This window comes from Ceratotherium simum, chromosome 25, assembly GCF_057802395.1.
Source record: "Ceratotherium simum simum isolate JZ-2026a chromosome 25, ASM5780239v1, whole genome shotgun sequence".
NCBI classification, from domain to species: domain Eukaryota; kingdom Metazoa; phylum Chordata; class Mammalia; order Perissodactyla; family Rhinocerotidae; genus Ceratotherium; species Ceratotherium simum.
The window spans coordinates 9,709,897-9,838,990 of record NC_141924.1 but is presented as its reverse complement, the minus strand read 5'-3'; the positions used below and the strand labels follow the sequence as shown (position 1 = coordinate 9,838,990).

General features: G+C 42.5%; 2 protein-coding genes and 1 long non-coding RNA gene across 4 annotated transcripts; 1 reads left to right on the top strand and 2 right to left on the bottom strand.

Annotated features, from left to right (window-relative positions):
• Positions 1-9,663: 9,663 nt before the first annotated feature.
• Positions 9,664-13,069, top strand: MCHR1 (melanin concentrating hormone receptor 1). Its single transcript, XM_004437890.3, has 2 exons — positions 9,664-9,913; positions 11,173-13,069. The coding sequence occupies exons 1-2, from the start codon at positions 9,832-9,834 to the stop codon at positions 12,150-12,152; spliced, it is 1,062 nt and encodes a 353-aa protein (XP_004437947.2). The 5' UTR covers positions 9,664-9,831; the 3' UTR covers positions 12,153-13,069.
• A 34,393-nt stretch (positions 13,070-47,462) lies between these two features.
• SLC25A17 (solute carrier family 25 member 17) lies at positions 47,463-128,160 on the bottom strand. Of its 2 annotated transcripts, none has more exons than XM_087448882.1 (9): positions 127,999-128,160; positions 102,624-102,684; positions 99,977-100,043; positions 98,425-98,576; positions 82,321-82,437; positions 80,992-81,137; positions 80,805-80,900; positions 79,014-79,096; positions 47,463-48,147 (listed from the first exon to the last, which is right to left on the bottom strand). In XM_087448882.1, exons 1-9 carry the CDS (start codon positions 128,050-128,052, stop codon positions 48,144-48,146), a joined length of 780 nt encoding a protein of 259 aa, XP_087305008.1. In that variant the 5' UTR covers positions 128,053-128,160; the 3' UTR covers positions 47,463-48,143. The 2 variants fall into 2 exon arrangements, with proteins under 2 accessions (XP_087305008.1, XP_004437948.1); XM_004437891.3 differs by lacking the exon at positions 47,463-48,147 and adding an exon at positions 72,204-74,671.
• LOC147913719 (uncharacterized) lies at positions 122,572-127,885 on the bottom strand. Its single transcript, XR_015556353.1, has 2 exons — positions 126,332-127,885; positions 122,572-126,103 (listed from the first exon to the last, which is right to left on the bottom strand). It is a non-coding gene; the product is annotated as an uncharacterized LOC147913719 (long non-coding RNA).
• Positions 128,161-129,094: the final 934 nt, after the last annotated feature.

Sequence of the window (129,094 nt, the reverse complement as noted above, 5' to 3'; positions counted from 1 at the left end):
AGAATCCTGAGGCAGGCTCCATTTACTCTAGTTACCATTTGGCAGCAAGCTGGTCAGAGACTTACCGGATGACACAGCAAGTCAGCAGCAGAGCCAAGGTGTAACCTCATCCGAGTTACTCCAGCATCGTCAGCAGGATCAGCCGAAACCCAACTTCACACTGAGTTCAGATGTCGGAGGTATTCCCAGCAAAGAGTGTTCAAGGTGGTTCCCAGTGGGCAGCCCCAGTGTCCTCCAAATGGTTGATAACAGGCAGCTGGATGAGGTTCCCAGGAGGCAGGGAAAAAGGGAGATAAAGAGTAGACATTTGCCCTGAGGACTGGAGACTGTGCATTTCTCAGTGCTTCCTATGTTCAGAGGCCACCCTCCTTTTAAAGGTAGATTTATTAAGGGGCTGGCCCCATGGCTCAGCGGTTAAGTGCGCGTGCTCCGGTACTGGCGGCTCGGGTTCGGATCCCGGGCGCGCACCGATGCACTGCTTCTCTGGCCATGCTGAGGCCGCGTCCCACACACAGCAACTAGAAGGATGTGCAGCTATGACATACAACTATTTGCTGGGGCTTTGGGGAAAAAAAGGAGGAGGATTGGCAATAGACGTTAGCTCAGAGCTGGTCTTCCTCAGCAAAAAAAAGGAGGATTAGCACGGATGTTAGCTCAGGGCTGATCTTCCTCACACACAAAAAATAAATAAATAAAGGTAGATTTATTGAGATATAGTTTACATACCATAAAATACATCCTTTTAGAGTGTATAAGTCAATAATTTTTAGTCTATTCACAGAGTGGTGCGACTGTCACCACAATAAATTTTAGAATATTTTCATCACCCCATAAAAAGACTCCTACTCATTAGCAGTCACTCCCTTTCCCTCACCTCCACCTTCCTCCTAGCCCTAAGCAGTCACTAATCTATTTTGTATCTCTATAGATTTGCCAATTCTGGGCATTTCATATAGATAGAATAATAAGATACGTGGTCTTTGTGTCTGGCTTCTTTCATTTAGCATAATGATTTCAAGGTTCAGCTATGATGTAGCATGTGTTACTACTTCATTCTTTGTTATGGCTGAATAATATTCTGTTGTATGGATGTAGTATATTTTATTTATCCATTTAGTTTATGGACATTTGGGCTGTTTCCAATTTTTGGCTATTATGCTAATGCTACTAAGAACATTTGTGTACAGGTTTTTCTGTGGTCATGTCATCATTTCTCTTTGGTATAGATCCAGGAGTGGACTTGCTGGGTCATATGGTAACTCTATGTTTAACATTTTGAGGAACGGCTAAACTCTTTTCCAAAGTGGCTGCACCATTTTACATTCCCACCAACAATGTATGAGGATTCCAATTTCTCACAATTTTGTCAACACTTGTTATTATCTGTCATTTTTATCATAGCTGTCCTGGTAGGTGTGAAGCAGTATCTCATTGTGGTTTTTTTTTTTATTGTAATAAAATATACATAATATTTATCATTTTAACTATTTGTAAGTTAAATTCAGTGGCATTAATTTGTAAGTTAAATTCAGTGGCATTAAATACATTCCTCATTGTGGTTTCATTTACATTTCTGTAGTGGCTAATTATGTTGAGCATCTTTTCATGTGCTTATTGACCATTTGTATATCTTCTTTGGAGAAATGTCTATTCAGATCCCTTGCTCATTTTTAAATTGGATTATTTGTCTTTTTATTGAGTCATGAGAGTTCTTTATATATTCTAGATACAAGTCCCTTATCAGACATATGATTTGCAAAGATTTTCTCCCATTCTGTGGGTTGTCTTTTCACTTTCTTGATGACATCCTTTGAAATACAAAAGTTTTAAATTTTGATGAAGTCAATTGATCTATTTTTTCTTCTGTTGCTTGTGCTTTTGGTGTCATATCTAAGAAGGCTTTGTTTAATCCAAGGTCACGAAGATTTACCCCTATATTTTCTTCTAAGAGTTTTATAGTTTTAGTTCTTTCATCTGTCTATGATCCATTTTGAGTTAATTCTTGTATATGGTGTGAGGTAGGGGTCCGATTTCATTTTTTTGCATGTGGATATCCATTTGTCCCAGCGTCATTTGTTGAAAAGGCTGTTCTTTCCCTCACGGAATTGTCTTGGCACCCATGTCACATATCACACAGCTCCTTTCTCAGGAAAGTAAGCCTTGAACAGTTCTTCCTATGCACAGTTTGTACAACTCTTATGATTTCTGGCAAATGAAGCCAGCCTTTCTCCCCTGGTCACAGCCACCTCAGACCAGTGTCTATGGTCTAAGGTGACTTGGTGTCCAATATGGATTCCTAATACTTGATAGAGACAAAAAAATCAGATTCTCTCCAGGATGGCACAAGGGCAGGGTGCCCACAAAGAAAGCAGGTGACCTACCCTGATCTGTTCTCCCAAAAATGTTGCAATGCTGCCCCAGCTCTCCACGTGGCCTGATGTCTTGGAATCTCTGGGGCCCAGAGTGGTAGTGTTGTTTTTAGTTTTTCCATGCTTCATTAAGAAAAGATATTTAACTGAACATGCAACGGAGCTGCAATTTATAAGAATATGATTTATATTAGGCTTTTGAAATCTTATAAAATCTCTTGAACTGAATTACTGTATGTGATACCCTTTTTAGAAAACTGTTTAACATATTTCTAAATTGTGGTAAAATATACATAACATAAAATTGACTTTAACCATTTGTAAGTGTACAGTTCTGAGGCATTAAGTACATCCACTTTGTTGTGCAACCATCACCACCATCTATCTCCAGAAATTTTTCGTCTTCCTAAACTGAAACTTTGTACCCGTTAAGCAGTAACTTCCCATTCTCCCCTTCCCCCGACCCCTGGAAACCTCCACTCTACTTTCTGTATCTATGAACTTGACTACTCTAGGGACCTCATGTAAGTGGAATCATACAATATTTGTCCTTTTGTGTCTGGCTTCTTTCACTTGTATAATGTCTTCAAGGTTCAACCATGTTGTAGCATGTGTCAGAATTTCATGCACGTGTTTTTACCTCAGCCGCTTTCCCATGCTTGTTTGGGATTTCCATGAATCCTTATGGTGAATAGCTATCCCTGAAGGCAATCTCGTTTGTCTTCCTCACAACAAGAAGGAGTCTGACTGTGGCCTCTGGGTTGCCTCACAGCTGAGGGATGCCCACTGCCTGCTCACAGGCATTGTGGCCACTGCTGCCAGGCTGGCCAGGAAGCACTGGGGCTGAGTGGAGCCTCGGGGTCGGGGAGCAATATTGCTTGTGCTCCCCTCCCCTCTGCTCACTTCTCTGCCAGAGCCTTTCACATATATTCCTCTATGAGCCTTTCATTCATCCCACATTTATTGAATGTCTGTCACGTGCTTGGCATTGTGCTATGCACAGGAGATACAGCAAGAAGTTTGACAGACATGGTCTCTGCCTCCATGGAAATTATAACCTAGTGAGGGAAAAACATTAAATAATTAACTACACAAATAAATAAATGTATGATTACAACTGTGATCATACATTTCCTGCTATGAAGGAAGAGTGCAGAATACAATGTCTGAGAATCAGAGACCTGTCAAAAGAGATAATGAAGTCCTGAGGCAAGATGGTATAGGTGTGCTGATGACCCTGACAAATAAAAGCAGCATTTCTGATCTTTTCTGCTTCGTGGAATAGAGAAAAAACCATCTGCCAGATCAATAACTGCATACCAGTTATTGTCAGGGACTATATTTATTTTCTCCAGCAGTGGTACCACATCTGAAGTGGCAGCTGCAGTTGGCACCACCACATAATTACGTTTGTGGTAATCACTGTCGTTCTCTAAGACCCATCTGCCTTCTTCACTGGCCAAATTGAGAGTGAAGTGGGAATGTGATAAAGTCACCACCCTGCACCTTGAAAGGCCTTGATGATGTTATTAATCTCTTCGCTTCCCCAGGGGGTGCCGTGCTGCTTTAGGGCTTATCACTTTGGTAAGGAGGGATTTCCATTTGACTTGTCTCATCATCATATCCCTTACTCTGCCAATCCAAGAGCCAATGCAGTAATTCTGCCAATGGCTGGGGATATCTATTTCAGATATATAATTAGGGAAATAAATAGGTTTGGAGATTCGCAGTGCCTATTGTGAAGTCATTCTAGTCAAACTCCATTTATTACCTGACCCACCTTAATTCCCACTCTGACGAGTCAAGCCCAGTGAAGTTCTGGGTCCTCAGGAATTAATATTAGCTCATAGCCATTGCCCAGTTATCACCAGAAGGTCTGAGTATTAATCTTTTCCATGTGAATAGTTAGCCTGCAGATGGCCTCAGGTCCCTCTGCGGAGGGCTGGGCAGAATCTCAGTACATCCCTGTCGTGTTATTGCAGCACCACTTCTTGGGAGTATCCCTCCAGCTTCCACTTCTTCTAAGGGTCTGAGTCAGTGACTGACTTGGGCTTAGGAATCGGGTCAGGGACTGTGCTGTCAATCATGGTGGCTGAAGTCAGACTTCTGTTGACCAGATCTGAAGTTTTTTTGAGGGATAGAAATCAAATAGAAGCTTAGTGGGTGGGCTGCTCATATATTTTGGTCTTAGAGACTCCGAGATCAATTAGCCTCATCAACCTTGGATATTGGCACTGGGGGAGTCAGAGAGATACACCAAACCCTTGGGGTGCCCTGGGTAGGGCATGGTGAGTGGGGGCACGTGGATGGGAGGAAAAAGAATTTACTGCTGTACATGGGCTTGATCTTCCTCACTATGCTAGGCAGGGCTGAGCGACAGGTCCAGAGCCAGACGGCTTGGAGGAGAGCAGGGTTAGAAGTTCTGTTCTCAGGACGAGTTTGAGGGCAGTGTGGCGTTGGCCGGCGGCTTTGGTGATATCAACTCTGCGCATCACCAAATATCCAGTAAATCTCTGAATCCCAGCACCTAGCATTGCGGCAAGCTTTTGTGGACTGTCTCGCTTGTACCACGCTCAATGGAAGGAGGAAGAGGAGAAGTCAAAGCTGGGGACATCTGCCAGGAGAGGATGCTCCACGCTGTCCCCCAAATGATTCTTTGCAAAGCCAGGAACATCCCGTTATCTAAAGCCTCTGCACAATCGCCCAAACCTTTGAGCTGTGTCGTTAGGCCTTGGTGGAGGTGAAGAGAGCGGACCACAAGCTGCAGGCCTGGTTCCCCTGCACAAAGCCCAGGACAAAGCTGTAGCCAACGTGGCGACGTGCCGCTCAGATGCCTCTTCAGGAAAGGACTCGCTGCCCAGCTCAAGGAGTGTGGTCCAGCTGACAGTGCCCAGTCCCTTTGGGTCAGCCTCAGCTTTCCAGCTGGACTCACACTCTTCTTTGAGTGGCTCCTGGCCACCACTTACTTGGGCAGGGGCAGCTGTCACGTCCAGGCCCAGCAAAGTTCAGAGGAGGCAAAGGAGACCATCTCTTCCTGTACCCTCTTTGTAAGAACAAGGAAAACTTTGCCCAACACTTCCCACCCCAACACTCCTCCCCTTTACTGTTGTTGGTAGGAATGGGTCATACGCTGCCTTAGCCCAGAAAACAGAGCCAGAGACAAAGTATGTGTTTGGGTATTTTGCTGGGAAGTATGACTCGAGGAATTGGGAGTGAGGATAGAGGAGCAAAGCAGAGAAGCAGAGAGCACTGTGTAAGGATTTTGAGTTGGCCGCCACTACAAGTGACCAGTTACTATATCCCATGAGACCGCTGAGAGGCCATATGAAATGTGTCTCAGGCCCATAAGTCCTGGGGGAAAAGGGGAAAAGCATCCTTCTGTGGCTTCCACCCTGCATTGGTCAAAGGTCCACCCTAAGGAGTGGTAACTCTTCCTGCACTTCCGGGTTGTTCACACATGGGCATTTCGCGGGTTCCCATATTCTAAGTTGTGGCAGCAACAGGAAGGATCCAGGAAGAGGGTAAAAGGTACACAGTACAGGCTTAAGACACAGCACTGTCAGGTCACACCTGCACCTGTACCTGTACCTGAACTTGGTCAAGGACTGTGCAGCAATTGGGTCATTGCAGCAATGGATGGAATATAAACTAGGTGTGGCCAAGAGGATTTGAAGACATGCACGTGGGCATCCAGTAGACGTGCTCATCCCTAAAAGGGTCACTGGCAAGGGGAACGAGGTTGCTGTGATTGATTTAAATTAATCATTTGTAGTGGAATGGATGCTGAAGTTTCCACCAGAATGCCTGCTCAGAGAGGATGTCCTTAACACCCCTCTCTTAAGGACCCCAGTTACTCCCATCACCCCATTCATTCTCTTGGTGACACCCACTACAACAAGTAATCAGCCTATGTGGGGGCTACTGCGGATTGACTGGCTTGGTATTCACCCTTCCCCACCCCAACCTAGCATGCAAAGGCCAGAAAGCTAAAACCTACCCTGCCCTGATTCCCCTTCTGCTTGGTCATGGTTTAAATCCCTCCAATCGGGCAGAGTGACTTTGCTAGTGCAGGTGATGGCAGGGGTGGCATAATTCCAGAGCCGTGCTTTTATAAACACCTAAATCCCATCATGATTAAGTTACCTGAACTCGTCTGGATCTAAACCTTGAACAGGATATCTTATTTACTTGTTAGCTTGCTCATTATTATCTGTCTCTTCCCACTTAGTTTAAGCTCCTTGATACCAGGCACTTGTCTGTTTTTCTTCAGTGTACCCACCGAGCCTAGCGCGGTGCCTGGTACATAGGAAGGGCTCAAGAATGATTTGTTGGATGGATGGATGGATGGATAGATGGACGGATGCATGGATGGATGGATGGATGGATGGATGGATGCATGGATGGATGCATGGATGGATGCATGGATGGATGGATGGATGGTTGTGGGAAGACCATTCCAGGTGGAAGAGGAGGAAGTAGTGGGCCGTAAGGCTCATTTTCCCAACCTGTAAACTTTGTAATGCCCCAGGTCCAAGTCCTCACAGCTCCTCTCTACTCACCCTCGCTTCCTAGGTGAGCTCATCCAGTGTCATCAGTTTAACTTCATATCTCCAGGCATGACCTCTCCCTTGAACTTCTGACTCACATCCAATTACTACCAAACACTTCCGCTCCGTAACATACCCAAAACAGAATCTTCATTTTTCTAAATCTTCTCCTCCCACAGACTTCCCTGTCTCAGGAAATGACAACTCCATTCTTGCAGTTGCTTGGGCCAAAAACCTGGGAGTCGCCCCGATGCCTCTTACTCTCACACATTTCTCATTCAATTCTTCAGCCAATCCCCGGGGCTCTACAAAGTGTATAGAAACCCACATTTCTCCCCACCTCCACCTCCCTGATCTAAGATACCATCATCTTTCAATTGGATTATTGCAGTAATCTTCTATATCAGATGCTTCCGGTAACCCATGTGACATTTCTCTTGGCCACCTCTGACTTCAGCTCCAGCTGCAGAAGACAGTTGTGTGTGAGCTCAACTGATCTTGTGCCAATAGTGTCTTGCCTCAAGTGTGCCTCTCGTGTCCATTTGCTTTCTGCCCTGGACTTCAATGCCATTGGAGCCCTCTTCACTCCAGCACAAGATTCTTCTTGTGCTGACGGCCTGTCACCTCACGTGTGAGCTGCATATCTCTTTGCTTTCTGCCCCCTCAAACCTCAATGCTATAGGAGCCTGCTCTACCCATGCACCCAGAAGTGCAGAGTTAACACCCCGGGGGCAACCCTCTACCAGTGGGGGACAGGACAGCTAGATAAATGTTCCTGCTGCCCATCCTTCAGGTGGATGATTCTGTGAAACTGTCTGTGCACTTTTCAAGGATGGTAAACTAAAGCTGTTGCCCACAGCAGCGACATTGATAATGAACCCTTATGTTGGCTTTTTCTCCTTTCCTGTCTCGTTGTCCCCACTCCCTCATGCCTGTTCCTTGGGTTATCTCTCAGAAAAGCTGTGTACACATAAGTCCTTGTCTTAGGCTCTGCTTTCAAGGGAACCCAAGCTAAAATACCTTTTCAATTTGTTTGCCTTGCTACCCAGCAGCAGACTGATCCTTTTTTTTTTTTTTGGTGAGGAAGATTAGCCCTGAGCTAACATCTGTGCCAATCTTCCTCTATTTTATATGTGAGTTGCTGCCATGGCATGGCTGATGAGTGGTGTAGGTCCGTGCCCAGGAGCCGAACCCGTGAACGCAGGCTGCCAAAGTGGAGCATGCAGAACTTTAACCACTACACCACGGGGCTGGCCCCTGGACTGATCCTTTTAAAACACGTCTGATCATGTCCCTCTTAGCTGAAAACCCTCTGGTGACTCCCATTTCTCCTAAAGGAAAAGCCAAAATCCTGACAATGGCTGATAAGGCCTGACAGAACCTGCCCCTCCTGCTAGTTCCTCTCTGTCATCATCTCCTGCTAGTCTCCCCCTTTGCTCTGCTAGAGTTCTTTGCTCCACTACAGTTCTTCAAAGAACCCAGCACACTCTTGCCTCAGGGCCTTTGCACTGGCTATTCCTACTCCCTGAAATGCTCTTCCTCCAGACATTTCCAAGCATGCTTCTTCACTTCCTTCAGGACTCTTCTCAAAACACCTCTCAGAGAGGACTTTCTATGTAAAATAGCAAGCTCCACCTCTCCTGGTGTTCCCTGGCCCCTCACACTGCTTTAAATTTTTCATAGCCCTGATCACCAATATCATAAATTGTCTTTTTTTTGGTGTATTTTCTGTCTCCCCTCACTTAAATGTAATCTCCAGGAGGACGGGGCTCAAGGACTTGATTGTTTTTTTCACTACAGAACCTAGAACAATGCTTGACAAGTAGTAAGTGCTCAGTAAATATTTGTTGGATGAAGCAAATAAATAAATAAAGAGTGTGTCGGGATCAGAGTGTGGGGAACTTGAACCCCCGTTCTTGGGTCTGGCAGTGGGTGTGGTGGCAGCTCTTAGCTGTGAGGGGCCCTGGAGGCTGGCAGCAGGATGCCTCTGCTGGGAATCCACCCAAGGCTTTGCCCTCTAAGGCTGCTCCTGGGTGATGATCTCTTTGGGGGCCTATGCTCTGATATTTGTCTCAAGGAGTCTCAGGGAAAACCTCAAGGACCTCAGAGCATTTAGAAAAATAAAACCTCTGTAAGCCTGGTCTATGCTGATGCTGTGCAGAAGGGAGTTTGTCCCCTTCTGGTCCCTGAGACCTTGGACATCGCCAGCATAGAGTGAACTGAGTCATCTCTGAGTGCTGGGAACCAGCTCAGCAGCCAGCAACTCCTCTGAAAGATGCTGGCAGTCTAGCCAGCGAGATGGTTGGAATCCATGGGGCCTCTGGGAAGGCGCTGTGGGTGGCCTGGGTGGCAGGCACGCTGTGGTCCAAGCCTTCCATTCCCAAGCTCTGTGAACAGTCACCCCTGGTGCCTGCCACATGGCCCAGCCACCAGTACCTGGGGTTAGGGGCCAGGCCAGGCTCATTCTTTCCTTCAGAGGAAGGCAGCCCATTTGCCTTTGCCGAGACCTGGATCCTCCCACGAAGCAAGCAGCACTCCCTGTGAGCACAGGAGCCACAGCCCCAAGTGGCAGGGGAAGGCAGCCCCTCTCTGATGGGGTTGCCTGAGCCGGGCCCTCCCGGCTTCCTCAGGGCCCCTGGCTCTGCAGGCAGTCAGAAGTGGGAGCTGCATCCCGGGACTGAAGAGGTTAACGTGCATCTGCCTCCGAATGTTAATGTGTCTAGGTGATGTCAGTGGGAGCCAGGGAAGGAGCCAGTGGGGAGAGCAGTGGGGCTTGGAGGCAGCAGAGGCTGCCAGGCTGCCGAGGAAGACCCCCTTCCAGACTGCGGGGCTCGGGCTCCGGGACAAGCCGTGGGCGCTGGAGGCTGCCGCAGCCTGCGTGGGTGGACCGGCGCGCGGGCGACGGGCAGGGCAGGATGGACCTGGAAGCCTCCCTGCTGCCCACCGGCCCCAATGCCAGCAACACCTCAGATGGCCCGGATAACCTTACCTCGGCCGGTGAGCAGTGTTGGAGGGGAGTCCTCCCTCCTCTGCGCTGGGGATGGGAAATGGGAAGGTGTCACCTCTGAGCCAAACTGCTTGGGAAACTTTATTACAGTTCTTGGGGACAAGATCTGCAGTCTGCTTTGCCTGGAGGGGAAGGGGAGAAGTGGGCGGGGCAGGCAGGGGCAGAAGCGGCAGGAGCAGAGAAGGCAAAGTCACAGTCAGAAGTGGCAAGAGATGGTGGCCAGCCGCCAGGGTGACAGGGGAAGGCTCGCTGATGAGTTTTAAAAATGCTCTGCAGAAAAAATGCCAGGCTGGAAAAGCAAGCAAGAGAAGCTGGAGGATAGTGTGTGGGGAGATGGCTGGAGGCTCGCTCATTCACCCATCCCCTTGGCTTTTTACTCCAACTCCGGTAATGGAGTTGGAACATCCTCACCGCCCCCTGGGAAAGGCCACGGGAAGGGATAACTCACAGAGCCGGGAGGGGATTAACTTTCCTGGTGGATGAGGCTTGAGCTGAGATGCCCTGGAATTCTAGCTTTGAAGGAGAAGGGAAGGAAGGGAAAAGAAGAAAGGTTTGTGAGGAGAAAATTCTCAGGCGGCTGGGCTGCAAACCATAGCTTCAGTCTCTGCTCATTTGGGAAGCCCAGGCTCGGAAGATACAGAGCAAGGAAATCCCTGATAGGAACCCAGGAGGAGCGGGGGCTGCGGGCCTGATGGGCAAAAGCATCCACAAGATAGTCGCCCACAGAGATGCCCAGGAGTCAGTGCACAGCTTCCAAGCAGCAATTTCTAAAATGAAATGATCAGGGCTGCAAATAGGAAAAGAGAAACCACATGTACGCACCCGCTCACGCGCACACACGCACAGACACTTTCAAGTCCTTCTGGCTATTTTGGTGAGGTTTCCTGGTAAAGCCCAGGGACTCACAGAATAATTCTCTGCAGACAGTCGTGGTTCTTGACTGTGTGCCTTCTGAGAAAATGCAAGAGGCAAAGAACTGGGTCCTTGAACTAACAGGTGGTGCAGGAGAATCTGGTGGGACTAACCAGGGAACCAGTGGAGGAGGGCAAGGGGACAGGATTAGCAATAGTGTGGGGAGGGAGAATGGCAGGAGAGGGTTCCAGATGAATGGTGGTCCCTGAGCTGAAACGGCAGGGAGGATGAAGAGGTGAGCAAGTGCATCATGGGAGGCTGAGCACCCCAGCAGGATGTCGACCCTTAGAGAGCACAGTCCATGTCAAACGGTTGACATTTGTTCCTCTGTCCCCAGGGCCACCTGCTCACACAGGGAGTGTCTCCTACATCAACATCATCATGCCTTCAGTGTTCGGCACCATCTGCCTACTGGGTATCGTTGGGAACTCCACGGTCATCTTCGCGGTGGTGAAGAAGTCCAAGCTGCACTGGTGCAGCAATGTCCCCGACATCTTCATCATCAACCTCTCGGTGGTGGACCTCCTCTTTCTCCTGGGCATGCCCTTCATGATCCACCAGCTCATGGGCAATGGCGTCTGGCACTTTGGAGAGACCATGTGCACCCTCATCACTGCCATGGACGCCAACAGTCAGTTCACCAGCACCTATATCCTGACTGCCATGGCCATTGACCGCTACCTGGCCACCGTCCACCCCATCTCCTCCACCAAGTTCCGGAAGCCCTCTGTGGCCACCCTGGTGATCTGCCTCCTGTGGGCCCTCTCTTTCATCAGCATCACCCCCGTGTGGCTCTATGCCAGGCTGATCCCCTTCCCAGGGGGCACAGTGGGCTGCGGGATCCGCCTGCCCAACCCGGACACTGACATCTACTGGTTCACCCTATACCAGTTTTTCCTGGCCTTTGCCTTGCCCTTCGTTGTCATCACGGCCGCGTATGTGAGGATCCTGCAGCGCATGACATCCTCCGTGGCCCCTGCCTCGCAACGCAGCACCCGGCTGCGGACAAAGAGGGTGACCCGCACAGCGATCGCCATCTGCCTGGTCTTCTTTGTGTGCTGGGCGCCCTACTACGTGCTACAGCTGACCCAGCTGTCCATCAGTCGCCCGACGCTCACCTTCGTCTACCTGTACAATGCGGCCATCAGCTTGGGCTATGCCAACAGCTGCCTCAACCCCTTCGTGTACATCGTGCTCTGTGAGACCTTCCGCAAGCGCCTGGTCCTGTCAGTGAAGCCTGCAGCCCAGGGGCAGCCTCGAGCCGTCAGCAATGCCCAGACAGCCGATGAGGAGAGGACAGAAAGCAAGGGCCCCTAACGCTTCCCCTGTCACCCTGGGCACCTCCAAGTCAGGACACCACAGCAGACCATGGGAAGAGATGCTGAGAAAAACCCAAGACAGCTCTGGGAGAATGCAGAGAGGCTGGGCGGTGAGGGGCTTTTGCAACTAGAAACATTCCACAGGGCCCACCAATTGCTGGGGAGGCTCGGAGCCAGGTGTAGGGGCTTCATACATCAAAAATCCCTTGGGAGAGCAGGATGAGACCTTCGAGTTGAAGAGAAACTGAGCAAGAAAAATATTTTGGTTTAAATGTTCAATGGAGCCCTACATCTGCTAGCTCCCAAATGACTTTTTCCCAAGAGAAGAGGTGGAAGGCTTCTGGCCGGGTTTATTTAAAATCAGGCAGGGCCTGGGTGTGGGCAGTGGGGCCATATGGCACAGGGCCCTGGGGAGATGGGAAAGGTCGTATGGCCTCGGCTCTTTCCCATGTCCCATTAGTGATGGAGGGCAGCCTTTCTCCCAAGCTGGAGGATGATGAAAAATGAAGCATGCCATCTCTCTGTGTTCCAGCATCCTGTGTTGATTTCCCTTTGTCTCTGGGGGATGCCTGTTTATTTTGGGGGAGTGGGGCTCTGAGCCCATAGGAGTAAAAGCCCCATTTGCTAGGAGATCCACTTATTGAGAATGACAAACCTACCTGAGGTGGGTGTGGGTGTGGGTTGTGAAATTAAGAAAAACGGGGAGGGGCAAGGGAGCTTTTGCAGCTGTGGGGACATTGTTTTCTTGGGGCACATTTGTCGATCACCAGAGCCAGAGTGAGCGCCCACCAGTGTCCTGCACGTGCAGGGGTCATTCTGATGCCTGCTGTGTTGGCTTCATCTTTTGGCTCTAGCCCTTCCTCTCCAAAAGAAAAATGAATAAAGGACAATCTCCACCCACATCTCTCTGGATGCTCCTGCATAATTGCTTGGGCTTGGGGTTGGGGGTTGGGGTGGATGGCAGAAAAGGAAAAGAGGGGTCACCCGGCTGTGGAATCTAGACCCGGGATCAGGCTGCCTTTTAGGAAGCATGAAGCAGGGGATCTGCTTGTCTAAACTCACAGGGAGGATTCAGTGACACAAATGGAATTACTGTGAATTCATTAGATTGCAGTTCTGTGGCTGGGCTTGTTCTCGGGACTCAGCTTCCCGTCTTCTGCTCGAAAGCACTTGGTTGTCACCAATGCTGGCTCCTCAGTCCCCAAGTCCCACCCGCCACCTCCCCCCGCTAAGTCACCGGTCGCAGGGCTGGCTTCTCCTGGCAGCCTGAGCCTGCCTCTTGCTGCTGCTAAGATCTGGTGTGAGCCACGCTGAGCAGGAAGATTACAGATGGGGCCGCTGGGCGGCAGCCAAGGCTGCTGCTTCTCAGCTTCTTCACCGAGAGGGGCCGGGAGCCAGGAGTCCTGCACGAACCGCTCAGCAGACGTTGATGAGCTAGTGGGAGCACACTACCGAGCTCCCGACTTATCCACATGCATCCTTAAAGCAGGTGCATCCACACAGCCTCTTCCTGCAGGTTATTTTCACTGCGGAGTGGCAGCAGGCAGCCTGTTTAGCAAACTTCTGGGCAGCTTCTTTGGGTCCTGGGGAGCTCTTTTTATCATCATCATTAGCAGTATTTCCTGGTTTCTGTTCCACTCCACCCAGCGCTGGGGGAGCAAAGAAGCTGATGGTTAGTTTTCCTAACTCATTAACAGTGGGGTCTCTAGCTGCCACAGGTAAGTTCCAAATCTATTTTGGATGCACATCCAACAAAAGAAAAAAGATTCTTAGGGGAGCCTCGAGGCAACTCCTACCCACTGGTTCCAGAAAAGGAAATTATCCTGCATCTGGTTTGCCTATGAAAGACTTCCCAGGGGGCTATCTCCCTCACCCCTCTTCCCGCTTCAGAGAGGAATCTGGGAGAGGAAACAGGTGAGACAGACTCTTCCAGGAAATGCAAGGGAGCAAGTCAACAGCTCATGGAGGTGGGTGGGCTTAGGACCTGCTGAAGGCCCCAGCAATGCCTAGGCAGGGAACGCCCCCTCTCTCAGCTCTCAACCTCATATTGAAAGCTGAAACTGGGGCCGGCCCCATGACTTAGTGGTTAAGTGAGCGCGCTCCGCTGCTGGCGGCCCGGGTTTGGATCCCGGGCACGCACTGATGCACCGCTTGTCAGGCCATGCTGAGGCTGCGTCCCACATACAGCAACTAGAAGGATGTGCAACTAGAAGAATGTGCAACTATGACATACAGCTGTCTACCCGGTCTTTGGGGAGAAAAAAAAAAAAAAGGAGGAGGATTGGCAATAGATGTTAGCTCAGATGGGGTCTTCCTCAGCAAAAAGAGGAGGATTAGCATGGATGTCAGCTCAGGGCTGATCTTCCTCACAGAAAAAAAAAAAGAAAAGAAAAGAAAGCTGAAACTGAAGCAAGTGGGTTGAGAGAGGAAAGTGAGTGGGCGGTAATGTAAACAAAACTGAAGCATAAGGATTAGGGGAGAGATGAGGTCAGGGAGAACAGGGGATGGAGAGGGGAAGGGGGGCTGGGGACTGTAAGTGGGGTGGGGAACTGTGGCCAACACATCTTTCCCCACCCTGGTCCGGTGGCAACCTGAACACACTTGAGGTGCCCCTGGGTACAAAATAAATGTGTGTGTGTCTGTGTCTGTGTGGGGGGTGGTTGCTGTCAGGACCAAATAAAGGGATTAGCAATGATATTTTTGTTTGCTTTTTCCTGTGTGGGAGATCAAAATTGACCACCCTGAAATATATCTCTTTTACCTTGAATATTTTCTCTGAAAGAAACTTTAACCTTCCCCCAAATATATGCCTAAAAGTGACAGACTGGGAGGGTTCTTGCTGAGCCCATTCTTTTCAAAGTTCTGTTTACCAAAACATTTACTTTTATAAGGGAAATCTCCATTTGTAAAGGTATCTCACTCTCTGTACTGGGAAGAGGGGAAGATGATCTTCTCTCTGGAAACTCTGTTCAGTATGGAAGGAGAGGACTTAAATCTGCATACTCCTGTTTACTGTGCTTTTCTGGTAATGTCCCATAACTGACTCCCCCACCCCCAACATCCTCCTTTGTCTTTAGCTGAAGATAGTATTTAAGATTAGAATCTCTGCCATGTTTTTGAGAAACTCAGTTTCCCTGGTTTCTCCCATGTATACATGTTATTAAACTTGGTATTATTTTCTTCTGCTAACCTGTTTTTTAATTATTTGGCCAGCCAGAAGAACCTCGAGGGAAAGGGTAGAGGGAGATTCTCCCTCTTCCCCAACACCTGCATCACCAGTTTTTATTTTATGTTTTTTATTGTGGTAAAATATACATAACTGAACTCTATACACTTAAAAATAGTCAAGATGGTTTATTTTATATTATGTGTATTTTACCACAATAAAAAGATATATGTAACAAAAAATTTACCATATTAACCATTTTCAGGTGTACAATTCAGTGTTATTACATAATTCACATTGTTGGACAACCATCACCACTGCCCAACTCCAGAATTTTTTCTTCTTCCCAAACTGACACTCTGTACTCATTAAATACTAACTGCCCATTCTCTCCTCCCCCCAGTCCCTGACAACGACCATTCTACTTTCTGTCTCTATGAATTTCACTACTCTAGGTACCTCATATAAGTGGAATCATACAGTATTTGTCCTTTTGTGTCTGACTTATTTTTTTTTGCTGAGGAAGATTCGCCCAGAGCTAACATCTCTTGCCAGTCTTCCCTATTTTGTATGTGGGTCTCTGCCACAGCATGGCTGATGAGTATTGTAGGTCCAATCCTGGGATCCGAACCTGTGAACCTGGGCCACTGAAGAGGAGTGCACTGAACTTAACCACTATGCCACAGGGGTGGCCCCTTTGTCTGACTTATTTTAATTAGCATAATGTTTTCAAGGTTCATCTATGTTGTAGCATGTATCAAAATTTCCTTCCTTTTTAAGGCTGAATAATATTCCATTGTATGTATATACTACCTTTTGTTTATCCATTCATCTGTCAACAGACATTTAGGGCCGGCCCCATGGCTTAGCAGTTAAGTGTGCGCGCTCCGCTGCTGGCAGGCCAGGTTCGTATCCCGGGCGTGCACCGACGCACCGCTTCTCTGGCCATGCTGAGGCCGCGTCCCACATACAGCAACTGGAAGGATGTGCAGCTATGACATACAACTATCTACTGGAGCTTTGGGGGAAAAATAAATAAATAAATAAAATTATAAAAAAACAAAAACAAAAAAACCAGACATTTAGGCTGTTTCTACCTTTTGGCTATTGTGAATAGTGCTGCTATGAACATGGGTGTACAAATATCTGTTTGAGACCTTGCTTTCAATTCTTTTATTTATTTTATTTTATTTTTTTGTGAGGAAGATCAGCCCTGAGCTAACATCTGTGCTAATCCTCCTCTTTTTGCTGAGGAAGACCGGCTCTGAGCTAACATCTATTGCCAATTCTCTTTTTTTTCCCCCAAAGCCCCAGTAGATACTTGTATGTCATAGCTGCACATCCTTCTAGTTGCTGTATGTGGGACGCGGCCTCAGCATGGCCGGAGAAGCGGTGTGTCGGTGTGCGCCTGGGATCTGAACCCAGGCCGCCAGTAGCAGAGCGCACGCACTTAACCGCTAAGCCACGGGGCCAGCCCAATTCTTTTGTGTATATACCCAGAAGTGGAATTGCTGGGTCATATGGCAATTCTACATATAATTTTTTGAGGAACCGCCATACTGTTTTCCACAGTGGCTGTACCATTTTACGTTCCCATTAGGGATGCACAAAGGTTACAATTTCTCCACACCCTTACCCACAATTGTTATTTTATCACCTTTTTTAAAAATAACTCATCCTAATGAGTGTAAAGTGGTCTTAATGTGGTTTTGAATTGCGTTTGCCTAATGATTAGTGATGTTGAGCATCTTTTCATGAGCTTCTCTTCTTTGGTGAAATTTCTGTTCAAATCCTTTGCCCATTTTTAAATTGGGCTCTTTTTTGTGTGTGTGTGTGAGGAAGACTGGCTCTGAGCTAACATCCATTGCCAATCCTCCTCTTTTTGCTGAGGAAGATTAGCTCTGAGCTAACATCCGTGCCCATCTTCTTCTATTTTGTATATAGATGCCGCCATAGCGTGGCCTGATGAGTGGTGCATTGGTCTGCACCTGGGGTTCGCAGGTTCGAAGCAGAGCAGGCGAACTTAACCACTATGCCACAAGGCCGGTCCCGACTGGGCTCTTTTTTTAATATTGTTAGCAATAATATTTTACTCAAATAAAATTGGTTAATAATTGACTCTTTATGTCTTATTACTAAGAAAAAATATATTTTTTTATCCAGGCTCTTCCTTCCTGTTATTCAGTGAGATGCTTGTCTTTTCTTTTTTTTCATTGAGCATTTGGGTGGAGAACCATGCATCCCCCAAAACCTCTTCCTCCTCCTCCTCTTCCTCCTCCTCCTCCTCCCAGGCCTATGATCCGCAATGAGTCAAACTGGTCTAGTAGCTTGAGCTGAGGAGGTCAGAAAAAGCAAGCAATCTTGGAAGATGGTTGGTGAGGCCAGGCCAAACTTAATTTTACAATTAGCAATGCCTCGCTAATTATACCTACATTCTGAGACTGTGGAGATGAGGGGTGGTGGTCATGGTAACGGGAGAGGGGAGGTGATTCCCCTTTGAGGTGGGATTTCTGTTTGAACAGTGATGGACAAGCTGCTCTGAGTGTCCCGGCCTCAGGTCCAACTCTCAGAGGACAACCAGGGAAAGAACTTTCCAGATGGTCAGAGATGGGACAGAGAAGCTGCTCACTTAATTATCTGCAAAGCTATCTCCTCCATTAGTGATGAGTAGTGGTGATTTCAGGCTACACAGAAGGGCAACATCCTTTGTTAAAAGACAAAAAAGAATAACATTTTTTTGCAGTCGTTCTTGTGCCAAGCACTATGGTAAGTACTATATTTACTTAGTAACTCATTTAATCCTCCCAACAACATTTTGTGGTAGATAGCCCTTTATGCCCACTTTACAGATGGGTCAGTTGTGACTTAGAGAGGTTAAATGACTTGCCCAGGGTTACAGAGCTTGGCAGTGCCAAGATTGAAATCTGGATGTGCTTGATTCAAAGTCCACCTGCTGTATGATTTCCCCTCACATCACATCCTTATCCGCAAACTGGCCCCAGCCTCATCCTCCACTTCCCCAGGAATCACACTCTGGCCCTCACACTTCCCTGCCTTTGTCTGTGCATCACTGACCTGAAGAACTCCTTCTCCTCTCCCAGGTGGAATTCTTGCTTGCTCTCTGTTATGGGTTGAATTGAATCCCCTAAAAGATGAAGCATTGAAGTCCTAACTCCCAGTACCTCAGAATGTGTCCTTATTTAGAAATAGGGTTTTACAGATTTAACCAAGTCCAGATGAGGTCCTCAGAGTGGGTCCTAAATCAGTATGACTGATGATCTTATAAAAAGAGGGAATTTGGACACAGAGACAGACACACACTCAGGGAAGACGATGTGAAGACACAGGGAGAACACCACCTGAAGACGGAAGATCAGAGTGATGTGGCTACAAACCAAGGAATGCCTGAGAGCACCAGAAGCCAGGAGAGAGTCGTGGAACAGCGCCTTCCCCAGCGTCTTCGGAGAGAGCATGGTCCTGCCAATGCCTTGATTTCAGACTTCCGGCCTCCGGAACTGTGAGGCAGTACATTTCTGTTGTTTTAAGCCACTCAGGGGCCGGCCCAGTGGTGTAGTGGTTAAGTTCGTGCACTCCGCTTTGGCAGCCCAGGGTTTGTGGGTTCAAATGCCCACTGTGGACCTACACACTGCTCATCAAGCCATCCTGTGGCAGGCGTCCCCCATACAAAAACTAGAGGAAGATTGTTAGCTCAGGGCCAATCTTCCTCACCAGAAAAAAAAAAAAAAAAGAAAAGAAGCCACTCAGTCTGTGGTACCTTGTTATGTACGGCAGCCACAGGAAGCTAATACACCCTCCGAGGCTCACCTCAGGCATGTTCTCATCTGGGAGGACCTGGGCCTCCTCGGGGTGGGGGTGGGGGGCGATTAATCGTTTTCTCTCTGGGTTCCCAGAGGCTGTACAAGCCCCCATTTGCTTACCGTGTCTTATTCACTCCTGATTTCTCAGCCTCTCTCACAGGACCCCCCAGTGCAAACACTCAAGCCGTATTTCTAAATAAATGCATCACCCACCACCAACATCGTGGAGTCAGGGCTGGGGAGGCCCGGCGGTGGTCTCCTAGGTCAGCCTGATGTGAACTGAATTGTCCGGGAGGCGCTGGAGAAGGCCCACCACTGACGCATCAACTGGCCAAAGCAAATCAAGTTTTCATCCCTCAGCAATTTCTATTTCCAGCGGCCTCCTTCCGGATCCCTCTCTCTTCAGAAACGCCGTGCCCCCGTCTCTCCCTGCAGGGGCAGTGCAGGTACATCCCTAGACTTGCTGGCTCTAGTGCTGAGTAGCCCTGTGGCCTTGGCAAGTGACTTCCTCTCTTGGGCCTGTTTCCTCATCTACAAAATGAGGAGAATAACACCCACATCACAGGGCTGTTGGGTCGATTACATGAGATGTCGCATATGCAACCTGAGGGTTCCAGGGTCACCTTAACCTGAAATATCCGTATATACCAACTCAAGTGTCCGTGGCGGGGGTGGGGTGGGGGTGCTGTCGGCAGGCCAGTGCTTCTCAAACATCTCTGTGGGTGGTTGTGGCAGGTCCTGTGTGTCCCCTGCCACCTCTTGCTCACATCACCTCTGCCTGGCTTGTCACCACCTCTCCAAGCTGCTCCAGCTCTCTGCATGTGGCTTCACCCCAAGGGAGCCAGGGCTAGCTCCAGCCTGTGCTAGTGGGCTCAGGGATTGTCAAAGCAGGGAAGGACAGGAGGGGAGAGCCTGGAATCGGCCAGGGCTGAGGTGGCCAGCAGGCCTCAGGATTCCTGCAGTCCGTGTGTCCTGCCAGGTCACGGGGAGGCCCTTCACCATCTCCTTGCAGGCTTGGCCTGCACCGTGTTTCTGAGCCACGGACACTGGACCTCAGCCCTTTCCCCGTCTCCTCTTTCCTCCTTATTTTAGGGCCTCCAAATCTCCTCTCCTCTGGCCAGCCTGGAGAAAACCCACAATCCAGTGCAAAACGCAAAACTGTTCATGCCAAGGAAGACAGCTTTTACTCTATTAGGCAGAGCAATGTATTTCTCTGTGTCTCAGTCTCTCTTGCTGAGGAAAGAAGCAGAAACACTTTATTTTTGCAAACCCTACCCCCCAAACCCATTAAATGCTTCTCAAACAAAAGTGTTAGTAATTTTCCTAAGAGAAGTTTTCTGTCCATGATCCTTGGGGCAGAAGTCAGTATTTGGTTGCCTGAGGGGCTGCATCTGACCCACAGATGTGATTTTTTGTTTTTTGTTTTGTCTTGCATAGGATAAAAAAGTTTGTGAATTAGTTGCCAACTTTTAAATTCACAGATTTACTTAAAAATCTGGATAACCAGCTTCTCTTGAAATGTCAGAAGATCTGGCTACCAGGACCTACCTTCTCACATACCAACAATCTGCTAGATTCAAGAGACTATATCCTTCAACAGGCATGCACTCCACAGTTTGCCACAGTCTCCACTCCTCCCTATTGTATCCCTGACTCAGCTAATTTCATTTATTTACATCACTCACCTGGACCCTATAGACATTTGATATCATAGCGCTGAGCCCAGCTCATATAGAGCATTGTGAACCACATTGATGATTTTGGTTTTTATACCAAATCCAAGAGAAAGGTTTTAAACATGCGAATGATATGATTAGATTTTAAAATCGTCAGTCTGGATTCCATGTCGAGAATGGATTAGAAGAGGGTAGAGAATGAAAGCAAAGGATAGTCTACAGCAGTTGTTCAGACAAGCAATGGTAATGGCCTGGATTAGTGTGGCGGCAGTGGAGATGGAGAGAGGTGGACATATGTGAGGCATGTTTGTAAAGCAGAAGCCGCAGGGCCTGGGATGAGTTGGGTGTGGAGAATGAAGGGGAATGAGTTGATGGCGTGTATAACCGGGAGGATGGAGGCTCCATTTATTGAAATGGGGAAACTGAAGGGGACACAGATTTATGGGAGAAGATCAGAAGATCAGTATGGGGTTTGTTTATATGTGAGATCTCAAGTATCCCATTGATTTCAGAAGAGCCAGGCTGGAAATATAAATTTGGGCATCACTGGCCTACAGATAGACAAGACGGTCTAAGGAGAGAGTAAGTGCAGAGTCAGATGAGAAGAGGCTTGGGCCCGAGTCCTGGAAATTCCACCACGCAGACGTTGAACAGAGAAGGAACAGCCAAGCCACCAAAGAAGTCTGTAAAGGAATGCCCAGAGGGGTAGGAGGAAAACCGAGAAAGCATGGCATCAGACAAGCAAGGAAAAGAGAATGGTTTAAAGAGGATTGGTCCACTGGACCAAAGATGCCTAGGAGGTCAAGTCGATGAGGTATGGAAGGGTCCATTGGATTTAAGATCATGTTGGTCATTGGAGACCACAGCTGGCAGGGGCTGAAGAATGACTTCCCTTTTTACGGGAAGAAAATACTCCCTATTTTGCCACAATCCCCACCACTCTCTGTTGTATAACACTTGGCCTGAGTCACTCATTTATTTACTCTGTGTGGCTCCTGGAAGCATTTATACTTGTGACCCTTATCTGGAGTAATAAGTACTATTTTGCAGCATAATTTTAAAAGGGTGATTTTTCTCTCTGCTAAACATAGAAAGCACTTAACACTATGCCTAGCACTTAATAAATGTTAGTTGTAATTATAGCACTTTTTCCTGTCCTGTCCTCCACTAACCTCCATGGGGTGCTCTGGAATCTTTTCCTTCTCTGGTCTATTGTGAATGACTTAAAAGCCCCGCCCCTGCCCTTCAGTTTCTCCACCTGATCTGACCTCTCCTCCCCTGCGCCTGCCTGATTCCTACCCACTCTCCAGTCCCGCTCAGTTCCTTGCTTCCCTCTGAAGCCTCCCCAGCCCTCTCCAGCCTTCAATGAGTTGATTATTCTCTGGACTCCCATAAAACTTCCAAGCTATGCCACTTAGATGATGACTCTCGCTCTCTCGTGTGCCTTGATGGTTATTTACTTGAATTATTGCCTTGTCTCTCCAACTTGATTGTCAACTTGAGGCAATTTTTACAAGTTGCCTTGCATACAGTAGGTATTCAATACATAATGGTTGATTGATAGCTTGATGGCTCTTTCCTAGAAGTGGACACTTACTGTTTTGTCTACCAAGTCCCTCTTCCTTTTCTGGGAACTGTTCACTGTCCCTCCACTGCCTGCCTCCATCCTCATGGTTACAATGGAGCATTATGTCTCTACTGCGAACATACCACCCCTCCCCGCCGCCAGCCATTCACTTGTCTCCGAGCCCAAGAGGAACATACAGAGAACGTCTCACCAAGTTCCCGGCAGAGAGCAGCAGTTACAGCAACATTCACTGAGCATGTGCCAGGGACTGTTTCAAGTGCTATACAAATTTTTTGTTCAAGCTCATTCCCTACAAGGGAGGTAATATTACTATCATCCCCATTTTACAGGTGAGGAGACTGAGGCAGACCTCCCCTCTGTTCTTTTTCTCCTGTGTGGAGCCTAGACTTCTCACACTCTGGGCTCTCCAATCTTCCCTCACCACTGAATCTCCACTGTATTCTCCTCCTACCACCTCCACAGCATAGTGCAGGTGTCTCCCATCTCCACACTTGCCTTGTGCTGTTCTCCTAGCCTGGGAACACTCTCCCCCTTTTTTTATCTGAGTAACTTCTACTTAATTTTTAAGACAAAGGTTGGGCAGCACCTCTTCTAGGAAGCCCTCCTTGAACAACCTCCTCCTTCCCAGATGGGGGAATTGCTATCATCTCTCCACCGTGCCCTGGGCTGCCCTCCAGGATTGTACTCACTACATCGCACTTCAATACTCTGTTGACTTATCTGTGCCTCATAGACTCTGGGCTCCATGAAGACATGGACTCCGGGGTCCAGCACTGGGCCTGACACATAGCAAGCATGGAGTAAAGGTGGAAATAGCACTTGTCCCCAAATCCACCAGTGGATAAACTATGCCTCTTGCTCCAGTCTCACAGAACCTCGAGAGAATAAGAGCCCCAGAGAGCTTCAGTTCAACAAACTGAACACCTACAATGAGCAGTCACTGGCCTAAAAGCGGCAGAGTAAGACAATGATAACAAGTGTTGGTGAGGCTGTGAAGAGATTGGAACCCTCAAACACTGCTCATGGGAATGTAAAATGGTGCAGCCACGGTGGAAACCAGGTTGGCAGTTCTTCCAAGGGTTATACATAGAATTACCATAAAACCCAGCAATTCCACTCCTAGGTATCTACCCAAGACATGAAAACATATGTCCATACAAAAACTTGTACACAAATATTCACAGCAGCATTTTTCATAATAGCCAAAAGGTGGTAACAACCCAAATGTCCAACAACTGATTAATGGATAAACAAAATGTGGCAAATCCATACGGTTGAATATTACTAAGCCATAAAATATAACGAAGTACTGATACATGCCACATTATGGATCAACTTTGGAAACATTAAACTAAACAAAAGAAGCAAGTCACAAAGACATATTGTATGATTCCATTTATATGAAATTCCAGAATAGGTAAATCCATAGAGACAGAAAGTAGATCAGTGGTTGCAGAGGCTGGGGGAGGGAAGATGGACAGCGACTGCTATCAGGGACAGGGTTTCTTTTTGGGGTGATAAAAATGTTCTGGAATTAGATAGTGGTGATGGTTACACAAATTTGTGAATATACTAAAAACCACTAAGCTGTACACTTTAAAAGGGTGAATTTTACGGTATGTGAGTTATATCTCAATTTTAAGAAAAGTGGCAGAGTATGCAAACCTTTAGAAGGCAGAGACTGAGGGAGGTGATGGGGAGAGCAGGGCAGTAATCATAATAATGGCTGACAGTTATCAAGTGACAGCTGTGGGACAGGCACTAAGCTAAATATTTGACATAAATTGTCCTATTTAATCCTTATACAACTCTATGAGGCAGGTTCTGTTGTTGCTCCATTTTATAGATGAGGAAATTGAGGCCCTAGAGAGGTTTAGTCACCTATCAAAAGCATACCTGGAAAGTGGCTGAACTGAGACCTAACCAGCCATGCACATAGGTTCAGCCATGCAGAGGGGAATACTGCCTCATGCATGTGGCCATCCACAGGATGGAATTAAGTCCCAGAATAAAGGTAGAAGGTGCTATGAGAGGCTGAAGAAACCTTCACATCTCACTGGGAATTCAGAGCATTTGAAAAGGATTTTGAAGGGTAGATAGGACTTTGACAAGCAAGATGGAGAAGAGCAAGTTTCAGGCAGGTGGAAAACACCTGAGCAAATATGTAGAGGTGGGAAAGGTTGGGTGTATTTAAGGAACCCTGCCTGACATTATTTGTGACACTCCTCCCCATACCCATGCCCCCTTCTTCCTCGCCAAGAGAACCCCCAAGTAATGGGTCATGATTAGTCTAAGCCCATCAGACCACTCTGTCTCCTGCTTTCCCAGCCTCTCTTGCAGCTAAGGGTGCACATGTGCTCCAGTTTTGGCCAACAGGACCTAAGAAGAAGTCTGCTGTGGGGACTTCTGGAAAACGTTTTGCTTTCCTGATTAAAGGAAACAGATGGGGTTGGTACAATCTGGGCTCTTCTCTTCATCCTTTCTCCCTGCCTTGAATGCAGATGTATTGTCCGGAGCTGCAGCCACTGTCTTGGGATCATGAGGTGACAAGTATGAGAATGCAAACCAATGCACTAAGGTTGGTGGGGCAGGAAGATAGAAAGAGCATGGGTCCCCAAAGCTACCACTGACTTGCTGAACCAACACCATCCTCCAGGCTTTTTGTTGTGCAAGAGAAATCAATTCCTATTTGTTTAAGCAACTGTTCCATTAACTCTCCTGATAATATCCTGAATTTCCAATCTTGTAGTTTAGGAAGTACAGACCCCACCCCCAGCTCCAGGGATGGGCCCCAGCTGGCTTTAATCAATCACCGTATCCCATCTCCTTGGCCACAGTGTTTCATTCAGGGACACGAGAGCCACCAACAGGATGTAAGAAGTCATTAGCCAGGACTTCTGGGAAGGAAAATATTTATTCTTCTTTGTACAGAACTACTGGTAGAGCCTCTCTCATCCCCCTCTAGACTTGCCGTGGAAGCACACAGCTCCATGGAGCTCTGTGGAGGCTGCACGGACAACCCTGTTGGGTTCTTCCACAAGGAATCAAGGAATCAAGAGTCTTCTTGACGAGATTAGTGCCCTTATAAGAAGAGACACCAGAGAGCTTGCTTCTTCTCTCTCTCCACCTGCACACACCAAGGAAAGGCCATGTGAGGACACGGTGAGAAGGCAGCCATCTGCAAGCCAGGAAGAGGGCTCTCACCAGACACTGAATCACCCAGAACCTTGATCTTGGACTTCCCAGCCTCCAGAAATGTGAGAAATAAATGTCTGTTGGTTAAGCCACCCAGACTATGGTATTTTGTTATAGCAGCCCAAGCTAAGACAATTGGTAAGAGCTTTTTTGGTTGTAAATGACAGAAATCCAACTCCAACCGATTTGAGCAAAAAAAGGGAATGTCTTGGCCTATTAAGTGGAAAAGTTCAGGGCTAGCTAAGGCTTTACGTCATGGCTGGATCCAAGGGCTCAAGCTCTGCCGTCAGGACAAACTCTCCCTTTCTCTTTTCCTCACCCCCCCCATCCCACAACCCCCTAACCACCCCCCCAACCCATCGCTGGCTCAGTCTTCCTCTCTGTTGGCTTCCTTCTCAAGGGATGCGCTCCCATGTGGTAGCAAAGATGGCCACCAGCAGGTGTGTGAACTTGCATTGTCCTCATAGGCAGCAGCTCCAGGGATTAGCAGGGACTTCCGTCCTGCCATCTGACACATCCTGGCCACCTTTCCCCCCAACATCCATTTCAAACCCCGAAAAAGTCTGTGATTTGTCCTGTGTGTGTTACATACCTTCCCACTTCCACCCAACCAAGTGTGAGAACTAGAGAAATGGAACACTCTTATTGGCTGGTACAGGTCCCGTGTTCACCCCAGTGGGGCCATTTCATTGGCAGCCCCACTGTGTGTGTGTTGTAGTTCCTAAAAGAAAAAGAATTTATATTACCTCAAGTAGAGAGAAGGATGATGCAGATAAAAACAACAGATATCCCACCAGGTAAGGTCTCAATAACTAGAGAGGTTGGCATGGAAAATGGAACGGGCAAAGGAGCAGGCAGGAAGGATCAAGGAAGATTTAGAGGACAGCAGGGAAGCTAGTGGATTGCTGTTGAGGATTTTGCACAGGAAAAAATCTTTAACCTCGAATCTAATGAAAACTCCGGACTCTCCCCCATCCCAAGTGTGCATTTGCATATGTACATAAAATACTGCAAATAAGTGTGGAGGGTTTATAACCTCCGCCCCAGATACGGGAGGAAAAGTCCCTCATAATGGATTCCATTCCTGGACGTGGAATCTAGATATCTGACAGCAAAGTCAGATATAAGGCCTGAGATGGCTGCGGCCAAGTGAACGGACACAACGCCCTCCGTCACAGCAAAAGTAGGCAGGGCTTCTGCCCTTGTGGAGCTTCCAGCCCCCATAGGGAGTGCAATGTTAATCAAATAATCGCACAAATAAATGTAAAATTACAACTGGGACTCTGCAAAGGAGAGGTGTGAGAGAGCGTAGGTGCCAGCGGAGAGGGATAGGCTGAGGAAGTAACATTTCACCTACCAAGCTCCAAAGGATAAGGAGGGGGCCTTCCTGGCAGAGGGAGGAACTATCTGTGCAAGACCCCTGTGCATGGAGGGATTTAAGAGAATGCTGGTGGACGCTCTGATACAGATGAACCAAGGGGATGTCTCAGCTGGATACATACTGTGTTCTCAGGTGCCCCTGGAGTCAATTTTGCAATGGGCAACAAGAAAGAAATCTGGTTACAACTATGTGGTTGCAACAGCAGCCTGGGGGACAAACCAGTTCACTGCAAAGGGTAAAACAAGAGAGTTTGGTTCATAGGTTCCATCCTGGCCTCTCCTGGATCTCACTAGAAAAAAAAGGCTGAAATCCCAAATGCCAGCCCCATTACCAACACTTGACAGAGCTCTAACTTGTCAGACAAACGGATTTTGGACACAAACTACGCTGGCGCCACCCCATCGCTTGTCGCTTTCTGGGTCAGCTCACCTCCCCCGCCGCCAGTCATCTGAGGCGAGCGCCACACTCCAGGCTCGCCGGGCCTCCTGCCGACAAGAGCTTTGCTGGGGAGCTTCGTTATTTCTGGTGGCCTCCCTGACTCTCCTTCCTTCCTTGGGAAATGGAGTTAAGAGAAAGAAATCAGAAATGAAGAAAATATCTTTCTGGAGGAAACGGGTAAGGGACCCTTAAATGCTGCAGCACCTTTTCGATAAAGCAGGTAAAGGGATCCCACAAGTCACCAGTTTGTAGCTTTCTGTCCTCATCTCCATCTCCTTGACCACTCAGTCGACGATGCCCCCTTTTTATAATACCCCTCAAATCCCTATCTCCCTTCCCAACCCCCAGTCCAATATTTCCACCTGCCCACATGACATCTCTACCATCCCAGACTCAATATGATGGAAACCATATTTTCATTATCTTCCTATCACTTACTGCTCACACTAGCTTACTCTCCCAAATTCCCCATTTCTCTCCAGTGCATTACATCCCTCGCTCACCCTCTATATCTGTTCCTTCATAAAGTCCTGCCAAACCTTATTTTATTTATTTATTTATTTATTTTAATTTTATTTATTTTTCCCCCAAAGCCCCAGTAGATAGTTGTATGTCATAGCTGCACATCCTTCTAGTTGCTGTATGTGGGATGCGGCCTCAGCATGGCCAGAGAAGCGGTGCATCGGTGCGCGCCCGGGATCCGAACCCGGGCCGCCAGCAGCGGAGCGCACGCACTTAACCACTAAGCCACGGGGCCGGCCCTGCCAAACCTTATTTTAAATTATTTCACAGAGTCATTCCTTCCATCTGATGTCTAGACTCAGAGACACCTGGTTTTACACCCCAGCATGGCTACTAACTTGCTGTGTAACATTGGGCAAGTCACTTAACCTCTCTGAGCTTTCTTATATATAAAATGGAGGTAGGAATATATTTCCTCAGGGTTGTTGTGAGAATTGGAGCATATATAAATTGGCACACAATAGATGCCCAGTGAAACGTTAATTCTCTTCTCTCCCCTCCCTCTCTCCCTCTCCCTCTCCCCCCCCCCCCCGTAGCATCCTGGTCTACACTCTCCTTATCACATACCTGAGTTGCAACATTAACTTCCCCAAGGGTCCTCAGTTTTCTAATCTCTTTCTCCAATCCAGTCCCTCCCAAACACCAAGACCAGAGAAATCTTCTTAAAATATTGCGTTTCTTTTGTCACTCTTCTGACCCTATAATATTCCTGTCCTATTGCCATCAGGTTAAGTCAAAGACCCATTCTAGCCCTAAGATCTGCAATAATATGGTCTCCTACATCTCAGGATGACCCCATTGTGTATTTGTTGACCATGGGACTGAATGTGATTGCCTGAGGGAGATTGAGAGACGAAGAGAGCTAAGGACAGGACATAATCTTAAGGACCTTACGGTTCCAGGGCTGGGCAGAAGAAGAGGAACCAGTGGAGGAGCTTGTGAAGGATCAGCCAGAGAGGTAGGAGGGAAACCAGGAGAGCTTGGCATCCTGGAAGCCAATGGAGAAATGGTTTCCAAGAGAAAGTGATAAATAGCATCAAATGCTGCAGAAAGGTCAATTTGAGGACAGAAAAGGGTGTGTAGTGGGTTAAATAGTGTCCTCCAAAAAGAAAGGTCCAAGTCTTAGCCCCCAACACCTGAGCCTGTGGCCTTATTTGGGAACTGGGTCTCTGCAGATGGAATTAAGTTAAGGATCTCAGCATGACACCCTGGATTTAGAGTGGGTCCTAAATCCAATGACTGGTGTCCTTGGAGACACCAAGGAGGAGGAGATTTGAGACACAGGGCAAGCCACGTGAAGACTGAGGCAGAGACTAGAGCGATGCACCCATGAGCCAAAGACCACGGAGGAGCGCGGGAGCCACGGAAGCTAGGAGAGAGGCATGGAGCGGATTCTCCCTGGGCGCCTCCGGAAGGAACCAATCCTGCCCGAGAACTTGATTTCAGATTTCTGGCCTCCAGAATTGTGAGAGAATAAATTTCTCTTAAATTTTTCTTTTTTTTTTTTTTATGAGCTCCCAAGTTTCTGGTTCTTTGTTACACAGTAGTAGGAAACTAACACAGGATGCCTTGGATTTAGAAGTAAAGAAGTCATTGGTTGACTTTGGCGGGCTCTGAAGCAGTAGGAGCAACTTTTCCAGGAAGCGTCACCATAGAGAGGAGAGGAGCTCTGGCAGGAACCGAAGCGATGTTGCTTAAAGGAAAGGACTTTTTTAAAAAACAACTGCTAATGAAAAAGGAGCTCCTACATGGACAAGGCTGAAAGGATAGAATTCAGATTCCCAGAATTTCAGGGCTGGAAGGGCCCTTACACACACCAAGTCACAAGCGAGTGGACTGAGGAGAACGTCTGTTGAACACATTAACATGCTTTCCTCTTCTGTCTCTTTTTGTGTGACCTCCCTCCTCTTCTGCCAGAGGCATCCGTTTGCCCTGGAGAGGATCAGGAATGCAAAGAGGCAGAGGAAGTCGGTGCTCAGCTTTGGACACCCAAAACAATATTCCTGAGTGCAAAGCAAGGGAAGAGCCTTGAAAGCCAGTCTTTGCCAAGAGAGAAAAGGATTTTCTAAATAATTTAAGCACACATTAACATATCAAGAGCTGGACCTGGTGGACTAACTAGATCAGTTTTGTTATGACCCTGGAGTGGAAGGAAATCAGGATATGATGCAATGGGTGTGGCCCCAGGACAACCGTGAAGGAAGGCAGAGGCAAGGGACACAGGTAGTCCCACACATGGTCTTAATCTCCTCCTCCAGGCCAAAGCCAGGGGCTGAGGGAGGGGCGTGTGAGGAGGGTGGAGGGGACAGCTAAAGCTCGGAAGCCCTGGCCCTCTTTCCTATTCTGATCCCTAGGAGGAGGCCCACATTGGGCTAGATGCTGCATCCAGCAAGTCAGGGGGGCATTGAGGTGGGAGCTCCCCATTGCTGCAGGGATCCCGCAAGTGGACTTGGAGGACCTCAGAGTCTCAGATCAGGAGAAAGAGACCACTCTGTGGGGTCTTTATGCCCAGGGATGATTCTAGCACTGGATGTCAGCAGGGCACCCCTCAGTGGACCTGGACCTCACCAACACGAGCGTGGCAGTAGGAAGGAGAAGAAATTCAAAGAACTAAGCGTTTACCCTCCAGAGACTGAGTCATCCGAGAGAGACTATTTAAACTGGCAGACGCTGTAGCACCATGAATGGGCAAATTAGGGTTCCTTCCCACTTCCCCGCGGGGGGGCAGGGGCCCATCAGGTCAGTCACAGGAACCAGAGAGGCACCATTTGTCCTTGCAATTTTCATTGACTATTAATCTCGGCTCCTGCCGCCCATGCCTCTGTCACCAGGAGTGCTCCAGAGCCTGGGGAGCATAGTGCTCCCAGAGCAACATTTCTGAGGCCTGCTGGGTGGGTGGGTGGGGGGGCTTGTGGAAAATGGTTCCTTGGGGGCCTGGAATGTGGAGACAGAATACGAGCGAGTGGGACAAGATTCTCCTGGGAATGGCTCCAGGGATGGCTGCCTCTGGGATAGGATATAGAACAATCAAATTCAAGGTACAAATCGATACTGTCATATACCCTGGAGGCTAGGGGAAGCGCCTTCCCACAGGAGATCCTGTGTCAGAGCAAGTGGAAAAGGCTCCCAAGGCGCTGGGTGGAGGCCCCAGCTGTTTGAGTTTAACAGCAAAGTCTCACCCGGGGATCCTTCCTCTCTGTTCACTTAATCCTCCCCACAGCGCTAGGTGTTCTTACAGCAAACAAACAAAACCCAGAGGCTGTTTTCCCATGTCTCTGTTTTGACGCTGGGGTTCAGACGAGGTCAGGATCCACAGCTAGTCTGGATATGAACCTCCACATCCCGTGTTTTCCCCACTGTGGCCGCTGCCTGAGTACAGGAGGGAGGTGGGAGTCAGGGAGGAGGGGACCGTCAGGTGAAGGGACCAGGTGATGCTGGTGGGTCAAGTCCCCACACACTTCTTTGCTTAAAGGGAGACTAAAGTTGGCTGCCACCACTTCCAAGAGGAGGGACCGTCCCTCCCCTGCCTGGTTTGCATCTTCAAATGATCTCCCAGCGAAGAGTGGGGAGCGTGACCTTGAGACCCAGGCAGAGCCCCATTCATATTCCTGCACTGAGATCTTGGGCAAATCACTGAAGCTTCGGAGCCTCAGATTTCCTTCTTACAACAGTGGGGATAATAATTCCCACCTGACTGAGCGGTTAAAAGACTTGGACGAGGGCATGTAAACTGTGTGCCTAGCATAGAGCCTGATGCAGGGAACAGGTGAAGATCATTTAATTCTGCCCATCCGTCTGCTGCCGCCTCCCCAGCTCTAATCCAGTCAGCTTTTCAGGGTTAAATGCCCTGGAGGAGGCAGAACAAAGTGCCTTAGACCAGGGACTGGTTTGAGAGTCTTGCTCAAGCAAGCTTCCCCTGACCTTGACCTTCCGCGTTCTTAAAAAACAAAAATCTAGAAAACATTTTCTTGTGAAGGGAACAAAATAATCTCTTTGGGGCTCGGCCCACCTGGCACCCCCGGGAAGTATCACAAAAGACAACGCAGGTTGGGGGGCCATGACGTCAGTGTTCTAGGCGAGATACCCAGGTGCATCTGTCCACCGCGGGAATGGCACTCAGCCAGCTCCTCGCCTCTAGAGTATGTCTGAGAATCACACCGTGTCGGTGACAGGGTGGTCACTGTCAGGAACTGTGCACTGACCTCTACAAAAGAATGCCCAACTCTGTCTGTCTTTCTCAAGTCATGTTGAGGGGAGAGGAGCTCCTGCCAGGTGCAGAAGAAAGAAGAAAACCTGCTCTTGGCAGCAGGGGAATGCGGTTGCCACAGCAACGAGCTCCTTCCTAAGTCCACTCATTACATGGCTTTTGAATCAGACTTCCTCCTGTGTATACATCTAGCAGCTCGATTCCCCGATTCCCCGTCTCGCCACCAGCTCACTCTCCAGGCTTCTCTGGGAAACCATGACAGAAGAGTCATTGACCCCTCCCTTCAAGGCCATCCGCATGTCCCTGGGATGGGACAATATTTACTTGGTTTACATTGGGAAGAACCAGATCATGGGTGGGAAAGGAGCGCTCACATCCTCTGTGGGTGAGAGGGTCGACGGGTACAACTTCTCTGAGCAGCAATTTGGCAAAATGGAAGTGCATACCCTTTGACCTCACAGCTCTGGGGATTTCACCCCAGCATTGCAGCATTGTCTGTAATAGCAAAAACCTGGAAGCAACCTTTCTACCACTGAAAGGAGGCTGGTTAACCATCAGCTGTAGCCACTGTGGAATACTATGTGGCTGTAGAAACAGCGAGCTAGATCCGATGTGCCTATGTGGGAAGATGTACTATTAAGTCCAAAAAGCAAGTTGTTCAAACTCATAGAAACAGAAAATACAATTGTAGTTGCCCAGGGATTGGGGGGAGGGGAGAAAATGGGGAGTTGTTTAATAGGTGTAGAGTTTATTTCGCAAGATGAAAAAGTTCTAGAGATTGGCTGCACAACAATGTGAATATACTTAACACTACTAAACTGTACACTTAAAAATGGTTAAGATGGTGAATTTCACCACAATTTTAAATAAAAGCAAGTTGCAGCATAGAATTAGTAGTTATAGCATGATCTTATTTGTATGGATTTAAAGAGTTATCCAATTTTGGAAGAGACAAAATAAGCTATCAGTGGTTACTTTTGCGGTTGGAAGGAATCAAGGGAAGAAACGATGTTACTTTTAATTTTATTCCTGCCTGCAGAGTTTTAAAAAATATATAATTTGCATCTATTATTTTTATCATTTCAACAAGCCTATAAAAATAGGGTGATGATATTAATATGCCTGATCTCCAGGAAGCAGGCATAAATTCAACAGATATTCATCAAGTATTAACCTATTGTGTATAGACAGTGTGCCAAGTACTGTGTACAAAGGAGAGCGAGTGCGCGAGGCAGGACGGTCCTTGCCCTCATGGGACTCACATGTCACTGCGGAGACAGTCCTGACCACAGCTGCTGTGACAGAGAACACTGGCAGGCAAGGGCGTGCTCGCCCCAGGGTGGTCATTTCCTCTCACACCTCTGAGGAGGTGACATTTAAGCTGAGACTTGAGGGATGAAAAGGAACCAGCCAGGGAAGGAGGAGGAAAGGGCATCAGGCACAGGAGCAGAGATTGCAAAGACCCAGAGAGAAGGTCAATGTGTCAGGAGTGAGGAGCAGGAAGGAGAGGGCGGGGCGGGCGTGTTCCCAGGGCAGTGGAAAGCCACTGCAGGCTTCTGAGCGGGAGAGCGACGTGATCTGATTTATCTTTTTAAAAGTCTCCGTGGCTGCCGGCGGATATGGGGTTGGAGAGGGGGCAAGCGTGGGAGCAGACAGACAAGATGATGATGTCTTTATTAGCTTCCTGCTGAATGACTTTGACGAGGATTTTGGTTTTAGACGAGGCTAGAAAATCGCAGGTAATTTCTGAAAGAGGTTTTTAAAAGGCTCTCAAATGCACACAGAACCAGGGACACTTGTTGTCTTAGCTGGGATGAGGGAGGAGGAGGGTTGCACCAGCTCTTCACACGGTGCCTGTGAGTCAGTGGGATCCTGTGAAATGCAGATTCTGCTTCAGCAGGTCAGGGCGGGAGGGGCCTGAGACTCTGCATTTCTGACAAGTTCCCAGATGATGCCAAGCCAGGACCTCACTTGGAATAGCAGGTTATGGATGACGTTCATTTTCCAAGTTGCTGTAATTTTCCAGTTCCTTTTTTCAAAACCATGATTTGCCTTTGTGCTAGAAAACAATAACAACTATCAAGATATTTTTCAAGGACCCTCAAAACAAGCCTGCTTGAGACATGAGCAGACAAAGCAGAATAGATTAGAAAGCGACATCTCTGGCCCGGGCCACCAGGAGGAGGGCAAGGTCATGGCTCCAGTGCAAAACAAAGAAATGATCTTTAAGTAAACATTAAACACCATTATATATCAAGAACTATGTTAAGTGCTGGGATATGGGAGGGAATTGTTGCCTGCAGATGAGCAGGGGAGAGAGATGTAAACAGAAGATCGTAACCTAAGCCCATGGTACTAAATGCGTTGAAAGGGATACGCACCTGGAGCGCCAAGAAGGGCCCCCATCCGGAATAGGAGCGTGGGGCTACCAGGGAATCAGCTTTCCTAGGGCTCACCTCCCACGTAGAGCCAGGAAACCAGCTTGGTGGCTCAGGGCAATGATCTACCTTTGAATGTGTGCCTTCCGGGTGCCAGGTGCGCCCCAGGATCTTTGCAGACAAGCCTTAGAGCCCTAGAGCTTAAGGGCATAGACTCTGGGGCCAGATTACTTGGGTTCAAATCTCAGCTCTCTCACTCACCAGCTGTGTGAACTTGGGAAAATTATTTAAGCTCTTTGAGCCTCAGTTTCTTCCTCTGAAAAATGGGGGTAACAATAACTAAGTGTTGTAAGGATTAAATGAGTTATTGTATGTAAAGCACTTAGAATGATGACTGGCCTGTAATAAGAGCTATGAAAGCACTAGCTATTATTGTCTAATCCTCACAACAACTCTGTGAGCACAGTAATATTAAATACCCATTTTGCAGGTAGAGACAATGAGGATGGCAAAGATTGCACTCAGCTCAGGAAAAGGCCCAGGCTCTCGGTTCTTCTGAGAACTTTCTATCCCAAAGGAGAAGCCATGGGAGAGAGCAGCACTCCAGGTGCGTCTGAGTCCTGAATCCCATTCCCCATAGCACTGCTCAGGTGCCCCACTCCACCCCAGGTATTGCAAACAGACCCGGTCCTCCCTCCCTCTGACTTCAAACAGCCGCCTGCTGCAGGAGCTAGAGGCCACGAGCCAGAGGTCACGAGGGAAGGGTTCAAGTGTGTTCGGCCCTCAGACTGCAGCACTCCCAGCTGGTCCCTCACCCGGCGTCTCTAAGGCAGATGACCCACAAATCTGAAGCTTAGCCCTCAGGGGCCACATTAAAACAAAACTGCTCTCTCCGCCTTCTGCATAGTGGCCTCTGCAAGATGAAAGGGGTTTCTGAGATGAGAAAGCAGGCCACCTCCATCTGTTTTACTTAATCCTGCTGGTTGGATGCAAATTGCTTTCTCACATTGAGGCAGAAGAACGCTGGTGTGTGGGATGAAGTGACGGGCATACAGCTGAGAGACGGTGGCTGTGGTCACGGGATGCCAGAGCGGTCCTGATGCAGGGCGTCCTGACGCAGGGCGGATGCAGCCGCAGAGACTTCGCCTCCTCCCCGGCTGTCCCCCCACTCTCCACCGCCCCTGCTCCAGGTGAAGATATTATAGGGTGTGGGAGTCCGATTTTCTCCTCAGCCTTTGTCTGGGGCAGGAGGGCCTGGAAGCATTTTGATGGACTAGAATGTCTCCCGGAGCAACAGGAAAGCAGGCTCCTCGGCTACAGGGGCAGGCTGAAGAGGGACTGTAGGGGCTCCTACAAGAGGTTCAGGACGGGACAGCCCTGTGGATCACGCTGTAGGGCGGGTTGACGAGAGGTCAAGTCTGCCTCTGGGTACTCAAGTCAAATTCGTATTTTAGGGCCGGCCCCGTGGCTTAGCGGTTAAGTGTGCGCGCTCCACTGCTGGCGGCCCGGGTTCGGATCCCGGGCGAGCACCGACACACCGCTTCTCCGGCCATGCTGAGGCTGCGTCCCACATACAGCAACTAGAATGGATGTGCAACTACGACATACAACTATCTACCGGGGCTTTGGGGGAAAAATAAATAAAATCTTTAAAAAAAAAAAATTCGTATTTTATTTATGATGATGGATATATTTATGTCTGTGTGTTTATACCCACTTCATTACACAAAGAACTTGAGATGGCTTACAAAAATGCAGACAATGTTAAGGAATAAAACAAATAGCTTTGGGACTTAGAGTGAAAAGAAAATAATGAAATTAGGAGTAAGATTAGAATCCATAAATGTATAATAAATAGTCCTGTACTGTTGATAACAAGGCCGATAAACTTGGTTCCAAGAACCCTTGTGGCCAAAACAAAGAGTGAACAACAGGCAAATACATGAACCACCAAGTCCATAAGATGAAGAAAACCAGAACTTCTCAGGAGAAGCACCACCTTAGCCTTAGTACCGAAACTTGGGAGGAATTCTTCCACCGGTCCCCCCAAAGCTCACCCTGAGATGTAAAAGGCAATGGATGCCCTCAATGACACCTTGACAATAGATATGATAACAACCATTTCTCATAATGTTCCTCAGTGTGAGCTGTGGCACTGAAATGTCATTCAAGAGTAATCCTAATATTCATTCTGCACCATCTGTAATAGCGGAAATGGGAGATAGCCTAAATGTCCATCAAACACATTAAGGTACAAACATCCCATGGAGTACTATACAGCTGTTAAAAAGAAAGAGGAGCAATTTAGGTATTCATAGGAAACAATCTCCAAGATATACTGGGAAGTAAAAAAAAGCAAGGAGAAGAACAATGTCTATAACCAAAAAGAAGGGTACATATACTTAAACGCTTATATATACCCTAGATCATTTCTGGAAGCAATCACAACAAACTGGTAACAATGCTCACTTCTGGGGAGGAGGACTCTGAAGGGCGATAGAGGTAAGAGACTGGCTTTTTCATTACACAGGTACAGAATTTTGTACCATGGGGGTGTATTACATAGTCAACATAATTAAATAATCCATGAAAAACATGCAAGCAAAAATAATCTAAGAGGGACTATACACAAGAGGCTCTAAATAGACGCTCCTTACGGTCAAGCTTGAGGACAACATATAGATCACCCAAGAGAATGGAAGGCCCACCCAGCCTTCCAGCTTCAGTCCTCCATGAAAGTCATTTACCCAGTATGTTCTCTGCCAAGACTCTGGTGGGCAGAATATCTATATTGCTGATAAAAATCCGTCGCTTTCCTCATCAACTGGAAAATTCAAAAACCTTCCTTTTCCGCAAAAAAACTGTTAGAACTAATAAATTTAGCTAAGTTGCAGGATACAAAATCAACACAAAAATTGGTTGTTTCTATACGCTAACAATCCTAAAAGGAAATTATGAAAAAAATTCCACTTATAATTGCATCAAAAAGAATAAAATACTTAGGAACAAATTTAACCAAGTATGCAAAAGATTTACACAATGAAATCTACAAAATGTTGCTGAAAGAAATTGAGGAAGACAGAAATAAGAGGAAAGCCATTCCTTGTTTGTGGAGGGGAAGACTTAATATTGGTAAGATGTCAATACTACCCAAATCAACCTACAGGTTCAATGCAATCTCTATCAAAATCCCAGCAATATTTTTTGTAGAAATGGAAAAATCCATCCTAAAATTCATATGGACTCTCAAGGGACACCGAATAGCCCAAAAAATCTTGAAAAAGAAGAACAAAGCTAAAAGACTCACATTTGCTGATTTTAAAACTTACTACAAAGCTACAGTTATCAAAACAATATGGTACTGGCATAAAGACAGACATATGGACCAATAGAATAGAGAGCTCAGAAATAAGCCCTTGGTTTTCAACAGGGGGGGCCAAGATCATTTAGTGGAGAAAGAACAATCTTTTGAACAAATGTTGTTGGGAAAACTGGATGTCCATGTACCACAGAATGAAGTTGGACCCTTCCTAACAGCGTATACAAAAAATTAATGCAAAATGGACATCTTTGACCCGGGGCAGAGATTCAATAAATGTGTGCTGAGAGATTAAGTGTCCCCACTTGTCCCAGTCTTCCCAGCTGCAGCTTGGAGAGGTGGACACGGAGCTGGACTAAGTGCCCAGGGTGTAAAGAAAAGATGAGTATCCTATGCCAGTCAGAGTGCCATGGAAGGTTCTCCTTTACATACACACACACACACACACACACACACACACACACACAGGAGTGGTCTCACTCAGGCTCAGCCCAACGTCCAGATTGAGAGCAGGAGAGTTTCTGAGTGATCCATTTAAAATATAAATAAAATTTTTCCAATTCCCTATTTATTGAGCCAGGGCGGGGGGGCAGGTGTATAAATATTGTGAAAAGATTCAGTAATCAATGTGTGGTTCTAGGGGCTCCAGGAAAGCCTGCTCCTCTCTCCTCCCACCTTCCGTCTCTCCTGCTCACTGCCTGAGTTCTAAAATTCTTCCCTGAGGAGCTTCATTTTTCAGCTTAGTACTCTGATGGATGTAGAAAATGAAATTTTCCCCGAGGGAGAGTAACACCAGTCTATTAGCCACGTGCACTTTAGTATGAATGAAAGTGCGAGGGAGACTCGTGGGCATGGAGAGGAGCCTGACTTCTAGTTTGGGCCGGTTACCAACCAAGTAATCAGGTAATAGGAGGCAAAGGCAGGCAGTGGGGGAAGTGAGGGAGAAAACAGAAGCCCCGCAGAGTGAGCAGGGAGGGAGAGCTCAGAGGGGCATCTGGAGGGGTGTGTAAGCAGGTGGCACCAGGAGGGAGCAGCAGGGCACTGTGACAGCATTTCGTGGTTGGTCTGTGGCCAGCCCCATCCTTACTTGCATTGCCAGTGAGATGAGAGCAGAAATGGCTGGCTCCCCAGATCATGGAGGCAGAAGGTAAAGTAGATGAGATCAGAGGAGTAAGCAGGGACAAAGGACCCAGGGCAGCCCTGAAAAAGCTCCATAGTGGAACTCAGCACAGTCCCCAAAAGCAATCTCCCCAAGGGGACAGAAGCATCTCTCCCCTCCCATTCTCCCCCCGCACCTCCATCGTGCTGGCTTCCAATAAAGGAAGGGCGTCTGCCCTCGACTTTATCCTTGATGGAAGAACCAAGGAAGGCCTTGTTTTGTTTGGTTTTAATTTTGAGCCATAAGGAAGGGGAAGGGGGAGGGCATCACGTCATTTCAGAGAGCTGACGATGTGCTCCAAGCACCCCTGGATCCTCGTGACTTATTAAGAAAACCTGCATTCATTAATTGATTCGAGTCTTTTTCTTTTTAAAGGTATTTTGATTTTTAGTCAAACTTCCGTTTAAATAATGAGTTTCAGAGGAGGAAGAAGTCAAAGGCTGTGTTGTTCTTGGAACACTGATCATTAAACAATGAGAAATTCTGCCAGCACCACCTTTTATCCCTTAGCCCCTGACTCCTCCAGAGTCACCCCGGAAAAAGAAGAGACCTTGATTACCTTCAGTTAGTTCCTTCCTCCCACCCCCAGTGCCCCATCTCCTCCCATCACCATGTGAATACACTCTGTGCGCTGTGTGGACACGGAGCAGCCTGAGCACAGCCAGAGTCAGGGGCAGAGCCAGGATTCCTTTCACTGCAGCATATCACTCCCCCGCCCCCCCCCCCACGCTCTGAGCAGATGCTGCCCCGGGGCCCCGTCCCATCCCCAGCTGCTGCAGGTGTTGGCTGCTAATGGCTCACACCTGTGCCCTCCCCCAAAGGCTTGCTCTTGGCTCAGGAGATGCCTGGGAGGTTATGGTCACTCCCTGCCCCTTACCTTTTAGGAGGAACCACCTCTGTGGGGCAAGCTATGCTCCAGAGCTACCCATGGGGTCAGGCTGAGAGGCTGGACTTGTCCTGAAACCACATTTTTCCCCAGCATCTTCCCCTTACACGTTTCTCCTGAAAGCCCTCCTTCAATAAATTCCCTGCCCAAGGATCTCTGACTCAGGTTCTACTTCTCCGGAGCTTGACTACAACACTCTCATCGGCTTTCTTTCTTTATAATATCACGGGGTTTAAAGGGTCCCTCCAGGAGTTTGGCCCTCCTGCTTTCAAGCTGTCAGCTCCACCTTGGAAGCCCTCCACACAGCGTTGACCCTTCTCCACCATGATGGTCATCTCACACGGGAAGGGTCTGGAGTGGATACGTGAATGTGGATGCTATTGATCTGAGCATCCCCAATGGCTCCCGCAGACATCCTCTTTGTGGGGTGATATCAGTAGGAAACCATGCTCATATCTGTATTAGTTTCCTAGGGCTGCCGTAACAAAGTACCTTACACTGAGTGGCTTAAAACAGAAATTTATTGCCTCACAGTTCTGGAGGCTAGAAGTCCAAAATCAGGGTGTTGTCAGGGTCATGCTCCCTCTGAAACCTGTAGGGAAGAATCGTTTCTTGCTTCGTCTAGCTTCTGCTGTTTGCCAGCAACCCTAGCATTCCTTGGCTAGTAGATATATCACTGCAATCTCTGCCTCTCTTGTCACACGGTGGTCTTCTCCTGTGTGTCTTGTCTCTTCTCATAAGGACACCAGTCATATGTGAGTCATATAATCCAGTATGACCCCATCTTAACTAATTATATCTGCAATGAACCTATTTCCAAATGAATGAGGTCACATTCTGAGATATTGGGGGTTAGGACTTCAACATATCTTTCTGGGGGGACACAATTCAACCCATATCATCTCTGCCATTTGTTAGCTGTGGGACGCCACAGTCAGGTCACCTCTCTCTGCTTCAGCTTCTTCAGCTGGAGGAATGGGAATACCAGGGTGATAGGGCCAGAGAGAGGAACGAGTGGGGTCCTGGACGTCCATTTTCCACCATGGTGCCCGGTACACGGAGGTAGATGTTCAACAAATGGTGAACATCTGCTCAGCGGCACTCCCTTGGGTACCCAAAGGCTATTGTTACAGCCCCGGTCCTCCCCACCCGCCCCACCAAGCAGCCTCTGCAGAGGAGAGCTTAGATCTGCCCCGGAAATCTATTTTGTATCAATAAAAGATTACTGGAGCCTTTCAGGAAGTTAGGCTTTGGGGTCCATTATTTAAGTGCCACTCCTGTGACTGCTTGATGAGCAATAAGGGTGCTAAGAATATATTGGGTGGGACAACTTGGGTGAGTGGAACATGCATAAAAGCCTCAACACACAGCCTTTCTGGTCTAACAATGACTTTGCACTATGTGCAAATCAATCTTCCCAAGGCAATTTCCTGTTGCCAGGACAGAGCTGTCTCCCTTCTTCTCACCCTCCGCGCTGCACCCCCCTTCACGCTGGGCTCCAACAAAAGGGTGAGTGTTCAGCATTTCTCTTAATTGATGCTGTGACAGGTCCTTTGGCTGACATACGCTGGCATCTGTCTGCCTTACTCAGGGCCGCAGAGCATCAACCTGAAATTGTCAGCTGTTTCCAGAATAATCACTTCTCTCCCTGATCTACGTCTCAAAGCTTGCATTGATTTTGTGCAGTCTAGGATGTGTGTAGGTCATTTCAATGGGCTGTCTCCGCCCCCCACCCCCACCCCAAGTTCACCAACACAAAGGCAATGAAAAGATTAACTTGAACTTCAGATGCTCTGTCCTCTCTCACCCTGCAGAAGGTTCTCATTAGTCATCAGTGCTTCTCAAATTTTAAGGTGCAATGAATCACCCATGATTTTATTAAATGTAAATGAAGACTCTGTAGGTCCGGATGAGGCCTGAGATTCTGCATTCCTAATGAGCCCCCGCATGATGCTGAAGCTGCTGGTCCACAGACCACACTGTGAACAGTGACAACTACGTGGTGGTCCCTCTCTGCAAGGTCCACAGATACGCCAGGGACATGACAGGGAATGTGAGACTGAGGTTAGCTCTGGGTGCTGGAGGAGCAGGAGGGACAGAGCCCATAACTGCCTGGGGGAGTTCACAGAGACCTCCCAGTACGTGTAAAGCACAGTGAAGGGGGCCACACAATCTGAGCTTCTAGAAAGATCGTTCTGGGAATGGCCTGCTGTGTGGGAAATGGAAAGGAGGGGCCAGACACGGCAGAGGGGCAGCAAGGAGGCTCTTGCAATAATCAGGACAAGATATGATAAGATCTGAAGTAGGACAGAGGCACCAGGCTGGAGAGGAAGGGGAAGGGTTAGAGACGCATAGGAGGTGGAACAGAGGGGCGTGGTTTAACTGGCTGTGGGTGTGATGGAGAAGGAGGATGCAAACCCCATCCCCAGACCCCTAGGTCTGACAGGTGGGGGGATTGAGAAATAACCTTCCTAGAAGGGAAGAGCAAGGAGAAGAGAGAATGTGCAGAGGGGAGAATGAGGAACATGGTTTACCACTGAACAGGGTTCCAATGAGAAAGGTTTGTGTGAGCGGCTCTTGGTGGGAGGCAGGTGTGAAAAGGAGCAGAGGGCAACATGGGAAGCCCCTGGTGGGTGGAAGCAACTGGGACTTCTTGGCAGGGAGTCGTGTAGCCACACCTGCTGGTTCATCACGGGGAGCCCCAGGCCCCCAGGGTGGCAGCCTGCAACCGGACACCCATCTCATGCTAAAAAGCAATGGCCTCTGGTGGATGGCAACGGGCTCTCTGCTCAGGTCCATGGTTTAGTTCTGCTTCTATCTGTATCAGCTCCTTCTTTCTACTGTTACTTGAGTTTATTGGGTTGGATGTTTATCTCATTACTTTTAGCCTTTCTTCTCTTCTAATACAAGCATTTAAGGCCATAAATTTCCCTTGAAGTATGGCTTTTATGGCATCTCACAAGTTTCAATATGAGGCATGTTCACTATCATTCAATTCTAAATAATTTAAATATCCATTATGATTTCTTCTTTGACCCATGAGTTATTGAGAGGTGTTTTAAAAGTTTCCAATATATGTTTTTAAAATGTATCTCTTCCTTATTCATTTCTAACTTATCTGAATGGTGGACAGAGAACAGGGTCTGTATAACACTGACTCAGTGACATTCGTTGAGACTTACTTTACAGCCTTGTGTGTAGTTAATTTTTGAGGATGTTCCATGTGAACTTGAAAGAATGCATATTCCCTAATTTTGGTCTGGAGTTCTGCATATTCATTCATGTGCTCAGCAAATGACTGAGTGCTTCCTTTGTACCAAGCACTGTTACAGGTAAGGGGAATATAGCAGAATGAAACAGATAAACATCCTTGCTCCCAAGACTCATTCTAGGAGGGTGAGGCAGGCAATAAACAACATAAGTAAAGTTTAATAATTATTGTAAAAGTTTATATAGTGCTTACTATGTGCCAGGCATTATTTTCAGTGCTATATTTATATGGACTCATTAATTCTCATAACAACTCCAAAGATAGGGATTACTATTATTATTCCCATTTTAGAGTTGATGATAATGAGGTATAGAAAGATTAAATAATTTGACCAAGGTTATATAGCTAATAAGTGGCAGGGCTGGGATTCAAATCCAGGCAATTAGATACCAGAATATAAGAATCAGAATGTAAAATAATGATATACAAAATTTAAGAAAAGAGACAGAATAAAAATGAGCAAAAAACTATTAAAAAATGAGCAGGCAGGGGCTGGCCCCATGGGCTAGTGGTTAAGTTCGGCACACTCTGCTTTGGCGGCCCGGGTTTGGTTCCCAGGTGTGGACCTACACCACTTATTGGCAGCCATGCTGAGGCAGCGACCCACAAGCAAAATAGAAGAAGATTGGCACAGATGTTAGCTCAGGGCAAATCTTCCTCAGCAAAAAAAAAAAAAAAAAAAAAGTGAGCCAGCAATTTAAAAAAAAGAACTAACTAGAACTGTAAAAATATATATACTATGGATGGGTTAAGCAGGAGATTATAGACAATTTGAAGAGAAATTAGTGAATTGGACCTGAAGCTATTATACACCACACCACACAGAGAGATAACAAGATGAAAAATATCAAAGAGAGTAACCTTGAAAGGAAAGAAAGTTCTAGTATATGTCTACTCAGAGTCCAAAAAGGAACAACAGACGAGAATGGAAGAGAGGAACTATTTGGAGAGATAAGAGCTGAGAATTTACAGAAAAATGCACATAAATACATCAGTGCAAATGTCTCCAGGGATACTCCCCATAGCTCTCTGGAGGTCCATGGAGTCTAGGTTAAGGACCCCTGTATAACAGGCACTGCTAATTGCCCATTTACATTCTATTTTCCTCTTTCCTCTATTAAAGTCCCCAAGTTTATTTGGGGTAGCACCTACCTTGCCCCTTGGGATGGCCATGTGACTTGGTTCTGGACAATGAGATAAAACGCTTTTAGAAAAGGGAAAAACTCAGCTGACATGTTTCTTTTACCTTTTGCCCTTAGCCATCCTACCTGGAACTTGGATGCAATGATTGGAAGTTCAGCAGCCATCTTATGACCATGTGGATGGAAGCTCATGCTAAGGATGGTCAAATAGAAGATAGAAAGCCTGAATGCCAGCCGTGGACTGACTCCTCCAGATTTGGTGTATAAGAAAAATTACTCCCTTTTGGTAAAGGCACCATGGTTAGATTTCTAGTATGTGCAGCCAAACACAATCCTCACTGATACCACCTGCCTTCCATTTTACCCAGAACACCAGACAGTCTACAGACGAGGGAGAGGTAGAAAGTAACAGATCAGTCAAGATTTATGCTCACTTTAGACCTCAGCCTTTCAAGAAATGGTGATTACCTCTTGTTCCATGACACCACTCTCAGCCCAAGGAAAAAGCAAGAACAGCAAGAAAACAATTTTTTATTTTTTTTTTTGCTGAGGAAGATTGGCCCTGAGCTAACATGTGTGCCAGTCTTCCTCTATTTTATATGTGGGATGTTGCCACAGCATGGCCTGATGAGGGGTGTGTAGGTCTGCACCCAGGATCTGACCCTGCAAACCCTGGGGTCACTGAAGCAGAGTGTGCAAACTTAACCACTACGCCACTGGGCCAGCCCAAGAAAACAGTTTTAAGCCCAAGTTTTCATCCCTATAATCTTTCTTTTTATAGAATTATATTCTTTAGGAAAATGTTATCTCACCATCCTGGACTCCTTCTGTTTCTCTGACTGTACCCAAACAATGAAGCACAGACCGTGATTGCTGCTCTGGGCTTTGTCAAAGGCCTGGGCTTCTTTCTCCCTAATGTTTGATCTTACTTTTTCTTCCTCCTCCCACCCTCATTTTCATTCTCCTTTACTTCCTCACCCTTTACCTCTCCCATCCCTTAGCCCCGCCATCTGGATGCTGCTCAATCCATGAAAAGGTATGACTGGCCTCTGGCCCTGTGGCCTCAGGTGAGGATGGGACAAGGTTCCATCTCAAAGCCTTTAACTGTTGCACCTTGAAAACTTACTCAGTGGCGGCCAACCATGTCAAGGAGAGAAGTCAGAATTTCCAAAGTCACAGAGCCCTAAAAATGCCGTTTTCAAAATCAGTAATTCCCCTGTTACACTGAATAAGAGCCTCCAGATGTCATAATATCACAGTGCAACAAATTAGGCCTTCATTTCCAAACATGGCCTTGATGTGATGGTACCAGTCCTTTATTATCTTTTTGGTATACACTCGTAGCAGTATTTTATTCCCACTGGCTTCAAGAAATGCCCCTGAAGGTCTTAGGTGAGAGCCACAGATGGGTCTCCCTCTTTCAGGAAATCTGATGTTGCCTAAATCAGGGCTTCCAGCCATACCAAGGTATACCACGAAAGACTCTTGATTTTGCAAATATGGTAAAGGAATCAGCTTGGGAAGCAGACATCTCTGTCCTTCTCTCCTTTCCACTTCTATGAAGGAGAGACAGTGCAAGGAAAAGAACAAAATCCAGCCTTGAGATGAGCAGGCCCCGTACACGGACAGAGAGTTAGGGACATTCAGCTGCGAATGCCACGTGAAAGAGAGCTCGGGAGGGCCAGCTGCACCATAAACTCAACACTCTCTGAAATTGCCAGTGTCTGGATGAGGAACAATCATAAAAGCTCTGTGCCAGTCTGAGCTAAGTGATTTTCAAGCTAAGGCCTACTCATAAATTCCTTTGAAGAAAGGGAGACAACGATTGTTTTAAAAACAAGTGTTGTCTTTGAAATTTGGAAAATAGGATGGTCAGAGGGTTCCTTAAACCTAGAAACCCTTCCTTCTCCCAGGATCTACCCCCAACACAAACCACACAAACAGAAGCACCTGCCAAAAACAAGTCAATTATTGTGAAAAACAGTTAAATTATTTATACCTGTTGAAAGCAGCCTTTCAAAGGGAAGTTTCGCGTAAGACAGTCCATCAGAAGCCACGGTGTTGAACACCTTGTTAGTGAACTCGAGCTCTTTGTCTTCCTGTTTTGCTAAGGGCGTGGACTTTTGACTTTCCTAATCATTAGCTGTGGCTGTCTAGTGAGATCCCACTAGGCCTGGCTTGTTTATACTTTCCTGAGTGACATTTCCCCCATTTTAATGGCCTAAAAGCATAATGAGGTGAATGAATCACAAGTAAGAATAAATTTAAAAATCTAGTCAAGAACAAAACTGGACTCATTACCATGAAGAAGTAGCATTCTGATGAGGAAAGGAAATCACCCAAGAACAGGGGAGAATACAGAATGACCACTGCTTACATGTGATGCTTATGACAGGCCAGGCACTATTCTAAGCACTTATGTGTATTCACTCATTGAGTCCTAGTAAAAACATTTTACAGAAGAGGAAACTGAGGCACAGAGAGGTTAAGAAATTTTCTGAAAATCACACAGCTAGGAAGTGACCAAGTTGGTATGTAACTGAGGCAGCCTGGCTCGAGCCTGGACTGACCCAGCCCCTTTAAAGAAGGGGAATGGGGAAGGCATAGAAAGAAGTTAAACAGATATAAAGAAAAGGACATTCATATTTCTAAATGCACATCGATCAAAGTATTAGATTCCTAGGGATGCTGTAACAAATAACTAGACTTGGTGGTTTAAAGCAACAGACATTTCTCCTCTTACAGTTCTGGAGGCCAGAGTCCAAAATCAAGGTGTCAGCAGGGTCGTGCTCTCTCGGACTGCTCCGGGGAAGAATCCTTCCTTGTCTCCTCCAGCATCTAGAGGCTCCAGGTATGCCTGGGCTTGTGGTCGCCAGCTCTAACCTCTGTCATTCCAGGGCCTTCACTGTGTGTCCCTCCTCTGTGTATCTCCTGTAAGGACACTTGTCATGGGATTCAGGGCCAACTGGATAACCCAGGATGATCTCATCTTAAGATCTTTAACTTAATCACATCTGCAAAGACTCTTTTTCCAAGTAAGGTCACATTCACAGGTTCCAGGGGTAAGATGTGGACATATCATTTTGGGGATCACTATTCAACCCACCACAATCAATTAGGACTTTATGATGTTGTGAAAAATGAGACAACTCTCAAACTGGCTGAAATACCAAACTAGATCTATTGGCTCACGTAGCTGAGCAGTCCAGGGGAGCTCTGGCTTCAGGCGAGGCATTCAGGGCTGGCTCCTTCTCAGCAGGCTCTTCCCTTACGGTCTGAAAGGGCAGTCAGCAGCTCCTGGGGCTACATGATTCCTTGTTCAAGTCCACATGGACGACAGAAGCTTCTCCTTCCCAGGAACCCCCAGCCCATGTTTCTTTGACTCCCGTCAGCTCAGACTAAGGTCCATGCCCACCAGCAGACCCACCCCTGTGACTACAGGGTGGGGAATGTCGGCTAGTCTAGGCCAATAGGAACCATGCCTGGAGGCAGAGATGGTGTCCCCCACTCAGAGTTCATGGTTAAGAGCAGGACAGCCCCACTTAAAATCAAGGTTCTGTTGGGAGACAACCAACGAATGTCCCCTGTGGGCCCTGAGTCCTTCCTTCAACTTCTCAGGTGGGCGTGACTTCTCTCATTTTACAGATGTTGAAACAGAGGTTCAGGAATATGGACTACTTGCTCAAAGTCACTCACTAATAAAAGAAGCAGAACCAACATTGAAACTCAGGTCTGTTTGACTCCAAAGCCTTTCTCCTGCGAGCGGCCAGCCCCAGGGCCCGGTCTCCCTTCTGCCTTGTAGCCTCAGGTACTGTCCTTGGAGCTGTGATGGCTAAGTATGGGTCAGCTGAAAATGAAGTAAAAAATGTTAAGGAAAATTACCACAACCAGATAGCTCTCCATAGAACTAATGAAAGAGTCTGAGATAAAAGATACCCACAATACAAAAACTAAATTCTACCTCACCTAACACTCAGCTTGATGGCCATTGATACTTTCATTCCAAAACTGTAAGAGTCTCCTAATGTGCTGGCAAACTTGGTTGAAAAGCGATATTCAATATATTAATTTCTGCTTTCCCCATTGTATCAGTGAGGAAATTAATTCTCTTCAGGACCGCTGGACCCCGGCTCCCTCATCATTTATCCCACAGAGGCAGGTCAACAATCCTGGCACTGCTGGGTGACAGAAGCGATGGCAGGATCCAGGCCCTGGGCGGGTGGAGTTTGCCAGCACTGAGAAGTTGTGATTTTCATAAAATCACGCAACCTATTATTATAGAAGGAGCTTTAAAGGTTTTCCAGTTCATCCTTTTACTTAGCATAGGATCACCTTCACTTCAGGGCAGAGACTATGTTATTCCTCTCTGTGTTCTGAGCACTGCCCAGGGTCTGGCCCCAGCGTAGGTGTTCAATCAATGTCTGTCGAATAAATGAATGAATGAAGAAACACACATTTTCTAGAGCATACAAAACTGATCACATTCTTAGGGCCTGAGTCACCTGCTTCACACCCATCAAACTCACATGACCAGACTCAAAAACGGCTGTACTTTATGGCAGAATACAGAAAGCAGAAAGCATATATTCCTTTGCATGAGGGATGGTGGGGAGGGGGTGTGTTATGTAGGTCTCCAGAATGACAAAATGTGGCAGCTATTGGGAAGAGGTTGAAAAAATCGTTGTAATATTTTGGTTTATAAAATTCTTGTGGGAGGAGTTGGGGAAGATGGTGGAATAGGAAGGAATCTGTCTCCCCATCTAGACAACAACTGCACTGGCAGAGCTGTCTGATGTAACTATTCTGGAACTCTGGAGTGTACCAAAGGCTTGCAACTTCCAGGGGAAGGCTCGAACAGTAAATCGCAACAGAGTGAAAGCAATCTACAGAACTGGAGAAACCATTCGCAAATCACAAGTCTGATAAGGGATATATGAGTCATATCCAGAACATACAGAGACCTCCTAAAAACCCAACAGCCCCATTCAAAAATAGGCAAAGGATTGAATAGACATTTCTCCAAAGATATACAAATGGCCAATAAGCACTTGAAAAGATGCTCACCGCCACTGATCATTAGCGAAATGCAAATTAAAACTACCATGAGATACCACCTCGCACCCATTAGGATGGCTACTATCAAACAAAACAAAAACAAAAAGAGAAAATAACAAGTGTTGGCTAGGATGTAGAGGCATTAGAACCCTTGCGGGTGGGAATGTAAAGTGGTACAGCCCCTGCAAAAAACAGTATGGTGATTCTTCAAAAAATTAAAAATACAATTACCATATGATCCGGCAATACCACTTTGGGGTATACAACTAAAAGAATTGAAAGCAGGGTCTTGAAGAGATATTTGTACACCCATCTTCATAGATAGCAGCATTATTCACAATAGCCAAAAAGTGGAAGCAACCCAAGTGTTCCTCAACAGATGAAGAGATAAGCAAAATGTGGTCTATATGTACAATGGAATATTATTCAGTCTTAAAAAGGAAGGAAATTCTGACACATGCTACAATATGAATGAACTTTTAAGACACTGTGCTAAGTGAAATAAGCCAGTCAAAAAAGACAAATAGTGTGTGATTCCACTTATATGAGGTTCCTAGAGTAGTCAAAATCACAGATACAGAAAGTAGAATGGTGGCTTCCAGGGACTGGGGGGAGGGGGAAATGGGGAGTTAGTGTTTAGTGGGTTCAGAGTTTCAGTTTTACAAGATGACAAGAGTTATGGAGATGGATGGTGGTGATGGTTACACAACATTATGACTATTTAATACCACTGAACTGTACACATAAAAATGGTTAAGATGGTAAATTTTATGTTATGTGAATTTTGCCACAATAAAAAAATAATTAAAAAATTTTGTGTAAGTCTCTTTCTGGGCCAGGCCTGGACTAGAACATCGCTCATTTCCCAGGCTCAGCAAAATGGATGCCATAGGATCAATTAAGAGTGTTTGGACCACAGCAAGTGTCTGTTTCATTCCACTACCCTGGATCTCAGAAGTCACAATTACTTAAAAATCAACAAGATGGGGAGAGAGGTGGGCAGTTGAGGTCTCACGTTGGCAGCACCCTTTTCCAATATCCAGTTACCCAGAGGGCTCGGTGAGCTTGGAATCACATGCTCCCAGTGGGGCTCTGCTTCCCCACTCTAGGCACTTAGCACAATGAGCTCTAATAGTCTGTTTATTGTTCTGTCTCCCCCCGCAGAATGGGAAAGGTGAGGGCAGAGCCTACTCTTCAACTCCTAGAGTGTGATACATAGTACCTGGTACACAGTAAGCACTCCATATGTGTTTGCTGAATAAATGAGTAAATGATGATCTCTGCTCCACGGCTGTATGTACTGTGCTAGTGACCACAATATTCTCACCCACCAGATTTGGCATCTCTCCTCCCTTAGCCAGTACTGGGGAATTACTGCTAATTTCTTTCTTTTTGCTGTCCTTTTCTAAAGGGCACGTAGTCTTTCTTCAGCTTCCCAGTATTATTTATTAGACCTTGGCTGATTTTACATTCTGTTTTGTCTTGTTGAGACAACACTCTTGTAACCATGATTAATTCCAGCCAAGTCTTGCTTTGATTTAGAAGACACCATATTCCTGAAGGAGCAGGTCTAGTCTCATCCCATTAAGGAATGATTTTACTAGTTTAAATTCTCACAGGGAAATTGGATCTTTCAGTTCTGGGGGTGCCGCAGAGGAAGTGAATGCCCCTAAGAGGAGCTGGCACAGGGGAAACCTGCCGGTGAGGCAGGGGCTGAATTCTTTGCCCCCTTTCTCCCTAACCCTGGCCAGCACAGGTGTCACGGTGCCTTCCCTGTCCCCCTCAAGAGGAAGGCCAGGAGAAACGTATTCACACCATAGTGATAGACTCAATATATTATAGCCTCTACAAAAGTGGTGTTGTCATTTTGCAAAACCTAATAAATTAATAAATCTAGGCAATGATCATCAATGGCTGCTAATGTCCCCAAAAGAGAGACAATCAGGCCTGACAGAAGAACTGCACCACCTAGTCTTGCCAAAAAAATCAAACCTGAATGTGATCGGGCCTCCGTATGCAAGTAACATTTTACAGAAAATACAGGGGACAGGGGAACACATTCAAGCGCCATCACGGGGATGCCATCAGCTCATTCCATACTATGGGAAATGCTACAGGGCTAATGAGCGGATTTCTTAAATAATGGACAGAGAGAGAGAGAGAGAGAATTAGACATATCAATCTATGACATTGTATAGGTTTTATTTTTTGTGTATGTGAGGAAGATCGGCCCTGAGCTAACATCTGCCAATCCTCCTCTTTTTGCTGAGGAAGACTGGCCCTGGGCTAACATCCATGCCCATCTTCCTCCACTTTATATGGGACGCTGCCACAGCATGGCCTGACAAGCGGTGCATCAGTGCACGCCCGGGATCCGAACCGGCGAACCCCGGGCTGCTGCAGTGGAGTGCGCGCACCTAACCACTTGTGCCACTGGGCCGGCCCCTTCTAGGTCTTATTGATTCTGATTTGAATAATTTCTAAAAACTTATGAGACAATAATGATGGAAATTGAACACTGACTAGATATTTGACGATATTAAGGAATGACTGTTCATTGAGGGGGGTGAAAATACTACTGTGGTTATTTTTCTAAAAAGGAACCTTGTCTTTTAGAAAGATATTCTGAAATATTTGCAGATGAAATGTCATGAGGTCTGAGATTTGCTTCAAAATAACCGGGGAGGGGGTAATGCCCACATCCAGGTAATCACTAAGTCCTGTAGGTTTTATCCTTGTAAATAGTTCTCAGATTCATCTTTTCATTTCTCCTAGAGGCCCCTTCTAACTTGCTTCCAATCTCAAACCACTCAATCCCTCTTCCCTCAGCAACTGGAGTGATCTGTCTAAAATAACCATTGCATTCTCCTCCTTAAACCTCCCGGTAGTTCCCCACTGTCCACAGGATGACGCCAGCTCCCTATTCAAGGCCCTCGGCGATGTGCTCTCGTCGCCCTGTCAGTCGCATCTCTTGCTGCTCCCTGTACCACACATTACACAGATAACCCTGAACTGCTTGTCATTTTTACATACACCATTATCTCCTGCCAGCACCATACCCTTCCACCTTGCCTCTCTTTAAGAGTCACTGTGGTATTACCTCCTCCAGGAAACATCCTTTGCCTCTTTCCTCTCACCCCCACCGTCCACTTCAGGATGGCTAGGGTCCTCATCCTGTGTATATTTCCACAGTTTAACTTACTACATGGTATTGTAATTATTTATTTTTGTGTCTTTCTATACCCTTTAGATTATGAGCTTCTTGAGGTTAGGGACCATGTCTTATTCATCTCTTTATTCCCAATACCTAGTATAGGGCCAGGTGCACATAGGTGCCCAATAAATATCTGGGACAGGACAACACTGGACACAGATGATTCAGCTTCTAATGGGTGAGTTTCAGACATTAACAAGAGTAACTGATAGAGGACGTCTTCCTGGTGTCCTTCAAAACCCACAGGTTGTACCAAGTGTACAGCCTGCCCTGTGGGCAAGTGTTGAAGAGCGGCAGGGTCACTGGGATCAGGAGGCTCCAGGACCTTCCCCCGTTTTAGTAAGAGGGTAGGAAGGCAGTTCTCTTAGAATTAGTTGAGGAAACATACTCACCATCTATGAGAGTTTGAGGATTTCCTTCAGCAGGTTTCACTAGGTAACAAATGGAGTTTACAATCTATTTTACTTTATGAATCTGCTTCTTAACGTGTCTCCTTGCTTCTACAATTCCTCCCACGTTCTATTCTCCATATGGAACCAGAATGATTCTTTTACATGTAAGTCAGATCCTGAAAGGATATTTACTACTTATGCCATCATAAAATCAAGGCACAAAGTAAAGACAATTTATATTTCATTATTTCACTGATATTCTTTGGATATATAAAAAGTGGAATAAGTCAGAAGACCAGGTACAGTCTCACCTACTACAGTTACTTCTTTGCTGGGTGACCTTGGACAGGAGGCCTCTCCAAGCCTTAGTTTTCTTGATAATAAAATGAAGCTGTAATTTTGATAACCTTTTAGAATGCTTCCAAGTCTAAAAATTTCAGATTTGATGGCTTTGATTAAAAGTCCAAAACCTGGGCTGGCCCTGTGGCTTAGCAGTTAAGTGCACGCGCTCCGCTGCTGGCGGCCGGGGTTCGGATCCCGGGTGCGCACTGACGCACCGCTTCTCCGGCCATGCTGAGGCCGCGTCCCACATACAGCAACTAGAAGGATGTGCAGCTATGACATACAACTATCTACTGGGGCTTTGGGGGAAAAATAGATAAATAAATAAAATTATTAAAAAAAAAAAAAGTCCAGGGCCGGCCCCGTGGCTTAGCGGCTAAGTGCTCGCGCTCCGCTGCTGGCGGCCGGGGATCGGATCCCGGGCGAGCACCGACGCACCGCTTCTCCGGCCGTGCTGGGGCCGCGTCCCACATACAGCAACTGGAATGGATGTGCAACTACGACATGCAACTGTCTACTGGGGCTTTGGGGGAAAAATAAATAAATAAAATCTTTAAAAAAAAAAAAAAAAGTCCAAAACCTTCAGAGTACTAATTCTTGTGGTTATGGTTTAAATCCCTTTGTGGTACCAATTGTATTAGTCTGGATTCTCCAGAGAAATGGAACCAATAGGATGTATTTATAGAGAGAGAGATTTATTTTAAGGAATTGGCTCACGTGATTATGGGCGCTGACAAGTTGGAAATCTGCAGGGAAGGTTGGCAGGCTGGAAATTCTGACAGGAGTCAATACTGCAGCCTTGAGTCCTAAGACAGTCTGGAGGCAGAATTCCTTCCTCCTCTGGGGGCCTCAATCTTTTCTCTTAAGGCTTTCAACTGACTAGATGAGGCCCAGCCACATTATGGAGGGTAATCTGCTTTACTCAAAGTCCACTGATTGAAATGTTAATCACATCTAAAAAATATCTTCACAGCAACATCTAGATGGGTGTTTGACTAAACAACTGGGTACCCTAGCCTAGCCATGTTGACACAAAATTAACCACCACACCAGTATAGCCCTCAGGTAGAATCCTTGTTCTTTTCTTTCCACCCTCATGAAGACCCTGCCCTTGTCCCTCAGGATCTCACAGCCCAGCTGGGAGAAGGTTCCCACATGCTCCTGACATGAACAGAGGTATGCATTGGACAGTAGGGGAGTCTGGATGAGGTGCCTTGGAAAAGTTCCCTCTCCTCCCCTGCTCTCCGCTTTGTGCCCCTGGTCTCCAGGAAATGAGAAAAATGACCCTCTGGTCATTTTGATTCATATATTAGGTCCTTGTGAGTTTGATTTGTGTGAATCAGATGAGTCAATCCTCAAGGGCCAAATTAATTTTGTGTTAAGCATAGTGCTAAACATATAGTACGCAGTCAAAAAATATTGAACTGGACAAGCAAACCAACAATTTAATGCAGGGTTCTGAGGAAACAGGTTTGGGGGTGGGCAGAATATTAGGAAAGCGTTCCAGAGAAGGTGAGTTTTGAACTGAATTTGGAAGGTCAGATGAGGAGTTATCTAAGTAGAAAAGGTACGGAGAGCATCCCCGGCAGAGGACCAGCAGATGCAAAAGGAGGGGCATGGGGCACATGCCCGGCAGGCGGGACCAAGGCTGTGTGTTCCCGCAGTGCTCTGTTACAGCGCTCTGACCAACCCCTTCACAGTCATTTGCTCCGTATCTGTACTCCCCACTGAATCATGAGCAAACAGGCAGAGGCCATGTCCCACTTATTTCTGTATTCCCAGCACTTGGCATATGCCTGGCATACGGTTAGGATACTTAATAAATACAGATCAAATGACACTGGGTTCAAGTTCAGAGTTGGTCATAGTGTGGCCTCACCCCTAACTCCTGCCAGCCTTTTGGCAAATCCTAAGGAGGATTGCGTGAGAGAGGGAGACAGATCACCACAACTACTCCCTCTTTACTGTAAAAAACAAAGAGTATGTCCTACTGTTGGTGCAAAAGTAATCCAGTAAAGAACAGAGACTGAAAATAGTTTTTGCAGATGTGGATGATATAAATGTGTTCACACTCATCTAAAAGCCATCCCTTCAATAAATGTTTTTTGAACAAACGAATAATTATATCCCGATTCCTGCTAGATTTAGGTACTGTGCTCAGTCCTAAAGACCATTTTGGCACGAAGGTATTAAAACATGCAATTCTCTATGTACTATCTTTAGTTTTGCATCTAATGCTATAAAAGGACAAAAGACACAGTTGGTGGCCGGGGGAAGCAGTTCTCAGGAATCCCACCGATGTCCCCAGGAGATTTACAACCACAGTGAAGAAGAGAGAAATAAACAAAGACAGCACTACCTCTGCCTCATCCACACCATGGGCCTGGATGAGGTTTCAGTTACTATAGCTACACTTCTGTCTCTAGGGAGCACAACCCACCACACAGTAGCTCCCTCCATAGGCCATTCCAGTCATATGAGATGCAGATCTCTGCCTAAATAGAAATGTTTTCCCTTGGAACTTATAATTAATGAAGTGACACTCAATAGTGTGAACGTGACAGAACAAAATACCATGAGAATAATGGGTCTGCTTCCCTCAGATGGAAATAAACAGGCTACTCCATTTAGGGAACCAAGAGGGAACACAGAACCGGACCCCGCAATTATCCGTTCATTGTGATACATCTTCGGCTATTGGACATGGCGTGCTTCCAGAAGGCACAGGCAGGAGACATGTTGAGAATAAAAAAAGCAAAACCCCTTTCAGATGGAGAATCAGAGCAACGAGTTCACGTTACTCCATCTAATAATAAGAATGATATATCCATACGATGCCTTTTAATGTCTATTACACTTTCTTGCATATTATTGAATTTAATCTAATTCTCTAACATCCTTCTGAGACTGTTATGTACAACACCCACTCTCAGTTACAGAAGAGAAAACCAGGCTTCAAAGACATCATGTGATTTGCCAAAAGCCAGCCAATTAGTGAAAGAACTAAGGAAGCAGCTAGGACTTGAACCCAGGTCTCCTGACCCTATGTCCAGTGAGCTTGCTACAGCACCCAGAGACGATTTTAAAAATAACTCACTCTCCTGTCTGAATCCTTAGGAAAGCAACTTAGACAAAATGATTTTCTAGAAGCAAATATGGAAGTCATCACAGAGCTCTCACAGAGGGCCATGTGAGAGGCTTTTACAAACTGGTATCTCAGAGCCCTAGGAAAGCTCTATGGCATATTTACCAAGACGAATCAGGCTTTCGGCATTTTTGAGGGGAAAAAATTAATGATATGCTAAGTTTATGAGAGGATTTTCCCCCCTGAATCTATTTTCTTTCCTTCGGAATGAAATTAAATTCTAATATTCATAGTGAAGCAACACATTTGTTCCTAAGTAAAATAAAAAACACCATCTAAAGGCATATAAACCGTTAAATCATAGTGGAGGCATACAAAATAAAAATATTACAGCTCCCCGCCCTTACTGTAGGATCTCTGGTGAAAGTTAAGAAAAATAGCCAACACTTACATAACACTTAGGATATGCCAGGCACTACTCCATGTATTTTACATACATTAACTCATTTAATCCTCCCCAAAACCCTAGGAGGAAGGAACTGTTATCACCTTGACTTTGTGGATGAAAACCAAGGCAAAGTAGCCGGCCTGAAGTCACACAGCCAGTGGAGCTGAGATGGAGCCTGGGTAGTCTTGGGGCCCGTCCATGCTCTTTGCCATGAGACTGAGTCTGAGAAATCTTTGACTCTTCTTCCTGAGGGGAGCAGTCTGGACAGAAGACTTCTGGGTTTTCTCCCAGCCCCTCACCGGCTCCTAATTTGTGAGATATGGCGATCCCCAGCACTCACTGGGCTACATTAACAATGGGGGGAACAATTAAAAGTTATGTTTACCAACCCTTGTCATAACATAGGGAAGAGGTATAATCTGATGTAGAGTGATAAGAATCGGATGCATAATTGCCTCTTACAAGGAGGAGAAGGGGAAGAGGCTACCACCATCTGTAAGGAAGGTTGGGAAATACGTTATTTAACTGGGTACACAGTCATGATTCAGCAATTCAGGGGTTCTGTGACCAATGAGGAAGGAGCAAATGTTATTAGTAAGCAACTGAGCAGTCTCTGCTTCAGGGAAGAAAAAACAAATGCAGAGAAAGGGAGACAGAAACAGTATGGTGTAGCTGGAGGGTTGGGTCACATAAAGAAGCGATGCTTAAGGGGCCGGCCCCGTGGCGTAGCAATTTTAAGTGCACGCGCTCTGCTACTGGCGGCCCGGGGTTTGGATCCTGGTTGCGCACCGATGCACCGCTTGTCAAGCCATGCTGTGGTGGTGTCCCATACAAAGTAGAGGAAGATGGGCACGGATGTTAGCCCAGGGCCAATATTCCTCAGCAAAAAGAGGAGGACTGGCATGGATGTTAGCTCAGGGCTGATCTTCCTCATTAAAAAAAAAAAAAAAAAAAAAGAAGCAATGCCTAGGGAGGTAGTGAGGGACTAGACAATAAGGGCTGTGGGTTTATCCCCCAGGCCAGGAAGTCTCTGTACCTCTTGACCAGACACTTTAGACCTAAACCTAAGAGATTCTGAATCTATAGGCCTCTGACAAGGCTTGAGATTTGCTTTTTTTTTTTAAGTTCTCCATGTGAGAACTTCAGAGACTGGTTCACTCTAGGCTACTGGTTCTGAACTAGAGGGTTTCTACCCTTCAGGGGACATTTGGCAACGTATGGCTACATTTCTGATGGTCCCTGGGGTGGGAACTACTGACATGTAGTGGGTAGAAGCTAGAGGTACTGCTAAACACTGTACAATGCACAGGGCAGTCTCCCCACAAGAACTGTCCAACCCAAATGTCAGTCGTGCCATTGTTGGGAAATCCTGCTCCAGGCAATGAGGAGCCACTGAAAATTTTTAAATAGTGAAGTAATATCCACTCACTCAAATATCTATAGAGTGGTTTCTATGTGCCAGGAACTGTTCTAGGCACTAGGGATACAGTGGTGAACTAAACAAATTCTTGCCCTCAAGAAGCTAAAACTAGAGGAAATAGACCATGAACAGATAAATAAAAACATAATAAAATATCAAGTAATGATAAGTGCTATGCAGAAAAAAAAAGGCAGGCTCAGGGAACAGGGAATACCTGGTGCTGTTTTAGAGGGAGTGGTCAGGGAAGGCCTCTGAAGAGATGACACGTGGGCTGTACTGAGTGAAGTGACAACACAGGAAAGCAGCAGAAGGAACAGCAATTGCAAAGACCCCAAGTCAGGTACTTGCTCAAGTCTGATGAACATGGCCAAAGTTTTGCGTGTGTGTGTGTGTGTGAGCAAGGGTGGGATGAGGTTAGAGCGGTAGCAGGGGGTGAGATCATGAGGGGCTTTGGGTCCATGCAGAGGATTCTTGATATTCTAAGTTTGTGGGAAGTCACTGTAGGGATGACAGTGAGAAAAAGACAGGATCTGATTTACATATTAAAAAAGGATCTTTCTGGTTCAGTGTTGAGAAGAGAATGTGTGGGGGAATCATAGAAGCGGGGAGATCAGTTAAGAAACTATTGTGGTCTAGACAAGAGCCATGGAGGCTTGGACTCTCGTAGTAGAGGTGGAGAAGGTGAGAAATGGTAGGATTTGCAATATATACTGGAAGGATTTGCTGATAGTGGAGTGAGGGAGAAAGGATGATTCCAAGGTTTTTGGCCTGAACAACTGAGTGAATGGTGATGCCACTCACAGAGATGAGGAATATTGGGAGAGCAGGAGATTTTTATATAGGAATAGAGACCAGGTTTGAATATATTAAGTTTCAGAAGTCTCCTAGATATCCAAGGGGAGATCTTTGTTGCCTGTTCTACCAAGATCATCAATATTTTCTATTCCAATACATGGCACCACCATCCACCCAGATGTGGTGGTCATCCTTTGATAACTCCTATTTGGTCAAACCATATATGTGACACTGGGAAAACTTTTGTAAGCCCAACTTTCTAGATCTGTAAAATAAAAATCTCACCATCTGCCTCATAAGGTTATGAGGCGATATGTATAAAGCATCTAGCATGGTGTTAATTTCCCCTAAAATGAAAGATAAGCCCTAGACAGAGAGCAGTCAACTGGATATATTCCGAGGAGAACAACCTGGAGGGTGAAAGTAAATCCACGTCCTAGGAGGAACAGTACAAGAAAAAAATGGAAATGTTTAATAAGACTTGACTCACTGGGCACAAGGCAGCTGTCTTTAAAAATTAGAAGAATTTTCACTGGAAGAGTAACATGTCTTTATAATTCCAGTGGACAGAACTAGGACCAGAAGATAGAAACCTCAGGGCGACAGATTTCAGCTCATGATGGTGAATTGTTATAAGCACTCTAGTGTGCTTGAAAATGTATTTTCTAATTTGGGGGTGAAAAATTATGAGATGTTGCTCAAATAGTCTTTAGCCTATCTAATTTGCAGAAGGAGGTATGTTAAGATTTCCATGTGATTGTAGGGTTTGTCTATTTCTTTTTGTAATTCTGACCATCTTTGTATTATGCATTTGAGTCGATGTTATTAGGTGCATCTAGGTTTAGGACTTTTATTTCTTCTGGTGACTTATCCATTTTACCATTACCTCATGATCTATCCTATCCTGCAAAATGCTTTTTTCTTTAATGTCAACCAGCTTTCCTTTGGTTTAGCATTTGCTTGGCATATCTATTTTCATCTCTTTACTTTCTGCCTTATTTTAGTTGTGTCTTACTGCACCTACTTTCCTCTCTAAAGGTGACTGCTGTCTTGACTTCAACAGTTTTTGAAATTTATATAAATGGACTCACACATTTAGTAAAGTTTTATGTCTGGCTTCTTTCATTCAACATTGTGTGATTCATCCATGTTGTTGCATATAGCTATAGTTTGTTCACTTGCAGTACCGCAGATAGTATTCTATTGTACTAATTAACATGACAACTGTTACTTATTAGACCTTAGTTGTTTTGATTTTTTGGCTATTATGAATAAGGCTGCTATGAACATTCATGTACTGGAGGAGTAAGAGAAATAGGGAGAGTTCAACTAATGAAAACTGACTAGGAGGGAGAGGAGGAGGAGGGGACTAAGACAAGCCTTTAAAAAATAATTTTATTTATGATACAGTAATACATCACACCTGACAGTGATTCATTTACAACAGCACTGAGAACCTAGGAAACAAGAGGCATTTAAGTAGCCAAACAAGGTATTGGAAAGTCCATGCACTTTATTCACAGGAGAATTTCTTCCTCAGTTTATTTACTCTGATTTTACAAAAAATTCTAAATACGTTCGTTCTCTGGCAGACCAATCCTCAGCAGATTAGGAATTGCCTATTAGAAGAGAATGTTCTCAGAAGCAGGCATATTAAGGTCAGAAAAAGTGCCAATTAACTAGGGATAGGACAATCTGTATTTGTAAAAAGCAGACACAGAGATGCAAAATGCACAGCAGTTTGGAATGATTCTCTGAAGGGACAAACTACCCAATAATCTCCCAAAGGCATGACCACATTAGCCAGCACAGTAACACATCACAATGATGTCCAAGTTTTAAAGCAACAGTTGAATTGTATGTATTCCATTATGTTTAAAGTGGCCAGGGATGTCTGGCATTTTAGAAAAATTCCTGAACAAATGGTTAAAGCAATAAATGAAAACATTTTAGTGCATAAAGAAGTAGCACTGCAAATGATGTTACAAAACCAGTGCATAGTGTGACAGCACATGTTCCTGAGAGTGGCTAAAAGTGCTTAGTACAGAGTATGTGCTCAGTTTGATTAAGTGACTGATGGCAAGCAAAAAAACAATGGAGGGAATCGACAATAAACCCACAGCTAACATCACACTCAGTCTTGAAAGACTGGATGTTTTCTCCCCAAGGATCAGGATCAAGACAAGGATGTCTGCTGTCATTGCTTCTAGTCAACACTGTACTGGAAGTTCTAGCTAGAGCAATTAGGCAAAAAACAAAAAACAAAAGGCATCCAGATTGGAAAGAAGTAAAAACTCCTCTATGCTCAGATGACATAATCTTATAGAAGAAAATCCTAAGGAATTCACTAAAAAACTATTAGAACTAATAATTGAGTTCAGCAAGGTTGCAGGATACAAGGTCAATATACAAAAATTAATTGCATTTCTATATACTTGCAATGAATAATCTGAAAATTAAATTAAGAAACAATTGCATTTACAATAGCATCAAAAGAAAAAAAATACTTAGAAATAAATTTAACCAAAAAAAGTACAAAACTTATATTTGAAGACTACAAAACATTGTTGCAAGAAATTTAAAAAGATCTAAATAAGTAGAAAAGACATTTCATGTTCACAGATCCAAAGACTTAATATTGCTAGGATGGCAATATTCACCAAATTGATCCACAGATTCAATGCAATCCCTATCAGAACCCCAGCTGGAATTTTTGTAGAAACTGACAAGCTGATGCTAAAATTCAAGTGGAATTTTAAGGGACTCAAAATATCTAAAACAATCCTGAAAAAGAACAAAGTTAGAGAACTCACACTTCTTGATTTCAAAACTTACTACCAAGTAACAGTAATGAAGTCAGTGTGGTACTGGCATAAGGATAGATGTACAGGTCAATGGAATAGAATTAAGAATCTAGAAATAAATCCATATGTCTATAGACAAGTGATTTTTGACCAGGGTGCCAAGACCATTCAATGGGGGAAAGAATAGTCTTTTCAGCAAATGGTGCTGAGACAACTGGATATCCATATGCAAAATATGAAGTGGGTAACTTTACCTCACACCATATACAAAAGTTAACTAAAAATGTATCAAAGACCTAAATGTAAGAGCTAAAAGTATAAAACTCTTAGAAGAAAACATAGAGGTAAATCTTCATGACCTTGGATTTGGTAACAGATTCTTAGATATGACCCAAGAACAGGAACAACAAAAGAAAATATACATACATTGGACTAGATCAAAATTAGAAAATTTTGTGCTTCAGAGGACACTAGCAAAAAAATGAAAACACAATCCACAGAATGGGAAGATATTTGCAAATCATATATCTGGTAAGGGACTTGTATCCAGAATATATAAAGAACTTTTACAACTTAATAATAAAAAGACATAAAAATAGGCAAAGGATCTTAATGGACATTTCTCCAAAGAAGATATACAAATGACCAATAAACACACACAAAGAAACTTGACATTATCAGTCATCAGGGAAACGCAAATCAAAACCATTATAAGATACAACTTCACATCCACTAGTATAAGCAAGATAATAATAGGTGCTGGTAAGGATGTGAAGAAATTGGAACCCTCATACATTCTGGTGGGAAGGTAAAATGGGGAAGCCACTTTGGAAAACAATCAGGCAGTTCCTCAAATGACTAAATATACAGTTACCACATAACTAAACAATTCTACTTCTAGGTATATACCCAAGAGAAATGAAAACATATATCCACACAAAAACTTATACATGAATGTTCATAGCAGCATTATTAACAATAGCCAAATGGTGGAAACAACCCAAAAGCCCAACAGACAAATGGATAAACATAATGTCTTATATTCATAAAATGGAATATTATTCAGCCATAAAAAGGAATGAAATACTGATACTTGCTACAATACCAATGAACCTTGAAAACATTACGCTAATTGAAAGCAGTCAGTCACAAAAGTTAACATGTTATCTGATTCCATTCATATGAAAGTCTATAATAGGGAACTCTGTAGAGACAGCAAGTAGATTAGTGGTTGCTCAGACATGGGAGGGGGGAAATTGGGAGATGAGGGAGTGATATCTAAAGGGTATGGGGTTTCTTTCCAAGGTGATGAAAATGTTCTAAAATTGACTGTGGTGATGGTTCCACACATCTGTGAATATACTTAAAACTATTGAATTGTACACTTTAAATGGGTGAATTACATGGCATGTGAATTATATCTCAATAAAGCTGTTTTAAAAAAGCAGCAGCACTACTAAGGATAAGCTCATAAACAAAAATGGAAAAAAAAGAAAGGGAAATAATAGAAAAATGGTTGCTTAACTTACCAAAGATTTTAACTGGTCATGCCTGAATTCAGTTCTAATTTGGGGGAAATTGGTACGTGCTGATGTAGGTGGGGAAAGGGTACCAAGTTCATGAGTGGGAGTAGAATCATGGTAACCTGTAGACATTACACACTGGACCTAGAACAGTTCGGGAGGCCCTATTACTTTACGGCTTCCCGACAATTTAGGGGAAGCAGTATTTTGGAATTTAGTTCAGCACATGCAAAGCCCAATCAGTATTTCAGATAAAGGAGATACTATTTGTGAGGACGGTGAATCAACTTTAGAAACAGAGTTTATGAAGTCTGAGCAGAAGGGGCAGTGTCATATCATCAGTCACACAGCTAAATTCAAAGACCCAAAGCTGACAGAAAAGTCTCGATAATACATACATATATACATATGAATTTAATAAACTCCCTTAGTTGGTGACACTATACTGCACTCCAGCCCTTTTCTATCTCTGCATGTCTTGGTGCTTTCCTGCTCTGACATTCTCCTCCTTCCTCATATTAGCACGTGCATACACTGTATGAATACTCTCTCTCTCTCTCTCTCTCTCTTACATGGATGCTGGTAACTAAAAGATCTGTTCAAGCATGTTCTTTATAGCACTTATCTGCATTTAACATCACCTTACTGGTTTATATGCTCAATGTCCGTCTCCCTCCATTCCAGTGCAAGTCCCACAAGAGCAGGGACCTTGTCTGTCTTGTTCAGTGCATCCCTATTGCTTAGCCAAGTAGCTGGCACATAGCAGATGCCCAAAAATTATTTGTTGATGTCTTGATTAGCAGAGTATCTTTGGTATAAGACAACAATACTAATTAAGCATCGTTATTAAGTCTCACTGTTAAGTATTAAAGACACAAAAATGAAACCTGCACTCCAGGAACAGGAGGAACAGACCAACAAATAATAACAACGTTATGTGATAAGAATGACACCAGCATTCTTGTTTTAATTAGAGTACTTTTTCCGCTTACAAGCCTCTATGCTTATGCACTTACTTCTCAGCTGTCTTCAGCCTGCACTTATCCCACACTTTATTCAGTTCAGACGAAGATAGGAAGGCATGTACCACATTGTATTTAATGTGGTGAAATGACTAAGGCACTAAATCCTAGGGAAGCCGTGACTTTTTGTCAAAATACATATTATCATAGGGATTGTAAATCTAGGTATTCTGGTTTAGGCAAACCCAAATTCAACACTATACCCCACAACTCTCAATATATACATTCATTGGACAAATATTCACAGAACACTTACAATAACACCTGGGACATAGTAACCGTGATGAGGATTTAGAGCTCTTAATCTATTGAAGGAGGCAGGTAAGTAAACAGAGAAATACAGCTTAATGTAGAGAGGGTACTTGATAGAGCTCTATCAAGGGTATGATGTTCCAAAAACCACCAAAGAAATGAAAAGCACAGAGACTTTTGTGTTAGGGACATCCTTACCCAAGCTTGACACTCAAATGATGGGCCCATTCTTTTTAACATGGGCATTACTGCATAAATCACACCTTAAGGAAAGATGCGGGGACTCATAGCCTTCAAAGAGTTAAATTCCTAGTAAATACATCAACCAAGTGCTAAAAAAGCATCCAGTTTTTTTTCACTGCCTGCATACTGAAGCTACCTTTTATTTTTGGGAAAAAAAGAGAAATAGAACTGGTAAGCTTTTCAACTTATTTGCTAAGTTGCTTACTAAACTAAACAATCAAAACCAAGTGGCTCTATTTCTAACCTTGGGTCCTTTGGAATACTATACCCCTCAAGCCCTTCCTTGAGAGCAATAGGCTCACTTCTAGAAAGACAGCGTGGTGTTGTGGGAAAGGATGGGATTTGGAGTCAGAAGACCTCTGTTTGAATTCTACTGTCACTGGCTGTGTAACAGTGAATGAGTCATTGAACCATTCTGAACCTATCTCCACACATATAAAATGGAGATATCATCTACCCAATTCATCTCTGAGGTATGAAGTGAGTACCAAATAAGATAATAGATGCCAGATTGTTTTATAAACTACAAAACAGTATATAAAGATTAATTATTATTCATATCTGTATATCAGCGCCTAGCAAGTGCCTGGTACGAATGTACGCGATAAATGTTTGTGAAATAAATTAGTACCTCAAACGGTCCTGGAGCACAGATTAATGAGAGCTCTAGTTGGCTACAACTTGGAAGCCTCAATAGCTACGTTTATTTCAAACAACGTGGAAAGATTTACCTGTTTACATCAAAACTACTTGTTTAGTAAAGATTTGAATTGATTTTTAAATTCACAGGTTGTCAAAATGCCTTTTACCTCTTGTACCTCCCGCTCTGCCTTTTAATCATTTTCCTGCCTATTGGCACTTCCACCAGATGGTGAACAGAAATGAGTTATTCAACTGTGGATCAGTCAAGTTTGCAAGTTTTTATTAGTGTCAATAAAGACCAGTGGATGCTACTGGCCCAAAACTGACTTTTGTGTCTCTGACTTCATTTCCTATTGATACTGAGAGCTACTGGCTTTATCAACGGGCCAAGATAAGTCTATAAATTATGGATGACAAATTAAAAGTTTAGGTATACACTTGGGGAAAGGAAAAAGTAAAAGAATATAAATTCAGCAAAATACTACCTACTCCATTCTTCGCTTTTATAGATAAAAAAGGTGCTTCAAGGTAGTGCTCCACCAAGTTCAAGCCACAGTTCCTATTCAGATTGCTCGTTGAGTCTAAGAATGCTTCTTTTTTGGTTTAATTGGGAACAAATTTCACTAGGCCTCTCTGACAGCAGTGATTTATAATGAAGATGAAATAGGCTGACTGCAATGCCCTCTGGTGGCCTACAAGTTTCTCCATATCTGCAATTGCAAAATTAAAACAACGAAAAAAATAAAACAGCCATTTTCTATCAAATAGGAGCTTATTTATAAATTAAAAAGTGAACAAAGATAAATTGTAACAGTCTTCTTTGATTTTCATAACCATCATAACCACAAAGGATTTCTACAGAGGCCTTGCCCAATGTAACCTCATGTTCATGATGATTCATAACATGATTTATAGCAAGTCCCTGCCCTCTAGAATGTGCCATGTAACAAAGGCACAGGAACTAGGATGCAGACTTGGAACCAAAGCTCGAAGGGGAGAACTGTGGAAAGTACATGGGCTTTGGAACCTTTGTAGGAGGATCAGATAATATACGTAAAGCATCCAGTATGGCAACTGGTGCACAGTAGGAGCTCAATATATGGTAGCTATTATCATTATACGTTAGTATGTGATATTTAAGGATCTTAACTACCTGCTGGAAAAAATCTAATTTTCAGCTCTAAACTCTTATAACACTTTTGATATGTTTCATTTAACTCTGTACTTCATAGGACTGTTGAAAGAACTAAATGAAAAAGCATGTAAAGCCCAGCCCCTGGAGCACAACAGCACTTCCTCCTCATCACAGGCAGAATGGCATTTCTCCTGCAGCCTGCTAAAGCAGAGGTGGAGAGAGAAACGTTTATGTAGCCCAAAGTGACAATGAACATAAAGGCACAGATAGGATTAAGTTTTAATTTAATAATAGAATGTCACAGTAGGCATATCTTTTGACCCAGTTACTCAGTAACTGGATTCCTGGAAATTCTTCTTAAAGAAATAAAAAAAAAATGTTAGATGCATATATTAAGGATTTTATCATCAGATTATGTATAATAGCAAAAAATTGGCAACAACTGAAAAGTCTATCAATGAGTCTTTTTTTTTTTTAAAGATTTTATTTATTTATTTATTTTCCCCCTAAAGCCCCAGTAGATAGTTGTATGTCATAGCTGCACATCCTTTCAGTTGCTGTATGTGGGACGCGGCCTCAGCATGGCCGGAGAAGCGGTGCGTCCGTGCGCGCCCAGGATCCGCACCTGGGCTGCCAGCAGTGGAGTGCGCGCACTTAACCGCTAAGCCACGGGGCCAGCCCCTCAATAGGAGTCTAACTAATGATACATTTACACAATGCAATTCTATGAAGCTGCTAAAATTATTATTTATTGACATACTTGAGATGAAAATTTACAAATTTAGGCAGTTTGGTGTCATTAAAAAAAACACCTATCTATAAATATATCTGTGTATGTATACATTTAAACAAATCTGAAAATAGATATACTGAAATATTAGCAGTAATTTCTAGGCAGTAGGAATACAGGTATAGACTTATACATACATAGATAGGACTCTATATATGTAGGACTCTCTTCATTTTTTCTACATATTCTGAAATTTTTATAATGACTGTGTATTATTTTTATAAGAAAAAAAAGCTAAAAGAAAAACTTTAAACCAAAATAGAAAATACAGATATCTCCAAGCAGTACGAGCCAGTGAAAGGTCATTGGATAGGATATCAGGAAGTCTGAATTCCTGTTTCTCTCAATCCTTTGCCATGTAACCTTAGCCAGATCTGTGTCTCAATTTCTCCATCTATACAGTATAAAAGTAATTGAAATAAATCTCACAACAGAGAGAATAAAATGAGAATGAATGTGTTAGAAAAAAATCTGTATATGTTATACCTATCAACTCATTGCAAATTAAAAAAGAAATAAAGAGGATTTTTAAATTCCCCTTCCCTTGAGTCTTCACTGCTTTTATAATTTTTAAAACACTAACAAATGTATGATCAAAGTACTCACAGTTTTAGCCTCAACTAGGCTCTGAACTATTTCCCAAGTACACATGTCCATATTGATCAAGATAGAGTGCAAGTCCAGACCTTGACAGTAACAGAAATTCACAGTGAGCCTCAACTACTCTTGCAGGCTGATCTTCACAGAGGTAGAACTAAACGATTCATGTTATGTCTAATTTCCAAACTATGTTTAACATTAGATTTTTAAATTCGAAGAGCACAGGGAATGTTTCTTCTTTCTTTAGACCCAAGTCTAACTGTAGACAAAACCGTTACATAGGACGGGGTCCTGACCATCTCTTCTCCCTTGTTCTAAGTTCTCGGTGGCCTGACGCTTTCCCCTCCCTCATTCCAGCATGTGTTCAGCTCAGAGATCTAGGTGGGGAAGCTTCTGGATCTAATTCAAACCAATGCACAAATAATAAAGCATCATCCTTTTTCTACTTTGCAAATGCCAGTTATTTCCTCTGTCAAGAAGGTCCTCTACCCACTACTTGGTGTGTTCCTAATTCAAATGTTGCTTTCTGATCACATAGACCAAGACAGAGCTGGGCCCAGCCTCTCCATGCTCCCAAAGACTCCTGAACATTTGTACTGCATTTCTCATTAGAACTCATCAGTGGTAGAACTCCAAGTCGTTTTTTGTCTGACGTCCATGCTGAACAATGAGCTACATGAGGGCAGAGACTGCGTATTATTGATCTGGATAATTCCAGCAATTGGCATAGTGCTTGGACATGGTAGGTAATCAAAAATGACTTCTTGAATAAATAAATAAATAGAACGTTATTCCTAAAATAGGAATTTGCAATTTAATAAGGTCCTCCACACAACACCCACACAGGAGATCACCTACTTGGCTGGCCATCTACTCCGCCAGTGGGTTCTACAGAAACTAAAGCAAAACAAGACTGAAGTACACATGAAAGAATTAGATAAACGATACCACTAAGGTAGATAATTTTGGTGACTCCAATTAAAGCAAAGAAATAATGAAATCTTCAAGCCACCTGACTAGCAAAATATACTTCAAAACGGTATAAACTAATTAATCTAAAAAAAAAGAAATCTGAAAAACTGATAATCAAGACAACACTGGGGTGCAAGTATTCTAAAAACATGTAAACTCTTAATTAACAGATCAATTTGACTGGAGAAAGGTCAGCACTGGCTTTAGCCAGAAACACTCATGCAACAACTTGGTGCCTCCCGTGAGCGAGACACTCTGCTACTCGACTCATTTCCTGCCCTGAAAGAACTCGTTATCAAGGGGAAGAAAGAGATACAGACGGACTACAGCAATTCAAAAATACAATGTAGTAGGTGCAATGATAGACAAATGTACACAATCTTACAGGAGTACAAAGGTCTTTGAGGGTCGGTGGGTAGGAGGGAGCAAAGTTTCAGAAAGGCTTCCAGGAGCTGATGCCTGATCTGGGCCGAAATTCACCAGTAATAGTAGTAAGAGATTCCTGATACACCAGACAGATAAACAAAGGCACTGAGGCAAGAAACAGCATGCATTCGGAGCCACCCTTGGATACAGAGGCAACAGGCTTCCCTTGAGCCTTGTGGTGGGACAATGGGGTACAGATAGTTCAGTACAGAATTACACATCTTCAATCATATGCCCTCTAGGTTGTAAAAGGGAACCACACACTGGCTTAGAAGGCTTACTTTTAAGGACATCTGAAGGATGTAGTGTGGCAGTATAGAAAGTTCTGGAGTCAGCCTAAATTTTAAATCTCAATCACCATTTATTAGGTACATGACAATGGATAAGTTACATTTTAAGCCTCAACTAACTCACTGTTAATGGGAATGAATTTCATATACTGAGAGTTATTACAAGGATATCAAGATGTATGTAGGGGCAGGCCTGGTGGCGTAGTGGTTAAACTTGCATGCTCCACTTCAGCAGCCTAGGGTTCACGGGTTCAGATCCCAGGTGCAGACCTACACACCGCTCATCAAGCCATGCTGTGGCGGCATGCTATATACAAAAAACAGAGGAAGACTGGCACAGATGTTAGCTCACGGACAATCTTCCTCAACCAAAAAGAAGAAGATGGGCAACAGATGTCCGTTAAGGGCCAACCTTCCTCACCAAAATAAAAAAAAACCACCAAAAAAACAAAACCAAGATGTATGTAAATCACTTGTGCCTGGCATTTAGTAGGCATTCAATGCATGGAAGTTCCATTACCCATTCCCATGATTAGTTCCAAATGGAGTTTTCCTTCCCTTTTCACGTCACTACAGACTGGATTTCATTTGCTGGGTTCCACAGTTCACTGCCCAATCTATGTAACTGTCATACATTTTTTGAGCATCTCTTCTTTGAGTGCTGTGCTAGGCACTGGCACCTTGTCCCTCCCTCCCTCGACTCTCATATCCATCTCCTAATTTCCTTTTCATTCTCTGGTTTTAAATAGTAATTGTCTTTCTTTTCTTCTCTCATCCTACTCATGGAAAATGTTTTTTCTTGTCAATTATGTCCTACTGAACATACTTTTCAGGGGCTACCAGTAGGCCCTACGAACATCAGCACTAATCCAAGGCCCTTTCCTTTCTAAGGTGGTAAAAACCCTGCAGGGTCACAATCAGTTACATTTATTGCATACATAAATATCCTACAAATGAGTCTTTGTATATATTTGGTATCCTAGTGACATTTGACGCTGCCAATAAGTAATTCATCTGCCCAGAGGGAAGGCTCTCCTTAGAGGTGTGGCATTTGGCTCCATGAAGTCACTATTCTTTAGCTTTTCCAGACAGCCAAGATGAGATACTAGCATAGCCAGTGACTTTCTGCTATTGAACCAGTTGATATTTTAATGATTAACTGATAAATGTTTGGAGGACTTAATTTGAATACTGAATAAAACATAAAAATTACTGGATTTGGCTTCTCTTTTGAGGAGAAGAAATGTTCAAAATTCCCAGAAATGTTCACAATTAAAACAAATGGAAAGAGAAAACGCTGCTCCAGCGCTGAACACTGGTTCAAACAGCATTTATTAAGCACTTATATATGTCATATATTGTGCCAGATGCATATATATATCCTCATCTGTCCAACAGAAATGATTACCTCGCAAGGCCATTATATATTTTCTTTAATCCTCTGAACAGCCTTGAGACGTAATCATTTCTATTGGACAGATAAGGACATGAAGATTCAGAAAGGTGAAGAAGTGACTTGTCTGTAACAAAATGCTATTAGTCATAGAACGACAATCTGAACCCAGTGTTTTCCACTGAACCACAGATACATCTATTCAAACAGCCATATCACCAATAATAGTAATATTATAATGATAGTCATTGCTAACATTTACCCAGTTCTTAAGTGGCAAGTACTGTGCTAAGCAATTTATGAATATCATCTCATTTAATCCTCACAATCACCCTATGAGGTAGGTTTATCAAGATCTCCGTTTCACAGTTGAGGAAACTGAGTTTTATACAAGTTCAGTAGTTGCTTTGTTCCCATAGCTGGTAGGGAGTAGGGCTCGAGTTGAACCTAGTTCTAATTCTAGAACCCATTCTCTTAATCACTATACTAGACTGCAAGAAACTCAACTCTAGTCCTGGCTCCAACCAGGCGAGCCACTTAATAGTACTGTCTTGATTTCCTTGTTAATTAAATGGGGATCTTGTTACTTGTTCCTACCTACTTCACAGAGATATTGGGATTATAAAATGAGAAAGTGTAAGCTTTAAGAAGGGAAATTGCTATATAAATCTAGGCACTGTCACAAGTTTCACTCAGATCTTCCCTCTGCCACGATCATAAAGGGATTTAGCTGACATCATTAGCTCTCAAATATTCTCTGAAGTGGGTAGTGAGTATTATTATCTCTACTTATCAAAAAGCTGAAGCACAAGGAGATGATGAAATTTGCTAGTCAGTGGCAGAGCTGGGAATAAAACGCAAGATTCTAACTCCCACTGCTTATATTCTTATGGTAAATCCTATTTCTGCCTTTCAAACTTAATTATAAAATAGACTAGGGTAGAAATATTAGTGTCCACTTTACAATATAGATTAAATACTTAGAGAAATTAAATTTTCTACTGTAGTGATACTGATATAATCTCCAAGGCTCTTAATCCTCGCATTCTAGAGAAATGGATAAAGGATCAAAAAGAAAAATTTTTTATTTCCTTAGTACAGATTTCAGTTCTTTAGTTTTCTCAAATAACTTATTATTAATCAAAGGTTACAAAACTGGGTGAATCATTACCTAGTTTCACCTAGTGAGTCTATAAGCTTCCATAGGGAATATAAAACCTCAATATTAAATCATTCCCTCATAAAACCTGAAAAAAAGCATCAAATACATTCTCACATCATAAACACCTAATATAACTATATAATTTGACTTGGAAATTATTCTAACACACCAGCCCACAATACCCTGAGCTCAAAATTCAAGTTCCAAAACAAATTGCATAATTAAAACAATAACAAAATACACATGGCACCTTTATGATCATTCTTTCATATAGAAATCAAAATAAGTTTTGTGCTTCCCATGTAAGCCCCACCACAGACACACGCAAACTTTCAAGTAAAATAAAAAGTAGTAATGGGGTCAATTCTCTGGCTTAAATAGGGGACAAGTGTTCAGTCTAGTTCCCAGATTATTAGCTCTTCTTAATTCTTGTTTTCTAGAACACCACCACAATGTTTCAATTATTACTAGTTTGATAATCACATATTTTGAAATCACCACAGGGACCAGAAAGGAACTAAGAGAAAGAAATTTCCATTCTCAAAATTGAACTAAATACCAGAGTCCACAGGCACTTCATTATTACTCTCTCTCCGACTGAATTAGACTTATAAATGAAAAACCTGTCATTTTGTTACAGGGACACAAACTAAGCCACAGGAACCCAAAGAGCTGTTCTGCTAATGTCAAGAGAGTTGCTTCTTGAGCAGCTTGAGAAGTCTAAATTCACTCCTAGCTACATAGTAAAAGCCCTACCGCCTTAACATGTGCTATGAGGTGAAAGTAGACAAGGACACAGGACTCCCAGTTTTTCAGAGGTTGTTTTAATACATTAATCCATCTTTCCTTTGAGAAAAATCTTTGTCTTGGTTTCTATAATTGAAAACAATCATATCTCCTGTTGGGTCAGGAACTCTAAGGTCTCTCCAACTTTAATGTGAGTATGAATCACCTGGGGATCTTGTTAAAATGCAGTTGATTCAGAAGGTCTGGGACTGCATGTCCAACAAGCTCCCAGGGGATTTCAATGCTACTGCTTGATGGACCACACTTTGAGTAGCAGGACTCTAAGGAATGTTTCCAAATAGAACCTCAATCAGATGTTTATTCTCAAAATACACAGCCTCCACCAAGAGTCTGTAAAGGAAGATAATATTCCAGAGCCTAAACAAGGTATCTGCTTCCTCTCCCCTTTTTTGTGATTTTTACCAGCTGGTTGTAAACCCAGTGTAATATCTTAATAAAGGGCAACTTTTAAGAATGCCTTTTGTGCTGACAATTTATTGGGGCTTGACTTGATTGGGGCTAACATGGATGAACATAAAACCTCAAGCCTTTTGTAATAAAAGGGTTGATGCAAAATAGATTTTTTGTTTTTTTCTGCTGAGGAAGATTAGCCCTGAGCTAACATCTGTGCCAATCTTCCTCTATTTTGTATGTGGGTTGCCATCACAGCACGGCCACCAATAAGTGGTGTAGGTCTGCACCTGGGAACTGAACCCGGGCCACCTAAGCGGAGCATGCCGACCAAACTTAACCACTAGGCCATGGGGCTGGCCCCCCAAATAAATATTTTTTAATTATGTCAAATACTAATGATGTGATGTTTACAAATAGTTTATAAGAGAATGATTTAGGATTAATAATTTTCATTTCTCCCACAAAATAAATAGCTCATGTACTAAAGAAGACATCTTTCCTTAAGTAGGAGTTAAAAAGCCCAACAAAAATAAAGTCATGCCCACGGCATAGTCATAATATTATTTTTAGCGAGGAACATACCAAGATTAAGATATACAAAAGTATATGAGAATTACATGGTATTAAATTTATCCTAGAACCTGGGGGAGGGGAAAGAGAACAGCTGGTAAATTTAAGAAAAATTTTAACTGGAAAAGATTACATGAGAGCAATAGTCCACTCCCCTTAAGAAAACCAAAGAACCCCCACAAACTTTCATTTTTAGGTTTCCAACAATGTGCTCTTTTCATATGATCATTAGTCCAAGCCCCCCTGCAAAATCCAACCAACCATCATAAAAATTAAGTTGGCAAGAGGGCCAGCTAGTTAACTCTACGTTTCCCCTTAGATGAGTTTCAAGCCCAGGAGGGTAAAATGTGTGGTGGAAGGAGCAAGAGTAAAAGGAGAACTGCTTCTTTTTACACAGAAGGAAGCCCCCCTGTTGAGCATCTTTCTGCACTTTGCAGGGTAAGGTGTCTCACTGCTTGTGTGCACGCTTCAGCCCCATAACTGTGAAGGTAGCAGCCGTCAGTTTCTCATAAACAAGGAACATGAGAGCAGCAGTGAGGACTGTCTGCAGCAGTTTGGCTTCAAGGCCTTTGTAGAGTCCCATTATTCCAAAACGCCTAAAAGGAAAGAGGTTTGAAAAATATAAAAGGTTTTCTTTATAAAAGTCAACCCCCGCATCAAAGAAACATGCTACTCTGACAGCTACTTTGCAAAGGTTTATCCTTAGGATCAAAACAAGCAATGGAAGTTTTAGATATTAACAGACTTCTGTTGTCAAATTACTTCTTATCTCTAAAGGTATTTGGGGACTGACTACAGTTTAGTACTCATAAGCCACCAATAGTGTCTCTTTATAATCACTATTAATTAGCAGAATGCTGACAATATCCCACAGATAGGATGCAGAGCCTAAAATCTCCTAAAACCATCTTAATGCTAAAATTTGAAATCTAATAACTTTTAGATCTTTACTTTAATGCTCTCCCAACTCATTATTTCAACTTAATAGTCTCTAAATGGTAGGAAAGCTGCCATTTGGTTTAGGTCATTTTAGCCTCAACAGAATTAGAGAAAGTGATAGAAATGAAAAGCTACCCGATTCTCAGTCTTCCCATACATTTGATCTTCTCACCCAGTGGTTCTCAAATTTAGCATACATCAGAATTACCTGAAGAACTTAGACCAGAGATTGCTGGGTCCCATCCCCAGAGTTTCTGATTCATATTAAGTCTGGGATGGGACCCAAGAATTTGCATTTCTAACAATCTCCCAGGTGATGAGGAGGAGGATGTCAGCCTGGAGACCAGCCCTTTAGAACCACTGCTCAACCACAGAGAAGAATTCTAGCTTCAACTAGAACCAGGAGTCCAGAGTAAATGATCTCTCCAAAGCTATTTGTTGAGAGTGAACTAATATCATGCTAGTACATCAGTAACTCCAGGGCTACATGCATCATGCAGACAGAGATATTAAAGCTAACCAAGTGCTCCATTCAGAAGCTAGTCTACATTTTATATATTTGCTATGTGTGAAAATCTATTATTTGGGAAAATCATATGATAAACAGGAATGAATAGCCTTGACCCATGAATTTCTCGTTCATTGACTACATGAATTATGTTCCCCCAAGAACCCCAAGAAAGTCTATCTCAGTGTTTCTGAAGGTGAGATCCGCTGTGAGATAATAGAAAATATATATATTGGTCTCTGTCCCTGTTTCCTGGCACAGAGCTCCTAAATCCTTCATAACTTCCTAAGTAATAAGAGTAGTAAGAGCATCGTTTGTTCTAATATTTGATCTGTGACCCTAGTTCCTGACACAGAGTTCCTAAATCCCTTGGAATTTCCTGGGTGACAGTCACTTCTTTTTTTCAAAGAAGTGACTCTTAGTGGGCTCCTGGATAGGGCTGGTCACCAGAAAGACCAAACCATGATTAGAAGGTTGGAATTTTCAGCCCCACCCCCTGTTCTCCAGAGAGGGGAAAGGGGCTGGAAATGGAGTTAATGACAGATCATATCTACATGATGAAGCCTCCATAAAAATCCCAAAAGTACGGGGTTCAGAGAGCTGCCAGGTTGGTGAACCTGGAATATCCATGTAATGGAAGGGTGATGCACCCCAGCTCGATGGGGACAGAAGCTCTTGTGCTCAGGACCCTCCTAGACGTTGCCCTATGTATCTCTTCATTTGGTTGTTCATCTGTAGCCTTTATCATATCCTTTAATAAACTGTTAAACCTAAGTGTTTCCCTGAGTTCTGTGAGCTTTTCTAGCAAACAAGTGAATCCAAAGGGGAGGAGGTTATGGTAACCTCTGATTTGTAGCCAAGCACGACAGAAGCTGTGGGTAACGTGGGGACCTACTACTTGTGACTGGCATCTGAAGTGGGGGTCAGTCTCATGGGACTGAGCCCTTAACCTGTGGGATCTGATGTATCGGAATTGAGTTAGATTGTAGGACACCAAGCTAGTGTCACAAAAAATTGGTTGGTGTGGGAAAAATCCCCACATATTTGGTGATCAGAAGTGTCAGAAGTGAAGTGCTCTGTGTGAGTAGTAAAGGAAAGATATACAGGAGTAGTGTAGGTTTTCTTTATATCCACTCGCATCAGAATCACCAGGGTCTGTTTAGAAATAAAGATTACCAGGCCCCACCCCAGAGGGGAGGCATGAATCTGTATTTTAACAAGCACTTACACAATTACTAATCATTGAGAAGTTTGGAGAGGCCTGGCATGGTATATTGCACTGTCTAATATGGTAGCGACACGTGGCAATTAAAATTAAAAAAAATACAAACTTCAGTTTCTCAGTTGCACTGACCAAGTTTCAAGTGCTCAATAGCCAAATGTGGTTAGTGGCAACCCTACTGGACACTAGATATTTCCATCATTGTAGAACATTCTAGTGGATGATGAAAGCTCTTCATTCATTCAACAGTTCCTGAGTGCTTACTGAGCACCTCAGTTTGAACATCTGACTCTGCCTCCATCTGTCTGGTGTTGGGCAAGTCACTTTCTTTCTCTAAATCTGTTTCCTGATCCACAAAAATGGGAATATAGTCACCCTTTCACATTCACAAGGCTGAATGAGAACCAAACAAGATGAGAGATGTGAAAACACACTGGATTTGAAAACTATATAACCCTATAGATTTCTAGTAAACACAACCTTCTTAAATTTCTTGTTAACTACTTCTTTCTCATGTGGGGGCCTATTACTTATGATTGGCAATGATGGTAGAAACGGAAATTGGTATCACTCTTTTTGTGTCAATTTGGCAATGTCTGTTAAAATTTTATATGTTCAAACTCCTTAACCAGGTAATTATACTTCAAGGAATTTTCTCTACAATTATAATCACTCAGGTGTACAAAGGCAAATTTATGGACTGTTCATTCAGTAATGCTTGTAAAGGCAAATACCTGGAAACAAACTAAATATTTATGAATACCAAAAATATGTTTTATATAATATTCTGGAACAATATACTCTTAACTGTTAACAGTGACAACCTCTTGGAAAAGGGATAGGATAGAAAGAAAACAGAGTAGGTATGCAAGTATTTATAGCTTTATTGAAGTTTAACTGACTTTAATTTGATTACTTTTGACTGATGTATATACCCATGAAACTATCACCACATTCAAGAAGGTGAACATATCCATTACCCCCAAAAGTATCCTCATGTCTCTTTGTAATCATTCCCTCCCTCAACCTACCTTGGCCCCAGGTAACTACTGATCTTCTTTCTGTCACTACAGATTATTTGCATTTTTTAAGTTTTATAGAAGGGAAATCATATAGTATGAATTCTTTTTTGTGTGACTTCTTTCACTCGGCATAACTATTTTGAGAGTCATACACGTTGTTGCATGTTATCAATAATTCTTTCTTTTTTATTTCTGAGTAGTATTCGACTGACTAGATAAATCATAACTTGTATATCTATTCACCGGATGATGGACATTTGGGCTGTTTCTAGTTTTTGACTCTTACAAATAAAGCTGCTATTAACATTTGTGTACAAGTCTTAGTGTATTTCATTTCTCTCAGGTAAATACTTGAGGTGGAATGGCTGGGTCCTATGGTAGGTTTATGTTTAACTTTTTAAGAAAATGCCAAACTGCTTTCCAAAGTGGATGTACCATTCTATACTCCCACTAATAGCATAGGAAAGTTCTAGTTGCTCCACATTCTTGCCAACACTTGGTATGGTGAGCATTTACTTTTTACTTTATGTCAATTCTTTATCTTTGATTTTATTTTTTATTCCAAGCATATTCTTTTTATAATAAATTTATTTATTTCCAAAACATCTTACATCTAGAAACAGTAATCAAGTTATAGCAGCTTTTGCTTCACAGGAGGCTCCTGACTTATCTGATGTCCCTAAGGGTCAGTTTAACCAGGGAGATGATGATAGTACCTGCCTATAGGGCTATTGTTAGGATTAAGTGAGATTACCCATGTAAAGTATTGAGTTCATTGTCTGCCACAAAACACACACTCAAAAATGTTAGCTACTCTTATCATCGTTTTCACTGTTGTCATCATTATGATGATAACTGTATTAGTCTCCCCACTCCCCCCTCCCTTTCCCATTATGACTACTGCTCTATAATGTCTGCCTATTTCTACCTACAAGAAAGGTCACAGTGATGGAAGCACCACTCAGGCAGAACGGTCTCTATATTAAATTATACAAGGGCTCCTTTCTAAAGGAGTTCTGCATATTTAACTAACAAAGAATAAGGACCTGAACTTTTCCGTAATTTCCCAAAATGCTGTCATATTGCACTAAGTCCCTAAAATGAGAAATGTCTGAGCACAGCATGCAAGGCAGAGGTTTCTAGGCGGCCACTGCCAAGGCAGTAGTGCAAGATAAGCAAATCCAACCACTCCCTGGCAGAGAAGGCTGCAAAAAGAGGACAGAATGTGAAGCACCTACAAAGCTCACCTTACTCGTTGGTGAAGAAGATAGAGAACATTACGAAGACTCCCCAATGTTCTGTTTTCTGGGTTTAGTCTGTGACGTCCGAACTACAGAAGAAGAAAAAAGATAAATAATTACTGTTTATTACTGTTTTTTTATCTTATAATTACTGTTTATTACTGCTTTTTTATCTTAATTTCTACCTGCAGAGCAAATTATGTTGGAGTAATGTCTTACAGCATATGGTAACAAAAGTATTCAATTAGTATGCAGATTTCATTAATCCTCTATTTTTCAATGAAATAGTGAACATAAGAAATACTTTTCAATGAAGCAAGCACAAGAATTTTCACTTCACAGAGAATTATGGGGAAAATTCTACCTCAAAAGAAAAAAAACATGCCCATGATTAAGATTGAAATATTGATGTATGGCTTAACTTCCAGTCCTTTACGAAGTTCTGATAAACGCTAATCAATTAGAACCTCTGCAGCCTAAGCTCTTCACATTACATGTTTACACTACAAAAGTGTCAAAATACATTTATTTAATGCTCCTGAATTCCTTTATATTAAGTACCAATTTTAAAATAGTACTTTAGTAAAATACTTTTAACAGAATGTAACAATATTTTTCAACTGAAATACTCCTTTCCCTACCACTCTCATTTTATCTATCAATAAGTCCTTTGAATTTTTTCTCCAAAACAGATCCCAAATCTGTCCACATCTTCTCTCTCCTCTCCACTGCTACCACCTTAGTCTAGGCCATCATCACCTCTCACCTATATTACTGAAAGGGCCTCCTACCTGACTGTCCCCCTTTTCTCTTAGCCTTCTGACCAATTAGTCACACAACAGCCCCAGTAATCTTGAAATTATAAATCAGATCACATTACTCCCTAGTTTAAAGCCCTTCAAAGGCTTCCCACTATGGTGAGAACAGAATCTAGTCCTCACCTATAGCCTCCCTGCTACTTTTCCAATCTCATCCTGAGCCACTCTCCAGCTATAGTGGCCTCCTTTCAGTTCCTAGGATTCACCAAACTCTTAGCACATCATGTTTCCCCTTCCTAGAACGCTCTTTGCATGCTTGGGTCCTTATCTTCCTTTAAGTCTTTTACATATGCCTCCTCAGAGAAGCCTATCCCCAATCATCCTATTTAAGAAGATCCCGACCATGCCTCTTTGAACTAAATCACAGACCGCTGTTCACTTCCTTTATAGCTCTTTTCTCAATTTGTAATTACCTATTTATTTTGTTTATTTACCTAACTTACTCTCTCCTCCATTATTTCCATGAGGGCAGGAATTAAGACTGTTTTATTCACCATGTGTACCCAGCTCCTCACAGAGTGGGTGCTTAACAAATATTTCAATGAATAAATAACTGAATAAATGAAAAACCAGAAATTTTAAAGTGCTTCAGAAAAGCTAAATCATTAATTCCTCCTGAGTAAACTAAAGGAATCCACCTCTGATTTTGTAAAGGATAATCTAAGCAAATCAACTTGAATGAGAAGGAAGCAAACTTATACTTTCCTGAATTCCTTAAAGAACCTTCCTCCACATTTGGGTTTTCTGGGACACTACGTTACCTAAGACAGTGCAAATGTAAACTTCGTTTCAAACCAAATAGGAAATCAACTGATACCCAGCTTGGTTAGCAGAGTATCAAACAAATGGAAAAATAGATGAAGAATGCTCTGGCCTACCAACTGACTACTTTATTGCTTTACTAACATTGCCTTTAACAGAGAAACCATGTATGTTGGAATGTTGTTTGATTAAGCACAGGGAGAACCCCAGCACTCACCCTCAGAATCGACTGTACCGTCTGCAAGGGATAGGTGACTGTGGTGGCAATTGCTTTGGCTACTGCACCAATGATGAACACATCCACAGAAGAAAGCTGGAAAGCAAAGAAAGAAAGAACCATATCAATCCAAACAACAAGAAAGTGTCAGAGATTATTATTTGCTGCTTTCAAAATCAGGGATTACCTTCATTCGTTTCTTTAAAAGCTGCCGCTTTAAACCTTCATAGAACATGAATTGGATGGCAGGATTGAAGACCAACAGCAAGGAGGGAAATGTGCCATTCCATAAAGCCAAGATTCCTTCATCTCGAATGATCTGGTGAAAAGCATCTAAGCAAGAAGAAATCAAGGGCTTTTGATGACAATCCCCTAACTAGAGAAGACAACGTGAATTATGTTCAAATGTACCCAGAACACAAACCATACGGTTCGATCAAGGTTTCCTTCTTGCAATGATATTTTAGGGGCAAGTTCATCAGTTAACTACTTTTTGATAATCATCAGACACTGACAGTCATCAAGTTATTGACAGACCAACTTCAATCACAGGCAACTCTTCCTGACAATCTGGGGTTAGAATGTCAAGTTTTCCTAAGTACTGGTCAACACCACGGGGAACTCTATATTACAGAGAATTGTGAACTGATAGCCATGTGTTTCACAATATAGTCCAGTATTACAAAAGATAAGATAGTTCCCTGGAGTCTATTATATGAGATTCAACTTATAAGAAAACCAATGTTCTCATTCCTAAGATGAAAACATGGGAAAGGAGGCCCTGGCAATTAAGCTCAAAGATATCAGATACTAAACTGGTATCTTTAGGGCCGGCCCCGTGGCTTAGCGGTTAAGTGCACGCGCTCCGCTACTGGCGGCCCGGGTTCGGATCCCGGGTGCACACCGAGGCACTGCTTCTCTGGCCATGCTGCGGCCATGTCCCACATACAGCAACTAGAAGGATGTGCAGCTATGACAGACAACTATCTACTGGGGCTTTGGGGGAAAAAAATAAATAAAATTATTTAAAAATAAATAAATAAATAAATAAACTGGTATCTTTATCCAGACAACACTAGAAAAAAAAAGTGTATTCACTCCCCTCCCACCTATACTCCATAGGAGCAGTTTACATCTCTACCCCTTGTCTTTGGCCTTGGCCTCACGACGCGCTTTGGCCAAGAGGATATTGGCAGACAAGATGCAAATAGGGGCTTGAAATAAGCTCGTATGATTGGGTCTGTGCTCTTGTGCTTTTGCCATCACCAAGAGAAGAATATGCTTAGGCTGGTGCCCAGAAGAAGATGAGAGACACGTGGAGCTGAGACTCCCAGGCTGGGGTCAGCCTAGATGCATCAAATCCCTGTCAACCCACAGACACATGGGCAAAACTAATGCTTGCTATTGGACATTGAGATTTGAGATTGTCTTTTATGTAGCATTATCGTGGCAATAAATTCCAGATACAAAGAGAAAAGAAAAGCCTTAAATAGGAACTCACCCAAGAGACACTTACCAATAATACCTTTGTAGTTGGTTGGTACAATATCTTCATTCCTAAATTTTGCCCCTTGCAGCTTTAGTCTGGTGTTTACTACCCAGAGTGGAGTTGTTAGCAACACATTCACCACTCCTTTAAAAAAAAAAGAGGGAGACACAAAGGGAAAGCAAAATGCAATCTTTTAAGCTTTGCTATCTTGTTAAAGCTACACATCAATGTTCCATATATACCTCTCCCACTGACCTACTTGGAGACCTGAGGTAAGGTGTCTCTCTGCGACAGGGTACAACACAAGCCACTACTGTTAGAAGCAATTCAGAAGCCTTGTTGATAGCAAAATGGCTGGCAGCAGTCTCTCTCCACAAGAGAAGAGTAATGAGTGTCCTCATTTGTATAACAGGAGGCAATCTATTTGTCAATTTATATAGCATACAAAGTAGCAATTTGATATAGTTTTAAATACAATTTTTAAATAACAGCTTTAAGAGAGGGGAAGTGGCTTATTGATCACATGCTAAGTCCATGACAGTATCAGATAAAACACACAATTTACAACTCTCATATAAATAGCTCACGTGGTTTTAAGTGAGTATGGATCTGGTACAATGGGTGATAGGTGGGAGACAGTTGTGATATTTGAAAGTGCTTCCACAGGGACTAGAGGCTCGTAGAAGAGTTCCTCATCACTTAGGGAATTAGGACAGGCAGGCAGCAAGCAGTAGTTACGCACTGTCACAAAACACCTCAAACAGCTTCACAAGCATCATGATCCTTACAAGCTTAAGGACGGGGATCTTGGTCCCCCAAGGTTGCCTTAGAGTGGAACAATACAATGAGCCAGGTGCTTCTTTTTTGAAAACACATGATCCCAATTTAACACCATCTTGAGATATTAAAATATTCCTCATCAGTCCTGAAATGATTAAAACAAACAAACAAACAAAAAACCAGACAGAGTTGTAACAAAGTGCCTGACACACAGGGTATACCTTATAAATATTTGTTAAATAAATATTGAACAAACGAACCAATGAACAAACTCAGCAAACCACCACACATCAAAGTATCTGGCTCTAGCCATGCTCTGAAGAACCAAGAGGCACAATCCTAAGGAAGAGAAATCTTTTCTAAAAGTCATTTAAACACAGAAGGAGAAAGAATGTCTCGATTTAAGGTACCTTAAAACATACTATACAGAAAACACAGTCTAGCCAAGGATAAGCTTGGTAAAATAGCCAAGAGATTAAAATTCTATTTTTTCATTTGTTGCACAGTTGCAAAGGTAAGATACTTTGCTATGCCTCTCTTAGGAACATTAATGACAAAACATTTCTCAAAATAAAAGACATTATCAACTAATTTTATGAGCTGTATTTGTTATATTTTTATAGAGTCATATAATACCAAGAAGTCATCTTTAGTTATGACTGAATATATTCATACAATGTCACTTAGGCATTGATCATAATCTGATAAAGTCTTACCTAGAGACTCTTGCTAGTCTCATGTTTAAAAAGTGCCAGTGCCCAAGAGGCCAAGATAGAATAATATCAATACAAGCCCATTTGCCTAGACTTTATTCCCATTTTAATGCAAGGTATACATCACTTAGAAAAATCAACAGCCAGAAAAATCAGACTAGAAAGTGCTACTGAGCAGTCCACTGCATTTTTTTTTAAGATAAAGAAAAGAAGAGAGCTTAGAACCAGAGATCACAAGCTTCTGTGGATACTGTAAACAGGCACAGTGTATATACCTTTCTAAACAAATGAAACAGACTGAACATTAAATAAATCCTTTAGAAACTGAAATTCCCTTCATGTTCTATTTAAGAGGTAGGCACACACAAAACATTTCAGAGGTAATGCAGCCAAGATTAAGATTTAACCATTATTTAAAATTCTGTTTTCATAATCCCCATAATTAACATGAGCTGAAAGACTGAGAAGACTCTCAGGACAATCTCAAGTACAAAAATGTACTACATCATTTAAAGAACAGGGTATAAAGTCCTTGTAAAAACATTTTGTATTTCAAAGCTTTTTATTTGAGAAGTTTAAGTACTTTGTTCATCCTCTAAGCCAAAATAGATAGAGAGGTATTTTTTAACCACTATAATTTTATGAGTTCTGGGAAAAGACACTCAAAATACTTGAGGATCCAAAACTTTAGTAAAAACTTGTAACCTATATAAGTAAGCAAAGGAAAACATTCCACAGAGGAAAAACAAGCTATAAACGGTCATGATGAGCGATTTCAAAATCTTACTAACGCACGACGGATATGGCTGAAGGATAAAGAAAGCTGTCTGCTTATTTATGAGCCTGTGTAGAAAATTCTTCTGCCAGTTCCAAGCTGTGGCTGTTACTTTGGCTCTAAGATGGGAATACTAATACTTTATCTACTCAAGGACAGGAAATTGTTTTTCTTCCAATTTGAATAATTCTATTTTCTTTCTCTTTTCTTCTTTTGTAAAAAATCATTTACAAGAAAACAGAACCAAAATTAAGAGATGAAGAACAGTTACTGAACACACTCACTAAAATTATTCACTGATTCAAAGAAGAATTGGAACATAGCTATTTACTTTTGAAATCCTGAAAACAAATAGTTTTATCAGTAGTGAGTTGTAGTATGCTAACCGGGTATGCACTTCTGGGAAATATGTGCAACGACCACTGATACAAGAAAAAGGCAGATCAAGGCCACAAAACTAACCATTTGGCTCCCTATGAAGGAATGCAACTTGATACACAACAGGAACAAATCTGCCTTACCAGATTTAAGGCCTAAGGGCAGTAAATTAATTTGAACTGTCACAATAATAACACCATTGGCATTCAAAAAGAGTTACTGGTAAAAAAATCCCAATTTCATAAAAATGGCAAGTATCTTCTTAAGTTATCTGTAAGATTCTGTTTCTAAATTCTTCCACAAGGTATTAAGCTATTTGTGCTTTTTTCTGTGAAAATACAATAAATAATAATAAATTTCTAAGTTTCAAGCAGAACCTGAATAACAATAATGCTGCTCTTAGTTCTCCTTGGAGATAATGAAACTTATTTCAACAGAGATAATACAATGACAAGGCTGACAGCAGGAAGAGAAAAAGCTAATTATTATAAAAGCTAATTATTGTAAGAATGTGTAGATACTAAGATATAAAAACATGTTATGAGTAGAAGTTTAAAACTCACAAAAGTAACTTCCAAGGGATTTCCTACCCTCAGAAAAGAGAGGACCCATAATCAGAAAATCTCAAAACTATAAAGGACGGTAAAATTCATTTGACCAAGAGTCTCTCAACTGTGACACTACTGACATTTTGGGCTGGATACTTCTGTTTGGGGTGGAGCAGGAAGGGGTGCTATTGTGCTGGATGTTCAGCAGTATCCCTGGTCTCTACCCAGTATATGCTAGTAGCACCTCCCAGCTGTGACAACCAAAACTATCTCCAGATATTACCATACATTCCCTGTGGGTCAAAATCAGCCTCAGTTGAGAACCACTGATCTAACCCAATCACTAAGTTATCATTCACTTTATTTTTGAAAATCTCAAAAGACAGAAATTCACTCTCACTCCAATGGCCTATTTTTTCCAAGAGCTGTTAGAAATTTTATTTTTATTGATATTAACTTTACCTTCTAAAGCAACTGGAAAAATATATGAAATTAGCTAGTAGATGTTTGTTTTTTTTTGTTTTGTTTTGGTAAGGAAGATTAGCCCTGAGCTAACACCTGTTGCCAATCCTCCTCTTTTTTTGCTGAGGAAGACTGACCCTGGGCTAACATCCATGCCCATCTTCCTCTACTTTATACGTGGGATGCCTGCCATGGCATGGCTTGATAAGTAGTGCGTAGGTCCGTGCCCAGGATCTGAACCTGTGAATCTTGAGCCGCCGAAGCAGAGCACGCGAACTTAACCACTACGCCACCAAGCCGGCCCCAGCTGGTAGATGTTTTTTACCTGAGGTATATATTAGCAATTCTGAAATGACTTTATGTGTATTTTAGGATAAGTAAATATACTGTGATCCTGGCCCAATTCCTTTGGGTAATATAGAACAAGTATAGTCCCTCTTCCACAAGTCATTTGTCCATGGTCTGCTCATCAAATATATACTGTGTCTAGTATGTGATAAGCCCTGTTCCAGGTGCTGACGATACAGCAGTAAATAAAAATGAAAATCCCTGTCCTCAGGAAGCTTACACTCTAATGGTGTAAGACAAAGTAAATAAGTAAAATACATAGTATGTTAGAGGATAAGAGTTAAGGAGAAAATTTAAGCAGAGGAGACAGAGTATTGGGAGTAGAAGGGGGTACTATTTTAGATATTGTGGCCATTTAGGGAAAGACCTTAAAGGAGGTGACGGAGTGAACCATGCAGTTACCAGGCAGAGGGAACAGCAGGTACAGGCCCTGAGGCAGAGGTATGCCAGGAGTGTTCCGGAAGATGAGGCCAGTGTGACGGCAGTGGTGTAACTGAAGAGAAGAATAGGAGGGCGAGGTCATACAGGCCTTTGTAGGACAAGGTGAGAACTCGAGCTTTCACTCTGAATGAGATGGGAAGCAACTGGAGGGCTTTGAACAGAGAAATAATATGATCTCACTTATGTTTTAACAAGAACACAGATTGAAGGGGACAAAGGAGGAAGCAGGACATCAGTTAGGAGGCTCAGAAGATAATCCAGGCAAGATTTGATGGTGATTTGGACTTGGGTGGTAATGCAGACAAGTGGTTGAATTCCAGATACCATATGAAGAAAGAGGCAATAGGATGTGCTCATAGATTGGAGGCAGGGTCAGAGAGAGAGAGAGTCAATTCAGGATTTTTGGTAGGGCAACTAGAAGACTAGAGTTGCCACTTAGTAAGATGGAGATTATAGGAGGAGCAGTCCTTTAAATTTAATTCATTTGTTCAATATTTATGTATGTATGTATTTATTTTTTTAACATGTTTATTTATTTATTTTTTTTGTGAGGAAGATCAGCCCCGAGCTAACATCCGTGCCAATCCTCCTCTTTTTGCTGAGGAAGACTGGCCCTGGGCTAACATCCGTGCCCATCTTCCTCCACTTTATATGGGACGCAGCCACAGCATGGCCTGACAAGTGGTGCATCGGTGCACGCCCGGGATCTTAACCACTATGCCACGGGGCCGGCCCCCATTTGTTCAATATTTAATCAGCACTTTCTATGTACCAGGCACTGTGTAAAACACCGGGGATGCAGAGATAAAATGTAATCTCTGCCTTTAAGGAGTTCACTGTCTGGTAGAAGATAAAGACAAATATGCAGACTATTATTATACAGGAGAGTAAGCACTGATAGAGGTATATACTATGTTGGAGCACAGAGGATGGGCACCTAATTCACAATGAAACCTGGGGTGGTGGGTATGGGAAACAGGGCAGGCTTCCTGAAGAGGAGGTAGCTTGAGCTGAGAATAAAAGGATGAATAGGAGTTAATAAGATGAAAAAAGCAGTAAGACTGTTTCAGACAGCCAATGAAATATGCAATAAGAATGTTTCAGACAGACAACAGTAGCTGTAGAGGAATGGAGTTACCAAATGTCTTGGTACATTCAAGGAATTACAGTTTGGCATGAGAGGATGGGAACAGTAAAGATCAAGCTAGAGAGGTAAGGAGTATCAAGGCGGATCTTGTATGTTAGGCTCTTATCCTGTATACGGTGGGGGCCTCGTATGCTGAGGGTTCCCTGACTTTGCCCTATATGTGAGTGGCAGCCATTGACGGGTTTGAAGCTGGGGATAACCTAACTAGATTTGGGTTTCAGAACAGCAGTTCTCAACCATCTCTGACAAGATATGTAACAGATGATGTTCACAACTGACACAGACCCATCTGCTCTCCCTGCATGTCAACTGTAATTCCACCCTTTTCTCACACATTCAAGAAAACATTTCAGAATGTAAGTGAATTAGAATGATATTATTACAGTGGGATCTCTTTTAACCACCTCCACATAATGCACTCACGAGACCCACCCATGTTCCTCTTTCCCTTTATAAGACATACTGACAGATGCTCATGGCACACCAAATACCTGCGGCTAGTAGGCTACTCTCTGGTATGCCCATGCTTGTCTACTTTCATCCCACTGGGTTTCACCCTTACCAAGAGCTTATTACGTCTTTTCTCAAATCTACTTATGTCAGTTGTATCAGTTACAGTAGGAAAGCATTACAGGTATGGGTTATGTAAGGAAAAAACCACAAACTCTCATCAGTGAAAAGATATGCCTTGGCCAAACATCAAAAAATTGAAGAAGTATATATTCATACATCTTAAGTTAAAATACCTAAGGTAAGTAGGCTATTTATGATATTCTGTCAACTGACTTTTTAAAACTAACTGCCCTACTATACCAGTCTAGCTGTGTTAGTTATGGGGGAATCTACTGTAACTATACACTGTGTAAGTCAGAAAGGAAACGAGCAGAGCACAGTGAGAGAGATGAACAAGCGGTGGTGTGTACCTGGTGGATAATGGGATGTCATATACAGCAAATAAACAGCTTTGGACAATAAAAAGGAAAAGATTTCAGCCTATATTTCATGAATTAGTAGTTTCATGGAAAGTTATATGAGTTAGTCCCTGACAGTGAATCATAACCTTTTAAATGTAAATACATATTAAACTATAGTAAGGTAAAATGTATTAAAATCAAGGTACTACAAATACTTAACCTCAAGTATAAAAGATCATACTAGATTGCCTTTTGCTGCAATTATGTAAAAAAGGTTCCTTCTGTACAGGATAACTTTGGATCTATTCTGATTTTTTTCCAAGTGAACAAATATCAAACCTGAGTTCTTTGAGTTATGACACCGAAAACTACTCTTCTAGAAAGGCTACTCAGGCAGGACTATGCAAAGTGGGTTAGTGAGGAAGACCTCAGAGGCAAGGAGATGAGAATAGAGCAATGGTCCAGGTGAGAGATGATGGCACTTGATTTTGGGAAATGGCTATGGATATGGAGAAGAGGGAATGAATTCAAGAGATATTTAGGAGACAGACTGATGGTCCTTGATAACCAAGCAGATGTAGAGGGTGAGAGAGCACCCTCTGTGATGACTCCCAGATTTCTATCCTGAGTTACTTATCTACAACTATTCATCCCTTTCCTCAGAGAATGAAATCCTGTGTGTTATACTCTTTATGTGAAAGTTGGTCTGGTGAAGAGTCGAGGGGTGAAGGTAGTCAAAAGGTACAAACTTCCAGTTATAAAATAAATAAGTCATTGGGATGTAATGTACAGCATGGTGACTATAGTTAATAATACTGTACCGTATATCTGAAAGTTGCTGAGAGAGTAAATCTTAAAAGTTCTCACCTCAAGAAAAAAAATTGTTAACTATTGTGAGGTAATGGATGTTAATTAGAATTATTGTGGTGATCATTTTGCAGTATATACAAATATTGAATTATGTTGTATACCTGAAACTAAGATAATGTTATATGTCAATTATATCTCAGTTAAAAAAGAAAAAGAAAGCTGGCCCAAGTGAAAGTTAATTATATCAAAATCAACCTAAGACTAAAATGAGAGTATTAAGCAGGTAACAGGCTCAAAGACCAAACTAAAAAACAGCAGTGGTCTCATATAGGTGAGGAGGAGAACTTTGGGGCCATGAATACTCCTGGCATGTAACTGTTTTTCAATCAAATAACTTTAATTTCAAATGGACATTTACATTATTCAAATGTGTGGCTCCCAAATTAGTAATTTTTCAAAGAATATATCAAAAAGTGGTTCCACAAAATACTAACACTAAACGTGCAACATTTAAATCAATTTAGTTACAGGGGCCGGCCTGGTGGCACAAGCGCTTACGTGTGTGCGCTCCGATGCCGCGGCCTGGGGTTCGCCGGTTCGGATCCCGAGCGCACTGCTTGGCAAGCCATGCTGTGGTGGCGTCCCATATAAAATGGAGGAAGATGGGCACGGATGTTAGCCCAGGGCCAGCCTTCCTCAAGAAAAAAAAAAGAGGAGGATTGGCAGATGTTAGCACAGGGTTGATCTCCTCACAAAAAAACAAAAGAAACAAACAAAAAAAAGTCACTCTCCTGAAGTGACTTAGTATAAGGAAATAGGAGGCTATCAGATAATGGACTATCTCATACACAAGATTTTTTGCCCAAACCTCAAGGTAACCACTAAACAAATAATCAAAGCAAAACCACATATGATAAACAAAGAGAAAACTAGAAGAGTCATAAGACAGAACAACCAAACTGAATTGGCAGTCCAAAACAAACGGGACAAGAAACAAAGGAAATGCAAAAGAACCAGAAAATAAGTGACAAAACAGCAACATTAAGCCCTCATATATCAATAATTACCCTAAATGTAAATGGATTGAACTCTCCAATCAAAAGATACAGAGTGGCAGGATGGATTAAAAAGCAAGACCCAACAATATGCTGCCTTCAGGAAACACATCTTAGCACTAAAGACAAGCACAGGCTCAGAGTGAAAGGATGGAAGACAATACTCCAAGCTAATGGCAAACAAAAGAAAGCAGGTGTTGCCATACTCATATCAGACAAAGTAGACTTCAAGATAAAACAGGTTAGGAGAGACAAAGAAGGGAAATATATAATGACAAAAGGGACACTACATCAAGAAGACATATCACTTATAAATATATATGCACCCAACATAGGAGCACCAATGTACATAAAGCAACTGTTAACAAACCTAAAAGGAGAAATCAACAACAACCCAATAATAGTAGGGGATCTTAACACCCCACTTACAGCAATGGATAGATCATCCAGACAAAAAGTTAATAAAGAAATAGTAGACTTAAATGAAAAACTGGACAAGATGGACCTAGTAGACATATACAGAGCACTCCATCCAAAAACAGCTGACTACACATTCTTCTCAAGCGCGCATGGAACATTCTCTAGGATAGACCATATGTTGGGAAACAAAGCAAGCCTCAATAAATTTAAGAAGATTGAAATCATAACAAGCATCTTTTCAGACCATAAGGCTATGAAACTGGAAATGAACCATGAAAAAAAACTGGGAAAGTGACAAAAATGTGGAGATTAAACAACATGCTACTGAACAACCAATGGATCATTGATGAAATTAAAGGAGAAATCAAAAACTATCTGGAAACAAACGAAAATGATAACATGCCATATCAAACCATATGGGATGCAGCAAAAGCGGTCCTGAGAGGGAAACTCATAGCGATACAAGCCCACCTTAACAAACAAGAAAAAGCCCTAATAGGCAACCTTAAATTACACCTAACAGAACTAGAAAAAGAAGAACAAACAAAGCCCAAAGCCAGCAGAAGGAGAGAAATAATAAAAATCAGAGCAGAAATAAATGATATTGAGACCAAAAAACAGTAGAAAGGATTAATGAAACAAAGAGTTGGTTCTTCGAGAAGATAAACAAAATCGACAAACCCTTAGCCAGGCTTACTAAGAAAAAAAGAGAAAAGGCTCAAGTAAATAAAATTAGAAATGAAAGAGGAGAAATTACAACGGATACCATGGAAATACAGAGGATTCTAAGAGAATACTATGAGAAATTATATGCCAACAAATTGGACAATCTAGAAGAAATGGATAAATTCTTAGACTTATACAACCTCCCAAAATTGAACCAAGAAGAAATGGAGAATCTGAATAGACCAATAACAAGTAAAGAGATTGAAATAGTAATCAAAAACCTCCCAAAAAATAAAAGTCCAGGACCAGATGGCTTCTCCAGTGAATTTTACCAAACATTCAAAGAAGATTTAATATCCATCCTCCTCAAACTATTCCAAAAAATAGAGGAAGATGGAACACTTCCTAAATCATTCTATGAGGCCAACATCACCCTGATACCAAAACCAGACAAAGACAATACAAAGAAAGAAAATTACAGGCCCATATCGCTGATGACCATTGATGCAAAAATCCTCAACAAAATATTGGCAAACCGAATACAACAATACATTAAAAAGATCATACACCATGATCAAGTGGGATTTATACCAGGGACGCAGGGATGGTTCAACATCCGCAAATCAATCAACGTGATACATCACATCAACAAAACAAAGAATAAAAACCACATGATCATCTCAATAGACGCAGAGAAGGCATTTGACAAGATACAACATCCATTTATGATAAAAACTCTCAATAAAATGGGAATAGAAGGAAAGTACCTCAACATAATAAAGGCCATATATGACAAACCCACAGCTAACATCATACTCAACGGGAAAGACTGAAAGCCATTCCTCTGAGAACAGGAACGAGGCAGGGCTGCCCACTCTCACCACTCCTGTTCAACATAGTACTGGAGGTTTTGGCCAGAGCAATTAGGCAAGAAAAAGGAATAAAAGGAATCCAAATAGGTAACGAAGAAGTGAAACTCTCACTATTTGCAGATGACATGATTGTATATATAGAAAACCCTAAAGAATCTGTTGGAAAACTATTAGAAACAATCAACAACTACAGCAAAGTTGCAGGGTACAAAATCAATCTACAAAAATCAGTTGCATTTCTATATGCTAATAATGAACTAACAGAAAGAGAGCTCAAAAGATAATACCATTTACAATTGCATCAAAAAGAATAAAATACCTAGGAATAAATCTTACCAAGGAGGTGAAGGACCTATACAATGAGAACTACAAGACATTATTGAGGGAAATCCATGATGACATAAAGAAATGGAAAGATATCCCATGCACGTGGATTGGAAGAATAAACATAGTCAAAATGTCTATATTACCTAAAGCAATCTACAGATTCAATGCAATCCCAATCAGAATCCCAATGACATTCTTCACAGAAATAGAAAAAGAATACTAAAATTTATATGGGGCAACAAAAGACCCCTAATAGCTAAAGAAATCCTAAAGAAAAAGAACAAAGCAGGAGGCATCACAATCCCTGACTTGAAAACATACTACAAAGCAATAGTAATCAAAACAGCATGGTACTGGTACAAAAACAGACACACAGATCAATGGAACAGAACTGAAAGCCCAGAAATAAAACCACACATATACAGACAGCTAATTTTCGACAAAGGTGCTAAGAACATGCAATGGAGAAAGGAAAGTCTCTTCAATAAATGGTGTTGGGAAAACTGGACAGCCACATGCAAAAGAATGAAAGTGGACCATGTGCTATCGCCATTCACAAAAATTAACTCAAAATGGATCAAAGACCTGAAGGTGAGACCTGAAACTATAAAACTCATAGAAGAAAATATAGGCAACACACTATTTGACATTGGTTTTAAAGGAATCTTTTCGGATGACATGCCTACCCAGACTAGGGAAACTAAAGAAAAAATAAACAAGTGGGACTTTATCAGATTAAAGAGCTTTTATAAGACAAATGAAACCAGAATCAAGATGAACAAACAACCAACCAGCTGGGAGAGAATATTTGCAAAACATACATCTGACAAGGGGTTGATCTCCATAATATATAAAGAACTCACATAATTGAACAACAAAAAAACAAACAACCCGATCAAAAAATGGGCAGAGGAAATGAACAGACACTTCTCCAAGGAAGATATACAGATGGCCAATAGGCACATGAAAAGATGCTCAACATCACTAATCATCAGGGAAATGCAAATCAAAACAACACTAAGATACCACCTCACGCCTGTTAGAATGGCTATAATCACCAAGACAAAAAACAACAAATGTTGGAGAGGATGTGGAGAAACAGGAACCCTCATACACAGCTGGTGGGAATGCAAATTGGTGCAGCCTCTATGGAAAACGGTATGGAGATTCCTCAAAGAATTAAAAATAGAGATGCCCTATGATCCAGCCATCCCACTACTGGGAATCTATCCAACGCACCTGAAATCAACAATCCAAAGAGGCTTATGCACCCCTATGTTCATTGCAGCATTATTCACCATAGCCAAGAAGTGGAAGCAACCTAAGTGTCCCTCGACTCACGACTGGATTAAGAAAATGTGGTACATATATACAATGGAATACTACTCAGCTATAAAAAAAGACAAAATTGTCCCATTTGCAACAACATGGATGGGCCTGGAGCGTATTATGTTAAGTGAAATAAGCCAGAAAGAGAAAGACAAACACTGTATGATCTCACTCATATGTGGAATATAAACCAACACATGGACAGAGAAAACTGGACTGTGGTTACCAGGGCAGTGGGGGTGGGGGGTGGGCACAAGGGGTGAAGGGAGTCATATATGTGGTGATGGACAAACAAAAATGTACAACCCAAAATTTCACAATGTTAGAAACCATTGGGGCCGGCCCAGTGGCGCAAGCGGTTAAGTGCGCGCGCTCCGCTGCGGCGGCCCGGGGTTCGCTGGTTCGGATCCCGGGCGCGCACCGATGCACTGCTTGGCAAGCCATGCTGTGGCGGCGTCCCATATAAAGTTGAGGAAGATGGGCACAGATGTTAGCCCAGGGCCAGTCTTCCTCAGCAAAAAAAGAGGAGGATTGGCGGATGTTAGCACAGGGCTGATCTCCTCACAAAAAAAAAAATACTTTCTTTAGGGCCGGCCCTGTGGCTTGGTGGTTAAGTGCGCGCGCTGCGATGCTGGTGGCCCGGGTTCGGATCCCGGGTGCGCATCGAGGCACCGCTTCTCCGTTCATCCTGAGGCCGAGTCCCACATACAGCAACTAGAAGGATGTGCAGCTGCGACATACAACTATCCACTGGGGCTTTGGGGGGAAAAAATAAAATAAATAAAAATCTTTAGAAACCATTAAAACATCAATTAAAAAAAAAAAAAAGTCATTCTCCCTGGGCTGGCCCCGTGGCTTAGTGGTTAAGTGCACGCGCTCTGCTACTGGCGGCCTGGGTTTGGATCCCGGGCGCGCACCGACGCACCGCTTCTCCAGCCATGCTGAGGCCACATCCCACATACAGCAACTAGAAAGATGTGCAACTATGACATACAACTATCTACTGGGGCTTTGGGGAAAAAAAAGAAAAAATAAATTTAGTTAGAGACTAAAATGGATGAACACAAAAAATCATACGAAATAGATCTACTTTCTTTCTGTCTCTTTACTAAAACCCTAATTCAACAAATATTTTGTTCATTCAGCAAATATTTACTAAGCATCTACTACATGCTAAGAATTATTCTCTGGGAATATAGCAAGTGAGGGGAAGGGTGTATATATATATACAGTCATGTGTCGCTTAACAACAGGGATACGTTCTGAGAGATCATGGTTAAGCGATTTCATCACTGTGCAAACATCATAGAGTGTACCTACACAAACCTAGATGGTATAGCCTACTACACACCTGGGCTATAGGGTACTAACCTTATGGGACCATCACCATGTATGTGGTCCTTTGTTGACTGAAACATTGTTATACAGCACACGATTGTAGTCCATAAGAGCAGGTATCATAAGAGCAGATATCATACATAATGTATACATATCTTACATATAATTACAATTCATGTAACAATTCATGTTCATACATATATCATTCATATGAACATATACATATATATGAAGGATACCCGCTCTTATGGAGCTTACATTCACTAAGTAGAGACAGACAGTAATCAAATATTCACAATGGCTCCCCAGCGCTTCTTAAGTCTCAGATGACAATGATCCTTCTAAAATCTGGCTCCTACTCACCTCTCTAATCTTATTGCTCATGTTCCTATAGTCACTTCAGTCACTAAATAAGTTTAACTAACTGTTCTAAATATGGCCCTGCATTTTCTCAATTCCCTACCATTCCCTCCATTGGGAAACCGTTGCCACTCATCTACAGATATTACTAATCCTGCTAAGGCCCAGCTCAAGAGCCACTGCTTTCTACAAGCAGATACCTCCCAGCTAAAAGTGACCTCTCTTCCTCCTATGAACCCCTAAAGCACTAACAACTATTGTGATACCAACTATACTGGGCTGTGCACTAAACTATCTTTGTCATCTCTGACTAAACGCTTTCATACTCAGGGCGTGCTTCACGGGTGTGCAACCCATCTTGTGCTTGGTTTAATGCTTTGGTGTCAGCTATCTTGAAATGCTTAATGAATTGTGAACAAGTAGTCCTACATTTTCAATTTGTACTAGAAATTATGTGAATTATGTAGCCAGCCTGTTCATGTTAAACATCTCATGTGAACCTCAGTCAAAAAAAATCATGAAAAGTAAGCAGGGAAGGTATTGTAATGCTCATTTTTTAAAAAAGAGACCTTAACTTCCATAAATTCTGGGTACAGGCTGCTAAACAGGGATAACTGATCCTCTCTCGATTAAAAAGATAAAAGTAAGCCAAGTTGGGGCCGGCCTGGTTGGCACAGTGGTTAAGTTTGCGTGCTCCCCTTCAGCGGCCTGAGGTTTACAGGTTTGTATCCCGGGCGCGGACCGATGCACCACTCATCAGTGGCCATGCTGTGGCGGCATCTCATATACAAAATAGAGGAAGATGGGCGCAGATGTTAGCTCAGAGCTAATCTTCCTCAGCAAAAAGAGGAGGAGTGGCAATGGATGTTACCTCAGAGCCAGTCTTCCTCAAAAAAAAACAAACAAAAAAAAGCCAAGTCAGCTCAGAAATAAACTTTCGTGTAGATGGTCAACTGATCTTCCACAAAGGTGGATATTTTTGAGCATCAAAGGACATAATCAATAGAGTGAAAGGCAACCTATAGAATGGAGAAAATACTTGCAAATCATACATCTGACAAGAGGCTAATATCCAGAATATATAAAGAATACCTACAGCTTAACAACAAAAAATCATATAACTGGATTAAAAAATGGGCAAAGATGGTGGTGAACATGATGCAGTCTATACAGAAACTGAAATATAATAATGTACACCTGAAATTTACACAATGTTATAAGCCAATATGATCTCAATAAAATAATTTTTAAAAAATGGGCAAAGGACTTGAATAGACATTTCTCCAAAGATGATATACAAATGGCCAACAAGTATACAAAAAGATATTCAGTATCGCTAATCATTAGAGAAATGCAAATCAAAAACCACAATGAGGGGTGGCCCGGTGGCGCAAGTGGTTAAGTGTGCGCGCTCCGCTGTGGCGGCCCGGGGTTTGCCAGTTCAGACCCCGGGCGCGCACTGACGCAGCGCTTGGCAAGCCAGGCTGTGGCGGCGTCCCATATAAAGTAGAGGAAGATGGGCATGGATGTTAGCCCACGGCCATTCTTCCTCAGCAAAAAGAGGAGGATTAGTAGATGTTAGCTCAGGGCCAATTTTCCTCACATACACACACACAAAAAACCACAATGAAATATCACCTCACACTCACTAGGATGGCTACTATTAAAAAAACCGAAAACAAAAAGTGTTGGCGAGGATGTGGAGAAATTGTAACCCCTGTGCACTGCTGGTGGGATCATAAAATGGCACAACCACTGTGGAAAACAGTATAGAGGTTCCTCACAAAATTAAAAAAAAGAACTACCATATGATCCAACAATCTCACTTCTGGGTATATATCCAAAAGAATCGAAAGTAGGGACTCAAAGAGATATCTGCACAACCTACGTTCATAGCAGCAACTATTCACAGTAGCCAAGAAGTGGAAATAACCCAAATGTCCATCAATAGATGAATACATAAACAAATGTGGTATATACATACAATGGAATACTATTCAGCCTTAAAAAGGAAGGAAATCCTGTTAACATCCTACAACATGAATGAACCTTGAGGACATTATGCTGAGTGAAATAAGCCAGTCACAAAGAGGCAAATACTGTATGAGTCCACTTATATGAGGCATCTAAAGTAGTCAAATTCATAGAAACAGAAAGTAGAACTCTGGTTAGCAGGAGCTAGTGGAAGGTGAGAGAGGGGAGTTGTTGTTTTATGGGTATAGAGTTCCACATTTGTAAGATGAAAATATTCTGGAGATCTGTTTCACAACAATGTGAATAAACTTACTACTGAAGTGTACACTTAATTAAGATGGTAAATTTCATGTTATGCGTTTTAACACACACATACACACACACACAGCCAAGTCAGAAAACTAATTACTTTCTTTGTAGAATTACTTTGTGCAAATAAATATAAACACTTTTATACTCAGAAAACTTTGTTACCTGCAACAAATCCAATTACCAGATCTTTTCCAGTAGTAGAATGTTGACCTTTGACCCAGACTGCTTTGAGGCTATTAAAAGTGTAGAAATAGACAAAATTGGAGCAGCAGAGACTGGAGATAACTGGAAACCACCCTCGATATGGTGCCAGGCTAAAGGAAAAACACAATAGGCAAAGTAAAGATGCTGGACAAAAGCCACTAGAAATGGGCAAAGCCCTAAGAAAGGGTGATCATCATTCACATATTCTCAAAGTCCACTCCCACACTACAATGTGCTCCAAACTGTACACTTATCTTACATTCTGAAGGATGCCCAAACCAAGAAATCTTTTCTAGAATTAATGAGACCAAAGAAACAACACACATTCAATGACTGATTAACTGATTCTCCCCCTTGATTTTCTTTAGTAAATTATTACATAAAATTAGAGACAATTTCCTCATGGCTGTTAATATAGCATCATTCATATTTTATTACAGGGCAGGAACATTTAAATATTTAAAATGAAGTAAATATAGAAAATAGTGCAAAAGAAAAAAAAAGTGACAGGGGCATGTTATAAGGGCACAGGAACCAGACTAAAGAGGTTCCCATTGGCCAAACCTGGACAACTTGAGCACCAAAATAATAAAGTATAGTAATCAATTGTAAACCACTGAAAAAACAGAAATTTCTAAGTTCATACTGATAGTAAATAAAATATCTCCTTATAGACTGCTTATAGTTGCAAGAGAGGAGAAACAAAATTATTCAGTGGCTAACTTGAATCTAAAAAATAATTAACCAATGAAGGGCAGGTGGACAACATGTGACTCCAGATGTGATACCCTGAGAAGGGCACAATATCATCTATGCATTATTCTGGCCAAGAATGCATAGCCTCAATCTAATCATGAAGAAACATGAGGCAAACATAAAATGAGAAACATCTTATTTTAAAAAAGGGGAGAGGGGGACTATATTCTTTAAAAAATGTCAATATCATAGAAGTAGGGGGCTTTGATGTTTGGTATGTACCTTATTCTCAAATAATTCTGAAAAAATTTGTGTGTGGTGTGTGTAACAGAGAGAAGGGCGGAGGGAGGGAGAGAGCATGAACACAAATGGTAAAACAAATGGGAAAAAGTGTTAACAATAGGTGAATCTGGGTAAAGCATACACTGGTATTTGTACTATTTTTAGTTTTGCACCTTTTCATAAATTTGAAATTATTTCCAAATGAAAAGTTAAAAAAAAAAAAAGAAGTAAATAATCTGTCTGAATGCATCTGATAGGGATGAACTAATAAACAACTACTATCTTCCTCAGTTTACTGTACATAAAACAAAGCACTGGTTTCATGGAAGACTCTATAATCAAGGATCAAAATGGCCAACCACAGAACGTTAACAAAATGAAACAACTATGTACTTACTTAAGTCAGGCAATTACAAATTCACAACACTATGAGGCTATGAGAATGACAGAAAGTGAGTATAGGTGTGTTAGAGGCCTATGAAACTCCTAACGAGCAGCTTTGTCTAACAAAGATGAACAAGGTAATACTCACAGGCCTTCTTCTTTAATGATCTCCAGGAGCACCATGTGTGTAGTTTTAGACTTTCTTTTCTCATCAACTATAAGATGAAATAGCATACGTTTAAACTAAATCCTTTGAGAATTATTTTCAACAATAGAAAGTTTCACTGAAATGCCATTTACCTCACCTGAGCAATCTCCCACCCTATTCTTTGAGCTCCCTACTTTGCCTCAGAACTCAATGATCCTCCTGTGTCATGCTCTAAATTCCCAACTGTAGATTCCTTGGTTTTCATCTGTTATTCATGAACCATAAAGCATTTTATTTCAATACCTAATTTCCAAAGTGAAAGATGAGAGGAGAAATTTATTCCTTACATTTCATAAGGCTCTCTTGTTTTTTTCCCTAGGTTACATATTCTCATTTTTATCTTAACATCTTATAAAGTAGAGAGGAAATAAATTGTTGTTGATACAGGCTGTCAAGTCGGTTCCGACTCCTGGCGACCCTATGAATGAGCGATGTCCACAATGTCCTGTCCCCAAAGCCCTACTGAGCTTCTGCAGACTTACGCCTATGGCTTCCTTTATGGAGTCAATCCATCTCATACTTGGTCTTCCTCTTTTCTTCTGCCTTCTACTTTTCCCAGCATTACTGTCTTTCCAAAGAATCCTGCCTTCTCATGATGTGTCCAAAGTAGGATACCCTCAGTTTTATCATTTTTGCCTCCAGCGATAGCTCAGGCTTAATTTGCTCTAGGACCCACTTGTTCATCTTTCTGGCAGTCCAGGGTATCCATAGAGCTCTCCTCCAACACCATACTTCAAATGAATCAATTTTCTTCCTGTCAGCCCTCTTCACTGTCCAGCTTTCACACCTGCACATTGTAATTGGGAATACAAGGGTGTGGATAATCTTGGCCTTAGTTTCTAACGACACTTCCTTATAGCTTATGATCTTTCTTAATTCTTTCATTGCTGCCCTTCCAAGTCTCAGTCTTTTCTTGATTTCTGGGCTGCAGTCTCCACGTAAATTGATGACTGAACCAAGGCAAACAAAACCTTTAACAATTTCAATGTCTTCACTATCTATGTTAAAAGTTGTGTAGTTCTTCTGTAGTCATGATTTTTGTCTTCTTGATGTTCAAATGCAGTCCTGCTTTGGCACTTTCTTCTTTCACTTTCATCAGAAGTCGTTTCAAGTCATTGCTGAAATAAATTACCATCTCCCTTTTAGAAAAGAGGCTATAGACACAAAAGCTGTGAAGGACACATGTAGTTGGCAGCACAGCCAGAATTAAAACCCGAATTTCCAAAGTTTTAACCTTGCGCTCTGTTTCCTAACCTAAAAAATAAAAGGTCTCAGAAGGATGAGAATTCTGCTTTTCTTGGCATTTTCACTGAAAACAAAACCCTCTTCAATTAAATTCCAATTTCTTATCCACATTTGAAGAATATTTTGAAAACATAAAAATGTGGAAACAAACCAATTTCCTAAGAATTAAAATTGGTACCTATATGGCTCAGGGGATGGCAAATTAGGAAATCCCTATAGAAGGCAATCTGGCAATAACTCTCAAAATTGCACATTTACCCTTTGATTCAGCAATCCCACTTCTGGGAATTTATCCTATAAAACTTACAGAAACAAAGTAGTATATGAACAAGTCTATTCTACATAAGAGAAGAAATAACCCAAGAATCTATAATAGGGGAAGGGTAAACAGGTTATGGTGTATCCACACCATGGAACACTCTACAGCTAGAAGAAAGGATGAAGAAGCTTCCAATGCAGTGATTTGGAAAACATTCAAAATATGGTGTTAAGTGAAAAATGCAAGATATAGAACAGTGTGAAAAGTATGCTTTTTGTGTAAGAAAGGGAGAAAATTAAGAATATATGTTTTTATATGCTTGTTATTCCATAAAGAAACTCTGCAAGGCTATTCAAGAGACTAATAAAGATACCATCTGCAGAGGAGAGAAAGGGGGAATGGGGCAAACTGAGTGAGATTCTTCACTGTACTGTGTATCTTTTTACATATTTTGGGTTTGAGGTCATATGAAATTATTATCTATCCAAAAAACTCTAAAATTAATTAAAAATAATAGTCATCAAGGGTTTTAACATAGGAATTAGTTTATTCAAAGCTAATCTTACTCATCTCTTCATGTAAGTTCTGGCATAGGTTTAGAATTCCAAGTTGAAAAATACTGAGGAAAAAACAAACAGGAGTTAGAGAGCTGCACAGTCCTATAAGGAGAAAGACACAAACTAGGACTACATGCCGAGGTTGACAATGACAGTGGGTACTTGGCTCCATTATGTTTCCTATTCTCTTTCGAGAAAATCTACTCCAGCAAAAACTCTTTATGCTGTACCTTAAAAAAGTCATTTTGTTTATTAGAAAGAATTGCAATAATTCAAAACTACTAATGTCAGCCCACTCAGGTTCTCTTGGACTAGAAAATGGCTGAGGCTATGACTCATCCATGAACACTTCTCTGTTAATTAGGAAACAGCGATGATGACCAGGATTTAAAGTCAGTGAAAGTGGACAACATTTGATCTCTAAAGAAACAGAATATCCTTTTGTTCATTTAGAACTTACTAGAGAAATACATTTGCTTCCTGACATCAAATGAACACGAATATGATGACTGCAAAACACACTCACCCTGAAGTCGAAGTCGAGCTGTATCCAAGGGAAAAAATACTGTCATTGCTGTCACGCTTCCCTGCAAAGTTTGAAAAGCCTTTAGGCATTACAGTATCACAAAAATAATGAGCAACAGCTTTTAAATGAACAAAAGTTCAGTATTAACAATGGGTCAAATCAGATTTTCAGTGAGCAAATACATACAATATTTTTATCTACTGTGATTATTATAGTTCAAACTTCTATAGTTGCATACTTAAACAGAAGTATTTCATTTTCCAGAAGAAATCTCTTTCTAGCTCTCTGATATTGAAAAAGAAAATGTAGTGGGTCCCTGCAGATGACAAACTTAGGGGTTTGCAACCTAGGACAAGCCAAAGATAGCAGTTAAATGGATTTTTAACCTTTTACAGCTCAGTTACTGCTCCTATGCTGTCTCTCTGATACCCTAGAAACCAAAAAATCCAGTAATCCATAGATACATGCTTCTGTTCTTTGTGTTTAATCAATACATTCGCCACAAAGTAAAAGAGCTTTAAGAATCATATTGTTCTTTAGTTTTGTTTGCTTGTGTTTTAAATAAAATAGGGACAATCTCTTTGCTAAAAATTCTATAAATAATTCATCCAAGGTAACACAATGACAAAACTTATAAGGGGAAAAAAAAAAAAAAGAAGCCAACAATCTGTCTTTCCATTCATAAGACCCTATGACATGGGCTGGCCCCGTGGCTTAGCGGTTAAGTGCGCGCGCTCCGCTGCTGGCGGCCAGGGTTCGGATCCCGGGCGCACACTGATGCACTGCTTCTCCAGCCATGCTGAGGCCGCGTCCCACATACAGCAACGAGAAGGATGTGCAGCTATGACATATGACTAGCTACTGGGGCTTTGGGAGGGAAAAAATAAATAAATAAAAAAATCTGGGGCCAGCCCCGTGGCATAGCGGTTAAGTGCGTGCACTCTGCTGCTGGTGGCCCGGGTTCGGATCCCGGCCCCCCACCGACTCACCGCTTGTTAGCCCATGCTGTGGCCGCATTCTACATAAAGTGGAGGAAGATGGGCACGGATGTTAGCTCAGGGCCAGCCTTCCTCAGCAAAAAGAGGAGGATTGGCATAGATGTTAGCTCAGGGCTGATATTCCTCACACACACACTCAAAAAAATCTTAAAAAAAAAAAAAGACCCTATGACAGATAAAAACCACAAGCATATAGTTAGGGATGAAATTATACACATGAAATCTCCAGTTGGGTTTATGGTTCTCAACCCAGATACAGGCCCACTGGTGTATAGTCGCAGGCATAAGATCAAATTTTAGGCTACTGATCTAATAATGGTTAAGTACAATATTTTAATCATGATAACAACTGGAAACTAGGTCAACTTGATAGATAAAAACAAAAATCGCTAGGTCTCTTATCCATTTAAATAGGTCAGCCTGCTTGACAAGGGAGAACACTGTATTGTCCTATAAATGTTCTTCAAAACTCAGATTAAATGTCACTACCCCCTATGCATCACTTTACAACTGATTGCTCACTCCTCTGTGTTCCCACAGCATGTGTTTATACGTCTCCTTTTTTTTTTTAAGTCTCCCTTCGCATTTATTTTTTTATTTATTTTTGTGAGGAAGATCAGCCCTGAGCTAACATCCATGCCAATCCTCCTCTTTTTGCTGAGGAAGACCGGCTCTAAGCTAACATCTATTGCCAAACCTCCTTGTTTTCCCTTTTTCTCCCCAAAGTCCCAGTAGATAGCTGTATGTCATAGTTGCACATCCTTCTAGTTGCTGTATGTGGGACGCCACCTCAGTATGGCCGGAGAAGCGGTGTGTTGGTGCGCCCCCAGAATCCGAACCCCGGCAGCCAGTAGCAGAGCGCATGTACTTAACCGGTAAGCCACCGGGCCCTATACGTCTCTTATGGCACGTATATTCCAATGAAATCTAACTTTCACCAGATTGTAAGAATATTCATTCTATTTCTTTGTATATCATAGATTCTTAATTAAATGTCTATTAAATTCACTCTACTTTCACAGTTATGCTTTTTTGATGACTCGAACATAAATGTTCTTTTCTAGTAAGGACAAGATAATATTTAATGTCTTAAGAAACAATGGACCCACAAAGGTTTATAGTCTACAAATCTATGCTTCCAGCATCTTTGCTCATCTTACAGGCAATTTTCAAAAAAAAAAAATGGGGGCCGGCCCGGTGGCACAAGCAGTTAAGTGCGCGCGCTCTGCTGCAGCGGCCCGGGGTTCACCGGTTCGGATCCTAGGTGCGCACTGACGCACCACTTGGCAAGCCATGCCGTGGCGGTGTCCCATATAAAGTGGAGGAAGATGTGCACGGATGTTAGCCCAGGGCCAGTCTTCCTCAGCAAAAAAAGAGGAGGATTGGCAGATGTTAGCTCAGGGCTGATCTTCCTCAAAAAAAAAAAAAAAAGGGGGGGGCTGTAAAGCTGGAGAATGCTTATTAAGGTTATTAAGGCTGTGGCTTTTATTTCCTATCGCATGGTACTATGTGTCTATGCAGGGTACCAGGCAGACAGGGCATCTCCAGGCAGAAAAGTCCTGCCTGGAAACTACTTTTTCAAACAACTGGGCTGCCTCCATCCCTCTTCCCTGCCGGCTTTAAATAGATACCTGAAGGTTCCTAACTTAGAAGCCCCTGTTCTACCCCCTACCTACCTTGAAATCCTAAAGTGAAGTATATCTTATACCAAGATAAAGAGAACAGTCAGTCCAAAGAGCTCAATGGTCTACTACCTCCTTAAGGACTGGCATAAAAAATTCAAATCAGTAAAACTAAATAACACTTTTTAAAAGTTACTAGTACTGGGAAGACTGATCAGGATGGTGAACTGAAAACCCACCATTGCCTCCTCCCCGTTCCAATCACTAATAATGACAGAAAAGATTGATACATGAAAGTGTTATATAGAAAAACCAAGAGGGGTCTGATTGATGGACCAGAAATTAAAAGGATAGCAGAGTGAGGCTGTTTTGAAATAAGAAATTACAGACCAAAATGCACAGAAGATAGGTGTAGTAGGCAGAATAATGTCCCCCCCCCACCAAGATGAGTCCTAATCCTCAGTATCTGTGAACACGTTATATTACCTGGCACGATGTTAATCAGCTGACCTTAAAATAGGGAGATTATTCTGGATTATATGAGTGGGCCCAGTGTGATCACAAGGGTCCTTAAAAATAAAAGAGTTGGTGGGAGTGAGGACTCAACCCATCATTTCTGGCTCTAAGATAGACCAACAGGCCACTAGCCAAGGAATGTGGGAGGCCTCTAGAAGCCAGAAAAGGCAATGAAATGGATTCTCCCCTAGAGCCTCCAGAAAGGCACAGAGCCCTACTGACATAGTGATTTTGGCTCAGTGAGACCTGCATCAGACTTCTGACCTACAGACCCACAGATATTAAATTTGTGTTGTTTTAAGCCACTCAATCTGTGGTAATTCGTTATAGCAGTAACAGAAAACGAATACAACAGGATTCCTACAAAGGGTGGGGAGAAGCATGGGGAAGCAGAAGGGAGCTCTGGGGTGATGTTTTGGTTGACTAGTTGGGTACCATGACAATCGCAGCCAGGCAGTCCCAGTCCCTGGCAGTCACTGTGAATACGGAAACCTGGACTTGCCTAAGGTGAGTAGGAACATTCAACTGGAACAGGAAACTCCAAGCCCAGAAAGCTAGTCACCGTCACATCTTACCAGAAGCCACCTTTTCACCACAATCCCTGGAGGCCGGCAGCACTAAACAGATAGGCACAGGCTGTAGAGGGATGTGGAGTGGGGAGGAAATGAAAAGCTTACCAGTTTTACCCTATTTAAAGACAAGATATGCCCATACACAAGAATTTATTCTAGGCTTTGTTAGAAAACCTAAGTTTAAATGTGAGAGTTAAAAATTTAAGGGTGGGTCGGGGGCTGGCCTGGTGGTGTAGTGGCTAAGTTCGAGTGCTTCACTTCGGCAGCCTGGGGTTCACAGGTTGGGATCCTGGGCGCGGACCTACGTACCACTCATCAAGCCAGCTGCGGCAGCCTCCCATATAAAGTAGAGGAAGATGGGCACGGATGTTAGCCCAGGGCCAATCTTCCTCAGCAAAAAGACAGGAGGATTGGCAATAGATGTTAGCTCAGGGCTAATCATCCTCAAAAAAAAAAAAAAAACTTTAAGGGGGAAATGGGAGCTTCCATTTCCAACAATGTGGTGGGCTAGACAACATGCTACAAAATATCTAGAACTGTTAAATAAAGTATAAAATATATAAAAATATATATATAACAAACACCAGCTGAGCTTACATGCAAGTAAGGGAAATCCACTGAGGCCAGAAAGAAGAGTAGAAACCCAGAGGATTAAGCAGGCTCTTCAGCTCTGGTTGCCTGAGGATTTTTTGCAGCTAAGTGATCAAGGGGCTTTATTAGTTTTAAATTGAAGTAGAATTCCCATAACATAAAATTAACCATTTTAAAGTATACCATTCAGTGACATTTAAATACATTCACAATGTTGTGTAACACCACCTCTATGAAGTTCCAAAATATTTTCATCACCCTAAAAGAAAACCCCATACCCGTTAAGCAGGCATGCCCCATTTCCCCCTCCACTCAGCCCTGACCATCACTAATCTGCTTTCTGTCTCTATGGATGTATCTATTCTGGATATTTCACATAAAAACTATTATGCAACATGTGACCTCTTCTGTCTGGCTTCTTTCACTTAGCATAGTGTTTCAAGGTTTATCTACCTTGTAGTATTTATCAGTTCTTCATTCCTTTTAACAGCCAAGTAATAGCCCACTGTGTGTATATACTACATTTTGTCTATCCATTCAAAATGTTTTGGAATGAGATAGAGGTAGTGGTTGCATAAAATTGTGAATGTACTAAGTACTACTGAACTGTACACTTTAAAATGGCTAATTTTACGTTACGTGAATTATACCTCAATTAAAAATACAAAAACATTTAATTCTCACAACAACCCCATGAAGTTAAGTACTATTATTCTCTCCACTTTAAAGATGAGGAAAAAGATACTAAGAGGTTTGCAAGTTTTCTAAAATCACACACTTTGCAAGTGGCAGAATCAGTATTTGAACACAGGCAGAGCCTGGCTCCAGAGTCCAGATTCTTAACCACTCCTGTAATTAAAACTTTAAAAACTTTTTTGTTGACTAGTCCGGAAACCCAGCATAGAGCCTGGCATAGCATAACCCCTGAACTTGTTAATGAATGTATGACTGTATGCACCTATAAATAAACTTAATATCCACGAGAAAACGTATTCCAAATGCTAAAGGAACATAGCTATTTCTGTACCTTGCTATATTTGTCTCCTTGCCAAGGAAACATACAGATGACTGTTTTCATAAGCATCTGCTAACCGGAAGGAAAATATTTATTATATATACAAGTCTTACGCCAAGCTATATAAGCACACGATTCTTCAGAATTTGAATTAAATTCCTCTTTTCATCAATACTTACTATTTTTCTTTCTTTAGGACTGTCTGTTCACTTATATAAAATTAGAAGGCACAAAATACCAAGAAGATAACCACAATCTACAATACTGTTGTGCCAGAGAGGCATAAAAATAAATCCATTATTTTGAGTCCCACGGAATTCTCACCATCTTAGTGGGAGTCCTATGCTGACAACAATTACAATTTAAAAGAATCCAATTTTCAGAGAAACAACTTTCTTGTACCTCACCAAAAACAAATATTTTTAGTCACAACATTCTACCATCCTCCTCTGGCATTTAACCATTCGGTGCTGGGAAAACAAATTAATTCCTGTACCACCTTGGCACCTGGAGCTGGAAAAGCCTTTAAAGATCACCTACCAGTGGAGTCCCTTCACCCGAGAACTGAGGAGTTCGTGCCAGGGTGCTTAAGGTCTACCCAAAGCCAGAGAGGCAGAGGCAGAGTTGGAACCTAGACGTCTCGAACTCCTAGTTCTACTGTTCACTGTTCTACCTCAGTTCTCAACCTTTTTTCAAGCAAGACATAAATGACATTAAACTTTTCTCTTCCACTTACAAAAGTGTACACAATACAAACACACACACACACTCAAATCTGGGAAAATCAAACAAGAAATCCTTTTTTTTTTTTTTTTTTTGCTGAGGAAGATTAGCCCTGAGTTAACATCTGTTACCAATCTCTCCCCCAAACCTTTTTTTTTTTCGCTTGAGGAAGATTAGCCCCGTGCTAACATCTGTTCCTCTCTTTTGTATGTGGGTCACCACCAGAACATGGCTGACAAGTGGTGTAGGTCCACACCCGGGATCTGAACCCATGAACCTGGGCCACTAAAGCAGAGCGTGCAGATCTTAACCACTACGCCACAGGGCTTGCCCTCAAACAAGAAATTCTTAACGGTGATTATATGGGGAGAGGGATGGAATTAAAAGGTAGCTTCCATTTCCCTCATTGTGCATCTCTATATAATTATTTTTTTTAACAATAAGCATGTGTTAGTTTTAATTTTGAAGTGGAGGAAAAGCAAATATCTTTTTAAAAGACATCAAAATACCAGAGAATAAATAGAAAATAATGCTACTCTTCTTAATATTTGGGGGAAAATATAGTTTAAAAAAATGTTATGGGGGCCAGCCCAGGGGCACAAGTGGTTAAGTGTGCAGGCTCTGCTGCGGTGGCCTGGGGTTCGCCGGTTCGGATCCCGGGCGTGCACCGACGCACCGCTTGGCAAGCCATGCTGTGGCGGCGTCCCATATAAAGTAGAGGAAGATGGGCATGGATGTTAGTCCAGGGCCAGTCTTCCTCAGCAAAAAAAAGAGGAGGATTGGCAGACGTTAGCTCAGGGCAGATCTTCCTCACATACACAAAAAAAGTTATGTATGTTAACAGGAATAGGTTTAATATTTTTAACAAATAAATATCTTAATGATTTCTCAGTTTTAACTTCTAATACAATAAATATTGATAGTTATAACCCTATAAGTAAAAGCTCTTCAAAGTCTGATAATTTTTAAGAGTATAAAGAAATCCTCAGACTAAACAGTTTGAGAACTACTGTTATAAACATGCCATTAAATATGAAAAACAGGGGCTAGCCCCATGGTTTAGTGGTTAAGCCCGATGCGCTCTGCTTCAGCAGCCCAGGTTCATGGGTTCGGATCTCAGGCGCTGACCTACACCACTCGTCAAGCCATGTTGTGGCAGCAACGCACGTACAAAATAGAGGAAGACCAGCATAGATGTTAGTTTAGGGCTAATCTCTCAAGCCAAAAAAAAAAAAGGAAGATCGGCAACAGATGTTCGCTCAGAGCAAATCTTCCTCACCAAAAAACAAATACCCAGAAAAATAGTACATTATTAACAAACTTTATTATTATTTAACACATCACTTCTAATATTCCTTTCGGCGATGTGTGGGGGATCAGAATTTACTACCCCAAAATGTGTCTCTTTGGCTTGATTATTTTTAAGAACAAAAGACTCAGGAAGAAACTTTGACTTTCCCCCAACTGCCTAAAAGAATTTAAGACAGAAGGCCTGTTCCAGGAAGGAGCTCTCACCATAGATAACTATAGTATAATATGAACTAGGTGTGGTAGACAGGGAGGAAACCTAGCAAGGCCCATTTGATCAAAGCCCTCCCCATGTCCCATTGTCTTTGCAAGGTATGGCAAACATCTGTTACCAAACATTTGCTTTTCCATCTCCCTGTGAATTGCCTTCTTCCTCTTTCAGGTTCCAAACCACTACCCCCAACATCCTCCTTTGTCTTTAGCTAAAGATATTTAAGGTGTGGCTTTGGACATTTCGGCAAGTTACTTAGTCTTCCTGGGTTTCTCCCACACATACATGTTATTAAACTTTGATTTTCTCCTGTTATTCTGTCTCATGTCAATTTAATTCTTAGACCAGCAAGAATAACCTAGAGGGTAGAGGAATAGTTCTTCCTCCCCTACAGATGTTATCATCCCAGATTGACATAAGCAGTTAAAAACATCACATTACCTTTGGGTGGCCACTGTCCTCCCAGGAAACTCTTTAAAAGGCAAAGAACTCTAAGAAGAATGCCTATAATTAACATCTTAGAGGGAACCATTTATTAGAGGCTTGTTTTTTTATGACAGGGATACCAGATAGTTGATAAAGAACATCTAATACGATGCTGAAAGGGAAAATAAATGCAAGCCTGGAAGTGAGCGAACATCTGGAAATTCAAAGGCTATTATTGTCAGAATACAGAGAGCAAAATCAAGAATAGAAGGAAAGCTTCTAGGAGTACGCAGGGGTCAAGTCAAAGGCTTTTGCTAAGTATATTAAGGACCATTCCAGTGACTGACTGAGACATGTGGAGGGGAAGAAGGGGAACTTCAAGGATGACTTCCAGGTTTCTGGCTTCAAGAACCAGGCAGACAGTGTTGTTATTAACTGAGATGGTAAACACTGCAGGACGAGCAATTTGGGGGCAAGAAATATTGATTTTGGCTTTGAATTAGCTGAATTTTAAGTGTCTCAAAGACTTCTACTTGAAGATGTCCAGCAGGTAGCCAGATACTGGTCTGTAGTTCCAAAAATTCTGGGATAGAAACGTAGATTTGGAAGTCATTGGAATATAGCATATTTCCTCACCTTAAAGACAACAACGATTGTACCATGACTTAACAGATTTTTGTTTATTTGTTAAGAGAAGGTGGGATCATTATTTTACCAATAATATGTGATTACATATTGTTTTATTTTCATAATCAAAATTTCATTCTCAACAATTACTGAAAACATACTACATGCCAGGACATTGTGCTTTTATTTTTTATTTCATTAATTTCTTCTTATCTTTATTACCTTCCTTTTCCTTTCTTTGGGTTTATTTTGATATTCTTATCTAACTTTTTGAGATAGATGATTAGCTCATTAATTTTAAGTCTCTCTTCTTTTCCAAACTTGACTCAAAGGCATTTCATTTCTCTCTAGGTATTTTAGCTATATCTGACAAGTTTTTCTTTTCTTTACAACTCAGTGGTTTTTAATATATTCACAAAGTTGTACAACAATCACCACTATCTAACTCTAGAACATTTTTATCACCCCAAAAGGAAACCTGTACCCATTAGCAGTCACTCTCTATCCTCTCCTTCTCCCACACCCTGACAACCACTAATTTATTTTGTCTCTATTATGCCAATTCTGGACATTTCATATAAATGGAATCAAATAATACATGATCTTCTGCAACTTTTTCAAGGCTCATCCATGTTGTAGAACCAGAACTTTATTCTGTATTATGGTTGAAAATATTCTATTGTATGGATACATTACATTTTCTTTATCCATTCATCAATTGATGGACTTGGGTTGTTTCCAGTTTTTGGCTTTATGAATAATGCTGCTATGAACATTCGTGTACAAGTTTTTGCATGGATATGTTTTCAATTCTCTAGGAGTGGAATTGCTGGGTCATATGGTAACTCTATGTTTCACATTTGAGGAACTACCTAACTGTTTTCCACAGTGGCTGCACAATTTTATATTCCCACCAGCAAAATATGAGGTTTCCAATTTACCCATATCCTTGCAACACTTACCTGTCCTTTTGATTTAAGCCATTCTAGTAGGTGTGACATGGTATCCCACTGTGGTTTTGATTTGTATTTCCCTGATAACTAATGATGTGAAGCATCTTTTCAAGTATTTATCGGCTACTTGCATATCTTTGTTGGAGGAATGTCTATTCAAATCCTTTGTCCATTTTTTAATTGGGGTATTTGCTTTCTATTATTAAGTTGTAAGCATTCTTTATATATTCTGGATACTAGACTCTTATCAGATACATGATTTACAGATATGTTCTCCTATGCTGTTGTCTTCACATTTTTTCAAAAAAATTTTTTTCTCTTCACTTTCTTTGTTTTTTTTTTGTGAGGAACATCAGCCCTGAGCTAACATCCATGCCAATCCTCCTCTTTTTGCTGAGGAAGACTGGCCCTGAACTAACATCCATGCCCATCTTCCTCCACTTTATGTGGGATGCCGCCACAGCATGGCCTGACAAACGATGCATCAGTGCGCGCCCGGGATCCAAACCCGGGCCACCAGCAGCAGAGAATGCACACTTAACCGCTACGCCACCAGGCCGGCCCCCCTTCACTTTCTTGAGAGTATCTTTGAAGCACAATAAGTTTTTAATTTGGATGAAGTCCAATTTACGTATATTTTCTTTTATTACTTGTGCTTTTGGTGTCTTATCTATAAGGTCATGAAGACTTATGCCTATGCTTTCATCTAAGAGTTTTGTAGTTTTAGCTCTTACATTTAGGTCTGCGGTTCATTTTGAGTTAATTTTTGTGTATGGTGTGAAGCAGGGGTTCAGCTTCATTATTTTGCTTGTAGACATCCAGTTGTCCCTGCACCATTTACTGAAGAGACTATTCTTTCCCCATTGATGTGTCTTGGCATCCTTGACAAAAATCAACTGAACACAAATTTGAAGGTTAATTTTTTGGACTCTCAATTCTATTCCATTGATCTCTCTATCCTTATGCCAGAACCACACTCTCTTGATTACTGTAGCTCTGTACTAAGTTTTGAAATTGGGAAGTATAAATCCTCAACTTTGTTCTTCTTTTTCAAAATTGTTTTGGCTAGTATAGATCCTTCACGTTTTCAATTGAATTTTAGGATCAGCTTAATAATTACTGCAAAAAATAAAACTGGAATTGTGATAGAGATTGCACTGAATCTGTAGATCCTTTCAGCGAGTACTGCCATCTTAACAATATTGTCTTCCAGTCCATGAACACGGGATGTCTTTCCACTTATTCAGGTCTTAATTTTTTTCAATGATGACTTGTAGTTTTCAGTGTACCTACAAGTTTTAATATGCACTATCTGTGCTATCACTTAGTTCTAAATATCTTCTTATTTCTATTATGATTTCTTCTTTAACCCACAGATCACTTAGAAATGAGTTTGATTTCCAAACATATATATTTTTTTTAAAGTTAGCCTTTTTGTTATTGGTTACTAGCTGTATTGCACTGTATTTCAAGAATTCATTCTGTACCATTTCAAAACTTTCAAAATTTAAGTTTTGCTTTACAGCTCAGTAAATGGTCAGTTTTGATAACTTTTCCATGTTTGGCTTGAAAAGAATGTGTATTTTGCAGTCCTTGGGTACAATGTTCTATGTACGCCTATTAGGTCAAGTTTGTTAAATATATTATTCAATCCTTTACATTTTTGTTGTCTCCGTCCCCTCCACTTACTTGTTCTATCAATTACTGAGAGATGTATTAAAATCTTCCACTTTGATGATGGATTGGTGTATTTCTTTTTAAAGTATTAATTTTTTGCTTTAAACATTTTGTTTGTTTGTTTGTTTTTAATAATTTTATTTATTTATTTTTCCCCCAAAGCCCCAGTAGATAGTTGTATGTCATAGTTGCACATCCTTCTAGTTGCTGTATGTGGGACGCAGCCTCAGCATGGCTGGAGAAGCAGTGCGTCGGTGCGCGCCCGGGATCCGAACCCGGGCTGCCAGTAGCAGAGCGCGCGCACTTAACCGCTAAGCCACAGGGCCGGCCCTAAACATTTTGAAACGATGTTATTAGATGAACACAAACTTAAAATCGCTTTATTTTCTTGACATACTGAGTGTTTTTTTCTCTATGATGCCATCCTCTTGATCTCTAGTAATGACATTACTATAAAGTCTATTTTGTCTGATGTTAATAGTTTTATCAGTTTTCTTTTGGTTAGTATTTGTCTGGTATGTCTTTTCTCACATTTTTACTTTCAAACTTTCTGTATCCTTTTCTTTTAGGCATATCTTTTACAAATAGCATTTTCCTCTTTTTAAAACCAATCTAGTGCATTCTCTTTTAACTGAAGCATTTAGTTCATTAACATTTATTTGGACTTACAGCTGCCATCTTATTTTGTGCTGTCATACATGCTCTATGTTGCTTTTTCTGCCCTTTTCTGCTTTCTTATCTGACTAGAATTTTTTTCTAATTAACTTTTTACCTCTGGAAGTTATATGTATAGTTTCCATTCTTTTACAAGCTATCTAGTAATTACAACATACATTCCTGACTTACCAATTCTAAAAATATTCAGTATGTTTATCCTTCTCCCAAACAATATAAATTTAATTCCATTCACTCCCACCCACCTTCATGCTACTGTTATTTTGTATTTTAATTCTAATTTCTCTTATTTCTTTTTAATGTCCACAAAACACTGGGTTAATTTGTTTTATTATTTGATAGTTAATGTTTGTTTAGATTTAGCCACATGCAATATTTACCCCTTTCTCTATTCTTCCTTCCTTCCATCTGGGATCATTTACGTTCTGCACAAAGAACATCCTTCAAAATTTCTTCTAGTGAGGATCTTGCTAGTGGCAAGCTGTTTTTGATGATCTGAAAATGTCTCTACTTCACCTATCAAGATTTTCATTGGATGTGGCATTCTAGGTAGAAAGTTTATTTTCTCTCAGCAAAATGAAGAAAACATTCCACTGTTTTCTGACTACAGTCATTGCAAATGAGAATCAGGGGTCAGTTATCTTTTAGCACACTAATTCTATCTTCAGTGCCTAATATGTTGATAAACCTGTGCTTAAATTTGAACCCATCACTCAGCTTCAACAATTATCAATTCACAGCCATGCATTAAATTTTTTAGTTTAAAATTTTTATTTCGTCAAAGCAAAGCACGCACATAGTTTAAAAGTCATGTAATATAAGTGACAAAATATAGTAGTTCCTGCCCACTCTCCATTTTACTGAATCTTCCTCCCCAGAGGCAATTATTTTAAGTTCTTCTAGCTGTTTCTTTTGGAATTTACACATCTCCATGTAATTAAAAAATATCCTGCTATCTTTTGATTCATCAATTTTAGACATTATTTACCTTCTATTACAGAGGGTGAGAATTTAGCTCTGTTATATTTTCCTGTTTCTTCTCTCATCCGTCTAAGAGTTATAATTTTTGCTTAAATTAATATTCAGTGTTCCTATGACTATCATGCATCAATTTTTAAATTTTAGTTATTTTACTTCTCATTTCTAGATATTCTATTTGGTTAACTTTCAAATCTGCTGGGCCAATCTTAGTTTCTTGTTCCTTGCACGTATTTTCTAGCCTTTCTTTTATTTTCTTATACATACTAAATAGTTTTTTTAGACTGTGACTGAAAATTCCACTTTCTGATTGTTACTGCTGTCTACTGTTCTTATTCACAATGTCTTGTTTCTGTGAGTTTAGTTAGTTTGGATTGAGCTGTTCATTTCCCTTAGAATTTTACTTTTGGGCATTCTTCAAACCTCATAAAGATAAGTACCCCTGGAAATGATTTCTGTCAGACACTATGGGACCCCACCAACTTGGAATCACTCTAAATTAAATTATTGGCTTTAGGTTTTCAAATCATGCAAGTAGTGAGAATTCTGGCTACAACCTAAGAGAGGGCTTATGGCTTCAGAGTCTCAGTGGTGATTTCCCCACACAGATCAGTGCCAAGGTTGGACATAGCCGATTTTCCTGGGGAGGAATAAGATTATCTCTCATTCCCCTTTATAGTACATTCCTCTGGGATTCCAGGTTTATTGGGTGATCCCCTACTGAACCTCTCATCTCGGACAGACTGGGGTCTTTCTCTTCTTTCCCGTATCTCTGGAAGCTACAAGTCTAAAGCTCATGTTTACCTGGTTAAGCAATTCCTGCAGGGCAAGACTGCTCTCCTTGCCTCTGGGTCCTGCCTTCATTCATTCTCTATTCTGAGATTTCGTTTACCTTCTTGTCACCTTATTAATGCTTTTAAGAAGCTGTTATTTTAAAAAATATTTTATACAGTTTTTTTATTATAAACGGAAGTTTTCGGGAGAAGGTTTGGTTAGCTCCTTAGTTAGAAACAGAAATACCATTTTAAGTATTTTACAACAGACTGTTGCTAGTCTTAGCAAATAAATATTTTAAAATCTTTATGTGTGTGTTTATTCCTTTGCTATTTTATTCTATTTTGTTCTTATTTCATGATAAAATTGTATAAGTGGAGGTTGGTAACATATTCACATTTTGAATCTATTACCCCATAGCATCTAAAACCACTCTTCTACGTTTCCTGGATATTTAATGAGTGAACTAAGAAAGTATTCCTAACTTAATCCCCCTGCATCCAAAAAATTTATAAAATTTAGTAGACTAACAAAAGAAAATCAAAACAAACATAAAATAGCTACCATTTTACACTGGACATGAAAATTAGGAAAATGACAAAATCTGTGAGGAAAAAAACCAGAAATCTGAAGTTAGGCCCTTTGCACAGGTATTTAATCAAAAGACACACCAAAAGCCTTTGTGTGGGGGCCATCTAAGAAACCTCAAGAGCTTTCAACCTGACAGACCAGAACACAAATACAAACACTGCTTTAGCAAAGTACATCTGATTTAAAATAGTAAAGCCTTGAATCAGTTTGAGTGGTGGCTAGAAAAACAGAAGGGATATCTGCCAGAACAACTTTAAAAGGGAGAATCCATAGGATTTGCTGATTTATTGGATATAGAGTGCAAGAGAGAAGGGAGAGTCACAGGAATGAAGATACCATTGACAGAAATAGGAAAGTCAAAAGACTGACTTAGTTTTAAGAAATTACTAGTTCAATCTTGGACATAGTGAATTTCAGATGACGATGACGTATTAACTACTCTCTCATCTGGGTTCTAATGCTATGTATCCTGTGTACAAAATTCTATTACACAGCAATCACTGTACTGTATTTAGTTGTTAACGAGTTTGTCTTCCTTATGAGATTATAGATACCTCAAGGGCAGGAACCTAACAATTAATTAATTAATGACTAAATAGGAAAAAAAAAATCTTTAGGCAGTTGGCAATACCAGACTGTAGCCCATAAGACAGATAACACCTAGAGATAAAAATGGAAAGCAAAGTCACACAAATCATTTTCAGCCTAAGTTCCTGGGCGCTTTTGGCTCTCTCTGTTGTGAACAATCCCATAGTCAGCACCTGGATTCATTAATAATGTATCAGCATCTACATTTCAGGTTATATATCCAAAACATGGATGGTTTATTCATTTTCTGGACTATGTCTCCCCTGTAAAAGGTCAATATAACATCCAAGTCTACTTTTTAATTTGGCCAACACAAACGTACATGGAGTTGAGCTGAAGTACTTAACACCAAGGACTTAGTCAGAATGAGACAGCTGGGTAAACCTGGTCAAGACTTGGTCCCCCAAGCATGTACAGTCTAATGGGAATAACAGACAGGGACATACATAAACACAGAAGCAGGTGTCATGCTTTTTAAGTACAAACAATGATGCTTGGTTGGCCAACCAATCAAGTCACCAAATGACCATTTCCAAAATGCTAATTCACCCTCAAAGGACAAAAAATAGTCAAGAAAAAAAAAAAATGCAATGCCATTTCCAAAGTCAATTTCCAGAGAGGAGTCCAGAAATGGTGGCTGAGTCACAGCAGCATCACTGAAATCAGTGTACAGCATCTCCTGATGGAGAACATGGCATTGTTGACAGAAGGATTATTTTAAAAAGAAAGAAAAACAACTAAAATAAATTTTTAGTGGTAGACCTTAAGCTAATGAAATTCCCAAGATTAAAAGCCACTTACTCTGGCTTTCATATTCAAAAACATGTTATTCACCTAATCAGAGTTAATGTAAGTCTTTCCCCTGATATAACAATCAAGCTAACTCTCACACCTATACACAGACAGATATACAAGTTAAACAAAAGGTCTAAGGATAACACACCTGGCTGTCTAATGGAAAAAGCATAGACTTTGGAATAAAAACAAATCAATGTTCAGGTCCCAGCTATAATACATACTGTATAATAAGTAACTTCAAATTTCCATGCCTCAACTCCCTCATTTGTAATTTTGGGACCAATACCTAACTGTCGAGGTTGCTGTGATATGTGAGAATTAACTTATGGAAAGCACCTGGGATTGTACCAGGCACACAGCTGGCATTCAACAAATGTTGCTTCCCATATATGCTTTTTATAGAATCTTTTAGCACTAGGACTCAACTTTTTTTTTTGCTGAGGAAGATTAGCCCTGAGCTAACATCTGTTGCCAATCTTCCTCTATTTTGTATGTGAGCCACCACCACAGCATGGCTGACGAATGGTGTAAGTTTGCACCTGGGATCTGAACCCGCGAACCTGGGCTGCCGAAGCGGAGCACACTGAACTTAACCACTAAGCCACCAGGGCTGGCCCTAGGACTCAGTATTAATCAGGGCTAAATTAGTAGGCTTACTTAAGTTCCTTCTGAAAGAGTAAACTATTATTTGGTAAAAAATAAAGAATAACTGCTCTTTCAGAAGGGTCAATGGTGTAAAATACTACAAAGAAGTTGAATCAAATAAGAATGGTAAAAGAGCCAGTAGACTAAGCCATTAGGAAGTCAATGATGGCCTCTGGAGGAGCAGTTCCAGTGGTCAGAGTAGGATGAGGAGAGGTAGCAAGTATAGAACATTCTTTAAATAAACTTAGCATAAAGGGAAGGAGAAGCAGCAGCAGCTAAGAAGGCAGAGTCTCCAGACCAGATTGGTATGGTTTTATGACAGAACAGGGCTGAACATGTTTGAGGGCTGAAGGGAGGAAGATTAAAGTTATAGGAAAGAGGTGAAAATTAATGGAGCAAAGTTCCAAAAGATAACTGGGAGTGAGGTGAGGGGAGAGGATCAAGATCAAAGGTAGCAGAGACTGGATACAACTCAGTTTCTCCTGAGATCAGGAGAATGTAGGAAATATGGGTACAATTGCAGTTGATTCTGTAATTAGAAAAAAATGGAGAAGTGAGAAAGCACATGCCAAGTAGTCTCTACTTCATCTAGAGAGTAAAAGGTGAGATTATCTGCTACAGGTGAATGGGTAGGGTTGCCCATATAAGGAGAGAGAAAATTTCAATTCCATTGAATTTCTAACACTGGATACAAAAACTGCATTTGCAAGAATATATGTGAAAAAGAAACGAATAATTATGGCCTTACTACCAGGCATTCCAGGTATTACTTATTCCAGGCATTGTGCTAGGTGCTCCATAAGTGTTACCACCTTTACTTCTCAGGAGAACTCAATAGGTGGAGTGTTATTGTCCTCGTTTTATAGCTCAGAAAATACAGGTTCCTAAAGAAAATATAAATGACCCAAGATGACACGGATAGTTAAGTTTTACTCCAAAACCTTTTTTCAGCTATTATACCATATTTGTTTCTTAAAAAAATTAAGAGGGGCCGGCCCGGTGGCGCAAGCGGTTGGGTGCGCGCACTCCGCTGCGGCGGCCCGGGGTTCGCTGGTTCGGATCCCGGGCGCGCACCGACGCACTGCTTTGGCAAGCCATGCTGTGGCGGCGTCCCATATAAAGTGGAGGAGGATGGGCACGGATGTTAGCCCAGGGCCGTCTTCCTCGGCAAAAAAAGAGGAGGATTGGCGGATGTTAGCACAGGGCTGATCTCCTCACAAAAAAAAAAAAAAAAAAAAAAAAATTAAGACACAGGGGCCGGCCCGGTGGCGTAGCAGTTAAGTTTGCACGTTCCGCTTCAGCAGCGCAGGGTTCGCTGGTTCGATCCTGGGCTCTGACCTGCTCACTGCTCATCAAGCCACGCTGAGGCAGTGTCCCACATAGAAGAACTAGAAGGATCTACAACTAGGATATACAACTATGTACTGGGGCTTTGGGGATAAAAAAGAAAAAGAGGAAGATTGGCAACAGATGTTAGCTCAGGGACAATCCTCCTCCTCCTCCTCAAAAAAAAATTAAGTTATAGACTATTGAATATATGACAATACAATTTCCTTTAATCTTTTTCTGACACAGGCATAAAGAAGCAAAATCAAGTTAGAAAAATAATTTCAATAAACTCTGCATAAACCTTTTAAGATTAAGAGAACTGAACTAAAACGACCCTGATGGCTAAAAAATTCATTAAGGAAGGGTGAAGGATGAACAGGCAGGGCACAGAGGATTTTTAGAGCAGTGAAAATACTCTATACAATACTGGTGGATACATGTCATTATACATTTGTCCAAACCCATAGAATGTACATCACCAAGAGTGAATCCTAACATAAACTATGGACTTTGGGTGATTATGTGTCAATGTAGGTTCATCAGTGGTAATAAATGTACCACTCTGGTGGGGGATGCTGATAACGGGGGAGGCTATGCATGTGTGGGGGCACGGGGTATATGGGAAATCTCTGTACTTTCTGATTAATTTTGCTGTGAACCTAAAACTGCTCTAAAAAAATTAAGCCTTAAAAAGAAAAGTTTAGGGGCCAGCCCAGTGGCATAGAGGTTAAGTTCGTGCGCTCCGCTTAGGTGGCCCGGGGCTTGCAGGTTCAGATCCTGGGCACAGACCTTTGCACCACTTATCAAGCCATGCTGTGGCAGGCGTTCCACATATAAAGTAGAGGAAGATGGGCACGGATGTTACCTCAGGGCTAATCTTCCTCACCAAAAAAAAAAAAAAAAATTAAGAAATCAAGATATATTTTGGTGGGTAATGAGTACTACTATTTTCCTCATTTTATAGATGAAGAAACTGAGGCAAAGAGAGGTTGAGAGACATGCCCAAAGTCACCCAGATGATAAGTGGCACAGCTGGGATTTGAACTCAGGCAGTCTGGTTTCAGAGTCCATACTTTCATCCACTTGTTATATCGCCTACCTATCAAAGTTGTTAACAGATGTGAGAAAGGGTTGAGAAGTTAGGGAATTCTAAGTACTATTATTATTAAATCTAACATTAAATTAACTAACTTAAGTCAGGATGCACAAAAAATTGGAAAACACAGTCATGGACAAAATGATTAATAGCTTCCATTTACTGGGCCCCTATTACGTCTCAGACAGTATAAAAACTGCTTTACTTATGTTATTTTATTAATATTCACAAAACCCTGTGAGGTTATTGACATTTTACAAATGAGAATCAGAGTTAACTAAACTGAATCTGAAAATACAAGTTTTCATTTCTAACCTATCACTCATTTTTTAATCCCTAATGAGTGACATTAAGGAAGTCACTTAACCAAGCAATCCCAGAGTTTCTTCATAACGGGGTTGTGGGAGGCCACATTAACATTTACATCTCCCTAAATGTTTCCCATAGTGAAAAGTTAGAAACAATGTAAATGTCCATAAATAAATTATGGAATACTCTTATGATAGAGTACTTTATACAAAAAATACAATGGTTTTTGAAGTCTTTTTAATGACATGATATAGTGCATATCTGATGTTTTGAGCCACACAGCATCATTCCCTTTTTCTAAGGGCGGACTGATTTTCTTTACCTCTTCTCACTGCGTACAATCTTGGTAGGGTGGTAAATCCATGTACCTACCCTTCACTACAACAGCTGAAGAGCCCCTGAAGGCTCCTTCTGCCAGATCTTTCCTTTCCCCATCTGTTACAGTCAAGAGGTGGGCCCATAACCTTGAGCATGGCTAGTAGGAACTCTCCCAAGACTCTGAATCCTGAGCAGAATGCTGTAAGGACAGAATCCACTGATTCCAGAGGTGGTGCCAAACAGACACTCTCCGGTGACTGCTTCAGAAATCTTTCTGGAGCCGCTTGGTTCCTTCCTACTCCAAGTTTTCAGCCTCCCCACTGATCCTGGGAGCTCCCAAAGAGCCTGCCAGTAAAATTCCTTTTTGTCAAATCACCCAAAGTCCGCTTGCAACCAGAGAAGCCTAACTGATAACACACGGGGAAATGCTTTATATTCTGAAACAAACGAATACGCCAAAAAACACAAAAAACCCAGGATATGAAACTCTATGATACCAGTTATATAAACAAAAAAACCTATTTATAAATGCTTATTTGTATATAAACACAGAGAAAACAGAGAATGAGGAAAATACAACCACATTTTGGCAAACACTTTTTCTGATAAATAAATTAAAAAAAAAAAAAAAAGTTTATTTTTCCCCCAAAGCCCCCGTAGATAGTTGTATGTCATAGCTGCACATCCTTCTAGTTGCTGTATGTGGGACACGGCCTCAGCATGGCCAGAGAAGCGGTGCATCGGTGTGCGCCCGGGATCCAAACCTGGGCCGCCAGTAGCAGAGCGCGCGCACTTAACCGCTAAGCCACCGGGCCAGCCCTGTTTCTGATAAACTTTAACTCAAACTTCTTTGCATATTGTATGAGACTCTCCAACTTCAAATTCTACTCATCTTTTTTTTTTTTTTTTTGGTGAGGAAGATTGGCCCTGAGCTAACATCTGTGTGCATCTTCCTCTATTTTGTATGTGGGATGCTGCCACAGCATGGCCTGATGAGTGGTGTGTAGGTCCGCACCCAGGACCCGAACCTGCAAACCCTGGGCCCCCGAAACAGAGCATGTGAACTTAACCACTATGCCACCAGGCTGGCCCCTCACTGTCCATCTTTTACACCAGCTTTGTCGGAACTAACCTGAAGTTCCCCAAATGCTGATTTACACATTAGGGCCTTTGAACATGCTTTTTGTTCTGTCTAAATGTCTCCTATCACCCTCCTATTTCATTTTGCCTAGCAAACTCCTACTCTTCTTCAAAACCTTGGGGGCTTCCCATCACCTTCACAGGTGCAGCCCACCACTTATTCCTTGGTACCACCAGGCCTTGACCACACCTCTACTATACACTTAAGAAGAGCTTCCTGAGGACAGGGACTCTTTCACTGACCCTTGTATCCAGAAGGCCTTGTACAGCAAGTCGACAAGTTCCTCTACTTGGTTTCTACTTCTAAAAGGAAGGTACTAAGTCTATATGGTAAAAAGTCCAGTGTAATGTTAAGTGTATGAGCTACAGAGGCAGACAGTTGGGCCCAATTTTCTCTTCTGATACCAACTGGAGGAAAGTACTCTGAATAAGCTTCTCACAAAGTTCTAAGGATAGGTGTGCCTGGGCTCTGAGTCACAGATCAATAATAGGTGGAGTGGAAGGAGGAACGAGGAGGGCTCTTTAATATTTGTGTATGATGAATTTTTTAATAGTCAGCATTTATTCAGTGCAGTGTAATTCTTTTAGAACATTACAAAATTAAAAAACAAAAAATTTTAAAATAAACAATAGAGAAAAAAGAAGTTCGCTGAAAGTTATTGATTAATTATTAGCATTACAATTCCAAAGTCTGTTCCAGTGTCTAAACCCCTCTAGGCAATTCCAACTAATTTCACTTTGCAAATTCTAGACTGTTAAAGTCTAGAATTTGCCTAGTCTCTTAATTACAAATGTACATTTCTACAAATAAAGTCTATCTTTCAAGCTAATCTAATGAGAACCAGAAATATAAATCTAATTAGACCCAAAATCTTGAGAATTATTTACACATGAGGCCATTAATTGTATCATATAATAGTCATCAACTGGAGATATAGCATTCTCCTGAAACAGTACAATTCTGGTTTTCAAATACTTGAGATTATCTGCAATTATCCCAAGGTGTGCCACAAAACACTCAAAATGATTAATTTATTTTAATTTTTAAAATGTGTGTGTGTGTATGCATAATACCACACTTGATGTGAGAAAGTGAAGAATTTGCAAAGAAGTGAATAAGCAAATATGAAACATGTCAACTCAAAAAGGTTGTAAATCAACATCTTAAACAATGATCCAACAATCCTTTGAGGAGCAGAAGCAACTACTCCAAGCAGCCTTGCAGTTTATACCAGTATAAGTCACAAAGCTAGTGAGGGGCACAGCCAGGATTCCAACCCAGGCTGTCTGGCTCAAGCCAAAACACTGAGGCACTCAAGTGCTCTTAACCACTATGTTAAGCTGACTCTCATTGACCATCTCAAAGCTTTGGTTGAACATCATGCTCAGTACATCTAATTAAACATGAGCTATCACCACAATACTATACCATTAAAAACAATGCCATTTTTCTCATCAACTGTAGTGACATTTTTGTGTGAAATTTTTTTCCTTTGGTAGCAACCAGAACAAAGTAGGGCCCATGTTGTGTGGTTTAACTTTAATACAGAAGTTTGCAAAAAGACTCTGAGAACCACTCTTCAGCATGATAGTTCAAAAGAATAACAAAACACAATGCAACCTCTCACCCAGATGTGTGCTAGGAACAGTACTATCTCGATGGAAAAAAAATTATTTTCACAAAAGTATATCTACAGTATTAGATAATCTAACATAGTTTATGGGAAAAAGAAAAACCATAGCAAATTCAGGGTGAATAATTTCAAGGAGAACTTTAACAAGAGAAAAACAGCCAATAAGAAGAGAAAAAAATAGAAATGTCTTTGTAGGTTAAATAGTCATGGGTCAGGGCCGGCCCCGTGGCTTGGTGGTTAAGTGAGCGCGCTCCACTGCTGGCGACCCGGGTTCGGATCCCGGGCTCGCACCGACGCGCTGCTTCTCTGGCCATGCTGAGGCCGCGTCCCACATACAGCAACTAGAAGGATGTGCAGCTATGACACACAACTATCTACTGGGGCTTTGGGGGGAAAAAAATAAATAAATAAAATCTTTAAAAAAAAAAAAAAAATAGTCATGGGTCATTTAACAATGGGGATGAGTTCTGAGAAATGTATCACTAGGCAATTTCGTCGCTGTGCAAACATCAGAGTGTACTTAACACAAACTTAGATGGTATAGCCTATTACATAACTAGGTTATATGGTATTAATCTTATGGGACCACTGTTGTATATGTGGTCAGTCCTGGAGGAAAACCGTCGCTATGCAGCACGTGACTGTAGTGCTATATCATCTCTACCCCCAGTCACTTACAGCGGGGCTCAGAAAACTATGGCCCAAGAGCCAAATCCAATCCACTGCCTGCTTTTGTAAGTAGGATTTTTTTGGAACACAGCTCTGCCCATTGATTTACTCATTGTCAATGACTGCTTTCACACAATGACAATGTTGAGTAGCTGCTCCAGAGACTGTACACAAAGTCTAAAATATTTACCATCTGCCTCCTTACAGAAAAAGTTTACCAACCCTTACTTCATTTCTTTTACAGTACTTAACATTCTCTAAAATTATTTATTTTTTTGTTTACTCAATTATTGTCTGACCTCTCCACTAGAATGCAAACTTCATGAAGAAAAAGACTTTGTTCTCCACTGTATTTCTAGCGCCCAGAACAGCACATGGCACATAGAAAGCAATAAAGGTGCTGAATGAATGGCGTTTATTGAGAGAAAGAAAGGAGAACATTCTATATCTTCCCATTCTCTCCTAGATACACTCCAACTATTCACCCCACCGATTCCACCAGAACAGGTCTATCAACGTGATAAATCCAATGGTTAATTCTCAGTTCTCATCTTATTTGACCCATCAGCAGCATCTGACCCAGTTGGTCTACATCCTTCTCTATGTGACTTTCAGAACACCACATTCTCTTCGTTTTCCTCCTACCCTACTGGCCCTTCCTTAGTCTCCTATGCTGGTGCTATCTCATTTCCCCAACCTCTTTTTTTTTTTTTTTTAAGATTTTATTTATTTATTTTTTCCCCCCAAAGCCCAGTAGACAGTTGTATGTCATAGCTGCACATTCTTCTAGTTGCTGTATGTGGGACGCGGCCTCAGCATGACCAGAGAAGCGGTGTGTCGGTGCGCAGCCAGGATCCGAACCCGGGCCGCCAGCAGCAGAGCGCACGCACTTAACCGCTAAGCCACGGGGCCGGCCCACCCCAACCTCTTAATGTTGGTGTGCTCCAAGGCTCAGTCTTTCACACTTTTCTCTCAGTCTACACTTATTTCCTTGGTGAGCTCATCTGGTCTCATGACTACTCTTAGGCATTTCAAACTTAACTAGCTCAAAACCAAAACCAAACTCTTAATCTTTCCCCTCAAACCTGTTCCTTTAACAGCCTTCACCAACGCAGTAACTGAGAACATCACCCTTCCAGATGCTCAAGCCAAAAACTCTTGGGAGTCAACCAACCCTCATTCTGTTACACTCCATAGCCAATCCACCATCAAACCCTGCTGGCTCTAGCTTACAAAAATATACTAGGTTAATGATCACTTCTCACCACCTCCACTGCTACCATCCTGGTCCAGGCCATATCATCTCTTCCCTGAGACGATGTAATAGCCCCCTGACTATAAGTCTCTCTGCTTCCACCCTTGCTCCCTTACAGTCTACTCTCAACAGACCAGCCAGGGTGATCATGTTTAAAATGAAAATCAGCAAGTTGCTGCACGCTCAAAAACTCCAACAGCCAGCTAGCTCTCTTTCCCACTCAGAGTTAACGTCTCACACAGTTTGGTCCCCTGCAACACTGTTGCCTCCACTCCAGACACACAGGCCTCCATGCCCATCCTAGAGCACGTCAAGCAGGATTCCCTCTCAGCACCTTTACACTAGCTGAAAGGCTCTCCCGGTTCAATTGAAGGAACCAAGACTCCTGAATGGCACTTCCATGAACTCTTGTGTCACCTAACTCGCATAACAACTCTGTGAGGTAGGTATTGATAGCGCCACTTGACAGATTAGGAAAGTGAGGTTTACAGGCCACCTATCTAACAAACGATGGAGTTAGGGTTCAACCCCGATTAGTCTGCACAGACCACGAGCTCTCCGTGAAGTTTTGGGGGGCTAAAAGGAGCGGACTCATGGTATTCCTCTGAAGTCATAGTGATTGCAACTGCTAAAGGTGCATGCTAACAGAGAAGAGTACGAGAAAGGGCAGTCCAAGAGAGAAGAGGAGAACCAGGAGAGGAAGACACCCAAGCCAAGAGTGGAAAGTTTCAAAGAAAAGAGAGGGGTGTCAAATGGAACTGAGATATCCAGAAGCCCAAGAACCAAGCACACAACTCAAGCAAACCGCACCTGTGTAGACAGCAACTCAGATCTTGATTAAAAAATAATATTGGCCAGAGATATCCTATTAGGTACTCCCACTTACACAAGTGTGTGAAAGTAGACTGTAGTTAAGCATGTGATTAAGCAAAAGAGCTTCACCCCTAGGTTTTCCTCAGGCCCAGGGAGGCAAAGTTTCTGAAGGCGGTGGGGGCGGGGTAGGGGTATGACCGGCATTTAAGTTTCAGAAGGCAAAGAAAACAGTAACTCTCTTCTTCCCGACTCCCTGTTGGGTATGTGGGACCACCGCAGACTACACCCCAGATGTTCTCGAAGAGGCCAGAGCGGCAGCCAGGAGCGGAGGGTGCGTCGGCCCTCACCACAAATTCTTCCAGCAACTTCTCGCCTACGCCCCATTCTTCTCCGTCCACAATCATGACAGGAGACACCAACCCGCAAGATCCCCCTCTCATCCCCATCCCCCAGCCATACCCGGGACCCGCCCCGGAGAAGCCCCACACCCCGCAGTAGCCCGGGCGTGACAGACCCCGCCTCACCACGGCTCCGGCCACGGCGTGGACGAGGCTTTCGTAGGACAGCACGGAAGCCATCGGTGCGGTGCGCCGCAGACCCAACCACACTCTTCCCACAGGACCCACAGCCAGGCCAGCGAGTAAAAAAAGCGCCGTAGGCCACGGGACGGCCGTCACAAGCTCCACCTCTGAGGCCCGCCTCCTCCAGAGCAACCACTTCCGGGTCGCAAGTCGCCGGGTCTCCGGGCCAGGGTCAGCCGGGACCGGAAGAGGGGCGGAGAGCCTGGGAACGCCCCTTGGCTCTGGTTGGCCCCAGGGGCGAGTGCGGGCGGGGCCTCGCGGCCGTGGAGCGGTCCAACAGCCTGCAATCCGGCGCCCGCCTCCTGAGTCTGACGGGAGTTCTCTCGCGTTCCGCGACCTGGCCACTCGCGCTGCACACCTACTCCCAAAGCACTGGGGAATGCGGAAAGCCTAGATGGCCTCCTTTTTCTCTATTTCCCTCCTTCACCTGACAAGCTGGTGACAGGCAAGATGCAGGACTCAAGGTTTCCTGTTTCTCTGAGACTTCTCTCGTATGTTCTCTCGCTAGTATTTGAACAACCCTGGGCTGTGGTGGGGAGACAACTTGAGCTTCAGATCAAAACGCTCAGATGCAGGTGGGAACATACTCGTTGGCAACAGGGAGTCACTTAACCGCTTTTGGTTTCCTCCTTTGTGAAACGACAGTGTTAATACTAACACCTCCACTTGCTGTAAGGATTACAAAAGCTAACTTATGTACACGTACTTTATAAAACACTGAAGAAGTTTTTCCTCCAGGTTGTAAAGTGAAGAACCAAATTACACAAAACTAGAGAAACCACATCCACCTCTAACCTAGGTCATATTGTGAGACGTTGTTTCAGGACTCCAACTTCTTTACTAGGGCACCATTGTCACGTGTCTCTGCCACTTTCAGTACCAAGAAGTTTACTTTTATAATACCTTCGCTGATAGTTCTTGAGTACTTAATGCCAGACTCAGTGCTTTATGCCCATTATCACATTTACTCCCCAGGAGAAGGCCCTCACAGTGTTCACCTAGTCATGTTTTCACAAAATTGGCAGAAAATATTTTAATC

Excerpts from the sequence above, each read along its gene's own strand:
- MCHR1 (XM_004437890.3), top strand. The coding sequence starts at position 9,832 with ATGGACCTGGAAGCCTCCCTGCTGCCCACCGGCCCCAATGCCAGCAAC. Across the intron at positions 9,914-11,172 it reads GGATAACCTTACCTCGGCCG|GGCCACCTGCTCACACAGGG; the intron begins GTGAGCAGTGTT and ends CTCTGTCCCCAG.
- SLC25A17 (XM_004437891.3), bottom strand. The coding sequence starts at position 128,052 with ATGGCTTCCGTGCTGTCCTACGAAAGCCTCGTCCACGCCGTGGCCGGA. Across the intron at positions 102,685-127,998 it reads ACGCCGTGGCCGGAGCCGTG|GGAAGCGTGACAGCAATGAC; the intron begins GTGAGGCGGGGT and ends CAAACTTTGCAG. Across the intron at positions 74,672-79,013 it reads CTTCTTCACCAACGAGTAAG|GCGTTTTGGAATAATGGGAC; the intron begins GTGAGCTTTGTA and ends CTTTCCTTTTAG.